At 48.5% G+C, this 112,956-nt stretch overlaps 77 non-coding genes across 77 annotated transcripts; all 77 read left to right on the top strand.

The window, feature by feature from the left end:
• The first annotated feature begins 149 nt into the window (after positions 1 to 149).
• Positions 150 to 221, top strand: TRNAW-CCA (transfer RNA tryptophan (anticodon CCA)). The gene has a single exon. It is a non-coding gene; the product is annotated as a tRNA-Trp (tRNA).
• A 541-nt stretch (positions 222 to 762) lies between these two features.
• On the top strand, positions 763 to 834 carry TRNAW-CCA (transfer RNA tryptophan (anticodon CCA)). The gene has a single exon. It is a non-coding gene; the product is annotated as a tRNA-Trp (tRNA).
• A 550-nt stretch (positions 835 to 1,384) lies between these two features.
• TRNAW-CCA (transfer RNA tryptophan (anticodon CCA)) lies at positions 1,385 to 1,456 on the top strand. The gene has a single exon. It is a non-coding gene; the product is annotated as a tRNA-Trp (tRNA).
• A 541-nt stretch (positions 1,457 to 1,997) lies between these two features.
• On the top strand, positions 1,998 to 2,069 carry TRNAW-CCA (transfer RNA tryptophan (anticodon CCA)). The gene has a single exon. It is a non-coding gene; the product is annotated as a tRNA-Trp (tRNA).
• Positions 2,070 to 2,629: 560 nt separating this feature from the next.
• Positions 2,630 to 2,701, top strand: TRNAW-CCA (transfer RNA tryptophan (anticodon CCA)). Its single transcript has one exon. It is a non-coding gene; the product is annotated as a tRNA-Trp (tRNA).
• A 541-nt stretch (positions 2,702 to 3,242) lies between these two features.
• Positions 3,243 to 3,314, top strand: TRNAW-CCA (transfer RNA tryptophan (anticodon CCA)). Its single transcript has one exon. It is a non-coding gene; the product is annotated as a tRNA-Trp (tRNA).
• Positions 3,315 to 3,864: 550 nt separating this feature from the next.
• TRNAW-CCA (transfer RNA tryptophan (anticodon CCA)) lies at positions 3,865 to 3,937 on the top strand. The gene has a single exon. It is a non-coding gene; the product is annotated as a tRNA-Trp (tRNA).
• Positions 3,938 to 4,479: 542 nt separating this feature from the next.
• Positions 4,480 to 4,551, top strand: TRNAW-CCA (transfer RNA tryptophan (anticodon CCA)). The gene has a single exon. It is a non-coding gene; the product is annotated as a tRNA-Trp (tRNA).
• A 550-nt stretch (positions 4,552 to 5,101) lies between these two features.
• TRNAW-CCA (transfer RNA tryptophan (anticodon CCA)) lies at positions 5,102 to 5,173 on the top strand. The gene has a single exon. It is a non-coding gene; the product is annotated as a tRNA-Trp (tRNA).
• A 541-nt stretch (positions 5,174 to 5,714) lies between these two features.
• TRNAW-CCA (transfer RNA tryptophan (anticodon CCA)) lies at positions 5,715 to 5,786 on the top strand. The gene has a single exon. It is a non-coding gene; the product is annotated as a tRNA-Trp (tRNA).
• Positions 5,787 to 6,336: 550 nt separating this feature from the next.
• Positions 6,337 to 6,408, top strand: TRNAW-CCA (transfer RNA tryptophan (anticodon CCA)). Its single transcript has one exon. It is a non-coding gene; the product is annotated as a tRNA-Trp (tRNA).
• Positions 6,409 to 6,949: 541 nt separating this feature from the next.
• On the top strand, positions 6,950 to 7,021 carry TRNAW-CCA (transfer RNA tryptophan (anticodon CCA)). The gene has a single exon. It is a non-coding gene; the product is annotated as a tRNA-Trp (tRNA).
• A 550-nt stretch (positions 7,022 to 7,571) lies between these two features.
• On the top strand, positions 7,572 to 7,643 carry TRNAW-CCA (transfer RNA tryptophan (anticodon CCA)). Its single transcript has one exon. It is a non-coding gene; the product is annotated as a tRNA-Trp (tRNA).
• Positions 7,644 to 8,184: 541 nt separating this feature from the next.
• TRNAW-CCA (transfer RNA tryptophan (anticodon CCA)) lies at positions 8,185 to 8,256 on the top strand. The gene has a single exon. It is a non-coding gene; the product is annotated as a tRNA-Trp (tRNA).
• Positions 8,257 to 8,806: 550 nt separating this feature from the next.
• On the top strand, positions 8,807 to 8,878 carry TRNAW-CCA (transfer RNA tryptophan (anticodon CCA)). The gene has a single exon. It is a non-coding gene; the product is annotated as a tRNA-Trp (tRNA).
• A 541-nt stretch (positions 8,879 to 9,419) lies between these two features.
• On the top strand, positions 9,420 to 9,491 carry TRNAW-CCA (transfer RNA tryptophan (anticodon CCA)). The gene has a single exon. It is a non-coding gene; the product is annotated as a tRNA-Trp (tRNA).
• A 550-nt stretch (positions 9,492 to 10,041) lies between these two features.
• Positions 10,042 to 10,113, top strand: TRNAW-CCA (transfer RNA tryptophan (anticodon CCA)). The gene has a single exon. It is a non-coding gene; the product is annotated as a tRNA-Trp (tRNA).
• A 541-nt stretch (positions 10,114 to 10,654) lies between these two features.
• TRNAW-CCA (transfer RNA tryptophan (anticodon CCA)) lies at positions 10,655 to 10,726 on the top strand. The gene has a single exon. It is a non-coding gene; the product is annotated as a tRNA-Trp (tRNA).
• A 551-nt stretch (positions 10,727 to 11,277) lies between these two features.
• Positions 11,278 to 11,349, top strand: TRNAW-CCA (transfer RNA tryptophan (anticodon CCA)). Its single transcript has one exon. It is a non-coding gene; the product is annotated as a tRNA-Trp (tRNA).
• Positions 11,350 to 12,496: 1,147 nt separating this feature from the next.
• Positions 12,497 to 12,568, top strand: TRNAW-CCA (transfer RNA tryptophan (anticodon CCA)). The gene has a single exon. It is a non-coding gene; the product is annotated as a tRNA-Trp (tRNA).
• A 541-nt stretch (positions 12,569 to 13,109) lies between these two features.
• TRNAW-CCA (transfer RNA tryptophan (anticodon CCA)) lies at positions 13,110 to 13,181 on the top strand. The gene has a single exon. It is a non-coding gene; the product is annotated as a tRNA-Trp (tRNA).
• A 5,839-nt stretch (positions 13,182 to 19,020) lies between these two features.
• Positions 19,021 to 19,092, top strand: TRNAW-CCA (transfer RNA tryptophan (anticodon CCA)). The gene has a single exon. It is a non-coding gene; the product is annotated as a tRNA-Trp (tRNA).
• Positions 19,093 to 19,642: 550 nt separating this feature from the next.
• Positions 19,643 to 19,714, top strand: TRNAW-CCA (transfer RNA tryptophan (anticodon CCA)). Its single transcript has one exon. It is a non-coding gene; the product is annotated as a tRNA-Trp (tRNA).
• A 541-nt stretch (positions 19,715 to 20,255) lies between these two features.
• Positions 20,256 to 20,327, top strand: TRNAW-CCA (transfer RNA tryptophan (anticodon CCA)). The gene has a single exon. It is a non-coding gene; the product is annotated as a tRNA-Trp (tRNA).
• A 550-nt stretch (positions 20,328 to 20,877) lies between these two features.
• TRNAW-CCA (transfer RNA tryptophan (anticodon CCA)) lies at positions 20,878 to 20,949 on the top strand. Its single transcript has one exon. It is a non-coding gene; the product is annotated as a tRNA-Trp (tRNA).
• Positions 20,950 to 27,804: 6,855 nt separating this feature from the next.
• On the top strand, positions 27,805 to 27,876 carry TRNAW-CCA (transfer RNA tryptophan (anticodon CCA)). The gene has a single exon. It is a non-coding gene; the product is annotated as a tRNA-Trp (tRNA).
• A 550-nt stretch (positions 27,877 to 28,426) lies between these two features.
• TRNAW-CCA (transfer RNA tryptophan (anticodon CCA)) lies at positions 28,427 to 28,498 on the top strand. The gene has a single exon. It is a non-coding gene; the product is annotated as a tRNA-Trp (tRNA).
• A 541-nt stretch (positions 28,499 to 29,039) lies between these two features.
• On the top strand, positions 29,040 to 29,111 carry TRNAW-CCA (transfer RNA tryptophan (anticodon CCA)). Its single transcript has one exon. It is a non-coding gene; the product is annotated as a tRNA-Trp (tRNA).
• Positions 29,112 to 29,661: 550 nt separating this feature from the next.
• TRNAW-CCA (transfer RNA tryptophan (anticodon CCA)) lies at positions 29,662 to 29,733 on the top strand. The gene has a single exon. It is a non-coding gene; the product is annotated as a tRNA-Trp (tRNA).
• Positions 29,734 to 42,328: 12,595 nt separating this feature from the next.
• On the top strand, positions 42,329 to 42,400 carry TRNAW-CCA (transfer RNA tryptophan (anticodon CCA)). Its single transcript has one exon. It is a non-coding gene; the product is annotated as a tRNA-Trp (tRNA).
• Positions 42,401 to 42,950: 550 nt separating this feature from the next.
• Positions 42,951 to 43,022, top strand: TRNAW-CCA (transfer RNA tryptophan (anticodon CCA)). Its single transcript has one exon. It is a non-coding gene; the product is annotated as a tRNA-Trp (tRNA).
• A 541-nt stretch (positions 43,023 to 43,563) lies between these two features.
• Positions 43,564 to 43,635, top strand: TRNAW-CCA (transfer RNA tryptophan (anticodon CCA)). Its single transcript has one exon. It is a non-coding gene; the product is annotated as a tRNA-Trp (tRNA).
• Positions 43,636 to 44,185: 550 nt separating this feature from the next.
• On the top strand, positions 44,186 to 44,257 carry TRNAW-CCA (transfer RNA tryptophan (anticodon CCA)). The gene has a single exon. It is a non-coding gene; the product is annotated as a tRNA-Trp (tRNA).
• An 11,638-nt stretch (positions 44,258 to 55,895) lies between these two features.
• On the top strand, positions 55,896 to 55,967 carry TRNAW-CCA (transfer RNA tryptophan (anticodon CCA)). Its single transcript has one exon. It is a non-coding gene; the product is annotated as a tRNA-Trp (tRNA).
• A 550-nt stretch (positions 55,968 to 56,517) lies between these two features.
• Positions 56,518 to 56,589, top strand: TRNAW-CCA (transfer RNA tryptophan (anticodon CCA)). The gene has a single exon. It is a non-coding gene; the product is annotated as a tRNA-Trp (tRNA).
• Positions 56,590 to 57,130: 541 nt separating this feature from the next.
• TRNAW-CCA (transfer RNA tryptophan (anticodon CCA)) lies at positions 57,131 to 57,202 on the top strand. Its single transcript has one exon. It is a non-coding gene; the product is annotated as a tRNA-Trp (tRNA).
• A 550-nt stretch (positions 57,203 to 57,752) lies between these two features.
• On the top strand, positions 57,753 to 57,824 carry TRNAW-CCA (transfer RNA tryptophan (anticodon CCA)). Its single transcript has one exon. It is a non-coding gene; the product is annotated as a tRNA-Trp (tRNA).
• A 541-nt stretch (positions 57,825 to 58,365) lies between these two features.
• Positions 58,366 to 58,437, top strand: TRNAW-CCA (transfer RNA tryptophan (anticodon CCA)). The gene has a single exon. It is a non-coding gene; the product is annotated as a tRNA-Trp (tRNA).
• A 550-nt stretch (positions 58,438 to 58,987) lies between these two features.
• On the top strand, positions 58,988 to 59,059 carry TRNAW-CCA (transfer RNA tryptophan (anticodon CCA)). The gene has a single exon. It is a non-coding gene; the product is annotated as a tRNA-Trp (tRNA).
• Positions 59,060 to 59,600: 541 nt separating this feature from the next.
• On the top strand, positions 59,601 to 59,672 carry TRNAW-CCA (transfer RNA tryptophan (anticodon CCA)). Its single transcript has one exon. It is a non-coding gene; the product is annotated as a tRNA-Trp (tRNA).
• A 550-nt stretch (positions 59,673 to 60,222) lies between these two features.
• TRNAW-CCA (transfer RNA tryptophan (anticodon CCA)) lies at positions 60,223 to 60,294 on the top strand. The gene has a single exon. It is a non-coding gene; the product is annotated as a tRNA-Trp (tRNA).
• A 541-nt stretch (positions 60,295 to 60,835) lies between these two features.
• Positions 60,836 to 60,907, top strand: TRNAW-CCA (transfer RNA tryptophan (anticodon CCA)). The gene has a single exon. It is a non-coding gene; the product is annotated as a tRNA-Trp (tRNA).
• A 550-nt stretch (positions 60,908 to 61,457) lies between these two features.
• TRNAW-CCA (transfer RNA tryptophan (anticodon CCA)) lies at positions 61,458 to 61,529 on the top strand. Its single transcript has one exon. It is a non-coding gene; the product is annotated as a tRNA-Trp (tRNA).
• A 524-nt stretch (positions 61,530 to 62,053) lies between these two features.
• On the top strand, positions 62,054 to 62,125 carry TRNAW-CCA (transfer RNA tryptophan (anticodon CCA)). Its single transcript has one exon. It is a non-coding gene; the product is annotated as a tRNA-Trp (tRNA).
• A 549-nt stretch (positions 62,126 to 62,674) lies between these two features.
• TRNAW-CCA (transfer RNA tryptophan (anticodon CCA)) lies at positions 62,675 to 62,746 on the top strand. The gene has a single exon. It is a non-coding gene; the product is annotated as a tRNA-Trp (tRNA).
• Positions 62,747 to 63,910: 1,164 nt separating this feature from the next.
• Positions 63,911 to 63,982, top strand: TRNAW-CCA (transfer RNA tryptophan (anticodon CCA)). Its single transcript has one exon. It is a non-coding gene; the product is annotated as a tRNA-Trp (tRNA).
• Positions 63,983 to 64,532: 550 nt separating this feature from the next.
• On the top strand, positions 64,533 to 64,604 carry TRNAW-CCA (transfer RNA tryptophan (anticodon CCA)). Its single transcript has one exon. It is a non-coding gene; the product is annotated as a tRNA-Trp (tRNA).
• Positions 64,605 to 65,129: 525 nt separating this feature from the next.
• On the top strand, positions 65,130 to 65,201 carry TRNAW-CCA (transfer RNA tryptophan (anticodon CCA)). Its single transcript has one exon. It is a non-coding gene; the product is annotated as a tRNA-Trp (tRNA).
• A 550-nt stretch (positions 65,202 to 65,751) lies between these two features.
• Positions 65,752 to 65,823, top strand: TRNAW-CCA (transfer RNA tryptophan (anticodon CCA)). Its single transcript has one exon. It is a non-coding gene; the product is annotated as a tRNA-Trp (tRNA).
• A 541-nt stretch (positions 65,824 to 66,364) lies between these two features.
• TRNAW-CCA (transfer RNA tryptophan (anticodon CCA)) lies at positions 66,365 to 66,436 on the top strand. Its single transcript has one exon. It is a non-coding gene; the product is annotated as a tRNA-Trp (tRNA).
• A 5,227-nt stretch (positions 66,437 to 71,663) lies between these two features.
• TRNAW-CCA (transfer RNA tryptophan (anticodon CCA)) lies at positions 71,664 to 71,735 on the top strand. The gene has a single exon. It is a non-coding gene; the product is annotated as a tRNA-Trp (tRNA).
• Positions 71,736 to 72,285: 550 nt separating this feature from the next.
• Positions 72,286 to 72,357, top strand: TRNAW-CCA (transfer RNA tryptophan (anticodon CCA)). The gene has a single exon. It is a non-coding gene; the product is annotated as a tRNA-Trp (tRNA).
• A 541-nt stretch (positions 72,358 to 72,898) lies between these two features.
• On the top strand, positions 72,899 to 72,970 carry TRNAR-CCU (transfer RNA arginine (anticodon CCU)). Its single transcript has one exon. It is a non-coding gene; the product is annotated as a tRNA-Arg (tRNA).
• Positions 72,971 to 73,520: 550 nt separating this feature from the next.
• On the top strand, positions 73,521 to 73,592 carry TRNAW-CCA (transfer RNA tryptophan (anticodon CCA)). Its single transcript has one exon. It is a non-coding gene; the product is annotated as a tRNA-Trp (tRNA).
• Positions 73,593 to 74,133: 541 nt separating this feature from the next.
• On the top strand, positions 74,134 to 74,205 carry TRNAW-CCA (transfer RNA tryptophan (anticodon CCA)). The gene has a single exon. It is a non-coding gene; the product is annotated as a tRNA-Trp (tRNA).
• A 550-nt stretch (positions 74,206 to 74,755) lies between these two features.
• Positions 74,756 to 74,827, top strand: TRNAW-CCA (transfer RNA tryptophan (anticodon CCA)). The gene has a single exon. It is a non-coding gene; the product is annotated as a tRNA-Trp (tRNA).
• A 1,164-nt stretch (positions 74,828 to 75,991) lies between these two features.
• Positions 75,992 to 76,063, top strand: TRNAW-CCA (transfer RNA tryptophan (anticodon CCA)). The gene has a single exon. It is a non-coding gene; the product is annotated as a tRNA-Trp (tRNA).
• A 541-nt stretch (positions 76,064 to 76,604) lies between these two features.
• TRNAW-CCA (transfer RNA tryptophan (anticodon CCA)) lies at positions 76,605 to 76,676 on the top strand. Its single transcript has one exon. It is a non-coding gene; the product is annotated as a tRNA-Trp (tRNA).
• Positions 76,677 to 77,236: 560 nt separating this feature from the next.
• Positions 77,237 to 77,308, top strand: TRNAW-CCA (transfer RNA tryptophan (anticodon CCA)). Its single transcript has one exon. It is a non-coding gene; the product is annotated as a tRNA-Trp (tRNA).
• Positions 77,309 to 77,849: 541 nt separating this feature from the next.
• Positions 77,850 to 77,921, top strand: TRNAW-CCA (transfer RNA tryptophan (anticodon CCA)). The gene has a single exon. It is a non-coding gene; the product is annotated as a tRNA-Trp (tRNA).
• Positions 77,922 to 78,471: 550 nt separating this feature from the next.
• On the top strand, positions 78,472 to 78,544 carry TRNAW-CCA (transfer RNA tryptophan (anticodon CCA)). The gene has a single exon. It is a non-coding gene; the product is annotated as a tRNA-Trp (tRNA).
• Positions 78,545 to 79,086: 542 nt separating this feature from the next.
• Positions 79,087 to 79,158, top strand: TRNAW-CCA (transfer RNA tryptophan (anticodon CCA)). Its single transcript has one exon. It is a non-coding gene; the product is annotated as a tRNA-Trp (tRNA).
• Positions 79,159 to 79,708: 550 nt separating this feature from the next.
• On the top strand, positions 79,709 to 79,780 carry TRNAW-CCA (transfer RNA tryptophan (anticodon CCA)). Its single transcript has one exon. It is a non-coding gene; the product is annotated as a tRNA-Trp (tRNA).
• Positions 79,781 to 80,321: 541 nt separating this feature from the next.
• TRNAW-CCA (transfer RNA tryptophan (anticodon CCA)) lies at positions 80,322 to 80,393 on the top strand. The gene has a single exon. It is a non-coding gene; the product is annotated as a tRNA-Trp (tRNA).
• Positions 80,394 to 80,943: 550 nt separating this feature from the next.
• TRNAW-CCA (transfer RNA tryptophan (anticodon CCA)) lies at positions 80,944 to 81,015 on the top strand. The gene has a single exon. It is a non-coding gene; the product is annotated as a tRNA-Trp (tRNA).
• Positions 81,016 to 81,556: 541 nt separating this feature from the next.
• On the top strand, positions 81,557 to 81,628 carry TRNAW-CCA (transfer RNA tryptophan (anticodon CCA)). Its single transcript has one exon. It is a non-coding gene; the product is annotated as a tRNA-Trp (tRNA).
• A 551-nt stretch (positions 81,629 to 82,179) lies between these two features.
• On the top strand, positions 82,180 to 82,251 carry TRNAW-CCA (transfer RNA tryptophan (anticodon CCA)). The gene has a single exon. It is a non-coding gene; the product is annotated as a tRNA-Trp (tRNA).
• A 1,146-nt stretch (positions 82,252 to 83,397) lies between these two features.
• TRNAW-CCA (transfer RNA tryptophan (anticodon CCA)) lies at positions 83,398 to 83,469 on the top strand. The gene has a single exon. It is a non-coding gene; the product is annotated as a tRNA-Trp (tRNA).
• Positions 83,470 to 84,010: 541 nt separating this feature from the next.
• Positions 84,011 to 84,082, top strand: TRNAW-CCA (transfer RNA tryptophan (anticodon CCA)). The gene has a single exon. It is a non-coding gene; the product is annotated as a tRNA-Trp (tRNA).
• A 5,842-nt stretch (positions 84,083 to 89,924) lies between these two features.
• Positions 89,925 to 89,996, top strand: TRNAW-CCA (transfer RNA tryptophan (anticodon CCA)). The gene has a single exon. It is a non-coding gene; the product is annotated as a tRNA-Trp (tRNA).
• Positions 89,997 to 90,546: 550 nt separating this feature from the next.
• TRNAW-CCA (transfer RNA tryptophan (anticodon CCA)) lies at positions 90,547 to 90,618 on the top strand. The gene has a single exon. It is a non-coding gene; the product is annotated as a tRNA-Trp (tRNA).
• A 541-nt stretch (positions 90,619 to 91,159) lies between these two features.
• TRNAW-CCA (transfer RNA tryptophan (anticodon CCA)) lies at positions 91,160 to 91,231 on the top strand. The gene has a single exon. It is a non-coding gene; the product is annotated as a tRNA-Trp (tRNA).
• A 550-nt stretch (positions 91,232 to 91,781) lies between these two features.
• TRNAW-CCA (transfer RNA tryptophan (anticodon CCA)) lies at positions 91,782 to 91,853 on the top strand. Its single transcript has one exon. It is a non-coding gene; the product is annotated as a tRNA-Trp (tRNA).
• Positions 91,854 to 98,708: 6,855 nt separating this feature from the next.
• On the top strand, positions 98,709 to 98,780 carry TRNAW-CCA (transfer RNA tryptophan (anticodon CCA)). Its single transcript has one exon. It is a non-coding gene; the product is annotated as a tRNA-Trp (tRNA).
• Positions 98,781 to 99,330: 550 nt separating this feature from the next.
• Positions 99,331 to 99,402, top strand: TRNAW-CCA (transfer RNA tryptophan (anticodon CCA)). Its single transcript has one exon. It is a non-coding gene; the product is annotated as a tRNA-Trp (tRNA).
• A 541-nt stretch (positions 99,403 to 99,943) lies between these two features.
• Positions 99,944 to 100,015, top strand: TRNAW-CCA (transfer RNA tryptophan (anticodon CCA)). Its single transcript has one exon. It is a non-coding gene; the product is annotated as a tRNA-Trp (tRNA).
• Positions 100,016 to 100,565: 550 nt separating this feature from the next.
• TRNAW-CCA (transfer RNA tryptophan (anticodon CCA)) lies at positions 100,566 to 100,637 on the top strand. Its single transcript has one exon. It is a non-coding gene; the product is annotated as a tRNA-Trp (tRNA).
• The last annotated feature ends 12,319 nt before the right edge of the window (positions 100,638 to 112,956 follow it).

The raw sequence follows: 112,956 nt of genomic DNA on the forward strand, positions 1-112,956 counted from the left end.
GATATCAACGCATGCCTATTTTGATCCTTTCTGAATTGGGGTAATATTTCTTTTATTCAAAATCATGATATCAATCAGAACGAGCAGATGATCAGCTTTTTATCGTTGATATTGGGTGCCAAAAAGGATCTGTAAACAGTCGAGCCTGAGACCTCGTGGCGCAACGGTAGCGCGTCTGACTCCAGTTCAGAAGGTTGCTTGTTCAAATCACGTCGGGGTCATCTGTGCATTTTACCAGGAGGGTTCCAGCATGAGACTGATGTTCCTTTCTCTACAGCTAATATGTCCAAACGGTCTTTCTACCGCTCGTGTAAAAAAGTCTTTCTTCAATAGTCGTCATTCAGTCGCTCAAGATCAGCGTTTAGTGATGGAAAAACGCTGTTAAAGGGAGTCTGTCACAGAACCCAGCGCCGAATAGAGCTAGGTGAGGGTCAAGTGATTGAAAGAGTATCTTCCCCTTGCAAATTGCTGACTCCGTTGCCTAGCCCTCAAGGTTATAGTCAATATGTGCATGAGCCCTTTGGAGCAAGGAAGGATGTGAGGTTCACCTTTTCGAGCAACAGTAATGCCCTGGTGGCTCCAATGTGCTGATTTGCATATTGAAAAAAACAGCGTTAACCGGCTGCGGGAGGTAGCCATTCAAAAGGGGGAAGGAGTATTTGATTCGGGTGACCCTAACCTATCCGTTTGCTAGGGTTGTTGATTTGCTGGGTTCTGGTGACAGACTCACATTAAATGGAATAAAAAAACAGCTCTTCTATCGACCTCGTGGCGCAACGGTAGCGCATCTGACTCCAGATCAGAAGGTTGCGTGTTCAAATCACGTCGGGGTCAGTTCTCTTCTTTTTCATCATCTAGGAACCCTAGAAGAATCAAAATGCTCTGTAATAAGACTTCCAGGAAAAAATCAATGTGCGTATTCCTAAACTACTATGTCCTGTTCCTTCTTTATTCTACCACTTGGGAGTCTTGGAAAATTGTCTTTCTTCAAAATTCCTTTATCGCCCACTCACAATCGGGATGTCGCCAATGAAACTTGCTGTTAAATGGGGTAAATGGAACGCCCATTCATCCACCTTATGGGGCATTGGCCGCGTGTCTCGCTCCAGAAGAAAAGGCTCCATTTTCAAATTATGCCGAGGTAGGCTGGGATTGGCATGATCGCGCCAAGCCAGAAATATGGTGAGTAGAAAGAGCTGGCTTGTTTTCTGGGGATCGCTTTACACTGGCGGCAAGATATCAACGCATGCCTATTTTGATCCTTTCTGAATTGGGGTAATATTTCTTTTATTCAAAATCATGATATCAATCAGAACGAGCAGATGATTAGCTTTTTATCCTTGATATTGGGTGCCAAAAAGGCTCTGCAAACAGTTGAGCCGGAGACATCGTGGCGCAACGGTAGCGCGTTTGACTCCAGATCAGAAGGTTGCGTGTTCAAATCACGTCGGGGTCATCTGTGCATTTTACCAGGAGAGTTCCTGCATGAGACTGATGTTCCTTTCTCTACAGCTAATATGTCCAAACGGTCTTTCTACCGCTCGTGTAAAAAAGTCTTTCTTCAATAGTCGTCATTCAGTCGCTCAAGATCAGCGTTTAGTGATGGAAAAACGCTGTTAAAGGGAGTCTGTCACAGAACCCAGCGCCGAAGAGAACTAGGTGAGGGTCAAGTGATTGAAAGAGTATCTTCCCCTTGCAAATTGCTGACTCCGTTGCCTAGCCCTCAAGGTTATAGTCAATATGTACATGAGCCCTTTGGAGCAAGGAAGGATGTGAGGTTCACCTTTTCAAGCAACAGTAACGCCCTGGTGGCTCCAATGTGCTGATTTGCATATTGAAAAAATCAGCGTTAACCGGCTGCGGGAGGCAGCCATTCAAAAGGGGGAAGGAGTATCTTATTCGGGTGACCCTAACCTATCCGTTTGCTAGAGTTGTTGTTTTGCTGGGATCGGGTGACAGACTCCCACTAAATGGAATAAAAAAGTAGCGCTTCTATCGACCTTGTGGCGCAACGGTAGCGCGTCTGACTCCAGATCAGAAGGTTGCGTGTTCAAACCACGTCGGGGTCAGTTTCCGTCTTTTTCCGTCTTTTTCATCATCTAGGAACCCAAAAAGTATCAAAATGCTCCGTAGTACGACTTCCAGGAAAAAATCAATGTGCGTGTTCCTAAACTACTATGTCCTGTTCCTTCTTTATTCTACCACTTGGGAGTCTTGGAAAATTGTCTTTCTTCAAAATTCCTTTATCGCCCACTCACAATCGGGATGTCGCCAATGAAACTTGCTGTTAAATGGGGTAAATGGAACGCCCATTCATCCACCTTATGGGGCATTGGCCGCGTGTCTCGCTCCAGAAGAAAAGGCTCAATTTTCAAATTATGCCGAGGTAGGCTGGGATTGGCATGATCGCGCCAAGCCAGAAATATGGTGAGTAGAAAGAGCTGGCTTGTTTTCTGGGGATCGCTTTACACTGGCGGCAAGATATCAACGCATGCCTATTTTGATCCTTTCTGAATTGGGGTAATATTTCTTTTATTCAAAATCATGATCTCAATCAGAACGAGCAGATGATCAGCTTTTTATCGTTGATATTGAGTGCCAAAAAGGCTCTGTAAACTGTTGAGCCTGAGACCTCGTGGCGCAACGGTAGCGCGTCTGACTCCAGATCAGAAGGTTGCGTGTTCAAATCACGTAGGGGTCATCTGTGCTTTTTACCAGGAGAGTTCCAGCATGAAACTGATGTTTCTTTCTCTACAGCTAATATGTCCAAACGGTCTTTCTACCGCTCGTGTAAAAAAGTCTTTATTCAATAGTCGTCATTCAGTCGCTCAAGATCAGCGTTTAGTGATGGAAAAACGCTGTTAAAGGGAGTCTGTCACAGAACCCAGCGCCAAAGAGAGCTAGGTGAGGGTCAAGTGATTGAAAGAGTATCTTCCCCTTGCAAATTGCTGACTCCGTTGCCTAGCCCTCAAGGTTATAGTCAATATGTGCATGAGCCCTTTGGAGCAAGGAAGGATGTGAGGTTCACCTTTTCGAGCAACAGTAACGCCCTGGTGGCTCCAATGTGCTGATTTGCATATTGAAAAAAACAGCGTTAACCGGCTGCGGGAGGCAGCCATTCAAAAGGGGGAAGGAGTATCTGATTCGGGTGACCCTAACCTATCCGTTTGCTAGGGTTGTTGATTTGCTGGGATCGGGTGACAGACTCCCAATAAATGTAATAAAAAAGTAGCTCTTCTATCGACCTCGTGGCGCAACGGTAGCGCGTCTGACTCCAGATCAGAAGGTTGCGTGTTCAAATCACGTCGAGGTCAGTTCTAGACTTTTTCATCATCTAGGAACCCAAAAAGGATCAAAATGCTCCGTAATAAGACTTCCAGGAAAAAATCAATGTGCGTGTGCCTAAACTACTATGTCCTGTTCCTTCTTTATTCTACCACTTGGGAGTCTTGGAAAATTGTCTTTCTTCAAAATTCCTTTATCGCCCACTCACAATCGGGATGTCGCCAATGAAACTTGCTGTTAAATGGGGTAAATGGAACGCCCATTCATCCACCTTATGGGGCATTGGCCGCGTGTCTCGCTCCAGAAGAAAAGGCTCCATTTTCAAATTATGCCGAGGTAGGCTGGGATTGGCATGATCGCGCCAAGCCAGAAATATGGTGAGTAGAAAGAGCTGGCTTGTTTTCTGGGGATCGCTTTACACTGGCGGCAAGATATCAACGCATGCCTATTTTGATCCTTTCTGAATTGGGGTAATATTTCTTTTATTCAAAATCATGATATCAATCAGAACGAGCAGATGATCAGCTTTTTATCGTTGATATTGAGTGCCAAAAAGGCTCTGTAAATAGTTGAGCCTGAGACCTCGTGGCGCAACGGTAGCGCGTCTGACTCCAGATCAGAAGGTTGCGTGTTCAAATCACGTTAGGGGTCATCTGTGCATTTTACCAGGAGAGTTCCAGCATGAGACTGATGTTCCTTTCTCTACAGCTAATATGTCCAAACGGTCTTTCTACCGCTCGTGTAAAAAAGTCTTTCTTCAATAGTCGTCATTCAGTCGCTCAAGATCAGTGTTTAGTGATGGAAAAACGCTGTTAAAGGGAGTCTGTCACAGAACCCAGCGCCGAAGAGAGCTAGGTGAGGGTCAAGTGATTGAAAGAGTATCTTCCCCTTGCAAATTGCTGACTCCGTTGCCTAGCCCTCAAGGTTATAGTCAATATGTGCATGAGCCCTTAGGAGCAAGGAAGGATGTGAGGTTCACCTTTTCGAGCAACAGTAACGCCCTGGTGGCTCCAATGTGCTGATTTGCATATTGAAAAAAACAGCGTTAACCGGCTGCGGGAGGCAGCCATTCAAAAGGGGGAAGGAGTATCTGATTCGGGTGACCCTAACCTATCCGTTTGCTAGGGTTGTTGATTTGCTGGGTTCGGGTGACAGATTCCCACTAAATGGAATAAAAAAAATAACTCTTCTATCGACCTCGTGGCGCAACGGTAGCGCGTCAGACTCCAGATCAGAAGGTTGCGTGTTAAAATCACGTCGGGGTCAGTTCCCGTCTTTTTCATCATCTAGGAACCCAAAAAGGATCAAAATGCTCTGTAATAAGACTTCCAGGAAAAAATCAATGTGCGTGTTCCTAAACTACTATGTCCTGTTCCTTCTTTATTCTAACACTTGGGAGTCTTGGAAAATTGTCTTTCTTCAAAATTCCTTTATCGCCCACTCACAATCGGGATGTTGCCAATGAAACTTGCTGTTAAATGGGGTAAATGGAACGCCCATTCATCCACCTTATGGGGTATTGGCCGCGTGTCTCGCTCCAGAAGAAAAGGCTCCATTTTCAAATTATGCCGAGGTAGGCTGGGATTGGCATGATCGCGCCAAGCCAGAAATATGGTGAGTAGAAAGAGCTGGCTTGTTTTCTGGGGATCGCTTTACACTGGCGGCAAGATATCAACGCATGCCTATTTTGATCCTTTCTGAATTGGGGTAATATTTATTTTATTCAAAATCATGATATCAATCAGAACGAGCAGATGATCAGCTTTTTATCAATGATATTGAGTGCCAAAAAGGCTCTGCAAAAAGTTGAGCCTGAGACCTCGTGGCGCAACGGTAGCGCGTCTGACTCCAGATCAGAAGGTTGCGTGTTCAAATCACGTCGGGGTCATCTGTGCATTTTACCAGGAGAGTTCCTGCATGAGACTGATGTTCCTTTCTCTACAGCTAATATGTCCAAACGGTCTTTCTACCGCTCGTGTAAAAAAGTCTTTCTTCAATAGTCGTCGTTCAGTCGCTCAAGATCAGCGTTTAGTGATGGAAAAACGCTGTTAAAGGGAGTCTGTCACAGAACCCAGCGCCGAAGAGAACTAGGTGAGGGTCAAGTGATTGAAAGAGTATCTTCCCCTTGCAAATTGCTGACTCCGTTGCCTAGCCCTCAAGGTTATAGTCAATATGTGCATGAGCCCTTTGGAGCAAGGAAGGATGTGAGGTTCACCTTTTCGAGCAACAGTAACGCCCTGGTGGCTCCAATGTGCTGATTTGCATATTGAAAAAAACAGCGTTAACCGGCTGCGGGAGGCAGCCATTCAAAAGGGGGAAGGAGTATCTGATTCGGGTGACCCTAACCTATCCGTTTGCTAGGGTTGTTGATTTGCTGGGTTCTGGTGACAGACTCACATTAAATGGATTAAAAAAATAGCTCTTCTATCGACCTTGTGGCGCAACGGTAGCGCGTCTGACTCCAGATCAGAAGGTTGCGTGTTCAAATCACGTCGGGGTCAGTTCCCGTCTTTTTCATCATCTAGGAACCCAAAAAGGATCAAAATGCTCCGTAATAAGACTTCCAGGAAAAAATCAATGTGCGTGTTCCTAAACTACTATGTCCTGTTCCTTCTTCATTCTACCACTTGGGAGTCTTGGAAAATTGTCTTTCTTCAAAATTCCTTTATCGCCCACTCACAATCGGGATGTCGCCAATGAAACTTGCTGTTAAATGGGGTAAATGGAACGCCCATTCATCCACCTTATGGGGCATTGGCCGCGTGTCTCGCTCCAGAAGAAAAGGCTCCATTTTCAAATTATGCTGAGGTAGGCTGGGATTGGCATGATCGCGCCAAGCCAGAAATATGGTGAGTAGAAAGAGCTGGCTTGTTTTCTGGGGATCGCTTTACACTGGCGGCAAGATATCAACGCATGCCTATTTTGATCCTTTCTGAATTGGTGTAATATTTCTTTTATTCAAAATCATGATATCAATCAGAACGAGCAGATGATCAGCTTTTTATTGTTGATATTGGGTGCCAAAAAGGCTCTGTAAACAGTTGAGCCCGAGACCTTGTGGCGCAACGGTAGCGCGTCTGACTCCAGATCAGAAGGTTGCGTGTTCAAATCACGTCGGGGTCATCTGTGCATTTTACCAGGAGAGTTCCAGCATGAGACTGATGTTCCTTTCTCTACAGCTAATATGTCCAAACGGTCTTTCTACCGCTCGTGTAAAAAAGTCTTTCTTCAATAGTCGTCATTCAGTCGCTCAAGATCAGCGTTTAGTGATGGAAAAACGCTGTTAAAGGGAGTCTGTCACAGAACCCAGCGCCGAAGAGAGCTAGGTGAGGGTCAAGTGATTGAAAGAGTATCTTCCCCTTGCAAATTGCTGACTCCGTTGCCTAGCCCTCAAGGTTATAGTCAATATGTGCATGAGCCCTTTGGAGCAAGGAAGGATGTGAGGTTCACCTTTTCGAGCAACAGTAACGCCCTGGTGGCTCCAATGTGCTGATTTGCATATTGAAAAAATCAGCGTTAACCGGCTGCGGGAGGCAGCCATTCAAAAGGGGGAAGGAGTATCTGATTCGGGTGACCCTAACCTATCCGTTTGCTAGGGTTGTTGATTTGCTGGGATCGGGTGACAGACTCCCAATAAATGTAATAAAAAAGTAGCTCTTCTATCGACCTCGTGGCGCAACGGTAGCGCGTCTGACTCCAGATCAGAAGGTTGCGTGTTCAAATCACGTCGAGGTCAGTTCCAGACTTTTTCATCATCTAGGAACCCAAAACGGATCAAAATGCTCCATAATAAGACTTCCAGGAAAAAATCACTGTGCGTGTTCCTAAACTACTATGTCCTGTTCCTTCTTTATTCTACCACTTGGGAGTCTTGGAAAATTGTCTTTCTTCAAAATTCCTTTATCGCCCACTCACAATCGGGATGTCGCCAATGAAACTTGCTGTTAAATGGGGTAAATGGAACGCCCATTCATCCACCTTATGGGGCATTGGCCGCGTGTCTCGCTCCAGAAGAAAAGGCTCCATTTTCAAATTATGCCGAGGTAGGCTGGGATTGGCATGATCGCGCCAAGCCAGAAATATGGTGAGTAGAAAGAGCTGGCTTGTTTTCTGGGGATCGCTTTACACTGGCGGCAAGATATCAACGCATGCCTATTTTGATCCTTTCTGAATTGGGGTAATATTTCTTTTATTCAAAATCATGATATCAATCAGAACGAGCAGATGATCAGCTTTTTATCCTTGATATTGGGTGCCAAAAAGGCTCTGCAAACAGTTGAGCCTGAGACATCGTGGCGCAACGGTAGCGCGTCTGACTCCAGATCAGAAGGTTGTGTGTTCAAGTCACGTCGGGGTCATCTGTGCATTTTACCAGGAGAGTTCCAGCATGAGACTGATGTTCCTTTCTCTACAGCTAATATGTCCAAACGGTCTTTCTACCGCTCGTGTATAAAAGTCTTTCTTCAATAGTCGTCATTCAGTAGCTCAAGATCAGCGTTTAGTGATGGAAAAACGCTGTTAAAGGGAGTCTGTCAAGGAACTCAGCGCCGAAGAGAGCTAGGTGAGGGTCAAGTGATTGAAAGAGTATCTTCCCCTTGCAAATTGCTGACTCCGTTGCCTAGCCCTCAAGGTTATAGTCAATATGTGCATGAGCCCTTTGGAGCAAGGAAGGATGTGAGGTTCACCTTTTCGAGCAACAGTAACGCCCTGCTGGCTCCAATGTGCTGATTTGCATATTGAAAAAATCAGCGTTAACCGGCTGCGGGAGGCAGCCATTCAAAAGGGGGAAGGAGTATCTGATTCGGGTGACCCTAACCTATCCGTTTGCTAGGGTTGTTGATTTGCTGGGTTCTGGTGACAGACTCCCACTAAATGGAATAAAAAAATAGTTCTTCTATCGACCTCGTGGCGCAACGGTAGCGCGTCTGATTCCAGATTAGAAGGTTGCGTGTTCAAATCACGTCGGGGTCAGTTCCTGTCTTTTTCATCATCTAGGAACCCAAGAAGGATCAAAATGCTCCGTAATAAGACTTCCAGGAAAAAATCAATGTGCGTGTTCCTAAACTACTATGTCCTGTTCCTTATTCATTCTACCACTTGGGAGTCTTGGAAAATTGTCTTTCTTCAAAATTTCTTTATCGCCCACTCACAATCGGGATGTCGCCAATGAAACTTGCTGTTAAATGGGGTAAATGGAACGCCCATTCATCCACCTTATGGGGCATTGGCCGCGTGTCTCGCTCCAGAAGAAAAGGCTCCATTTTCAAATTATGCCGAGGTAGGCTGGGATTGGCATGATCGCGCCAAGCCAGAAATATGGTGAGTAGAAAGAGCTGGCTTGTTTTCTGGGGATCGCTTTACACTGGCGGCAAGATATCAACGCATGCCTATTTTGATCCTTTCTGAATTGGGGTAATATTTCTTTTATTCAAAATCATGATATCAATCAGAACGAGCAGATGATCAGCTTTTTATCGTTGATATTGAGTGCCAAAAAGGCTCTGTAAACAGTTGAGCCTGAGACCTCGTGGCGCAACGGTAGCGCGTCTGACTCCAGATCAGAAGGTTGCGTGTTCAAATCACGTTGGGGTCATCTGTGCATTTTACCAGGAGAGTTCCAGCATGAGACTGATGTTCCTTTCTCTACAGCTAATATGTCCAAACGGTCTTTCTACCGCTCGTGTAAAAAAGTCTTTCTTCAATAGTCGTCATTCAGTCGCTCAAGATCAGCGTTTAGTGATGAAAAAACGCTGTTAAAGGGAGTCTGTCACAGAACCCAGCGCCGAAGAGAGCTAGGTGAGGGTCAAGTGATTGAAAGAGTATCTTCCCCTTGCAAATTGCTGACTCCGTTGCCTAGCCCTCAAGGTTATAGTCAATATGTGCATGAGCCCTTTGGAGCAAGGAAGGATGTGAGGTTCACCTTTTCAAGTAACAGTAACGCCCTGGTGGCTCCAATGTGCTGATTTGCATATTGAAAAAAACAGCGTTAACCGGCTGCGGGAGGCAGCCATTCAAAAGGGGGAAGGAGTATCTGATTCGGGTGACCCTAACCTATCCGTTTGCTAGGGTTGTTGATTTGCTGGGATCAGGTGACAGACTCCCAATAAATGTAATAAAAAAGTAGCTCTTCTATCGACCTCGTGGCGCAACGGTAGCGCGTCTGACTCCAGATCAGAAGGTTGCGTGTTCAAATCACGTCGAGGTCAGTTCCAGACTTTTTCATCATCTAGGAACCCAAAACGGATCAAAATGCTCCATAATAAGACTTCAAGGAAAAAATCACTGTGCGTGTTCCTAAACTACTATGTCCTGTTCCTTCTTTATTCTACCACTTGGGAGTCTTGGAAAATTGTCTTTCTTCAAAATTCCTTTATCGCCCACTCACAATCGGGATGTCGCCAATGAAACTTGCTGTTAAATGGGGTAAATGGAACGCCCATTCATCCACCTTATGGGGCATTGGCCGCGTGTCTCGCTCCAGAAGAAAAGGCTCCATTTTCAAATTATGCTGAGGTAGGCTGGGATTGGCATGATCGCGCCAAGCCAGAAATATGGTGAGTAGAAAGAGCTGGCTTGTTTTCTGGGGATCGCTTTACACTGGCGGCAAGATATCAACGCATGCCTATTTTGATCCTTTCTGAATTGGGGTAATATTTCTTTTATTCAAAATCATGATATCAATCAGAACGAGCAGATGATCAGCTTTTTATCCTTGATATTGGGTGCCAAAAAGGCTCTGCAAACAGTTGAGCCTGAGACATCGTGGCGCAACGGTAGCGCGTCTGACTCCAGATCAGAAGGTTGTGTGTTCAAATCACGTCGGGGTCATCTGTGCATTTTACCAGGAGAGTTCCAGCATGAGACTGATGTTCCTTTCTCTACAGCTAATATGTCCAAACGGTCTTTCTACCGCTCGTGTAAAAAAGTCTTTCTTCAATAGTCGTCATTCAGTCGCTCAAGATCAGCGTTTAGTGATGGAAAAACGCTGTTAAAGGGAGTCTGTCAAGGAACTCAGCGCCGAAGAGAGCTAGGTGAGGGTCAAGTGATTGAAAGAGTATCTTCCCCTTGCAAATTGCTGACTCCGTTGCCTAGCCCTCAAGGTTATAGTCAATATGTGCATGAGCCCTTTGGAGCAAGGAAGGATGTGAGGTTCACCTTTTCGAGCAACAGTAACGCCCTGGTGGCTCCAATGTGCTGATTTGCATATTGAAAAAATCAGCGTTAACCGGCTGCGGGAGGCAGCCATTCAAAAGGGGGAAGGAGTATCTGATTCGGGTGACCCTAACCTATCCGTTTGCTAGGGTAGTTGATTTGCTGGGTTCTGGTGACAGACTCCCACTAAATGGAATAAAAAAATAGCTCTTCTATCGACCTCGTGGCGCAACGGTAGCGCGTCTGACTCCAGATCAGAAGGTTGCGTGTTCAAATCACGTCGGGGTCAGTTCCTGTCTTTTTCATCAACTAGGAACCCAAAAAGGATCAAAATGCTCCGTAATAAGACTTCCAGGAAAAAACTCAATGTGCGTGTTCCTAAACTACTATGTCCTGTTCCTTCTTTATTCTACCATTTGGGAGTTTTGGAAAATTGTCTTTCTTCAAAATTCCTTTATCGCCCACTCACAATCGGGATGTCGCCAATGAAACTTGCTGTTAAATGGGGTAAATGGAACGCCCATTCATCCACCTTATGGGGCATTGGCTGCGTGTCTCGCTTCAGAAGAAAAGGCTCCATTTTCAAATTATGCCGAGGTAGGCTGGGATTGGCATGATCGCGCCAAGCCAGAAATATGGTGAGTAGAAAGAGCTGGCTTGTTTTCTGGGGATCGCTTTACACTGGCGGCAAGATATCAACGCATGCCTATTTTGATCCTTTCTGAATTGGGGTAATATTTCTTTTATTCAAAATCATTATATCAATCAGAACGAGCAGATGATCAGCTTTTTATCGTTGATATTGGGTGCCAAAAAGGCTCTGTAAACAGTCGAGCCCGAGACCTCGTGGCGCAACGGTAGCGCGTCTGACTCCAGATCAGAAGGTTGCGTGTTCAAATCACGTCGGGGTCATCTGTGCATTTTACCAGGAGAGTTCCAGCATGAGACTGATGTTCCTTTCTCTACAGCTAATATACCGCTCGTGTAAAAAAGTCTTTATTCAATAGTCGTCATTCAGTCGCTCAAGATCAGCGTTTAGTGGTGGAAAAACGCTGTTAAAGGGAGTCTGTCACAGAACCCAGCGCCGAAGAGAGCTAGGTGAGGGTCAAGTGATTGAAAGAGTATCTTCCCCTTGCAAATTGCTGACTCCGTTGCCTAGCCCTCAAGGTTATAGTCAATATGTGCATGAGCCCTTTGGAGCAAGGAAGGATGTGAGGTTCACCTTTTCGAGCAACAGTAACGCCCTGCTGGCTCCAATGTGCTGATTTGCATATTGAAAAAATCAGCGTTAACCGGCTGCGGGAGGCAGCCATTCAAAAGGGGGAAGGAGTATCTGATTCGGGTGACCCTAACCTATCCGTTTGCTAGGGTTGTTGATTTGCTGGGTTCTGGTGACAGACTCCCACTAAATGGAATAAAAAAAATAGCTCTTCTATCGACCTCGTGGCGCGACGGTAGCGCGTCGGACTCCAGATCAGAAGGTTGCTTGTTCAAATCTCGTCGGGGTCAGTTCCCGTCTTTTTCATCATCTAGGAACCCAAAAAGGATCAAAATGTTTCGTAATAAGACTTCCAGGAAAAAATCAATGTGCGTGTTCCTAAACTACTATGTCCTGTTCCGTCTTTATTCTACCACTTGGGAGTCTTGGAAAATTGTCTTTCTTCAAAATTCCTTTATCGCCCACTCACAATCGGGATGTCGCCAATGAAACTTGCTGTTAAATGGGGTAAATGGAACGCCCATTCATCCACCTTATGGGGCATTGGCCGCGTGTTTCGCTCCAGAAGAAAAGGCTCCATTTTCAAATTATGCCGAGGTAGGCTGGGATTGGCATGATCGCGCCAAGCCCGAAATATGGTGAGTAGAAAGAGCTGGCTTGTTTTCTGTGGATCGCTTTACACTGGCGGCAAGATATCAACGCATGCCTATTTTGATCCTTTCTGAATTGGGGTAATATTTCTTTTATTCAAAATCATGATATCAATCAGAACGAGCAGATGATCAGCTTTTTATCGTTGATATTGGGTGCCAAAAAGGCTCTGTAAACAGTCGAGCCCGAGACCTCTTGGCGCAACGGTAGCGCGTCTGACTCCAGATCAGAAGGTTGTGTGTTCAAATCACGTCGGGGTCATCTGTGCATTTTACCAGGAGAGTTCCAGCATGAGACTGATGTTCCTTTCTCTATAGCTAATATGTCCAAACGGTCTTTCTACCGCTCGTGTATTAAAGTCTTTCTTCAATAGTCGTCATTCAGTCGCTCAAGATCAGCGTTTAGTGATGGAAAAACGCTGTTAAAGGGAGTCTGTCACAGAACCCAGCGCCGAAGAGAGCTAGGTGAGGGTCAAGTGATTGAAAGAGTATCTTCCCCTTGCAAATTGCTGACTCCGTTGCCTAGCCCTCAAGGTTATAGTCAATATGTGCATGAGCCCTTTGGAGCAAGGAAGGATGTGAGGTTCAACTTTTCGAGCAACAGTAACGCCCTGCTGGCTCCAATGTGCTGATTTGCATATTGAAAAAATCAGCGTTAACCGGCTGCGGGAGGCAGCCATTCAAAAGGGGGAAGGAGTATCTGATTCGGGTGACCCTAACCTATCCGTTTGCTAGGGTTGTTGATTTGCTGGGTTCTGGTGACAGACTCCCACTAAATGGAATAAAAAAATAGCTCTTCTATCGACCTCGTGGCGCAAAGGTAGCGCGTCTGACTCCAGATCAGAAGGTTGCGTGTTCAAATCACGTCGGGGTCAATTCCCGTCTTTTTTATCATCTAGGAACCCAAAAGGATCAAAATACTCCGCTTTAAGACTTCCAGGAAAAAATCAATGTGCGTATTCCTAAACTACTATGTCCTGTTCCTTCTTCATTCTACCACTTGGGAGTCTTGGAAAATTGTCTTTCTTCAAAATTCCTTTATCGCCCACTCACAATCGGGATGTCGCCAATGAAACTTGCTGTTAGATGGGGTAAATGGAACGCCCATTCATCCACCTTATGGGGCATTGGCCGCATGTCTCGCTCCAGAAGAAAAGGCTCCATTTTCAAATTATGCCGAGGTAGGCTGGGATTGGCATGATCGCGCCAAGCCAGAAATATGGTGAGTAGAAAGAGCTGACTTGTTTTCTGGGGATCGCTTTACACTGGCGGCAAGATATCAACGCATGCCTATTTTGATCCTTTCTGAAGTGGGGTAATATTTCTTTTATTCAATCAAATCAAATCAAATCAAAAAATGCTTTATTGGCACGTCCGAATAGGTATTTGGCATTGCCAAAGCTAGTAAAGTGGGGGGGGGGGGAGTTGGGTTGGGTGGGTGGTGGGTATGGGGGGGGTTTGGGTTATAACAGTCCATGGAGTCTCATCTTCCTCTTCGTTGGTGACTGCTATTAGGGGGGGGGGTTGGAGGTGGGGTGGGGTAGGGCGGTTGGTTTGGGGTATAACAGTCCGTGGAGTCTCGTCTTCCTCTTCGTTGGTGACTGCTATATGGGGAGGTGGGGGCGGGGCGGGTGTTTTGGGATAAATATAACAGTCCATGGAGTCTCATCTTCCTCTGGTTTGGTGACAGCTGGACACGTATTGGGCAGCGATCTCCACAGTGGCTTCTTCTTCTCCCAGTAGGATGTAGAGTTTCCTCTTCTCGTCTGCAGATCTGAAGTCTGGGATGTGGGCAGAGAGTCTTTGGTAGTAGACGGCCCTCACAGCTGAGTATTTGGTGCAGTGTAGCAGGAAGTGGGTCTCGTCTTCTAGGACCCCCTGGTCACAGTGCTGGCACAGTCTCTTCTCCCGTGGCTTGTACGTCTGCCTGTATCGCCCCGTCTCTATCTCTAGGTTGTGAGCGCTCAGTCTGTACCGGCTCAGGGTCTGTCTGTGCTTGGGGTGGCGTATTCTCTCCAGGTAGGTGGCCATGGTGTAGTCCCTTTGTAGGGATTGGTATACGGTGAGTTTTTTGGAGTTATTTATTTCATTTCTCCATTCTTCAATGTACCGCTCTCTGTTTGCCTCTGTGGTCGCCTTTATTTCGGCCTTGGTTATCATCTGTTGGTGTTTTTGGTTTGGTGGTTGGCTGCTGTTTGGTTGGTGAATGTCTGGTTTGCTCAGGTGGCTTAGCCAGGCTTGGTGGTGGTAGGAGTCGGGCTTGCTCACCTGGATGTGTGCCTGGAAAGCTAGCGCCCTCTTCTGTATGGTGAGCCATAGGGGGAGTCTGCCTAGCTCTGCCCTGCAGGCCATGTTGGAGGTGTTGCGATGGACATGGAGCAGGTATTTGCAGAACTCCAGGTGGAAGTTCTCTGTTGGGCTGGAATCCCACTTTGACTGGTCTGGGTAGGTGGCTGGGCCCCAAACTTCACTGCCATAGAGAAGGATCGGGGTGATGACTGCGTCAAATATCTTCAGCCAGACCCTCACCGGTGGTTTGAGGTGGTACAGTTGTCTTCTGATGGCGTAGAAGGTTCTGCAGGCTTTTGCTTTCAGGGTTTCTATTGCTGCTTTGAAGCTTCCTGATTGGCTGAGCTCCAGCCCCAGGTAGGTGTAGCTGTTGGTTTTCTCCAGTGTGGAGCCGTTCAGTGTGAATTGTGGGGTGGTGGAGGCTTTATTGTGGCCCTTCTTCTGAAATACCATGATTTTGGTCTTCTTCTGGTTGATGGGTAGGGCCCATGTGGTGCTGAATTTTTCCAGCACTGACAGGCTTTCTTGGAGGTCTTTCTCGGTGGGGGCCAGGAATAGGAGGTCATCGGCATACAGCAGGAACTTCACCTCTCGATTGTTCAGGGTGAGGCCTGGGGTTGGTGAGGTCTCCAGGGCTGTAGCCAGTTCATTGATATAGATGTTGAAGAGCGTTGGGCTCAGGCTACAGCCTTGTCTGACCCCTCGGGCCTGTTGGAAGTATGCGGTCCTTTTCCCATTCACCTTCACACTGCACTGGTTTCCGGTGTAGGAGCTCTTGATGACGTCGTACGTTCTTCCTCCTATTCCGCTCTCTAGGAGTTTTAGGAGTAGGCCTGGGTGCCATACTGAATCAAACGCCTTCTTAAAGTCCACGAAGCAGGCGAATATCTTGCCTCTTCTGGTGTTGTGGACGTGCGTCTTGATGAGGCTGTGCAGGGTGTAGATATGGTCTGTGGTGCGGTGGATTGGCATGAACCCTGCTTGGCTCTTGCTGAGGACCCCGTGTTGTGTGAGGAAGGTGAGGATTCTGTTATTGATGATGCTGTTGAACAGTTTCCCCAGCGTGCTGCTGACGCAGATCCCTCTGTAGTTGTTGGGGTCATATTGGTCCCCATTCTTGTAGATGGGGGTTATGAGCCCTTTGTTCCAGTCTTCGGGGAAGTGTCCAGCATTGAGCACGAGGGTGAATAGCTTTGCCAGTGCCACGTGTATTGCTGGAGAGCTGTATTTGATCATCTCTGGTAGGATGCCGTCAGGGCCACTGGCCTTTTTGCCTTTCAGCAGGACAATTCTTTCCTGTATATCTTTTATGGTGATTGGTGAGTCCAGAGGGTTCTGGAAGTCTTTGATGACTTTCTCCATGTCCCTCAGTTTGGTGATTATCTGTTGCTGTTCTGGAGTTAGTTCTTCTTCTGGGATGTTTTTGTAGAGACCTCTGAAGTAGTTGAGCCAGATATTGCCATTTTGGATGTGGAGAGAGTTTTTCTTGGGCTTTGTGCCCATGTGGTGCCAGGTCTCCCAGAATGAGCTGTCCTGGAGGGAGTCCTCTAGTTGCTCGATTTTGTGGGAGAGGTATTTCTGTTTCTTCTCTCTGAGGGTGCCCTTGTATTGCTTGCATAGATTGTTGTAGGCTTCCCTCACCTCCTTGTTGTTGGGGTCCCTGTGTTTTTGGTTGGAGGCTGTTCTTAGGGTATGGCGTAGTGCTCTGCAGTCGCTGTCGAACCATTTGTGGGACTGTTTGTTGGTTTGTCTTATGGGTTTGGTTCGTTTCAGGCCTGCTAGTTCTGCTGTGGTCTGTAGGATGTACTTGAGATCCTTCACAGCTCTGGTGACTCCCTGTTGGTCTGGCTGATAGGTGTTTGTATGGAAGTTTGTGAGCAGTGTCTTGATTTCGGGTCGGTTGGTTGCGTTGGTATATTCTATGGCCTGGTGGTTGGCCCATGTGAAATGTCTTGGTAGGTTGTAGAGGCCGGACTGTTGGGGCTCATGTGTGGGTGTTTTGTTCCTGGTTCTCATGTATAGTAGGATCTGGTTGTGGTCTGATAGATGGGAGTCAGGTGCGATTGTGAAGTCTTCAATGTCTGACAGGTCTGCGTCTGTAATGGCATAGTCCACCACGCTGTTGCCCACTTGAGAGTTTAGTGTGAAGCGTCCTCTGGGATCGCCTGTGGTACGTCCGTTTATTATGTACAGTCCTAGGCTTCGGCACATGTTCAGCAGTTGTCTCCCACTCTTGTTGACAATTCTGTCTTGGCTGTTTCTTCTTGTCTGTGTGGGTTCTGGGTGGTGGATCTCACTACCGTGCGTATGTGGGTTGTCGTCCGGGGGCAGGTAGTCTATCTCTGTGCCTGTCCTTGCATTCAGGTCTCCGCATATTAGTACTCTGCCTTTGGGTTGGAAGTGGACGGCTTCCCTTTGTAGGACCTCGTAAGTGTCGGGGTCGTGGTAGGGGGACCCTGGTGGGGGCATATATACTGCACAGAGATAGATGTCCTGCTGGCCGCTGAGGATGGAGCTGCTTATTTTTATCCATATGTGATTAGTTCCACGTTTGGTAGCTTTTACGTGTTCTTTGAGCTCCTCCTTGTACCATATTAGTATGCCTCCTGAGTGGCGGCCATGTTTGGTGGTCTTATTTTTCTGGGCGGGCACTGAGAATTCCTTGTAGCCCATGGGTGTTAGGGACTCGTCATCTGCCCGGGTCCATGTCTCTAGGAGGATTTGAATGTCTATGTTTTTTAGTCTGTCTATGAAGTCTGGATCTTTTGATTTAGATCCAAAGGCTGAGGCGTTCAGCCCTTGTATGTTCCAACTACTGATAGTTAGTGATTTCATCTTCGGTGTGTAAACCTTGTAATGAGCTGTCCTGCAGAGGACGGGCTGGGTTCTTGGTTGGTTGCAGTGTGGCCAGGTATTGGTTTATGTGCATTGCTGTTGTGGCCATTGTAGTAACCGCATGCTCTATTCTCTTTATTGTCTCTATGTCGGTGCTCTGGGTTGCTCTGGTTGGCTTTTTCTTGATAGGTGGCATCTTTGGGGGGTTCTGTCTTGGATATTGGCGGTTGTCGGGTATTATTTCCATGACTCTTTGTTTTGTTTGTTGTCTAGGCCTGGGGGCTCTGTTGAGCACTAAGTCTTTGAATTCCTTCGCTAGGAGGCTGACGCCATGTTTATTGAGGTGTTTGTCATCATATAGGTGACGCTTATCTATGGAGGGGTGTTGTGCCAGGGTGATGCCTGGTGTTTGTCTGATTCTGGTCGCCAGCTCTTTGTTGATCCCCATGATGGTAGCTTCAGAGATGCCGTCTCGTGGGAGCAGAGATGACAGGATGATACTACTGTCTGGGAACTGTTGCTTTGCTTTCTCTGCTAGTTGGACCAGTTGGCCCGCTATCTGTTGGGGCTGGTCAGAGAGATCTTCTGTGCCTGTGTGTATGACAATGTGTTTCGGGGTAGTGAAGAAAGGCTTGCAAATGACAATGTTGGCTTTTTCAATGGTTGGGCTGTGGATTTTCTTGACTCTTTGCCGTGGGAAGAGCTTTCTTGTATTAATGTACTTGCCATTGGAGTCTATGATCAGGACTATATCTGGGTTTGAGGTTCTCGTTGTTTGGGTTCTCTCTGGCTCTATGTCTGGGGTGATGGGCAGTTCTGGGCTTTCTTGTGATGTTTGAGGCATTTCTGGCTTATTGATACCTTGATCAGAGTCTGTTGTGTATTCAAAATCATGATATCAATCAGAACGAGCAGATGATCAGCTTTTTATCGTTGATATTGGGTGTCAAAAAGGCTCTGTAAACAGTCGAACCTGAGACCATGTGACGCAACAGTAGCGCGGCTGACTCCAGATCAGAAGGTTGCGTATTCAAATCACGTCGGGGTCATCTGTGCATTTTACCAGGAGAGTTCCAGCATGAGACTGATGTTCCTTTCTCTACAGCTAATATGTCCAAACAGTCTTTCTACCGCTCGTGTAAAAAAGTCTTTCTTCAATAGTCGTCATTCAGTCGCTCAAGATCAGCGTTTAGTGATGGAAAAACGCTATTAAAGGGAGTCTGTCACAGAACCCAGCGCCGACGAGAGCTAGGTGAGGGTCAAGTGATTGAAAGAGTGCCATCCCCTTGCAAATTGCTGACTCCGTTGCCTAGCCCTCAAGGTTATAGTCAATATGTGCATGAGCCCTTTGGAGCAAGGAAGGATGTGAGGTTCACCTTTTCGAGCAACAGTAACGCCCTGGTGGCTCCAATGTGCTGATTTGCATATTGAAAAAAACAGCGTTAACCGGCTGTGGGAGGCAGCCATTCAAAAGGGGGAAGGAGTATCTGATTCGGGTGACCCTAACCTATCCGTTTGCTAGGGTTGTTGATTTGCTGGGTTCTGGTGACAGACTCCCACTAAATGGAATAAAAAAATAGCTCTTCTATCGACCTCGTGGCGCAACGGTAGCGCGTCTGACTCCAGATCAGAAGGTTGCGTGTTAAAATCACGTCGGGGTCAGTTCCCATCCTTTTCATCATCTAGGAACCCAAAAAGGATCAAAATACTCCGTAATAAGACTTCCAGGAAAAAATCAATGTGCGTGTTCCTAAACTACTATGTCCTGTTCCTTCTTTATTCTACCACTTGGGAGTCTTGGAAAATTGTCTTTCTTCAAAATTCCTTTATCGCCCACTCACAATCGGGATGTCGCCAATGAAACTTGCTGTTAAATAGGGTAAATGGAATGCCCATTCATCCACCTTATGGGGCATTGGCCGTGTGTCTCGCTCCAGAAGAAAAGGCTCCATTTTCAAATTATGCCGAGGTAGGCTGGGATTGGCATGATCGCGCCAAGCCAGAAATATGGTGAGTAGAAAGAACTGGCTTGTTTTCTGGGTATCGCTTTACACTGGCGGCAAGATATCAACGCATGCCTATTTTGATCCTTTCTGAATTGGGGTAATATTTCTTTTATTCAAAATCATGATATCAATCAGAACGAGCAGATGATCAGCTTTTTATCGTTGATATTGAGTGCCAAAAAGGCTCTGTAAACAGTTGAGTCTGAGACCTCGTGGCGCAACGGTAGCGCGTCTGACTCCAGATCAGAAGGTTGTGTGTTCAAATCACGTCGGGGTCATCTGTGCATTTTACCAGGAGAGTTCCTGCATGAGACTGATGTTCCTTTCTCTACAGCCAATATGTCCAAACGGTCTTTCTACCGCTCGTGTAAAAAAGTCTTTCTTCAATAGTCGTCATTCAGTCGCTCAAGATCAGCGTTTAGTGATGGAAAAACGCTGTTAAAGGGAGTCTGTCACAGAACCCAGCGCCGAAGAGAGCTAGGTGAGGGTCAAGTGATTGAAAGAGTATCATCCCCTTGCAAATTGCTGACTCCGTTGCCTAGCCCTCAAGGTTATAGTCAATATGTGCATGAGCCCTTTGGAGCAAGGAAGGATGTGAGGTTCACCTTTTCGAGCAACAGTAACGCCCTGGTGGCTCCAATGTGCTGATTTGCATATTGAAAAAAACAGCGTTAACCGGCTGCGGGAGGCAGCCATTCAAAAGGGGGAAGGACTATCTGATTCGGGTGACCCTAACCTATCCGTTTGCTAGGGTTGTTGATTTGCTGGGTTCGGGTGACAGATTCCCACTAAATGGAATAAAAAAATAGCTCTTCTATCGACCTCGTGGCGCAACGGTAGCGCGTCTGACTCCAGATCAGAAGGTTGCGTGTTAAAATCACGTCAGGGTCAGTTCCCATCTTTTTCATCATCTAGGAACCCAAAAAGGATCAAAATGCTCCGTAATAAGACTTCCAGGAAAAAATCAATGTGCGTGTTCCTAAACTACTATGTCCTGTTCCTTCTTTATTCTACCACTTGGGAGTCTTGGAAAATTGTCTTTCTTCAAAATTCCTTTATCGCCCACTCACAATCGGGATGTCGCCAATGAAACTTGCTGTTAAATGGGGTAAATGGAACGCCCATTCATCCACCTTATGGGGCATTGGCCGCGTGTCTCGCTCCAGAAGAAAAGGCTCCATTTTCAAATTATGCCGAGGTAGGCTGGGATTGGCATGATCGCACCAAGCCAGAAATATGGTGAGTAGAAAGAGCTGGCTTGTTTTCTGGGGATCGCTTTACACTGGCGGCAAGATATCAACGCATGCCTATTTTGATCCTTTCTGAATTGGGGTAATATTTCTTTTATTCAAAATCATGATATCAATCAGAACGAGCAGATGATCAGCTTTTTATCGTTGATATTGGGTGCCAAAAAGGCTCTGCAAACAGTCGAGCCCGAGACTTCGTGGCGCAACGGTCGCGCGTCTGACTCCAGATCAGAAGGTTGCGTGTTCAAATCACGTCGGGGTCATCTGTGCGTTTTACCAGGAGAGTTCCAGCATGAGACTGATGTTCCTTTCTCTACAGCTAATATGTCCAAACGGTCTTTCTACCGCTCGTGTAAAAAAGTCTTTCTTCAATAGTCGTCATTCAGTCGCTCAAGATCAGCGTTTAGTGATGGAAAAACGCTGTTAAAGGGAGTCTGTCACAGAACCCAGCGCCGAAGAGAGCTAGGTGAGGGTCAAGTGATTGAAAGAGTATCTTCCCCTTGCAAATTGCTGACTCCGTTGCCTAGCCCTCAAGGTTATAGTCAATATGTGCATGAGCCCTATGGAGCAAGGAAGGATGTGAGGTTCACCTTTTCGAGCAAAAGTAACGCCCTGGTGGCTCCAATGTGCTGATTTGCATATTGAAAAAAACAGCGTTAACCGGCTGCAGGAGGCAGCCATTCAAAAGGGGGAAGGAGTATCTGATTCGGGTGACCCTAACCTATCCGTTTGCTAGGGTTGTTGATTTGCTGGGTTCGGGTGACAGATTCCCACTAAATGGAATAAAAAAATAGCTCTTCTAACATTAAATTTTTATTAAGAATTTTCCAAGGGTTTTACAAAAGCGAAGGTGGGGGAGAGGAAAGGCAGGGGGAAATCAGGGAAACAATGCGAAAAAACTGGGGAAAAAGGGGTCAGGAAAAGGGAACAGGGGGAGGGGGAGGCGGACTCTGACGCAGCAGAGTAACAATGAACAATGCAGATCAGATAATCAGAGAAAAAACAAAAACAAAAAAAAGAAAGAGAAATGCAACAAGAACCATAATGCGTTGTAAAAGCATAACAAAAGGAACAGCAATCCGCAATACTGAAGTACTAACTGAGGTTATGCGAACATCAGAAAGGTAATTGACAAGAAAGAATTCAAGAAATAGGCAGGCATCACACAGGCGAGGAAGGGAAAAGAGCACGAAAGTCAGCAGAGTAATAGAACATGTTCCACAGTAGCCAGGTCTGATGGTGAAGTCGGTCATCAGGGCGAAGCATCGCCAGCATGTCCTCCATTGTGCGGATATGGAGGAACTCCTTAAGCCAGGAAAGGAGCGTGGGGGGGGACTGGGACTTCCACAGTCTCGGGATGACTGAACGCGCGGCTACCAACATAAACCCCAACAGCTTGCGAATAGGTTTCCGGAATTTGCGAGGGAAAAGAGAAAGAAGCAGAGGGGCCGGGTCATCTTCTAAAGCAACACCTGTCACCTGAAAAATAACCCCTCTCACACTATCCCAGAAAGGGCGAAGAAGGGGACATCCCCACCAGATGTGAGCCATCATACCTCGATCGGTGAGACATCTCCAACATCTATCAGAGGTGGTTGGAAAGATGGTGTGGAGCAGAGTCGGGACCCTGTACCACCTAGAGTGGATTTTATAGTTTGTCTCCTGAGCCTTGCAAGAGATGGAGAACTTATGGCACATCTCGAAGGCCGACGACCATACACCCGGCGGGAACACCACCCCCAACTCCCTCTCCCAGCCCCCCACGAATGGTGGTAAGCCACTCCCCGGACCCTCCAACAGGAAGTTGTATAGAAGAGAGACCGTATGTTCCGGTCGTGAAGCAGAGAGGCAGAGGCGTTCTAAAGGCAGTAGCAGTCTATGCACATTCTGCGACCGCTTCAAGGATAAATAAAAATGGGATAGTTGGGAACAGTGCCAATGAGCAGTTACGGAGTCCGGACTGGGGACTAAAGCCAGCAGCTCCGAGCGGGGAAGGAGAGTAGAGGCAGAGGAAACGTGTAAGCCGGAGGAGAGGATGGACAGGGGGGCGACCCAGAAAGGAGGAATTAAACGCCGCTGGAAAATCGGGGTTGCCCGAGACTGGAGTCAGAGGGCCGTCATTCTGGAAGAGCAAACGCATACCACTATAGATTCGACACACACCCATAGTCTGACTCGCTACGAACGGGAGCAAATAGGGCTTACAGTCCGTCCAAAATTTCCTGTGGAGCCAAGGGAGCGCCGTGAGTGGTATAGGGCTCAAAGACTCTTCTAAGGCAACCCAGAGCCTAGAGCGGGACGAATGGCGCCAGTCAAGAATACGCGTAGCGACTGCCGCAAAGTAATACTTAGAGCAGTCAGGCACCGCCAGGCCTCCTTTCTTTTTGGGTCAGGACAGAGTATTCCGAGCAATTCGAGGGGGTTTAGAAGACCAAATAAACTTACAAAAAGCCTGTTTGACCGCTGTGAAAAAAGAGGCTGGGAGAATACATGGGACCGTTTGGAAAAGGTACAATAGACGGGGGAGAACGTTCATTTTCAGGAGGTTGATCCCTAACCAGGAGAGACCCTTCGCATCCCAACGACCGAGATCAGATCGCAGCGTGCGCAGTAACGGAAGAAAGTTCAATGAATAGGTGTCTGACAGGAGAGTAGGAAGCTGAACTCCCAAGTATCGGATCGACTTGTGGGACCATTGGAAAGGGAAAGAGGCTCGCAGAGAGCTAAGGTCCGTCGCAGGTAGGGAAATATTAAGCGCGGAGCTTTTAGAGAGATTTATCTTATAATTACTAAAAGAGCTGTAAGTGTCAATTTCCTTAAGGATAGATGGGAGAGACGTAAGGGGCTGTGTGACAAAGAGAAGGACATCGTCAGCGAATGCAGAAACTTTTAGGTGTAGGTCACCTGTCCGCAAGCCATTAATATCAGGGTTCTTCCTAATCGCCACCAGGAGGTGTTCCATGACTAGGGCATATAATAGGGGGGATAGGGGGCATCCCTGGTGCGTACCATTGTAGATAACGAAGGGAGAGGAGAGGGATCCGTTGACCCGAACCCGAGCCTCAGGCGAGTTATAAAGAGCTCGGATACGAGTAAGCATAGACGGGCCAAGTCCCAATTGAAGAAGCGTGGCTTCCAAGAACCCCCAGTCCACCCTGTCGAAGGCCTTCTCCGCGTCCAAAGAAAGAAGTAACATAGGCGTATGCGAACGCTGAGCATGACGGATGGCGAAGAAGGCCTTCAGGGTATTGTCGCGAGCCTCCCTACAGGGGATAAAACCCACCTGATCCGGGTGAACAAGATCCCCCATATGTGGGCTAAGTCGGTTGGCTATCAGTTTGGCGTATAATTTAGCGTCAGTGTTAAGAAGGGAGATAGGCCTATAGCTGGAGCAGAGGGTATGATCCTTGCCCTCCTTAGGTAGGACGGTAATGTGCGCTTGGAGAAAGGAGGAAGGGAAGGGCGTATCAGAAGAGACTGAGTTGAAAGCGCGTAAAAGAGGCAGGAGCAGTTCAGCCTTAAGAGTTTTATAAAATCGAGCCGTGTAGCCGTCAGGGCCGGGGCTCTTACCTCCCGGAAGAGATGAAATACCCGCCTCTAATTCCTGTTCCGAGAACGGAGCCTCAAGCAAAGCCACGTCGTCACGCGACAAGGACGGCAAAGCGGTCTCCGGCACATATTGTGCTAATGTAAGTGCAGAAGGCGAAGGGGAGTGAGGGGGTCCAGGAGGGGAGAGATGATAGAGGGAGCTATAATAGTCCGAAAAGGCGGAAGCGATATCAGAAGTAATATGCGCGATGGAGCCCGACGGTTTCTTAATGGCCAAAACGTGGGAGGCGGCACGGCGATCACGTACAGCTCTCGCAAGAAGGCGTCCTGCCTTGTTTCCCCATTCATAGAAGGAGCGCTGCCCCAGCTGACGCAACCTCTGCTGCCCCCGCTCAAGGATAGACTTTATTTCCTGACGCGCGGCTGTCAAAGCGGCCAACGTTGATTGCTGAAGGGATTGTTTGTGCTGGGCCTCTAAGGACGCCAGATCCGACAAGAGTGAGCGGAGTCTCAAACCTGCCTCCCTCTTCAGACGCGCCCCGTGCCTCATCAAGACCCCACGAAGTACACACTTCAGGGCTTCCCACTGGATAGGGGGTGATGTAGCATCATTCGCGTGATCCTGAAGAAAGTGAGAGGTGGAGAGTTTCAGATCAGCTAAGCATTGAGCATCAAGAAGCAGAGATTCGTTCAGTCACCAAGTAGTAGAATGAGGACACGAGGACGGGGGACGGAAAGAGCAGGAAACAGGAGCATGGTCAGAGAGGAAAGTCAAGCCAATTGTAGAAGTGTCAACGAATGAAAGGAGACCGTGAGAGAGGAAAACGTAATCGATCCTACTATATAAATTATGTGGATGTGAGAAGAAGGAAAAGTCCCTGTCCAGAGGATGAAAGATGCGCCAGACGTCACACAAAAGCATAGAGCTTAGAAGCCTTCTAACCTTGTTAATGGCACCATAAGAAAGTTGGGACCTGCCCGAGGAGGTATCCAATAAGGGGTTAAGGGCCAGATTGAAATCCCCGCACACAATCAAATGGCCTTTAGCGAAATCTTGGAGGGTCGCAAGAGTAGACAAAAGAAAAGGGACCTGATCAGTATTAGGGGCATAAATATTAGCTATAGTATACAGTACCCCAGAAATTTCGCAGATCAAGAACAAAAACCTGGCATTTACATCAGACAGAGAATCTAGGACTTTGATCGGTAAATTCTTATGAAAGAAAACCGCTACACCTCTGACCTTACCTTGTTGGCTGCCACTGTGGAACCAAAGCGGAAAGTACCGATTCTTGATCGCTGGAGCACGATCGGACAGAAAGTGTGTCTCCTGGAGGCACAGAATCTGTACTTTGCGCTTGTGTGCATCATACAAAATTTGCGAGCGTTTCTCCGGGACATTAAGTCCTTTGACGTTGAAAGATGACACAGAGATATCCGCCATCTCAGGGGGAAGAGGAAGGGGGGAACAGGAAACGGGTCAACAAAATAGAGTAACCAGAAAAGGTCTAAAAGAGCAACAGACAAAACAGCAAGGGGGGACAAACAAGGAAAGGAAGAGGGTTCTGGAGTTACCCTCAAAGGGAACTAAGAGGGCCGGAGCACAGGTCTCCAACGGGCCCCGCACTGCAGGGACCAAACTATGTGGGGACGAGAAAGACAAGACGCAAGGCAGATGTAGGATGAAAAGAGCAAGCGAAAGGAAGAGAGAAATATAGACAAAGAAAAGTCAAGAGTCAGAAAAGGGGAGAGAAAGAGTAAAAGAACAACCCAGAGCAAGAATACTCCGGCTCCGACACACGAAATTTGCAACAGAGCTTATAGAGCAATAAGTACGGTGCAATAACAGTACTAAAGACATGAGAAAACGAAGATATGGGCAATAACAGTCAAATCGCAACATAACTGCAAAACAACCAGAGAACAGATATGGATAAAGAGTCTGTCAAAAAAGAGGAAGACAGCAACCACAGAGCAGCATGGTCAGTGCGGAAGCAACCGGGCCGAAGAGGACCACCGCCCGCGTTGGGATCTTTGGGAGCGGGGCGGGTCCCCGGGACGATGATCAGCTGCATCCCACTGCAAGCGAGGAGGACCGGTGTGATTAGGATCAGCCAAAAGTGAAGACCAGTCCGGCAACTGCAGAGGGGGGAGATTCAGGACTCGGAGGAAGGTCGGCAGGTCAGCCGGATGAGCCAGTGAAAGGATACGGTCCCGGTGGCGAACCTGGAGCGCGAAAGGGAAGCCCCAGCGGTATGGAATCTTACGATCCTGTAGGATGGACAGAAGAGGCTTCATGGCAGAGCGTTGACGCAGGGTGTATCTAGAGAGATCCGGGAAAATAGACAAATCATGGCCCTCAAAGGGCACAGTGCGGCTGTTGCGGACCTTCTGCATAATCTCCTCTTTGACAGCATAAAAATGAACTCTGCATATCACATCACGAGGTTTAGAGTCATCAGCGCTGCGAGGACGCAACGCCCGGTGAGCACGGTCCATTTCAATAGGAGAGCCAGGTGGGCGCCCCAGCAGAGAGTTAAACAGTCCGGTGAGTGTGGGGACCAGGTCGGCCGTTGGAACAGACTCAGGGAGGCCGCGTATACGGATATTGTTGCGGCGGTTACGATTCTCAATGTCATCCATGTGCGAGATCAAATTGCGCATCTGAGAAGAATGAACATCAGAATCCTGTTGCAGGGCAGCAATAGAGGAAGAAGCTGTAGATTGAAAGTCCTCCAAGGCCTGTACCCGTTGTTGTAGATCCGAAACGTCAGATTTCACAGCACGCAAATCATGTCGCCACGCGCGCTTTAGGTCAGAAGCAAGACTGTCCATATCTCTCCTACTCAGTGCTAGCAGGGCCTGCAGCTCCGGGTGTTTCTGTAGAGTAAGAGCAGCTTCATCAGGGGGGGGGAGGTGGGAAACAAAAGAAGGGGCATCTGCCCGCAGGGCCGTGTGAGCAGGAGTAGGCTGGGAGGGTCTCTTACAGGTCTCTGGAGGCCAGGAGTCCTCATCGGAAGAGGAGCCATCAGAGGGTGACTGGGGGCTCCGCTGGGCAGGATGTGGAGTATGGAGGAAGGATTTCTTATGCGGGGGGCTAGCACCCCAGTCAGCAGGGTCAGAGGGGCCAGCATACGGGGGGGGTGACCTGTCGGAGTTGAGGAGGAGTGTGTAGGAGAGACCCAGGGGTGCCAGCAGCAGCCTCACCCTGGGAGGGTGCAAAGGACTCCACTGCTACATCTGCTCCCTGCCTGGGAGCAGTTGGGGAAACGGCCACATCCAGGGCTTCACTCCCCTTAGAGTAGGACGCCTGAGGCTGTTGTACCTGAGAGAGTCCTGATGTCCCAGCAGAGGGAGCCATGCCTGCAGGCGTCCGTGCGCGAGTGTCCGGGATGGAGCTCTCCATATGCACGGAGGTGAGAGGAGTCTCCCTGTGTCTCTGGGAGCGCGTTTTGCCCATCGTGGAGGGTATTGCACCGGTGGATGTCGGAGCCTGGAACGGAGCTCGGTTCACAGGCATCCGCTCGCGTGCATGCCTAGCCACGCCCCTCCAAAATAGCTCTTCTATCGACCTCGTGGCGCAACGGTAGCGCGTCTGACTCCAAATCAGAAGGTTGCGTGTTCAAATCACGTCGGGGTCAGTTCCCGTCTTTTTCATCATCTAGTAACCCAAAAAGGATCAAAATGCTCTGTAATAAGACTTCCAGGAAAAAATCAATGTGCGTGTTCCTAAACTACTATGTCTTGTTCCTTCTTTATTCTACCACTTGGGAGTCTTGGAAAATTGACTTTCTTCAAAATTCCTTTATCGCCCACTCACAATCGGGATGTCGCCAATGAAACTTGCTGTTAAATGGGGTAAATGGAACGCCCATTCATCCACCTTATGGGGCATTGGCCGCGTGTCTCGCTCCAGAAGAAAAGGCTACATTTTCAAATTATGCCGAGGTAGGTTGGGATTGGCATGATCGCGCCAAGCCAGAAATATAGTGAGTAGAAAGAGCTGGCTTGTTTTCTGGGGATCGCTTTACACTGGCGGCAAGATATCAACGCATGCCTATTTTGATCCTTTCTGAATTGGGATAATATTTCTTTTATTCAAAATCATGATATCAATCAGAACGAGCAGATGATCAGCTTTTTATTGTTGATATTGAGTGCCAAAAAGGCTCTGTAAACAGTTGAGCCTGAGACCTCGTGGCGCAACGGTAGCGCGTCTGACTCCAGATCAGAAGGTTGCGTGTTCAAATCACGTCGGGGTCATCTGTGCATTTTACCAGGAGAGTTCCAGCATGAGACTGATGTTCCTTTCTCTACAGCTAATATGTCCAAACGGTCTTTCTACCGCTCGTGTAAAAAAGTCTTTCTTCAATAGTCGTCATTCAGTCGCTCAAGATCAGCGTTTAGTGATGGAAAAACGCTGTTAAAGGGAGTCTGTCACAGAACCCAGCGCCGAAGAGAGCTAGGTGAGGGTCAAGTGATTGAAAGAGTATCTTCCCCTTGCAAATTGCTGACTCCGTTGCCTAGCCCTCAAGGTTATAGTCAATATGTGCATGAGCCCTTTGGAGCAAGGAAGGATGTGAGGTTCACCTTTTCGAGCAACAGTAACGCCCTGGTGGCTCCAATGTGCTGATTTGCATATTGAAAAAAACAGCGTTAACCGGCTGCAGGAGGCAGCCATTCAAAAGGGGGAAGGAGTATCTGATTCGGGTGACCCTAACCTATCCGTTTGCTAGGGTTGTTGATTTGCTGGGTTCTGGTGACAGACTCCCACTAAATGGAATAAAAAAATAGCTTTTCTATCGACCTCGTGGCGCAACGGTAGCGCGTCTGACTCCAAATCAGAAGGTTGCATGTTCAAATCACGTCGGGGTCAGTTCCCGACTTTTTCATCATCTAGGAACCCAAAAAGGATCAAAATGCTCTGTAATAAGACTTCCAGGAAAAAATCAATGTGCGTATTCCTAAACTACTATGTCCTGTTCCTTCTTCATTCTACCACTTGGGAGTCTTGGAAAATTGTCTTTCTTCAAAATTCCTTTATCGCCCACTCACAATCGGGATGTTGCCAATCAAACTTGCTGTTAAATGGGGTAAATGGAACGCCCATTCATCCACCTTATGGGGCATTGGCCGCGTGTCTCGCTCCAGAAGAAAAAGCTCCATTTTTAACTTATGCCGAGGTAGGCTGGGATTGGCATGATCGCGCCAAGCCAGAAATATGGTGAGTAGAAAGAGCTGGCTTGTTTTCTGGGGATCGCTTTACACTGGCGGCAAGATATCAACGCATGCCTATTTTGATCCTTTCTGAATTGGGGTAATATTTCTTTTATTCAAAATCATGATATCAATCGGAACGAGCAGATGATCAGCTTTTTATCGTTGATATTGGGTGCCAAAAAGGCTCTGCAAAAAGTCAAGCCCGAGACCTCGTGGCGCAACGGTAGCGCGTCTGACTCCAGATCAGAAGGTTGCGCGTTCAAATCACGTCGGGGTCATCTGTGCATTTTACCAGGAGAGTTCCAGCATGAGACTGATGTTCCTTTCTCTACAGCTAATATGTCCAAACGGTCTTTCTACCGCTCGTGTAAAAAAGTCTTTCTTCAATAGTCGTCATTCAGTCGCTCGAGATCAGCGTTTAGTGATGGAAAACAAAGGATTATGTAGATAATCTTGTTTCCCTTAGTCCTAACAGCGGCACAATGTGGGGTATTTCGTGCCCCTGTGTGCTGGTAGGACAGGCGGAATTTTAATTAGCCATGTATTAATTTCACATGGCTTGTTCCCTTTAAGAGGGCACAGATACCTCCCCCCTGTGCGTAAATAACAAGTAATAATACATACATTCCAAAATAAACAACAATAGGGGGGGAATCCTTGTGCCGCTGTTAGGACTAAGGGAAACAAGATTATCTACATAATCCTTTGTTCCCTGTCGTCCCTACCAGCGGCACAATGTGGGGAAATAGCAAGTAATCCCCATAAGGGTGGGACATTAAACACAAGCAGAATGTAATACAGTGCGCCCGAAGGCAGTAGCTTCTGAGCCATACCGATCAAGTCGGTAGTGCTTCACAAAAGTCAATTCTGAAGACCAGGATGCTGCTGCACAAATCTGGTCCAAGGTGAGAGCCTTGACCTCTGCCCAAGAGGTCGATACTGCCCGCGTCGAATGGGCCCTTAGGACGGTCGGCGGAGGTAAGTTCTGACTCACAAACGCCAACTTGATTGCTTCCTTCACCCAGCGAGAGATGGTGGCCTTAGAAGCCTTGCGGCCTTTATGGCCCCCTACATAATTTATTAACAAGTTCTCAGATCTCCTGAAAGCGCGTGTGCGCTGAAGGTAAATCTGCAGGTTCCGGACTAAATCTAGGGTATGCCACTTCTCCTCCTCAGGGGAAGTGGGCACGGGAAAAAAGGTTGGCAAGCAAATGAGCTGACTCACATTCGCCCTAGAAGAAACTTTCGGCCTGAATCCTGGCAGAAATCTCAACTGAACACGGTCTTCAAAGAAGGCAATGTAAGGAGCTTCCGATGAGAGTGCTTGAAGCTCCCCTACCCTTTTTGCCGAGGTGATAGCGAGGAGAAAAGATACCTTATAGGTCAGCCACTTTAGATCCACCTCCTCCAGAGGTTCGAATGGAGCAACACAAAGTGCCGTTAGGACCTTGCTGAGGTCCCATTGGTGGACAGGAGCAGAAACTGCTGGTCTCAGCCTAGTTGCCCCTTTGATAAAGGTGCTCACTAAAGGATCCTGAGACAACCGCCTCCCCAGATAGGCGGACAAAGCGGCTACATGTACCTTCAGGGTAGAAGCTGCAAGCCCTCTGTCTAGGCCGTCCTGAAGGAAATCCAGGATCGCCCTCACAGGGGGATCGGAGGAGTCCACTTCGTGTTCCGTGCACCAAGCCTGGAAAATATTACCGATCCTACGGTAATTCTTATTGGTCGAGGTGGCTCTGGCGCTGGCTAAAGTCCTTAGGACGCCTTGAGACAGTCCTCTATTCCTTAATAGGGACTGGTCAACCTCCAGGCTGTCAGATTGAATCTCCTCAGATCGTGGTGTCTCAGCTCTCCTTGTGTCACCAGATCTGGGAGGGGGGGAAGCCTCCAATACCTGCCTTGACTCATCCACATGAGCTGGGCAAACCAAGTCCTTTTCGGCCAGAACGGGATTATGGCAATTCCCGAGACTTGGTCCTGTCTGATTTTCATCAATACCTTGGGTATGATGGAAACTGGAGGGAAGATGTATATCAGCCTGAACCTCCATGGGATGGACAGGGCATCCACTGCCAAGGCATTGTCCTCCTGGTACAGAGAGCAGAAGGTTTCCACCTTGGCGTTGAGTCGGGTTGCCATGAGGTCGACATCCGGAAGGCCCCATGTTTGGACAATCTGATGGAATATGTCTTGATTGAGAGACCATTCTCCTGATACAGGGATACCCCGACTCAACTGATCCGCTACTATGTTCAGGGAGCCCTTGATGTGAACAGCGGATAGGTGGGTCAGATTCTTCTCTGCCCACGTGAAGATCAAGTTCGCCTCTTTCAGTAGGGCTGGAACCCTGGTGCCGCCCTGTTTGTTCAAGTATATTACCGTCGTCATATTGTCTGACCGGACCTTGACTGCCTTCCCTTCGAGAAAGGGGGCGAAGTACTTCAGCGCCAGATAAACTGCTTTTAGCTCCTTCAGGTTGGAGGTTCCTACCTCTGGATTCCTCCACAGACCCTGGACAGTCCTGCCGTCCAGGTGGGCTCCCCATCCCGAATGGGACGCATCTGTTGTCAACAGGGTCCAACGAGGTTGAACCGAGGACCTTCCGTCTTTCAGGTGTCTCCACCATCTGAGGGAAAGACGGGTACCGGGAGAAAGGCAGATCTTCCTGTGCAGTCCCCGTGGAGATCCGTTCCAGGCTCTCAACACTTCCATCTGAAGGGGACGCAAATGCCATAAAGCCCAAGGGACCGCCTTGGCTGAAGAAGACATCAGGCCTAGGACCCGCATGGCGGTGCGAATGGTGATCCATCGGGACCTGAGAAGGCCCCGAATCGAAGCTTCTATTTTTGCTCGCCTTGGACGAGATAGGAAAATCTGCATGCTCTGGGAATCCAGAACAAACCCCAGGAATTTCTTCCGGGTGGATGGCACTATTTCTGACTTCTCCCAATTGATCAGCCAACCTAACTCCTGGAGGAAGGCGATGGCTATCTGGAGGTGGTGATGGAGAATTGAAGTAGACTGAGCTTTTATAAGCCAGTCGTCGAGGTAGGGAACCACGAAAAGGCCTTGAAGTCTGAGAGCGGCGGCAACTGGTGCGACCATCTTGGTGAATACATACGGAGCTGACGATATGCCGAATGGCAGAGCAGTGAACTGTAGGTGCTCTCTGTGACCAGCCATAAGAACGGCTATACGTAGATATTTCCTGTGTGGCGGGAAGATGGGGATATGTAAGTAGGCATCCTTTAGGTCCAGGGTGACCATGACCTCGTCGCGCAATAGGAAACTGGTTACTGAGTCTATGGACTCCATCCTGAAAGGTTTTTTCTTTATGAAGAGGTTGAGGAACCGAAGATCTATAATCATCCGCCACCCTCCTGTGGACTTTGGAACCAAGAACACGGGTGAATAAACTCCTTGACCCACTTCGGGAGGAGGGACTCTTTCCAGGGCCCCCTTTGAGAGATATTCTGCGACGGAAGCCTCCAGGCAATCTTGTTGCAGGGCTGGTAAGACCCGCGTAGTGATGAAACGATCCACCGGAGGATGGGAGAACTCTATTGCGTATCCTCGCTGAACAACTTGAAGGACCCATGGGTCCAGAATGTGAAGATGCCATGCCACAAGGAAATTCGAAAGGCGCCCTCCTACGGGAGAGCTGGTCACAGAGAGCGGCGTCTCCTCAAAACCCCTTCTTCTTAGGGTCCTCCTTGGGGATCCCGCGACCCGCCCCCTTCGGACGGTATCTGGGGTGTCTCTGGCTTCCCTGTTGAGGCCTGTATTGAGACGTGGAGCCTCGACCCCTAGAAGGGGGAGGCCTTCTTTCTCTGGTTGCTTGTGGTAGTGATCTCCCTCTACCATCAGCCAATCCCTCCATCAAATCGTCCAGCCCTTGGCCGAAAACCTTTCCAGGTTGAAAGGGGAGGGAACACAAGAAAACTTGGAGGCGACATCAGCCCGCCAAGGTTTGAGCCACAAGGGCCTCCTGGCGGCGGTATTGAGGGCCATGGCCTTGGAAGCCAGCTTCACCTGCTGTCTTGCCGATTCTCTCAGGAAATCCGTAGCGAGACGGATCTCCCCCATGGATGCCAGGATGTCGTCCCTGTTAACCCCGGAGTCGATATCCCGTTCCAGGCGGTCCAGCCGGGCTTGAAGCTTATCAGCTACTTCCGTTGAGGCGATGCCCACCGTCACCTGGGCTGAAGCAGACGAATACGCCTTCTTGAGCGTTGAATCCACTCTCCTATCAAGCAAATCCTGAAGATTTGACCCGTCATCGATAGGCACGACAGTGCGACGGGAAAGCTTAGAGATGGCTAAATCCACCTTGGGTGGCGGACCCCAGCGATCCAGTTGGGAGGGATCAATCGGATATACTGCTTTGAAAGCTCTGGTGGTGACGTAAGCCTTCTCCGGCTGCTTCCATTCTTGTTCCATTAGGCTGGCCATGGAGGCGTCCACTTGGAAAACCCTCCGCTTCCCAGAGGTGGACGCAGAGGCTTCCCCCTCGCCAACCTGGTCCCACGACCGGATGGCCTTCAGCAGTTTATTAGTCTTCTCCCGATGGAAAATTGGTCTGCTGGTACAGGAGGACTGATCGTCCGATGATATGGACACATCCTCCACCTGGAGGCGCTCCAGGGAGGGCAGTGAAGCAGAACGCCTTTCCACGCGCTGCTTCTTGGTGAGCTGAGCCAGTGAAGTACGGATATCCTTTAAAGAATCATCCTGCAAAAAACACAAGGATACTTAGAAGCCGGGGGGACCCTTCCCCTCTTTGCGGCAACCGTACTCACCATGTACTCCTTGACCCATGCTACCATATCACTGGTAACGGGTTCCTCCCGCAGAGGTCCCCTGCATTGCTGGCAGCGTGACCAGTCATAGCCTAAAGGCAAAACAATGACATTCAGGATACTCCCACCATTGGGAGAATTAGCAGACGAAAAAACCGCACCTACCATCAGGTAGTGGGACGTCACAATCAATGCAAGCCAGGTGTCTCCTTTTAGAAGACCTCTTCCGTCTCACTTGATCCCCGGGAGGGGTAGAAGAGGAAGACATGACAAATAGAAACTAGTTTTCAGCGATACCTAAGCATGGAATATGAAACATCAGAGGAGTACATTCAAGGAACCATATGAGGAGACTCACCCAGCTTCTGCAGACCACTTACCAACCTTCAGCAGAGTTTGCAGTGGAATAAATGCAGTTTTGAAGCGGAAACCACAAGCCACAGCGCAGAAACCAGCTAGGGATTAGACTAGCAGGCAATGAGGGATGCAACCTGCCTCCTTTTACAGCCCCATATCCGGAAGGGGCGTGGCCTTAGTCAAAAGAGCTCCGTTCCTTTTGCCCTTCATAAGACTCCTAGCCCTTCAAGTCACGCTCCCCCCTTGAGCCAACTACTTTGGCACGTACCTTAAGCTCCTGAGGCCCTCCAGTGTCCAACGCTGCTGTTCGCGTGGTCCCGGAGCGGCGAAAGCCAAAAACCGGAAGTTGCCGGTGTTACATTACCAAACGACCGGCCGGAACCCTCCTACGCAGAGGAAAGGTTCCGCGAAACCGGAAGTTCCCCTCATGGAGCCGCGCGAACACGCCGGCTGGCTGCGCGCGGCTCCCGAAGCCCAGAGGACTGGATGCCGGGGAAAGGTAGAAGGATCGCGTGAGGGAGGTGGGTAAAATAGGTAACCTTAATCTTACCTATTATCTTTGCAGGACCGACACAGAAGTCCAAAGGGGCAGAGTGCATCATTGAAGACACCTGAACAGGTCTGAACAGGTAAGTACCTGAAACTTCTTCTTTACTCTTTCTCTTTAGGAGGACACAGAGTCCTCCCCACCTGTCCGATCCTTTACACAGGACAGAAAAAACGCACAGGGGGGAGGTATCTGTGCCCTCTTAAAGGGAACAAGCCATGTGAAATTAATACATGGCTAATTAAAATTCCGCCTGTCCTACCAGCACACAGGGGCACGAAATACCCCACATTGTGCCGCTGGTAGGGACGACAGGGAAACGCTGTTAAAGGGAGTCTGTCACAGAACCCAGCGCCGAAGAGAACTAGGTGAGGGTCAAGTGATTGAAAGAGTATCTTCCCCTTGCAAATTGCTGACTCCGTTGCCTAGCCCTCAAGGTTATAGTCAATATGTGCATGAGCCCTTTGGAGCAAGGAAGGATGTGAGGTTCACCTTTTCGAGCAACAGTAACGCCCTGCTGGCTCCAATGTGCTGATTTGCATATTGAAAAAAACAGCGTTAACCAGCTGCGGGAGGCAGCCATTCAAAAGGGGGAAGGAGTATCTGATTCGGGTGACCCTAACCTATCCGTTTGCTAGGGTTGTTGATTTGCTGGGTTTGGGTGACAGACTCCCATTAAATGGAATAAAAAAATAGCTCTTCTAACATTAAATTTTTATTAAGAATTTTCCAAGGGTTTTACAAAAGGGAAGGTGGGGGAGAGGAAAGGCAGGGGGAAATCAGGGAAACAATGCGAAAAAACTGGGGAAAAAGGGGTCAGGAAAAGGGAACAGGGGGAGGGGGAGGCGGACTCTGACGCAGCAGAGTAACAATGAACAATGCAGATCAGATAATCAGAGAAAAAACAAAAACAAAAAAAAGAAAGAGAAATGCAACAAGAACCATAATGCGTTGTAAAAGCATAACAAAAGGAACAGCAATCCGCAATACTGAAGTACTAACTGAGGTTATGCGAACATCAGAAAGGTAATTGACAAGAAAGAATTCAAGAAATAGGCAGGCATCACACAGGCGAGGAAGGGAAAAGAGCACGAAAGTCAGCAGAGTAATAGAACATGTTCCACAGTAGCCAGGTCTGATGGTGAAGTCGGTCATCAGGGCGAAGCATCGCCAGCATGTCCTCCATTGTGCGGATATGGAGGAACTCCTTAAGCCAGGAAAGGAGCGTGGGGGGGGACTGGGACTTCCACAGTCTCGGGATGACTGAACGCGCGGCTACCAACATAAACCCCAAAAGCTTGCGAATAGGTTTCCGGAATTTGCGAGGGAAAAGAGAAAGAAGCAGAGGGGCCGGGTCATCTTCTAAAGCAACACCTGTCACCTGAAAAATAACCCCTCTCACACTATCCCAGAAAGGGCGAAGAAGGGGACATCCCCACCAGATGTGAGCCATCGTACCTCGATCGGTGAGACATCTCCAACACCTATCAGAGGTGGTTGGAAAGATGGTGTGGAGCAGAGTCGGGACCCTGTACCACCTAGAGAGGATTTTATAGTTTGTCTCCTGAGCCTTGCAAGAGATGGAGAACTTATGGCACATCTCGAAGGCCGACGACCACACACCCGGCGGGAACACCACCCCCAACTCCCTCTCCCAGCCCCCCACGAATGGTGGTAAGCCACTCCCCGGACCCTCCAACAGGAAGTTGTATAGAAGAGAGACCGTATGTTCCGGTCGTGAAGCAGAGAGGCAGAGGCGTTCTAAAGGCAGTAGCAGTCTATGCACATTCTGCGACCGCTTCAAGGATAAATAAAAATGGGATAGTTGGGAACAGTGCCAATGAGCAGTTACGGAGTCCGGACTGGGGACTAAAGCCAGCAGCTCCGAGCGGGGAAGGAGAGTAGAGGCAGAGGAAACATGTGTAAGCCGGAGGAGAGGATGGACAGGGGGGCGACCCAGAAAGGAGGAATTAAACGCCGCTGGAAAATCGGGGTTGCCCGAGACTGGAGTCAGAGGGCCGTCATTCTGGAAGAGCAAACGCATACCACTATAGATTCGACACACACCCATAGTCTGACTCGCTACGAACGGGAGCAAATAGGGCTTACAGTCCGTCCAAAATTTCCTGTGGAGCCAAGGGAGCGCCGTGAGTGGTATAGGGCTCAAAGACTCTTCTAAGGCAACCCAGAGCCTAGAGCGGGACGAATGGCGCCAGTCAAGAATACGCGTAGCGACTGCCGCAAAGTAATACTTAGAGCAGTCAGGCACTGCCAGGCCTCCTTTCTTTTTGGGTCGGGACAGAGTATTCCGAGCAATTCGAGGGGGTTTAGAAGACCAAATAAACTTACAAAAAGCCTGTTTGACCGCTGTGAAAAAAGAGGCTGGGAGAATACATGGGACCGTTTGGAAAAGGTACAATAGACGGGGGAGAACGTTCATTTTCAGGAGGTTGATGCGCCCTAACCAGGAGAGACCCTTCGCATCCCAACGACCGAGATCAGATCGCAGCGTGCGCAGTAACGGAAGAAAGTTCAATGAATAGGTGTCTGACAGGAGAGTAGGAAGCTGAACTCCCAAGTATCGGATCGACTTGTGGGACCATTGGAAAGGAAAAGAGGCTCGCAGAGAGCTAAGGTCCGTCGCAGGTAGGGAAATATTAAGCGCGGAGCTTTTAGAGAGATTTATCTTATAATTACTAAAAGAGCTGTAAGTGTCAATTTCCTTAAGGATAGATGGGAGAGACGTAAGGGGCTGTGTGACAAAGAGAAGGACATCGTCAGCGAATGCAGAAACTTTTAGGTGTAGGTCACCTGTCCGCAAGCCATTAATATCAGGGTTCTTCCTAATCGCCACCAGGAGGTGTTCCATGACTAGCGCATATAATAGGGGGGATAGGGGGCATCCCTGGCGCGTACCATTGTAGATAACGAAGGGAGAGGAGAGGGATCCGTTGACCCGAACCCGAGCCTCAGGCGAGTTATAAAGAGCTCGGATACGAGTAAGCATAGACGGGCCAAGTCCCAATTGAAGAAGCGTGGCTTCCAAGAACCCCCAGTCCACCCTGTCGAAGGCCTTCTCCGCGTCCAAAGAAAGAAGTAACATAGGCGTATGCGAACGCTGAGCATGACGGATGGCGAAGAAGGCCTTCAGGGTATTGTCGCGAGCCTCCCTACAGGGGATAAAACCCACCTGATCAGGGTGAACAAGATCCCCCATATGTGGGCTAAGTCGGTTGGCTATCAGTTTGGCGTATAATTTAGCGTCAGTGTTAAGAAGGGAGATAGGCCTATAGCTGGAGCAGAGGGAATGATCCTTGCCCTCCTTAGGTAGGACGGTAATGTGCGCTTGGAGAAAGGAGGAAGGGAAGGGCGTATCAGAAGAGACTGAGTTGAAAGCGCGTAAAAGAGGCAGGAGCAGTTCAGCCTTAAGAGTTTTATAAAATCGAGCCGTGTAGCCGTCAGGGCCGGGGCTCTTACCTCCCGGAAGAGATGAAATACCCGCCTCTAATTCCTGTTCCGAGAACGGAGCCTCAAGCAAAGCCACGTCGTCACGCGACAAGGACGGCAAAGCGGTCTCCGGCACATATTGTGCTAATGTAAGTGCAGAAGGCGAAGGGGAGTGAGGGGGTCCAGGAGGGGAGAGATGATAGAGGGAGCTATAATAGTCTGAAAAGGCGGAAGCGATATCAGAAGTAATATGCGCGATGGAGCCCGACGGTTTCTTAATGGCCAAAACGTGGGAGGCGGCACGGCGATCACGTACAGCTCTCGCAAGAAGGCGTCCTGCCTTGTTTCCCCATTCATAGAAGGAGCGCTGCCCCAGCTGACGCAACCTCTGCTGCCCCCGCTCAAGGATAGACTTTATTTCCTGACGCGCGGCTGTCAAAGCGGCCAACGTTGATTGCTGAAGGGATTGTTTGTGCTGGGCCTCTAAGGACGCCAGATCCGACAAGAGTGAGCGGAGTCTCAAACCTGCCTCCCTCTTCAGACGCGCCCCGTGCCTCATCAAGACCCCACGAAGTACACAACTCAAGGGCTTCCGACTGGATAGGGGGTGATGTAGCATCATTCGCGTGATCCTGAAGAAAGTGAGAGGTGGAGAGTTTCAGATCAGCTAAGCATTGAGCATCAAGAAGCAGAGATTCGTTCAGTCTCCAAGTAGTAGAACGAGGACACGAGGACGGGGGACGGAAAGAGCAGGAAACAGGAGCATGGTCAGAGAGGAAAGTCAAGCCAATTGTAGAAGTGTCAACGAATGAAAGGAGACCGTGAGAGAGGAAAACGTAATCGATCCTACTATATGAATTATGTGGATGTGAGAAGAAGGAATAGTCCCTGTCCAGAGGATGAAAGATGCGCCAGACGTCACACAAAAGCATAGAGCTTAGAAGCCTTCTAACCTTGTTAATGGCACCATAAGAAAGTTGGGACCTGCCCGAGGAGGTATCCAATAAGGGGTTAAGGGCCAGATTGAAATCCCCGCACACAATCAAATGGCCTTTAGCGAAATCTTGGAGGGTCGCAAGAGTAGACAAAAGAAAAGGGACCTGATCAGTATTAGGGGCATAAATATTAGCTATAGTATACAGTACCCCAGAAATTTCGCAGATCAAGAACAAAAACCTGGCATTTACATCAGACAGAGAATCTAGGACTTTGATCGGTAAATTCTTATGAAAGAAAACCGCTACACCTCTGACCTTACCTTGTTGGCTGCCACTGTGGAACCAAAGCGGAAAGTACCGATTCTTGATCGCTGGAGCACGATCGGACAGAAAGTGTGTCTCCTGGAGGCACAGAATCTGTACTTTGCGCTTGTGTGCATCATACAAAATTTGCGAGCGTTTCTCCGGGACATTAAGTCCTTTGACGTTGAAAGATGACACAGAGATATCCGCCATCTCAGGGGGAAGAGGAAGGGGGGAACAGGAAACGGGTCAACAAAATAGAGTAACCAGAAAAGGTCTAAAAGAGCAACAGACAAAACAGCAAGGGGGGACAAACAAGGAAAGGAAGAGGGTTCTGGAGTTACCCTCAAAGGGAACTAAGAGGGCCGGAGCACAGGTCTCCAACGGGCCCCGCACTGCAGGGACCAAACTATGTGGGGACGAGAAAGACAAGACGCAAGGCAGATGTAGGATGAAAAGAGCAAGCGAAAGGAAGAGAGAAATATAGACAAAGAAAAGTCAAGAGTCAGAAAAGGGGAGAGAAAGAGTAAAAGAACAACCCAGAGCAAGAATACTCCGGCTCCGACACACGAAATTTGCAACAGAGCTTATAGAGCAATAAGTACGGTGCAATAACAGTACTAAAGACATGAGAAAACGAAGATATGGGCAATAACAGTCAAATCGCAACATAACTGCAAAACAACCAGAGAACAGATATGGATAAAGAGTCTGTCAAAAAAGAGGAAGACAGCAACCACAGAGCAGCATGGTCAGTGCGGAAGCAACCGGGCCGAAGAGGACCACCGCCCGCGTTGGGATCTTTGGGAGCGGGGCGGGTCCCCGGGACGATGATCAGCTGCATCCCACTGCAAGCGAGGAGGACCGGTGTGATTAGGATCAGCCAAAAGTGAAGACCAGTCCGGCAACTGCAGAGGGGGGAGATTCAGGACTCGGAGGAAGGTCGGCAGGTCAGCCGGATGAGCCAGTGAAAGGACACGGTCCCGGTGGCGAACCTGGAGCGCGAAAGGGAAGCCCCAGCAGTATGGAATCTTACGATCCTGTAGGATGGACAGAAGAGGCTTCATGGCAGAGCGTTGACGCAGGGTGTATCTAGAGAGATCCGGGAAAATAGACAAATCATGGCCCTCAAAGGGCACAGTGCGGCTGTTGCGGACCTTCTGCATAATCTCCTCTTTGACAGCATAAAAATGAACTCTGCATATCACATCACGAGGTTTAGAGTCATCAGCGCTGCGAGGACGCAACGCCCGGTGAGCACGGTCCATTTCAATAGGAGAGCCAGGTGGGCGCCCCAGCAGAGAGTTAAACAGTCCCGTGAGTGTGGGGACCAGGTCGGCCGTTGGAACAGACTCAGGGAGGCCGCGTATACGGATATTGTTGCGGCGGTTACGATTCTCAATGTCATCCATGTGCGAGATCAAATTGCGCATCTGAGAAGAATGAACATCAGAATCCTGTTGCAGGGCAGCAATAGAGGAAGAAGCTGTAGATTGAAAGTCCTCCAAGGCCTGTACCCGTTGTTGTAGATCCGAAACGTCAGATTTCACAGCACGCAAATCATGTCGCCACGCGCGCTTTAGGTCAGAAGCAAGACTGTCCATATCTCTCCTACTCAGTGCTAGCAGGGCCTGCAGCTCCGGGTGTTTCTGTAGAGTAAGAGCAGCTTCATCAGGGGGGGGGAGGTGGGAAACAAAAGAAGGGGCATCTGCCCGCAGGGCCGTGTGAGCAGGAGTAGGCTGGGAGGGTCTCTTACAGGTCTCTGGAGGCCAGGAGTCCTCATCGGAAGAGGCGCCATCAGAGGGTGACTGGGGGCTCCGCTGGGCAGGATGTGGAGTATGGAGGAAGGATTTCTTATGCGGGGGGCTAGCACCCCAGTCAGCAGGGTCAGAGGGGCCAGCATACGGGGGGGGTGACCTGTCGGAGTTGAGGAGGAGTGTGTAGGAGAGACCCAGGGGTGCCAGCAGCAGCCTCACCCTGGGAGGGTGCAAAGGACTCCACTGCTACATCTGCTCCCTGCCTGGGAGCAGTTGGGGAAACGGCCACATCCAGGGCTTCACTCCCCTTAGAGTAGGACGCCTGAGGCTGTTGTACCTGAGAGAGTCCTGATGTCCCAGCAGAGGGAGCCATGCCTGCAGGCGTCCGTGCGCGAGTGTCCTGTGTGAGAGGAGCGCCGCCGCCGCCATGTTCCGGAGCCTGGCGTGCAGGGAGGGAGGACGAAGAAGATGGCGGCTCCCCAGCGATGTAGGCCGCAGCATCCAGAGTCCCGCGCCGCTCGCCGCGAGGGGCAAAGTAGTCCGGGATGGAGCTCTCCATATGCACGGAGGTGAGAGGAGTCTCCCTGTGTCTCTGGGAGCGCGTTTTGCCCATCGTGGAGGGTATTGCACCGGTGGATGTCGGAGCCTGGAGCGGAGCTCGGTTCACAGGCGTCCGCTCGCGTGCATGCCTAGCCACGCCCCTCCAAAATAGCTCTTCTATTGACCTCGTGGCGCAACGGTAGCGCGTCTGACTCCAAATCAGAAGGTTGCGTGTTCAAATCACGTCGGGGTCAGTTCCCGTCTTTTTCATCATCTAGTAACCCAAAAAGGATCAAAATGCTCTGTAATAAGACTTCCAGGAAAAAATCAATGTGCGTGTTCCTAAACTACTATGTCCTGTTCCTTCTTTATTCTACCACTTGGGAGTCTTGGAAAATTGTCTTTCTTCAAAATTCCTTTATCGCCCACTCACAATCGGGATGTCGCCAATCAAACTTGCTGTTAAATGGGGTAAATGGAACGCCCATTCATCCACCTTATGGGGCATTGGCCGCGTATCTCGCTCCAGAAGAAAAAGCTCCATTTTTAACTTATGCAGAGGTAGGCTGGGATTGGCATGATCGCGCCAAGCCAGAAATATGGTGAGTAGAAAGAGCTGGCTTGTTTTCTGGGGATCGCTTTCCACTGGCGGCAAGATATCAACGCACGCCTATTTTGATCCTTTCTGAATTGGGGTAATATTTCTTTTATTCAAAATCATGATATCAATCAGAACGAGCAGATGATCAGCTTTTTATCGTTGATATTGGGTGCCAAAAAGGCTCTGCAAACAGTCGAGCCCGAGACCTCGTGGCGCAACGGTAGCGCGTCTGACTCCAGATCAGAAGGTTGCGTGTTCAAATCACGTCGGGGTCATCTGTGCGTTTTACCAGGAGAGTTCCAGCATGAGACTGATGTTCCTTTCTCTACAGCTAATATGTCCAAACGGTCTTTCTACCGCTCGTGTAAAAAAGTCTTTCTTCAATAGTCGTCATTCAGTTGCTCAAGATCAGCGTTTAGTGATGGAAAAACGCTCTTAAAGGGAGTCTGTCACAGAACCCAGCGCCGAAGAGAGCTAGGTGAGGGTCAAGTGATTGAAAGAGTATTTTCCTCTTGCAAATTGCTGACTCCGTTGTCTAGCCCTCAAGGTTATAGTCAATATGTGCATGAGCCCTTTGGAGCAAGGAAGGATGTGAGGTTCACCTTTTCGAGCAACAGTAACGCCCTGCTGGCTCCAATGTGCTGATTTGCATATTGAAAAAAACAGCGTTAACCGGCTGCGGGAGGCAGCCATTCAAAAGGGGGAAGGAGTATCTGATTCGGGTGACCCTAACCTATCCGTTTGCTAGGGTTGTTGATTTGCTGGGTTCTGGTGACAGACTCCCACTAAATGGAATAAAAAAATAGCTCTTCTATCGACCTCGTGGCGCAACGGTAGCGCGTCTGACTCCAGATCAGAAGGTTGTGTGTTCAAATCACGTCAGGGTCAGTTCCCGTCTTTTTCATCATCTAGGAACCCAAAAAGGATCAAAATGCTCTGTAATAAGACTTCCAGGAAAAAATCAATGTGCGTGTTCCTAAACTACTATGTCCTGTTCCTTCTTTATTCTACCACTTGGGAGTCTTGGAAAATTGTCTTTCTTCAAAATTCCTTTATCGCCCACTCACAATCGGGATGTCGCCAATGAAACTTGCTGTTAAATGGGGTAAATGGAACGCCCATTCATCCACCTTATGGGGCATTGGCCGCGTGTCTCGCTCCAGAAGAAAAGGCTCCATTTTCAAATTATGCCGAGGTAGGCTGGGATTGGCATGATCGCGCCAAGCCAGAAATATGGTGAGTAGAAAGAGCTGGCTTGTTTTCTGGGGATCGCTTTACACTGGCGGCAAGATATCAACGCATGCCTATTTTGATCCTTTCTGAATTGGGGTAATATTTCTTTTATTCAAAATCATGATATCAATCAGAACGAGCAGATGATCAGCTTTTTATCGTTGATATTGAGTGCCAAAAAGGCTCCGTAAACAGTTGAGCCTGAGACCTCGTGGCGCAACGGTAGCGCGTCTGACTCCAGATCAGAAGGTTGTGTGTTCAAATCACGTCGGGGTCATCTGTGCATTTTACCAGTAGAGTTCCAGCATGAGACTGATGTTCCTTTCTCTATAGCTAATATGTCCAAACGGTCTTTCTACCGCTCGTGTAAAAAAGTCTTTCTTCAATAGTCGTCATTCAGTTGCTCAAGATCAGCGTTTAGTGATGGAAAAACGCTGTTAAAGGGAGTCTGTCACAGAACCCAGCGCCGAAGAGAGCTAGGTGAGGGTCAAGTGATTGAAAGAGTATTTTCCTCTTGCAAATTGCTGACTCCGTTGTCTAGCCCTCAAGGTTATAGTCAATATGTGCATGAGCCCTTTGGAGCAAGGAAGGATGTGAGGTTCACCTTTTCGAGCAACAGTAACGCCCTGCTGGCTCCAATGTGCTGATTTGCATATTGAAAAAAACAGCGTTAACCGGCTGCAGGAGGCAGCCATTCAAAAGGGGGAAGGAGTATCTGATTCGGGTGACCCTAACCTATCCGTTTGCTAGGGTTGTTGATTTGCTGGGATCGGGTGACAGACTCCCATTAAATGGAATAAAAAAATAGCGCTTCTAACATTAAATTTTTATTAAGAATTTTCCAAGGGTTTTACAAAAGGGAAGGTGGGGGAGAGGAAAGGCAGGGGGAAATCAGGGAAACAATGCGAAAAAACAGTGGAAAAAGGGGTCAGGAAAAGGGAACAGGGGGAGGGGGAGGCGGACTCTGACGCAGCAGAGTAACAATGAACAATGCAGATCAGATAATCAGAGAAAAAAAAAAAAAAAAAAAAAGAAAGAGAAATGCAACAAGAACCATAATGCGTTGTAAAAGCATAACAAAAGGAACAGCAATCCGCAATACTGAAGTACTAACTGAGGTTATGCGAACATCAGAAAGGTAATTGACAAGAAAGAATTCAAGAAATAGGCAGGCATCACACAGGCGAGGAAGGGAAAAGAGCACGAAAGTCAGCAGAGTAATAGAACATGTTCCACAGTAGCCAGGTCTGATGGTGAAGTCGGTCATCAGGGCGAAGCATCGCCAGCATGTCCTCCATTGTGCGGATATGGAGGAACTCCTTAAGCCAGGAAAGGAGCGTGGGGGGGGACTGGGACTTCCACAGTCTCGGGATGACTGAACGCGCGGCTACCAACATAAACCCCAAAAGCTTGCGAATAGGTTTCCGGAATTTGCGAGGGAAAAGAGAAAGAAACAGAGGGGCCGGGTCATCTTCTAAAGCAACACCTGTCACCTGAAAAATAACCCCTCTCACACTATCCCAGAAAGGGCGAAGAAGGGGACATCCCCACCAGATGTGAGCCATCATACCTCGATCGGTGAGTGTGATGTTGTTATAAGTAAGTTCTGTATGTTCTGTTCTGCTTACTTATTCTGCTTTGTCTGCCTAGCAACAGTGAGGTAGTAATGGAGGAGGAGCTGAGCTTAGGGGGAGGAGTTGTTAGACAGGGAGCCATGATGGAGCATGGAATAAAGTGTTCTGATCTACAAGAGTAACCATCTCATAGTGGACTTATTCCAGAAGACCTGCATCCTCACTACAACACTACAATTGGCGACGAGGATTAAGAATCATCAGCTAAAGGTATTTCACTGCTACAGAAAACTGTTTACAAGACTGCAATCCTAGCACCAGCCATGGCCTGCTTACCCTCCTTTGCTGTATTTGATGTGCACCAGCCCCAAGCAAACTTAGCAGCATGCTGGAATAAATGGCTGAAACGCTTTGAGATATTCCTGCAAGCAATGAACATTACTGACAATGCAAGAAAGAAAGCCATGTTATTGCACTATGCAGGGGAGCAAGTCTATGATATCTTCACAACTCTGCCCAATACAGGGGAGGACAGTGACTATGATCTAAGCAAAGCAGCACTAACTAAGCATTTCTCTCCAGACATAAATGCAGCTTTTGAAATTTTCAAGTTTAGACAGTCAAAACAGTCAGCAACAGAAACCATTGATGAATATCATGTCCACTTAAGACAACTTGCAGCTTACTGTGAATTTGCAGATATAGACAAGGAAATTCTGATGCAAATCATACAAGGTTGTGTGTCCTCTAAGTTAAGGAGACAAGCACTCAGAGATCCCACCATGACTTTAACAAAGCTACTGGACATTGCACGTATTCATGATGCAGCAGAGAATCAAGCTAAACTTATAGAGAACACAGACTGTATACCAGAGCAGCCATCTTCTGTAGCAAAGCTCACTCAGAAGCCACATGTGCCTCACACACAGGCTGCAGCCTGCTACAACTGTGGAGGTCCTTATCCTCATCAGAAACCATGCCCAGCAAAGGGAGTAACTTGTCATAACTGTGGGAAACAAAATCACTTTGCAAAAGTCTGCAGATCAAAATCACAATCTTCTCTCTCTGCTAAACAAGCCTTGCCACAGAAAGTTCAGGCAGTGCAGTCAGTGTCCCCTGCTGATGAGCCCAGCAGCACCTGCTTATTCTCAGTGACTGAGGGGTCTCACAATGTGCATGCAATGTCTAATCCCAAACAAGTCATCTTAATACATGGCAATCCGGTGGAGACACTGGTAGATACAGGGGCGTCTGTCAATGTTATTAGTCATGCCACTTATAGCCAGCTAAAGAACAAACCTGCTTTGCAATGTACTAACCTGAAGATATATCCTTATGGTTCAGCTACTGCATTACCCCTATGTGGCAAATTTCAGGCATTACTAAAGGCTGATGGGAAATCCATCACGGACACTTTCTATGTAGTGGAGTGTTCTGCAGACACTCTTCTTAGCTGCAATAGTGCGGTATCTCTGGGCCTAGTGAAACTGGCAAACAGCGTAACACACTCTTCTGTCCAAAATGTTATGCAGAAATATCCTCAACTCTTTCAAGGCATAGGAAAGCTGAAAGACTTTCAAGTGAAATTACACATTGACCAGTCAGTCCAGCCGTCAGTTCAACCTCACAGGCGCATCCCATTCCATGTCCGCAAGCTAGTGGAGAAAGAGCTACAAGACCTGGAGACAGATGATGTTATTGAACGTGTGGAGGGCCCAACTCCCTGGGTCTCACCAATTGTTGTTGCGCCTAAACCTAAGCAGCCTGGTAAAATCAGGTTATGTGTGGATATGCGACATGCCAATCGAGCCATTCAAAGAGAAAGGCACATTACACCTACCATTGATGATATTCTCACAGATCTAAATGGTGCAAAAGTATTCTCAAAAATTGATCTAAAATCTGGTTATCATCAGCTTGAATTGCATCCAGACTCCAGATATATCACAACTTTTAGCACTCATGTCGGTCTAAGAAGGTTCAAGAGGCTGAATTTTGGCATTTCATCGGCTGCAGAAATCTTTCAGAATGTTATCAGGCAGGTTCTTTCAGGAATACTTGGAGTCCTCAATGTTAGTGATGACATCCTTATCTTTGGCACAACCCAAGAGGAACATGACAATCACCTAGAACAAGTCTTTCAGAGACTGCAAACCTGCAATTTAACTGTTAATCCATCAAAATGCGAGTTCAACAAGACGTCATTGAATTTTTTTGGCTACATTTTTTCTGAAAATGGTGTTTCTGCAGACCCTGAGAAAGTAGCAGCCATAACCTCTGCTAGCCAGCCACAAAATGTCTCAGATGTTCGAAGTTTTCTTGGTCTGGTCACATACTGTGGACGATTCATACCTGATCTGGCTACTGTTTCTGAACCCCTACGACAACTCACTAAAAAGGATACTCCTTGGTCATGGACAGTTGAACATCAATCAGCTTTTGATACACTTAAGTCCAGTCTTTCTAGTGACACGGTCATGGCCTATTTTGACCCACTAAAGTCTACTGAGCTCATTGTGGATGCCAGTCCTGTAGGCCTTGGTGCAATTTTAACTCAGGTGTCCAAAACTGGCAGTATCTCCACAGTCTCCTATGCGAGCAAGGCTTTAACAGAAACGGAACAGCGCTATTCTCAAACTGAGAGGGAAGCTCTCGCAGTTGTATGGGGATGCCTTCATTTTCATCTTTACCTCTTTGGTTGTCCATTCACAGTGGTCAGTGATCATAAACCACTCATTCCAATCTTCAATAAACATTCATCAAAGCCACCCCCACGACTTGAACGCTGGCTACTCCGCCTGCAGAACTATCGCTTTCACTTGAGATATGAGGCAGGAGCTGGGAACCCTGCAGACTATTTTTCAAGACACCCTTCACCACAGTCTACCAAAGATGACTTGCCTGCCACTGTCTTAGCTGAGGAGCATGTAAATTTCATTGTTACACACTCTGTGCCAAGAGCAATGACCCTCGAAGAAATTAAACATGCGGTGGATTCTGATCCCCAACTTCAGTTGGTAATTGACACTGTTCGGTCTAAGAACTGGAACTCTTTTCTAGCTGACACTCGTCTTCAACCGCAGGGCCAAACAGCATATTTACAGGCCTTCTTTAATGCAAGACACTCTCTTTCTGTATCTGACTCAAACATACTACTACGTGACAACCGCCTGGTCATTCCTCAGAAACTTCAGAGTAGAGTGATCGATCTGGCCCATGAGGCCCATCAAGGTATAGTTAAAACAAAGCAATTACTTAGGGAGAAAGTATGGTTTCCTGGACTAGATAAACAAGTGGAAGCACTTATTGCCACATGCATACCTTGCCAAGCAACTACGGTGGACCATAGCCGAGCACCAGTACAAATGACACCTCTGCCAGACAATCCATGGACTGCTGTGAGTGTTGATTTCTGCACTTTGCCAGATCATTCCTATTTACTGGTTGTCATAGATGATTTTTCTAGGTTTCCAGTCATTGAACCCGTTTCCACCACCTCTGCAAGAGCTGTCATACCAAAACTGGACAAAATCTTCTCTGCATATGGCATACCTGAAACAGTGAAGACTGACAATGGGCCACCTTTCAATAGTGCAGATTTTCAGTCTTTTGCAACTTATCTTGGTTTTAACCACAGGAAAATAACTCCTTACTGGCCTCAAGCCAATGGTGAAGTGGAGCGCTTCATGCAATCAATCAACAAAACTCTTCGGATTGCTACCATGGAACACAAGGATTTGCAGCAAGAATTGTACAGATTCCTTAGACAGTATGGAGCCACCCCACACTCTACTACAGGAACTCCGCCAGCGACTGCGCTTTTCGGCAGGCCTTTGCGCATTAAGCTTCCAAACATCCCAGTAGTTCACGTCCAGACTCCATTGGTCCTCAATGATTCCCTTGCCAAAGGCAGGATGAAAAGATATGCAGATAAGAGAAGTTGTCGCTTCAAACAGCTGGATATGGGAGACTGGGTCCTCGTTAAAAGGCTGAGACCCAGTGACAAGTTATCATCCCCTTATCATCCAGAACCCTTTCAAGTCACACACATCAAAGGTACCATGGTTACTGCTCAACGCCAGGGTCATCAAGTGACACGAAATGTCTCCCATTTTAAAAAGCTTCGTGACTACAACCCAGGAGCAAGTGCAGAGGAGACAGATGATGAGGAAGTTTCACCAGGTACAACTGGTTCAGCAACACCAACAAGAGATACCGAAAATTCACAGACTGTTTCTGATAACGAGATGTCTCAATGCTACCCGACAAGGATGAGTCGAAGGCCACCAACGCACCTCAGGGACTATGTTCTGCAGTAAAATTTTCTTTTCAGTTCGGACCTTTTATTTATTGTTCATTTATAATGTTTGCATTTTATTTTATTTTTTTATATAAGAAGGGGAGAGATGTGATGTTGTTATAAGTATGTTCTGTATGTTCTGTTCTGCTTACTTATTCTGCTTTGTCTGCCTAGCAACAGTGAGGTAGTAATGGAGGAGGAGCTGAGCTTAGGGGGAGGAGTTGTTAGACAGGGAGCCATGATGGAGCATGGAATAAAGTGTTCTGATCTACAAGAGTAACCATCTCATAGTGGACTTATTCCAGAAGACCTGCATCCTCACTACAACACTACAGTGAGACATCTCCAACACCTATCAGAGGTGGTTGGAAAGATGGTGTGGAGCAGAGTCGGGACCCTGTACCACCTAGAGAGGATTTTATAGTTTGTCTCCTGAGCCTTGCAAGAGATGGAGAACTTATGGCACATCTCGAAGGCCGACGACCACACACCCGGCGGGAACACCACCCCCAACTCCCTCTCCCAGCCCCCCACGAATGGTGGTAAGCCACTCCCCGGACCCTCCAACAGGAAGTTGTATAGAAGAGAGACCGTATGTTCCGGTCGTGAAGCAGAGAGGCAGAGGCGTTCTAAAGGCAGTAGCAGTCTATGCACATTCTGCGACCGCTTCAAGGATAAATAAAAATGGGATAGTTGGGAACAGTGCCAATGAGCAGTTACGGAGTCCGGACTGGGGGCTAAAGCCAGCAGCTCCGAGCGGGGAAGGAGAGTAGAGGCAGAGGAAACATGTGTAAGCCGGAGGAGAGGATGGACAGGGGGGCGACCCAGAAAGGAGGAATTAAACGCCGCTGGAAAATCGGGGTTGCCCGAGACTGGAGTCAGAGGGCCGTCATTCTGGAAGAGCAAACGCATACCACTATAGATTCGACACACACCCATAGTCTGACTCGCTACGAACGGGAGCAAATAGGGCTTACAGTCCGTCCAAAATTTCCTGTGGAGCCAAGGGAGCGCCGTGAGTGGTATAGGGCTCAAAGACTCTTCTAAGGCAACCCAGAGCCTAGAGCGGGACGAATGGCGCCAGTCAAGAATACGCGTAGCGACTGCCGCAAGGTAATACTTAGAGCAGTCAGGCACCGCCAGGCCTCCTTTCTTTTTGGGTCAGGACAGAGTATTCCGAGCAATTCGAGGGGGTTTAGAAGACCAAATAAACTTACAAAAAGCCTGTTTGACCGCTGTGAAAAAAGAGGCTGGGAGAATACATGGGACCGTTTGGAAAAGGTACAATAGACGGGGGAGAGGAGAACGTTCATTTTCAGGAGGTTGATGCGCCCTAACCAGGAGAGACCCTTCGCATCCCAACGACCGAGATCAGATCGCAGCGTGCGCAGTAACGGAAGAAAGTTCAATGAATAGGTGTCTGACAGGAGAGTAGGAAGCTGAACTCCCAAGTATCGGATCGACTTGTGGGACCATTGGAAAGGAAAAGAGGCTCGCAGAGAGCTAAGGTCCGTCGCAGGTAGGGAAATATTAAGCGCGGAGCTTTTAGAGAGATTTATCTTATAATTACTAAAAGAGCTGTAAGTGTCAATTTCCTTAAGGATAGATGGGAGAGACGTAAGGGGCTGTGTGACAAAGAGAAGGACATCGTCAGCGAATGCAGAAACTTTTAGGTGTAGGTCACCTGTCCGCAAGCCATTAATATCAGGGTTCTTCCTAATCGCCACCAGGAGGTGTTCCATGACTAGCGCATATAATAGGGGGGATAGGGGGCATCCCTGGCGCGTACCATTGTAGATAACGAAGGGAGAGGAGAGGGATCCGTTGACCCGAACCCGAGCCTCAGGCGAGTTATAAAGAGCTCGGATACGAGTAAGCATAGACGGGCCAAGTCCCAATTGAAGAAGCGTGGCTTCCAAGAACCCCCAGTCCACCCTGTCGAAGGCCTTCTCCGCGTCCAAAGAAAGAAGTAACATAGGCGTATGCGAACGCTGAGCATGACGGATGGCGAAGAAGGCCTTCAGGGTATTGTCGCGAGCCTCCCTACAGGGGATAAAACCCACCTGATCCGGGTGAACAAGATCCCCCATATGTGGGCTAAGTCGGTTGGCTATCAGTTTGGCGTATAATTTAGCGTCAGTGTTAAGAAGGGAGATAGGCCTATAGCTGGAGCAGAGGGAATGATCCTTGCCCTCCTTAGGTAGGACGGTAATGTGCGCTTGGAGAAAGGAGGAAGGGAAGGGCGTATCAGAAGAGACTGAGTTGAAAGCGCGTAAAAGAGGCAGGAGCAGTTCAGCCTTAAGAGTTTTATAAAATCGAGCCGTGTAGCCGTCAGGGCCGGGGCTCTTACCTCCCGGAAGAGATGAAATACCCGCCTCTAATTCCTGTTCCGAGAACGGAGCCTCAAGCAAAGCCACGTCGTCACGCGACAAGGACGGCAAAGCGGTCTCCGCCACATATTGTGCTAATGTAAGTGCAGAAGGCGAAGGGGAGTGAGGGGGTCCAGGAGGGGAGAGATGATAGAGGGAGCTATAATAGTCCGAAAAGGCGGAAGCGATATCAGAAGTAATATGCGCGATGGAGCCCGACGGTTTCTTAATGGCCAAAACGTGGGAGGCGGCACGGCGATCACGTACAGCTCTCGCAAGAAGGCGTCCTGCCTTGTTTCCCCATTCATAGAAGGAGCGCTGCCCCAGCTGACGCAACCTCTGCTGCCCCCGCTCAAGGATAGACTTTATTTCCTGACGCGCGGCTGTCAAAGCGGCCAACGTTGATTGCTGAAGGGATTGTTTGTGCTGGGCCTCTAAGGACGCCAGATCCGACAAGAGTGAGCGGAGTCTCAAACCTGCCTCCCTCTTCAGACGCGCCCCGTGCCTCATCAAGACCCCACGAAGTACACAACTCAAGGGCTTCCGACTGGATAGGGGGTGATGTAGCATCATTCGCGTGATCCTGAAGAAAGTGAGAGGTGGAGAGTTTCAGATCAGCTAAGCATTGAGCATCAAGAAGCAGAGATTCGTTCAGTCACCAAGTAGTAGAATGAGGACACGAGGACGGGGGACGGAAAGAGCAGGAAACAGGAGCATGGTCAGAGAGGAAAGTCAAGCCAATTGTAGAAGTGTCAACGAATGAAAGGAGACCGTGAGAGAGGAAAACGTAATCGATCCTACTATATAAATTATGTGGATGTGAGAAGAAGGAAAAGTCCCTGTCCAGAGGATGAAAGATGCGCCAGACGTCACACAAAAGCATAGAGCTTAGAAGCCTTCTAACCTTGTTAATGGCACCATAAGAAAGTTGGGACCTGCCCGAGGAGGTATCCAATAAGGGGTTAAGGGCCAGATTGAAATCCCCGCACACAATCAAATGGCCTTTAGCGAAATCTTGGAGGGTCGCAAGAGTAGACAAAAGAAAAGGGACCTGATCAGTATTAGGGGCATAAATATTAGCTATAGTATACAGTACCCCAGAAATTTCGCAGATCAAGAACAAAAACCTGGCATTTACATCAGACAGAGAATCTAGGACTTTGATCGGTAAATTCTTATGAAAGAAAACCGCTACACCTCTGACCTTACCTTGTTGGCTGCCACTGTGGAACCAAAGCGGAAAGTACCGATTCTTGATCGCTGGAGCACGATCGGACAGAAAGTGTGTCTCCTGGAGGCACAGAATCTGTACTTTGCGCTTGTGTGCATCATACAAAATTTGCGAGCGTTTCTCCGGGACATTAAGTCCTTTGACGTTGAAAGATGACACAGAGATATCCGCCATCTCAGGGGGAAGAGGAAGGGGGGAACAGGAAACGGGTCAACAAAATAGAGTAACCAGAAAAGGTCTAAAAGAGCAACAGACAAAACAGCAAGGGGGGACAAACAAGGAAAGGAAGAGGGTTCTGGAGTTACCCTCAAAGGGAACTAAGAGGGCCGGAGCACAGGTCTCCAACGGGCCCCGCACTGCAGGGACCAAACTATGTGGGGACGAGAAAGACAAGACGCAAGGCAGATGTAGGATGAAAAGAGCAAGCGAAAGGAAGAGAGAAATATAGACAAAGAAAAGTCAAGAGTCAGAAAAGGGGAGAGAAAGAGTAAAAGAACAACCCAGAGCAAGAATACTCCGGCTCCGACACACGAAATTTGCAACAGAGCTTATAGAGCAATAAGTACGGTGCAATAACAGTACTAAAGACATGAGAAAACGAAGATATGGGCAATAACAGTCAAATCGCAACATAACTGCAAAACAACCAGAGAACAGATATGGATAAAGAGTCTGTCAAAAAAGAGGAAGACAGCAACCACAGAGCAGCATGGTCAGTGCGGAAGCAACCGGGCCGAAGAGGACCACCGCCCGCGTTGGGATCTTTGGGAGCGGGGCGGGTCCCCGGGACGATGATCAGCTGCATCCCACTGCAAGCGAGGAGGACCGGTGTGATTAGGATCAGCCAAAAGTGAAGACCAGTCCGGCAACTGCAGAGGGGGGAGATTCAGGACTCGGAGGAAGGTCGGCAGGTCAGCTGGATGAACCAGTGAAAGGATACGGTCCCGGTGGCGAACCTGGAGCGCGAAAGGGAAGCCCCAGCGGTATGGAATCTTACGATCCTGTAGGATGGACAGAAGAGGCTTCATGGCAGAGCGTTGACGCAGGGTGTATCTAGAGAGATCCGGGAAAATAGACAAATCATGGCCCTCAAAGGGCACAGTGCGGCTGTTGCGGACCTTCTGCATAATCTCCTCTTTGACAGCATAAAAATGAACTCTGCATATCACATCACGAGGTTTAGAGTCATCAGCGCTGCGAGGACGCAACGCCCGGTGAGCACGGTCCATTTCAATAGGAGAGCCAGGTGGGCGCCCCAGCAGAGAGTTAAACAGTCCCGTGAGTGTGGGGACCAGGTCGGCCGTTGGAAAAGACTCAGGGAGGCCGCGTATACGGATATTGTTGCGGCGGTTACGATTCTCAATGTCATCCATGTGCGAGATCAAATTGCGCATCTGAGAAGAATGAACATCAGAATCCTGTTGCAGGGCAGCAATAGAGGAAGAAGCTGTAGATTGAAAGTCCTCCAAGGCCTGTACCCGTTGTTGTAGATCCGAAACGTCAGATTTCACAGCACGCAAATCATGTCGCCATGCGCGCTTTAGGTCAGAAGCAAGACTGTCCATATCTCTCCTACTCAGTGCTAGCAGGGCCTGCAGCTCCGGGTGTTTCTGTAGAGTAAGAGCAGCTTCATCGGGGGGGGGGAGGTGGGAAACAAAAGAAGGGGCATCTGCCCGCAGGGCCGTGTGAGCAGGAGTAGGCTGGGAGGGTCTCTTACAGGTCTCTGGAGGCCAGGAGTCCTCATCGGAAGAGGCGCCATCAGAGGGTGACTGGGGGCTCCGCTGGGCAGGATGTGGAGTATGGAGGAAGGATTTCTTATGCGGGGGGCTAGCACCCCAGTCAGCAGGGTCAGAGGGGCCAGCATACGGGGGGGGGTGACCTGTCGGAGTTGAGGAGGAGTGTGTAGGAGAGACCCAGGGGTGCCAGCAGCAGCCTCACCCTGGGAGGGTGCAAAGGACTCCACTGCTACATCTGCTCCCTGCCTGGGAGCAGTTGGGGAAACGGCCACATCCAGGGCTTCACTCCCCTTAGAGTAGGACGCCTGAGGCTGTTGTACCTGAGAGAGTCCTGATGTCCCAGCAGAGGGAGCCGTGCCTGCAGGTGTCCATGCGCGAGTGTCCTGTGTGAGAGGAGCGCCGCCGCCGCCATGTTCCGGAGCCTGGCGTGCAGGGAGGGAGGAGGAAGAAGATGGCGGCTCCCCAGCGATGTAGGCCGCAGCATCCAGAGTCCCGCGCCGCTCGCCGCGAGGTGCGAAGTAGTCCGGGATAGAGCTCTCCATATGCACGGAGGTGAGAGGAGTCTCCCTGTGTCTCTGGGAGCGCGTTTTGCCCATCGTGGAGGGTATTGCACCGGTGGATGTCGGAGCCTGGAGCGGAGCTCGGTTCACAGGCGTCCACTCGCGTGCATGCCTAGCCACGCCCCCCCAAAATAGCTCTTCTATCGACCTCGTGGCGCAACGGTAGCGCGTCTGACTCCAGATCAGAAGGTTGCGTGTTCAAACCACATCGGGGCCACTTCCCGTCTTTTTCATCATCTAGGAACCCAAAAAGGATCAAAATGCTCTGTAATAAGACTTCCAGGAAAAAATCAATGTGCGTGTTCCTAAACTACTATGTCCTGTTCCTTCTTTATTCTACCACTTGGGAGTCTTGGAAAATTGTCTTTCTTCAAAATTCCTTTATCGCCCACTCACAATCGGGATGTCGCCAATGAAACTTGCTGTTAAATGGGGTAAATGGAATGCCCATTCATCCACCTTATGGGGCATTGGCCGCGTGTCTCGCTCCAGAAGAAAAGGCTCCATTTTTAACTTATGCAGAGGTAGGCTGGGATTGGCATGATCGCGCCAAGCCAGAAATATGGTGAGTAGAAAGAGCTGGCTTGTTTTCTGGGGATTGCTTTACACTAGCGGCAAGATATCAACGCATGCCTATTTTGATCCTTTCTGAATTGGGGTAATATTTCTTTTATTCAAAATCATGATATCAATCAGAACGAGCAGATGATCAGCTTTTTATCGTTGATATTGAGTGCCAAAAAGGCTCCGTAAACAGTTGAGCCTGAGACCTCGTGGCGCAACGGTAGCGCGTCTGACTCCAGATCAGAAGGTTGCGTGTTCAAATCACGTCGGGGTCATCTGTGCATTTTACCAGGAGAGTTCCAGCATGAGACTGATGTTCCTTTCTCTATAGCTAATATGTCCAAACGGTCTTTCTACCGCTCGTGTAAAAAAGTCTTTCTTCAATAGTCGTCATTCAGTCGCTCAAGATCAGCGTTTAGTGATGGAAAAACGCTGTTAAAGGGAGTCTGTCACAGAACCCAGCGCCGAAGAGAACTAGGTGAGGGTCAAGTGATTGAAAGAGTATCTTCCCCTTGCAAATTGCTGACTCCGTTGCCTAGCCCTCAAGGTTATAGTCAATATGTGCATGAGCCCTTTGGAGCAAGGAAGGATGTGAGGTTCACCTTTTCAAGTAACAGTAACGCCCTGGTGGCTCCAATGTGCTGATTTGCATATTGAAAAAATCAGCGTTAACCGGCTGCGGGAGGCAGCCATTCAAAAGGGGGAAGGAGTATCTGATTCGGGTGACCCTAACCTATCCGTTTGCTAGGGTTGTTGATTTGCTGGGTTCGGGTGACAGATTCCCACTAAATGGAATAAAAAAATAACTCTTCTATCGACCTCGTGGTGCAACGGTAGCGCGTCTGACTCCAGATCAGAAGGTTGCGTGTTAAAATCACGTCGGGGTCAGTTCCCATCTTTTTCATCATCTAGGAACCCAAAAAGGATCAAAATGCTCCGTAATAAGACTTCCAGGAAAAAATCAATGTGCGTGTTCCTAAACTACTATGTCCTGTTCCTTCTTTATTCTACCACTTGGGAGTCTTGGAAAATTGTCTTTCTTCAAAATTCCTTTATCGCCCACTCACAATCGGGATGTCGCCAATGAAACTTGCTGTTAGATGGGGTAAATGGAACGCCCATTCATCCACCTTATGGGGCATTGGCCGCGTGTCTCGCTCCAGAAGAAAAGGCTACATTTTCAAATTATGCTGAGGTAGGCTGGGATTGGCATGATCGCGCCAAGCCAGAAATATGGTGAGTAGAAAGAGCTGGCTTGTTTTCTGGGGATTGCTTTACACTGGCGGCAAGATATCAACGCATGCCTATTTTGATCCTTTCTGAATTGGGGTAATATTTCTTTTATTCAAAATCATGATATCAATCAGAACGAGCAGATGATCAGCTTTTTATCGTTGATATTGAGTGCCAAAAAGGCTCTGTAAACAGTTCAGCCCGAGACCTCGTGGCGCAACGGTAGCGCGTCTGACTCCAGATCAGAAGGTTGCGTGTTCAAATCACGTCGGGGTCATCTGTGCATTTTACCAGGAGAGTTCCAGCATGAGACTGATGTTCCTTTCTCTACAGCTAATATGTCCAAACGGTCTTTCTACCGCTCGTGTAAAAAAGTCTTTCTTCAATAGTCGTCATTCAGTCGCTCAAGATCAGCGTTTAGTGATGGAAAAACGCTGTTAAAGGGAGTCTGTCACAGAACCCAGCGCCGAAGAGAGCTAGGTGAGGGTCAAGTGATTGAAAGAGTATCATCCCCTTGCAAATTGCTGACTCCGTTGCCTAGCCCTCAAGGTTATAGTCAATATGTGCATGAGCCCTTTGGAGCAAGGAAGGATGTGAGGTTCACCTTTTCGAGCAACAGTAACGCCCTGCTGGCTCCAATGTGCTGATTTGCATATTGAAAAAAACAGCGTTAACCGGCTGCGAGAGGCAGCCATTCAAAAGGGGGAAGGAGTATCTGATTCGGGTGACCCTAACCTATCCGTTTGCTAGGGTTGTTGATTTGCTGGGTTCGGGTGACAGATTCCCACTAAATGGAATAAAAAAGTAGCTCTTCTATCGACCTCGTGGCGCAACGGTAGCGCGTCTGACTCCAGATCAGAAGGTTGCGTGTTCAAATCACGTCGGGGTCAGTTCCAGACTTTTTCATCATCTAGGAACCCAAAAAGGATCAAAATGCTCCGTAATAAGACTTCCAGGAAAAAATCAATGTGCGTGTGCCTAAACTACTATGTCCTGTTCCTTCTTTATTCTACCACTTGGGAGTCTTGGAAAATTGTCTTTCTTCAAAATTCCTTTATCGCCCACTCACAATCGGGATGTCGCCAATGAAACTTGCTGTTAAATGGGGTAAATGGAACGCCCATTCATCCACCTTATGGGGCATTGGCCGCGTGTCTCGCTCCAGAAGAAAAGGCTCCATTTTTAACTTATGCAGAGGTAGGCTGGGATTGGCATGATCGCGCCAAGCCAGAAATATGGTGAGTAGAAAGAGCTGGCTTGTTTTCTGGGGATCGCTTTACACTGGCGGCAAGATATCAACGCACGCCTATTTTGATCCTTTCTGAATTGGGGTAATATTTCTTTTATTCAAAATCATGATATCAATCAGAACGAGCAGATGATCAGCTTTTTATCGTTGATATTGGGTGCCAAAAAGGCGCTGCAAAAAGTCAAGCCTGAGACCTCGTGGCGCAACGTTAGCGCGTCTGACTCCAGATCAGAAGGTTGCGTGTTCAAATCACGTCGGGGTCATCTGTGCATTTTACCAGGAGAGTTCCAGCATGAGACTGATGTTCCTTTCTCTACAGCTAATATGTCCAAACGGTCTTTCTACCGCTCGTGTATAAAAGTCTTTCTTCAATAGTCGTCATTCAGTCGTTCAAGATCAGCGTTTAGTGATGGAAAAACGCTGTTAAAGGGAGTCTGTCACAGAACCCAGCACCGAAGAGAGCTAGGTGAGGGTCAAGTGATTGAAAGAGTATCTTCCCCTTGCAAATTGCTGACTCCGTTGCCTAGCCCTCAAGGTTATAGTCAATATGTGCATGAGCCCTTTGGAGCAAGGAAGGATGTGAGGTTCAACTTTTCGAGCAACAATAACGCCCTGGTGGCTCCAATGTGCTGATTTGCATATTGAAAAAAACAGCGTTAACCGGCTGCGGGAGGCAGCCATTCAAAAGGGGGAAGGAGTATCTGATTCGGGTGACCCTAACCTATCCGTTTGCTAGGGTTGTTGATTTGCTTGGTTCTGGTGACAGACTCCCAATAAATGTAATAAAAAAGTAGCTCTTCTATCGACCTCGTGGCGCAACGGTAGCGCGTCTGACTCCAGATCAGAAGGTTGCGTGTTCAAATCACGTCGGGGTTAGTTCCCGTCTTTTTCATCATCTAGGAACCCAAAAAGGATCAAAATGCTCCGTAATAAGACTTCCAGGAAAAAATCAATGTGCGTGTTCCTAAACTACTATGTCCTGTTCCTTCTTTATTCTACCACTTGGGAGTCTTGGAAAATTGTCTTTCTTCAAAATTCCTTTATCGCCCACTCACAATCAGGATGTCGCCAATGAAACTTGCTGTTAAATGGGGTAAATGGAACGCCCATTCATCCACCTTATGGGGCATTGGCCGCGTGTCTCGCTCCAGAAGAAAAGGCTACATTTTCAAATTATGCCGAGGTAGGCTGGGATTGGCATGATCGCGCCAAGCCAGAAATATGGTGAGTAGAAAGAGCTGGCTTGTTTTCTGGGGATCGCTTTACACTGGCGGCAAGATATCAACGCATGCTTATTTTGATCCTTTCTGAATTGGGGTAATATTTCTTTTATTCAAAATCATGATATCAATCAGAACGAGCAGATGATCAGCTTTTTATCGTTGATATTGAGTACCAAAAAGGCTCTGTAAACAGTTGAGCCCGAGACCTCGTGGCGCAACGGTAGCGCGTCTGACTCCAGATCAGAAGGTTGCGTGTTCAAATCACGTTGGTGTCATCTGTGCATTTTACCAGGAGAGTTCCAGCATGAGACTGATGTTCCTTTCTCTACAGCTAATATGTCCAAACGGTCTTTCTACCGCTCGTGTAAAAAAGTCTTTCTTCAATAGTCGTCATTCAGTCGCTCAAGATCAGCGTTTAGTGATGGAAAAACGCTGTTAAAGGGAGTCTGTCACAGAACCCAGCGCCGAAGAGAGCTAGGTGAGGGTCAAGTGATTGAAAGAGTATCTTCCCCTTGCAAATTGCTGACTCCATTGCCTAGCCCTCAAGGTTATAGTCAATATGTGCATGAGCCCTTTGGAGCAAGGAAGGATGTGAGGTTCACCTTTTTGAGCAACAGTAACGCCCTGCTGGCTCCAATGTGCTGATTTGCATATTGAAAAAAACAGCTTTAACCGGCTGCGGGAGGCAGCCATTCAAAAGGGGGAAGGAGTATCTGCTTCGGGTGACCCTAACCTATCCGTTTGTTAGGGTTGTTGATTTGCTGGGTTCTGGTGACAGACTCCCACTAAATGGAATAAAAAAATAGCTCTTCTATCGACCTCGTGGCGCAACGGTAGCGCGTCTGACTCCAGATCAGAAGGTTGCTTGTTCAAATCACGTCGGGGTCAGTTCCCGTCTTTTTCATCATCTAGGAACCCAAAAAGGATCAAAATGTTCCGTAATAAGACTTCCAGGAAAAAATCAATGTGCGTGTTCCTAAACCACTATGTCCTATTCCTTCTTCATTCTACCACTTGGGAGTCTTGGAAAATTGTCTTTCTTCAAAATTCCTTTATCGCCCACTCACAATCGGGATGTCGCCAATGAAACTTGCTGTTAAATGGGGTAAATGGAACGCCCATTCATCCACCTTATGGGGCATTGGCTGCGTGTCTCGCTTCAGAAGAAAAGGCTCCATTTTCAAATTATGCCGAGGTAGGCTGGGATTGGCATGATCGCGCCAAGCCATAAATATGGTGAGTAGAGAGAACTGGCTTGTTTTCTGGGGATCGCTTTACACTGGCGGCAAGATATCAACGCATGCCTATTTTGATCCTTTCTGAATTGGGGTAATATTTCTTTTATTCAAAATCATTATATCAATCAGAACGAGCAGATGATCAGCTTTTTATCGTTGATATTGGGTGCCAAAAAGGCTCTGTAAACAGTCAAGCCCGAGACCTCGTGGCGCAACGGTAGCGCGTCTGACTCCAGATCAGAAGGTTGCGTTTTCAAATCACGTCGGGGTCATCTGTACATTTTACCAGGAGAGTTCCAGCATGAGACTGATGTTCCTTTCTCTACAGCTAATATACCGCTCGTGTAAAAAAGTCTTTCTTCAATAGTCGTCATTCAGTCGCTCAAGATCAGCGTTTAGTGGTGGAAAAACGCTGTTAAAGGGAGTCTGTCACAGAACCCAGCGCCGAAGAGAGCTAGGTGAGGGTCAAGTGATTGAAAGAGTATCTTCCCCTTGCAAATTGCTGACTCCGTTGCCTAGCCCTCAAGGTTATAGTCAATATGTGCATGAGCCCTTTGGAGCAAGGAAGGATGTGAGGTTCAACTTTTCGAGCAACAGTAACGCCCTGCTGGCTCCAATGTGCTGATTTGCATATTGAAAAAATCAGCGTTAACCGGCTGCGGGAGGCAGCCATTCAAAAGGGGGAAGGAGTATCTGATTCGGGTGACCCTAACCTATCCGTTTGCTAGGGTTGTTGATTTGCTGGGTTCTGGTGACAGACTCCCACTAAATGGAATAAAAAAATAGCTCTTCTATCGACCTCGTGGCGCAATGGTAGCGCGTCTGACTCCAGATCAGAAGGTTGCGTGTTCAAATCACGTCGGGGTCAATTCCCGTCTTTTTTATCATCTAGGAACCCAAAAGGATCAAAATACTCCGCAATAAGACTTCCAGGAAAAAATCAATGTGCGTATTCCTAAACTACTATGTCCTGTTCCTTCTTCATTCTACCACTTGGGAGTCTTGGAAAATTGTCTTTCTTCAAAATTCCTTTATCGCCCACTCACAATCGGGATGTCGCCAATGAAACTTGCTGTTAAATGGGGTAAATGGAACGCCCATTCATCCACCTTATGGGGCATTGGCCGCGTGTCTCGCTCCAGCAGAAAAGGCTCCATTTTCAAATTATGCCGAGGTAGGCTGGGATTGGCATGATCGCGCCAAGCCAGAAATATGGTGAGTAGAAAGAGCTGGCTTGTTTTCTGGGGATCGCTTTACACTGGCGGCAAGATATCAACGCATGCCTATTTTGATCCTTTCTGAATTGGGGTAATATTTCTTTTATTCAAAATCATGATATCAATCAGAACGAGCAGATGATCAGCTTTTTATCGTTGATATTGGGTGCCAAAAAGGCTCTGTAAACAGTCAAGCCCGAGACCTCGTGGCGCAACGGTAGCGCGTCTGACTCCAGATCAGAAGGTTGTGTGTTCAAATCACGTCGGGGTCAGTTCCTTTCTTTTTCATCAACTAGGACCCCAAAAAGGATCAAAATGCTCCGTAATAAGACTTCCAGGAAAAAACTCAATGTGCGTGTTCCTAAACTACGATGTCCTGTTCCTTCTTTATTCTACCACTTGGGAGTCTTGGAAAATTGTCTTTCTTCAAAATTCCTTTATCGCCCACTCACAATCGGGATGTCGCCAATAAAAGTTGCTGTTAAATGGGGTAAATGGAACGCCCATTCATCCACCTTATGGGGCATTGGCCGCGTGTCTCGCTCCAGAAGAAAAGGCTCCATTTTCAAATTATGCCGAGGTAGGCTGGGATTGGCATGATCGCGCCAAGCCAGAAATATGGTGAGTAGAAAGAGCTGGCTTGTTTTCTGTGGATCGCTTTACACTGGCGGCAAGATATCAACGCATGCCTATTTTGATCCTTTCTGAATTGGGGTAATATTTCTTTTATTCAAAATCATGATGTCAATCAGAACGAGCAGATGATCAGCTTTTTATCGTTGATATTGGGTGCCAAAAAGGCTCTGTAAACAGTCAAGCCCAAGACCTCGTGACGCAACGGTAGCTCGTCTGACACCAGATCAGAAGGTTGCGTGTTCAAATTTCGTCGGGGTCATCTGTACATTTTACCAGGAGAGTTCCAGCATGAGACTGATGTTCCTTTCTCTATAGCTAATATGTCCAAACGGTCTTTCTACCGCTCGTGTAAAAAAGTCTTTCTTCAATAGTCGTCATTCAGTCGCTCAAGATCAGCGTTTAGTGGTGGAAAAACGCTGTTGAAGGGAGTCTGTCACAGAACCCAGCGCCGAAGAGAGCTAGGTGAGGGTCAAGTGATTGAAAGAGTATCTTCCCCTTGCAAATTGCTGACTCCGTTGCCTAGCCCTCAAGGTTATAGTCAATATGTGCATGAGCCCTTTGGAGCAAGGAAGGATGTGAGGTTCACCTTTTCGAGCAACAGTAACGCCCTGCTGGCTCCAATGTGCTGATTTGCATATTGAAAAAATCAGCGTTAACCGGCTGCGGGAGGCAGCCATTCAAAAGGGGGAAGGAGTATCTGATTCGGGTGACCCTAACCTATCCGTTTGCTAGGGTTGTTGATTTGCTGGGTTCGGGTTACAGATTCCCACTAAATGGAATAAAAAAATAGCTCTTCTATCGACCTCGTGGCGCAACGGTAGCGCGTCTGACTCCAGATCAGAAGGTTGCTTGTTCAAATCATGTCGGGGTCATTTCCTGTCTTTTTCATCATCTAGGAACCCAAAAAGGATCAAAATGTTCCGTAATAAGACTTCCAGGAAAAAATCAATGTGCGTGTTCCTAAACTACTATGTCCTATTCCTTCTTTATTCTACCACTTGGGAGTCTTGGAAAATTGTCTTTCTTCAAAATTCCTTTATCGCCCACTCACAATCGGGATGTCGCCAATGAAACTTGCTGTTAAATGGGGTAAATGGAACGCCCATTCATCCACCTTATGGGGCATTGGCTGCGTGTCTCGCTTCAGAAGAAAAGGCTCCATTTTCAAATTATGCCGAGGTAGGCTGGGATTGGCATGATCGCGCCAAGCCAGAAATATGGTGAGTAGAAAGAACTGGCTTATTTTCTGGGGATCGCTTTACACTGGCGGCAAGATATCAACGCATGCCTATTTTGATCCTTTCTGAATTGGGGTAATATTTCTTTTATTCAAAATCATTATATCAATCAGAACGAGCAGATGATCAGCTTTTTATCGTTGATATTGGGTGCCAAAAAGGCTCTGTAAACAGTCGAGCCCGAGACCTCGTGGCGCAACGGTAGCGCGTCTGACTCCAGATCAGAAGGTTGCGTGTTCAAATCACGTCGGGGTCATCTGTGCATTTTACCAGGAGAGTTCCAGCATGAGACTGATGTTCCTTTCTCTACAGCTAATATACCGCTCGTGTAAAAAAGTCTTTCTTCAATAGTCGTCATTCAGTCGCTCAAGATCAGCGTTTAGTGGTGGAAAAACGCTGTTAAAGGGAGTCTGTCACAGAACCCAGCGCCGAAGAGAGCTAGGTGAGGGTCAAGTGATTGAAAGAGTATCTTCCCCTTGCAAATTGCTGACTCCGTTGCCTAGCCCTCAAGGTTATAGTCAATATGTGCATGAGCCCTTTGGAGCAAGGAAGGATGTGATGTTCACCTTTTCGAGCAACAGTAACGCCCTGCTGGCTCCAATGTGCTGATTTGCATATTGAAAAAATCAGCGTTAACCGGCTGCGGGAGGCAGCCATTCAAAAGGGGGAAGGAGTATCTGATTCGGGTGACCCTAACCTATCCGTTTGCTAGGGTTGTTGATTTGCTGGGTTCTGGTGACAGACTCCCACTAAATGGAATAAAAAAAGTAGCTCTTCTATCGACCTCGTGGCGCAACGGTAGCGCGTCTGACTCCAGATCAGAAGGTTGCTTGTTCAAATCACGTCGGGATCAGTTCCCGTCTTTTTCATCATCTAGGAACCCAAAAAGGATCAAAATATTTCGTAATAAGACTTCCAGGAAAAAATCAATGTGCGTGTTCCTAAACTACTATGTCCTATTCCTTCTTCATTCTACCACTTGGGAGTCTTGGAAAATTGTCTTTCTTCAAAATTCCTTTATCGCCCACTCACAATCGGGATGTCGCCAATGAAACTTGCTGTTAAATGGGGTAAATGGAACGCCCATTCATCCACCTTATGGGGCATTGGCCGCGTGTTTCGCTCCAGAAGAAAAGGCTCCATTTTCAAATTATGCCGAGGTAGGCTGGGATTGGCATGATCGCGCCAAGCCAGAAATATGGTGAGTAGAAAGAACTGGCTTGTTTTCTGTGGACCGCTTTACACTGGCGGCAAGATATCAACGCATGCCTATTTTGATCCTTTCTGAATTGGGGTAATATTTCTTTTATTCAAAATCATGATATCAATCAGAACGAGCAGATGATCAGCTTTTTATCGTTGATATTGGGTGCCAAAAAGGCTCTGTAAACAGTCGAGCCCGAGACCTCGTGGCGCAACGGTAGCGCGTCTGACTCCAGATCAGAAGGTTGTGTGTTCAAATCACGTCGGGGTCATCTGTGCTTTTTACCAGGAGAGTTCCACCATGAGACTGATGTTCCTTTCTCTACAGCTAATATGTCCAAACGGTCTTTCTACCGCTCGTGTATTAAAGTCTTTCTTCAATAGTCGTCATTCAGTCGCTCAAGATCAGCGTTTAGTGATGGAAAAACGCTGTTAAAGGGAGTCTGTCACAGAACCCAGCGCCGAAGAGAGCTAGGTGAGGGTCAAGTGATTGAAAGAGTATCATCCCCTTGCAAATTGCTGACTCCGTTGCCTAGCCCTCAAGGTTATAGTCAATATGTGCATGAGCCCTTTGGAGCAAGGAAGGATGTGAGGTTCAACTTTTCGAGCAACAGTAACGCCCTGCTGGCTCCAATGTGCTGATTTGCATATTGAAAAAATCAGCGTTAACCGGCTGCGGGAGGCAGCCATTCAAAAGGGGGAAGGAGTATCTGATTCGGGTGACCCTAACCTATCCGTTTGCTAGGGTTGTTGATTTGCTGGGTTCTGGTGACAGACTCCCACTAAATGGAATAAAAAAATAGCTCTTCTGTCGACCTCGTGGCGCAACGGTAGCGCGTCTGACTCCAGAACAGAAGGTTGCGTGTTCAAATCACGTCGGGGTCAATTCCCGTCTTTTTTATCATCTAGGAACCCAAAAGGATCAAAATACTCCGCTTTAAGACTTCCAGGAAAAAATCAATGTGCGTATTCCTAAACTACTATGTCCTGTTCCTTCTTCATTCTACCACTTGGGAGTCTTGGAAAATTGTCTTTCTTCAAAATTCCTTTATCGCCCACTCACAATCGGGATGTCGCCAATGAAACTTGCTGTTAGATGGGGTAAATGGAACGCCCATTCATCCACCTTATGGGGCATTGGCCGCGTGTCTCGCTCCAGAAGAAAAGGCTCCATTTTCAAATTATGCCGAGGTAGGCTGGGATTGGCATGATCGCGCCAAGCCAGAAATATGGTGAGTAGAAAGAGCTGACTTGTTTTCTGGGGATCGCTTTACACTGGCGGCAAGATATCAACGCATGCCTATTTTGATCCTTTCTGAATTGGGGTAATATTTCTTTTATTCAATCAAATCAAATCAAATCAAAAAATGCTTTATTGGCACGTCCGAATAGGTATTTGGCATTGCCAAAGCTAGTAAAGTGTGGGGGGGGGAGAGTTGGGTTGGGTGGGTGGTGGGTATGGGGGGGGTTTGGGTTATAACAGTCCATGGAGTCTCATCTTCCTCTTCGTTGGTGACTGCTATTAGGGGGGGGGGTTGGAGGTGGGGTGGGGTAGGACGGTTGGTTTGGGGTATAACAGTCCGTGGAGTCTCGTCTTCCTCTTCGTTGGTGACTGCTATATGGGGAGGTGGGGGCGGGGCGGGTGTTTTGGGATAAATATAACAGTCCATGGAGTCTCATCTTCCTCTGGTTTGGTGACAGCTGGACACGTATTGGGCAGCGATCTCCACAGTGGCTTCTTCTTCTCCCAGTAGGATGTAGAGTTTCCTCTTCTCGTCTGCAGATCTGAAGTCTGGGATGTGGGCAGAGAGTCTTTGGTAGTAGACGGCCCTCACAGCTGAGTATTTGGTGCAGTGTAGCAGGAAGTGGGTCTCGTCTTCTAGGACCCCCTGGTCACAGTGCTGGCACAGTCACTTCTCCCGTGGCTTGTACGTCTGCCTGTATCGCCCCGTCTCTATCTCTAGGTTGTGAGCGCTCAGTCTGTACCGGCTCAGGGTCTGTCTGTGCTTGGGGTGGCGTATTCTCTCCAGGTAGGTGGCCATGTTGTAGTCCCTTTGTAGGGATTGGTATACGGTGAGTTTCTTGGAGTTATTTATTTCATTTCTCCATTCTTCAATGTACCGCTCTCTGTTTGCCTCTGTGGTCGCCTTTATTTCGGCCTTGGTTATCATCTGTTGGTGTTTTTGGTTTGGTGGTTGGCTGCTGTTTGGTTGGTGAATGTCTGGTTTGCTCAGGTGGCTTAGCCAGGCTTGGTGGTGGTAGGAGTCGGGCTTGCTCACCTGGATGTGTGCCTGGAAAGCTAGCGCCCTCTTCTGTATGGTGAGCCATAGGGGGAGTCTGCCTAGCTCTGCCCTGCAGGCCATGTTGGAGGTGTTGTGATGGACATGGAGCAGGTATTTGCAGAACTCCAGGTGGAAGTTCTCTGTTGGGCTGGAATCCCACTTTGACTGGTCTGGGTAGGTGGCTGGGCCCCAAACTTCACTGCCATAGAGAAGGATCGGGGTGATGACTGCGTCAAATATCTTCAGCCAGACCCTCACCGGTGGTTTGAGGTGGTACAGTTGTCTTCTGATGGCGTAGAAGGTTCTGCAGGCTTTTGCTTTCAGGGTTTCTATTGCTGCTTTGAAGCTTCCTGATTGGCTGAGCTCCAGCCCCAGGTAGGTGTAGCTGTTGGTTTTCTCCAGTGTGGAGCCGTTCAGTGTGAATTGTGGGGTGGTGGAGGCTTTATTGTGGCCCTTCTTCTGAAATACCATGATTTTGGTCTTCTTCTGGTTGATGGGTAGGGCCCATGTGGTGCTGAATTTTTCCAGCACTGACAGGCTTTCTTGGAGGTCTTTCTCGGTGGGGGCCAGGAATAGGAGGTCATCGGCATACAGCAGGAACTTCACCTCTCGATTGTTCAGGGTGAGGCCTGGGGTTGGTGAGGTCTCCAGGGCTGTAGCCAGTTCATTGATATAGATGTTGAAGAGCGTTGGGCTCAGGCTACAGCCTTGTCTGACCCCTCGGGCCTGTTGGAAGTATGCGGTCCTTTTCCCATTCACCTTCACACTGCACTGGTTTCCGGTGTAGGAGCTCTTGATGACGTCGTACGTTCTTCCTCCTATTCCGCTCTCTAGGAGTTTTAGGAGTAGGCCTGGGTGCCATACTGAATCAAACGCCTTCTTAAAGTCCACGAAGCAGGCGAATATCTTGCCTCTTCTGGTGTTGTGGACGTGCGTCTTGATGAGGCTGTGCAGGGTGTAGATATGGTCTGTGGTGCGGTGGTTTGGCATGAACCCTGCTTGGCTCTTGCTGAGGACCCCGTGTTGTGTGAGGAAGGTGAGGATTCTGTTATTGATGATGCTGTTGAACAGTTTCCCCAGCGTGCTGCTGACGCAGATCCCTCTGTAGTTGTTGGGGTCATATTGGTCCCCATTCTTGTAGATGGGGGTTATGAGCCCTTTGTTCCAGTCTTCGGGGAAGTGTCCAGCATTGAGCACGAGGGTGAATAGCTTTGCCAGTGCCGCGTGTATTGCTGGAGGGCTGTATTTGATCATCTCTGGTAGGATGCCGTCAGGGCCACTGGCCTTTTTGCCTTTCAGCAGGACAATTCTTTCCTGTATATCTTTTATGGTGATTGGTGAGTCCAGAGGGTTCTGGAAGTCTTTGATGACTTTCTCCATGTCCCTCAGTTTGGTGATTATCTGTTGCTGTTCTGGAGTTAGTTCTTCTTCTGGGATTTTTTTGTAGAGACCTCTGAAGTAGTTGAGCCAGATATTGCCATTTTGGATGTGGAGAGAGTTTTTCTTGGGCTTTGTGCCCATGTGGTGCCAGGTCTCCCAGAATGAGCTGTCCTGGAGGGAGTCCTCTAGTTGCTCGATTTTGTGGGAGAGGTATTTCTGTTTCTTCTCTCTGAGGGTGCCCTTGTATTGCTTGCATAGATTGTTGTAGGCTTCCCTCACCTCCTTGTTGTTGGGGTCCCTGTGTTTTTGGTTGGAGGCTGTTCTTAGGGTATGGCGTAGTGCTCTGCAGTCGCTGTCGAACCATTTGTGGGACTGTTTGTTGGTTTGTCTTATGGGTTTGGTTCGTTTCAGGCCTGCTAGTTCTGCTGTGGTCTGTAGGATGTACTTGAGATCCTTCACAGCTCTGGTGACTCCCTGTTGGTCTGGCTGATAGGTGTTTGTATGGAAGTTTGTGAGCAGTGTCTTGATTTCGGGTCGGTTGGTTGCGTTGGTATATTCTATGGCCTGGTGGTTGGCCCATGTGAAATGTCTTGGTAGGTTGTAGAGGCCGGACTGTTGGGGCTCATGTGTGGGTGTTTTGTTCCTGGTTCTCATGTATAGTAGGATCTGGTTGTGGTCTGATAGATGGGAGTCAGGTGCGATTGTGAAGTCTTCAATGTCTGACAGGTCTGCGTCTGTAATGGCATAGTCCACCACGCTGTTGCCCACTTGAGAGTTTAGTGTGAAGCGTCCTCTGGGATCGCCTGTGGTACGTCCGTTTATTATGTACAGTCCTAGGCTTCGGCACATGTTCAGCAGTTGTCTCCCACTCTTGTTGACAATTCTGTCTTGGCTGTTTCTTCTTGTCTGTGTGGGTTCTGGGTGGTGGATCTCACTACCGTGCGTATGTGGGTTGTCGTCCGGGGGCAGGTAGTCTATCTCTGTGCCTGTCCTTGCATTCAGGTCTCCGCATATTAGTACTCTGCCTTTGGGTTGGAAGTGGACGGCTTCCCTTTGTAGGACCTCGTAAGTGTCGGGGTCGTGGTAGGGGGACCCTGGTGGGGGCATATATACTGCACAGAGATAGATGTCCTGCTGGCCGCTGAGGATGGAGCTGCTTATTTTTATCCATATGTGATTAGTTCCACGTTTGGTAGCTTTTACGTGTTCTTTGAGCTCCTCCTTGTACCATATTAGTATGCCTCCTGAGTGGCGGCCATGTTTGGTGGTCTTATTTTTCTGGGCGGGCACTGAGAATTCCTTGTAGCCCATGGGTGTTAGGGACTCGTCATCTGCCCGGGTCCATGTCTCTAGGAGGATTTGAATGTCTATGTTTTTTAGTCTGTCTATGAAGTCTGGATCTTTTGATTTAGATCCAAAGGCTGAGGCGTTCAGCCCTTGTATGTTCCAACTACTGATAGTTAGTGATTTCATCTTCGGTGTGTAAACCTTGTAATGAGCTGTCCTGCAGAGGACGGGCTGGGTTCTTGGTTGGTTGCAGTGTGGCCAGGTATTGGTTTATGTGCATTGCTGTTGTGGCCATTGTAGTAACCGCATGCTCTATTCTCTTTATTGTCTCTATGTCGGTGCTCTGGGTTGCTCTGGTTGGCTTTTTCTTGATAGGTGGCATCTTTGGGGGGTTCTGTCTTGGATATTGGCGGTTGTCGGGTATTATTTCCATGACTCTTTGTTTTGTTTGTTGTCTAGGCCTGGGGGCTCTGTTGAGCACTAAGTCTTTGAATTCCTTCGCTAGGAGGCTGACGCCATGTTTATTGAGGTGTTTGTCATCATATAGGTGACGCTTATCTATGGAGGGGTGTTGTGCCAGGGTGATGCCTGGTGTTTGTCTGATTCTGGTCGCCAGCTCTTTGTTGATCCCCATGATGGTAGCTTCAGAGATGCCGTCTCGTGGGAGCAGAGATGACAGGATGATACTACTGTCTGGGAACTGTTGCTTTACTTTCTCTGCTAGTTGGACCAGTTGGCCCGCTATCTGTTGGGGCTGGTCAGAGAGATCTTCTGTGCCTGTGTGTATGACAATGTGTTTCGGGGTAGTGAAGAAAGGCTTGCAAATGACAATGTTGGCTTTTTCAATGGTTGGGCTGTGGATTTTCTTGACTCTTTGCCGTGGGAAGAGCTTTCTTGTATTAATGTACTTGCCATTGGAGTCTATGATCAGGACTATATCTGGGTTTGAGGTTCTCGTTGTTTGGGTTCTCTCTGGCTCTATGTCTGGGGTGATGGGCAGTTCTGGGCTTTCTTGTGATGTGTGAGGCATTTCTGGCTTATTGATACCTTGATCAGAGTCTGTTGTGTATTCAAAATCATGATATCAATCAGAACGAGCAGATGATCAGCTTTTTATCGTTGATATTGGGTGTCAAAAAGGCTCTGTAAACAGTCGAGCCCGAGACCTCGTGGCGCAACGGTAGCGCGTCTGACTCCAGATCAGAAGGTTGTGTGTTCAAATCACGTCGGGGTCAGTTCCCACCTTTTTCATCATCTAGGAACCCAAAAAGGATCAAAATGCTCTGTAATAAGACTTCCAGGAAAAAATCAATGTGCGTGTTCCTAAACTACTATGTCCTGTTCCTTCTTTATTCTACCACTTGGGAGTCTTGGAAAATTGTCTTTCTTCAAAATTCCTTTATCGCCCACTCACAATCGGGATGTCGCCAATGAAACTTGCTGTTAAATGGGGTAAATGGGACGCCCATTCATCCACCTTATGGGGCATTGGCCGCGTGTCTCGCTCCAGAAGAAAAGGCTCCATATTCAAATTATGCCGAGGTAGGCTGGGATTGGCATGATCGCGCCAAGCCAGAAATATGGTGAGTAAAAAGAGCTGGCTTGTTTTCTGGGGATCGCTTTACACTGGCGGCAAGATATCAACGCATGCCTATTTTGATCCTTTCTGAATTGGGGTAATATTTCTTTTATTCAAAATCATGATATCAATCACAACGAGCAGATGATCAGCTTTTTATCGTTGATATTGGGTGCCAAAAAGGCTCTGCAAAAAGTCAAGCCCGAGACCTCGTGGCGCAACGGTAGCGCGTCTGACTCCAGATTAGAAGGTTGCGTGTTCAAATCACGTCGGGGTCATCTGTGCATTTTACCAGTAGAGTTCCAGCATGAGACTGATGTTCCTTTCTCTACAGCTAATATGTCCAAACGGTCTTTCTACCGCTCGTGTAAAAAAGTCTTTCTTCAATAGTCGTCATTCAGTCGCTCAAAATCAGCGTTTAGTGATGGAAAAACGCTGTTAAAGGGAGTCTGTCACAGAACCCAGCGCCGAAGAGAGCTAGGTGAGGGTCAAGTGATTGAAAGAGTATCTTCCCCTTGCAAATTGCTGACTCCGTTGCCTAGCCCTCAAGGTTATAGTCAATATGTGCATGAGCCCTTTGGAGCAAGGAAGGATGTGAGGTTCACCTTTTCGAGCAACAGTAACGCCCTGCTGGCTCCAATGTGCTGATTTGCATATTGAAAAAATCAGCGTTAACCGGATGCGGGAGGCAGCCATTCAAAAGGGGGAAGGAGTATCTGATTCGGGTGACCCTAACCTATCCGTTTGCTAGGGTTGTTGATTTGCTGGGTTCGGGTGACAGATTCCCACTAAATGGAATAAAAAAATAGCTCTTCTGACAACCTCGTGGCGCAACGGTAGCGCGTCTGACTCCTGATCAGAAGGTTGCGTGTTAAAATCACGTCGGGGTCAGTTCCCACCTTTTTCATCATCTAGGAACCCAAAAAGGATCAAAATGCTCTGTAATAAGACTTCCAGGAAAAAATCAATGTGCGTGTTCCTAAACTACTATGTCCTGTTCCTTCTTTATTCTACCACTTGGGAGTCTTGGAAAATTGTCTTTCTTCAAAATTCCTTTATCGCCCACTTACAATCGGGATGTCGCCAATGAAACTTGCTGTTAAATGGGGTAAATGGAACGCCCATTCATCCACCTTATGGGGCATTGGCCGCGTGTCTCGCTCCAGAAGAAAAGGCTCCATATTCAAATTATGCCGAGGTAGGCTGGGATTGGCATGATCGCGCCAAGCCAGAAATATGGTGAGTAGAAAGAGCTGGCTTGTTTTCTGGGGATCGCTTTACACTGGCGGCAAGATATCAACGCATGCCTATTTTGATCCTTTCTGAATTGGGGTAATATTTCTTTTATTCAAAATCATGATATCAATCACAACGAGCAGATGATCAGCTTTTTATCGTTGATATTGGGTGCCAAAAAGGCTCTGCAAACAGTCAAGCCCGAGACCTCGTGGCGCAACGGTAGCGCGTCTGACTCCAGATTAGAAGGTTGCGTGTTCAAATCACGTCGGGGTCATCTGTGCATTTTACCAGTAGAGTTCCAGCATGAGACTGATGTTCCTTTCTCTACAGCTAATATGTCCAAACGGTCTTTCTACCGCTCGTGTAAAAAAGTCTTTCTTCAATAGTCGTCATTCAGTCGCTCAAGATCAGCGTTTAGTGATGGAAAAACGCTGTTAAAGGGAGTCTGTCACAGAACCCAGCGCCGAATAGAGCTAGGTGAGGGTCAAGTGATTGAAAGAGTATCTTCCCCTTGCAAATTGCTGACTCCGTTGCCTAGCCCTCAAGGTTATAGTCAATATGTGCATGAGCCCTTTGGAGCAAGGAAGGATGTGAGGTTCAACTTTTCGAGCAACAGTAACGCCCTGCTGGCTCCAATGTGCTGATTTGCATATTGAAAAAAACAGCGTTAACCGGCTGCGGGAGGCAGCCATTCAAAAGGGGGAAGGAGTATTTGATTCGGGTGTCCCTAACCTATCCGTTTGCTAGGGTTGTTGATTTGCTGGGTTCTGGTGACAGACTCACATTAAATGGAATAAAAAAATAGCTCTTCTATCGACCTCGTGGCGCAACGGTAGCGCGTCTGACTCCAGATCAGAAGGTTGCGTGTTCAAATCACGTCGGGGTCAGTTCCCTTCTTTTTCATCATCTAGGAACCCTAGAAGAATCAAAATGCTCTGTAATAAGACTTCCAGGAAAAAATCAATGTGCGTGTTCCTAAACTACTATGTCCTGTTCCTTCTTTATTCTACCACTTGGGAGTCTTGGAAAATTGTCTTTCTTCAAAATTCCTTTATCGCCCACTCACAATCGGGATGTCGCCAATGAAACTTGCTGTTAAATGGGGTAAATGGAACGCCCATTCATCCACCTTATGGGGCATTGGCCGCGTGTCTCGCTCCAGAAGAAAAGGCTCCATTTTTAACTTATGCTGAGGTAGGCTGGGATTGGCATGATCGCGCCAAGCCAGAAATATGGTGAGTAGAAAGAGCCTGCTTGTTTTCTGGGGATCGCTTTACACTGGCGGCAAGATATCAACGCATGCCTATTTTGATCCTTTCTGAATTGGGGTAATATTTCTTTTATTCAAAATCATGATATCAATCAGAACGAGCAGATGATTAGCTTTTTATCCTTGATATTGGGTGCCAAAAAGGCTCTGCAAACAGTTGAGCCTGAGACATCGTGGCGCAACGGTAGCGCGTCTGACTCCAGATCAGAAGGTTGCGTGTTCAAATCACGTCGGGGTCATCTGTGCATTTTACCAGGAGAGTTCCTGCATGAGACTGATGTTCCTTTCTCTACAGCTAATATGTCCAAATGGTCTTTCTACCGCTCGTGTAAAAAAGTCTTTCTTCAATAGTCGTCATTCAGTCGCTCAAGATCAGCGTTTAGTGATGGAAAAACGCTGTTAAAGGGAGTCTGTCACAGAACCCAGCGCCGAAGAGAGCTAGGTGAGGGTCAAGTGATTGAAAGAGTATCTTCCCCTTGCAAATTGCTGACTCCGTTGCCTAGCCCTCAAGGTTATAGTCAATATGTGCATGAGCCCTTTGGAGCAAGGAAGTATGTGAGGTTCACCTTTTCGAGCAACAGTAACGCCCTGGTGGCTCCAATGTGCTGATTTGCATATTGAAAAAAACAGCGTTAACCGGCTGCGGGAGGCAGCCATTCAAAAGGGCGAAGGAGTATCTGATTCGGGTGACCCTAACCTATCCGTTTGCTAGGGTTGTTGATTTGCTGGGTTCGGGTGACAGATTCCCACTAAATGGAATAAAAAAATAGCTCTTCTATCGACCTCGTGGCGCAACGGTAGCGCGTCTGAATTCAGATCAGAAGGTTGCGTGTTCAAATCACATCGGGGTCAGTTCCCGACTTTTTCATCATCTAGGAACCCAAAAAACTATCAAAATGCTCTGTAATAAGACTTCCAGGAAAAAATCAATGTGCGTGTTCCTAAACTACTATGTCCTGTTCCTTCTTTATTCTACCACTTGGGAGTCTTGGAAAATTGTCTTTCTTCAAAATTCCTTTATCGCCCACTCACAATCGGGATGTCGCCAATGAAACTTGCTGTTAAATGGGGTAAATGGAACGCCCATTCATCCACCTTATGGGGCATTGGCCGCGTGTCTCGCTCCAGAAGAAAAGGCTCCATTTTCAAATTATGCCGAGGTAGGCTGGGATTGGCATGATCGCGCCAAGCCAGAAATATGGTGAGTAGAAAGAGCTGGCTTGTTTTCTGGGGATCGCTTTACACTGGCGGCAAGATATCAACGCATGCCTATTTTGATCCTTTCTGAATTGGGGTAATATTTCTTTTATTCAAAATCATGATATCAATCAGAACGAGCAGATGATTAGCTTTTTATCCTTGATATTGGGTGCCAAAAAGGCTCTGCAAACAGTTGAGCCGGAGACATCGTGGCGCAACGGTAGCGCGTTTGACTCCAGATCAGAAGGTTGCGTGTTCAAATCACGTCGGGGTCATCTGTGCATTTTACCAGGAGAGTTCCTGCATGAGACTGATGTTCCTTTCTCTACAGCTAATATGTCCAAACGGTCTTTCTACCGCTCGTGTAAAAAAGTCTTTCTTCAATAGTCGTCATTCAGTCGCTCAAGATCAGCGTTTAGTGATGGAAAAACGCTGTTAAAGGGAGTCTGTCACAGAACCCAGCGCCGAAGAGAACTAGGTGAGGGTCAAGTGATTGAAAGAGTATCATCCCCTTGCAAATTGCTGACTCCGTTGCCTAGCCCTCAAGGTTATAGTCAATATGTGCATGAGCCCTTTGGAGCAAGGAAGGATGTGAGGTTCACTTTTTCGAGCAACAGTAACGCCCTGGTGGCTCCAATGTGCTGATTTGCATATTGAAAAAATCAGCGTTAACCGGCTGCGGGAGGCAGCCATTCAAAAGGGGGAAGGAGTATCTTATTCGGGTGACCCTAACCTATCCGTTTGCTAGGGTTGTTGTTTTGCTGGGATCGGGTGACAGACTCCCACTAAATGGAATAAAAAAGTAGCGCTTCTATCGACCTTGTGGCGCAACGGTAGCGCGTCTGACTCCAGATCAGAAGGTTGCGTGTTCAAACCACGTCGGGGTCAGTTTCCGTCTTTTTCCGTCTTTTTCATCATCTAGGAACCCAAAAAGTATCAAAATGCTCCGTAGTACGACTTCCAGGAAAAAATCAATGTGCGTGTTCCTAAACTACTATGTCCTGTTCCTTCTTTATTCTACCACTTGGGAGTCTTGGAAAATTGTCTTTCTTCAAAATTCCTTTATCGCCCACTCACAATCGGGATGTCGCCAATGAAACTTGCTGTTAAATGGGGTAAATGGAACGCCCATTCATCCACCTTATGGGGCATTGGCCGCGTGTCTCGCTCCAGAAGAAAAGGCTCAATTTTCAAATTATGCCGAGGTAGGCTGGGATTGGCATGATCGCGCCAAGCCAGAAATATGGTGAGTAGAAAGAGCTGGCTTGTTTTCTGGGGATCGCTTTACACTGGCGGCAAGATATCAACGCATGCCTATTTTGATCCTTTCTGAATTGGGGTAATATTTCTTTTATTCAAAATCATGATCTCAATCAGAACGAGCAGATGATCAGCTTTTTATCGTTGATATTGAGTGCCAAAAAGGCTCTGTAAACTGTTGAGCCTGAGACCTCGTGGCGCAACGGTAGCGCGTCTGACTCCAGATCAGAAGGTTGCGTGTTCAAATCACGTAGGGGTCATCTGTGCTTTTTACCAGGAGAGTTCCAGCATGAAACTGATGTTTCTTTCTCTACAGCTAATATGTCCAAACGGTCTTTCTACCGCTCGTGTAAAAAAGTCTTTATTCAATAGTCGTCATTCAGTCGCTCAAGATCAGCGTTTAGTGATGGAAAAACGCTGTTAAAGGGAGTCTGTCACAGAACCCAGCGCCAAAGAGAGCTAGGTGAGGGTCAAGTGATTGAAAGAGTATCTTCCCCTTGCAAATTGCTGACTCCGTTGCCTAGCCCTCAAGGTTATAGTCAATATGTGCATGAGCCCTTTGGAGCAAGGAAGGATGTGAGGTTCACCTTTTCGAGCAACAGTAACGCCCTGGTGGCTCCAATGTGCTGATTTGCATATTGAAAAAAACAGCGTTAACCGGCTGCGGGAGGCAGCCATTCAAAAGGGGGAAGGAGTATCTGATTCGGGTGACCCTAACCTATCCGTTTGCTAGGGTTGTTGATTTGCTGGGATCGGGTGACAGACTCCCAATAAATGTAATAAAAAAGTAGCTCTTCTATCGACCTCGTGGCGCAACGGTAGCGCGTCTGACTCCAGATCAGAAGGTTGCGTGTTCAAATCACGTCGAGGTCAGTTCTAGACTTTTTCATCATCTAGGAACCCAAAAAGGATCAAAATGCTCCGTAATAAGACTTCCAGGAAAAAATCAATGTGCGTGTGCCTAAACTACTATGTCCTGTTCCTTCTTTATTCTACCACTTGGGAGTCTTGGAAAATTGTCTTTCTTCAAAATTCCTTTATCGCCCACTCACAATCGGGATGTCGCCAATGAAACTTGCTGTTAAATGGGGTAAATGGAACGCCCATTCATCCACCTTATGGGGCATTGGCCGCGTGTCTCGCTCCAGAAGAAAAGGCTCCATTTTCAAATTATGCCGAGGTAGGCTGGGATTGGCATGATCGCGCCAAGCCAGAAATATGGTGAGTAGAAAGAGCTGGCTTGTTTTCTGGGGATCGCTTTACACTGGCGGCAAGATATCAACGCATGCCTATTTTGATCCTTTCTGAATTGGGGTAATATTTCTTTTATTCAAAATCATGATATCAATCAGAACGAGCAGATGATTAGCTTTTTATCGTTGATATTGAGTGCCAAAAAGGCTCTGTAAATAGTTGAGCCTGAGACCTCGTGGCGCAACGGTAGCGCGTCTGACTCCAGATCAGAAGGTTGCGTGTTCAAATCACGTTAGGGGTCATCTGTGCATTTTACCAGGAGAGTTCCAGCATGAGACTGATGTTCCTTTCTCTACAGCTAATATGTCCAAACGGTCTTTCTACCGCTCGTGTAAAAAAGTCTTTCTTCAATAGTCGTCATTCAGTCGCTCAAGATCAGTGTTTAGTGATGGAAAAACGCTGTTAAAGGGAGTCTGTCACAGAACCCAGCGCCGAAGAGAGCTAGGTGAGGGTCAAGTGATTGAAAGAGTATCTTCCCCTTGCAAATTGCTGACTCCGTTGCCTAGCCCTCAAGGTTATAGTCAATATGTGCATGAGCCCTTAGGAGCAAGGAAGGATGTGAGGTTCACCTTTTCGAGCAACAGTAACGCCCTGGTGGCTCCAATGTGCTGATTTGCATATTGAAAAAAACAGCGTTAACCGGCTGCGGGAGGCAGCCATTCAAAAGGGGGAAGGAGTATCTGATTCGGGTGACCCTAACCTATCCGTTTGCTAGGGTTGTTGATTTGCTGGGTTCGGGTGACAGATTCCCACTAAATGGAATAAAAAAAATAACTCTTCTATCGACCTCGTGGCGCAACGGTAGCGCGTCAGACTCCAGATCAGAAGGTTGCGTGTTAAAATCACGTCGGGGTCAGTTCCCGTCTTTTTCATCATCTAGGAACCCAAAAAGGATCAAAATGCTCTGTAATAAGACTTCCAGGAAAAAATCAATGTGCGTGTTCCTAAACTACTATGTCCTGTTCCTTCTTTATTCTAACACTTGGGAGTCTTGGAAAATTGTCTTTCTTCAAAATTCCTTTATCGCCCACTCACAATCGGGATGTTGCCAATGAAACTTGCTGTTAAATGGGGTAAATGGAACGCCCATTCATCCACCTTATGGGGTATTGGCCGCGTGTCTCGCTCCAGAAGAAAAGGCTCCATTTTCAAATTATGCCGAGGTAGGCTGGGATTGGCATGATCGCGCCAAGCCAGAAATATGGTGAGTAGAAAGAGCTGGCTTGTTTTCTGGGGATCGCTTTACACTGGCGGCAAGATATCAACGCATGCCTATTTTGATCCTTTCTGAATTGGGGTAATATTTATTTTATTCAAAATCATGATATCAATCAGAACGAGCAGATGATCAGCTTTTTATCAATGATATTGAGTGCCAAAAAGGCTCTGCAAAAAGTTGAGCCTGAGACCTCGTGGCGCAACGGTAGCGCGTCTGACTCCAGTTCAGAAGGTTGCGTGTTCAAATCACGTCGGGGTCATCTGTGCATTTTACCAGGAGAGTTCCTGCATGAGACTGTTGTTCCTTTCTCTACAGCTAATATGTCCAAACGGTCTTTCTACCGCTCGTGTAAAAAAGTCTTTCTTCAATAGTCGTCGTTCAGTCGCTCAAGATCAGCGTTTAGTGATGGAAAAACGCTGTTAAAGGGAGTCTGTCACAGAACCCAGCGCCGAAGAGAACTAGGTGAGGGTCAAGTGATTGAAAGAGTATCTTCCCCTTGCAAATTGCTGACTCCGTTGCCTAGCCCTCAAGGTTATAGTCAATATGTGCATGAGCCCTTTGGAGCAAGGAAGGATGTGAGGTTCACCTTTTCGAGCAACAGTAACGCCCTGGTGGCTCCAATGTGCTGATTTGCATATTGAAAAAAACAGCGTTAACCGGCTGCGGGAGGCAGCCATTCAAAAGGGGGAAGGAGTATCTGATTCGGGTGACCCTAACCTATCCGTTTGCTAGGGTTGTTGATTTGCTGGGTTCTGGTGACAGACTCACATTAAATGGATTAAAAAAATAGCTCTTCTATCGACCTTGTGGCGCAACGGTAGCGCGTCTGACTCCAGATCAGAAGGTTGCGTGTTCAAATCACGTCGGGGTCAGTTCCAGACTTTTTCATCATCTAGGAACCCAAAACGGATCAAAATGCTCCATAATAAGACTTCAAGGAAAAAATCACTGTGCGTGTTCCTAAACTACTATGTCCTGTTCCTTCTTTATTCTACCACTTGGGAGTCTTGGAAAATTGTCTTTCTTCAAAATTCCTTTATCGCCCACTCACAATCGGGATGTCGCCAATGAAACTTGCTGTTAAATGGGGTAAATGGAACGCCCATTCATCCACCTTATGGGGCATTGGCCGCGTGTCTCGCTCCAGAAGAAAAGGCTCCATTTTCAAATTATGCTGAGGTAGGCTGGGATTGGCATGATCGCGCCAAGCCAGAAATATGGTGAGTAGAAAGAGCTGGCTTGTTTTCTGGGGATCGCTTTACACTGGCGGCAAGATATCAACGCATGCCTATTTTGATCCTTTCTGAATTGGGGTAATATTTCTTTTATTCAAAATCATGATATCAATCAGAACGAGCAGATGATCAACTTTTTATCGTTGATATTGGGTGCCAAAAAGGCTCTGCAAACAGTTGAGCCTGAGACATCGTGGCGCAACGGTAGCGCGTCTGACTCCAGATCAGAAGGTTGTGTGTTCAAATCACGTCGGGGTCATCTGTGCATTTTACCAGGAGAGTTCCAGCATGAGACTGATGTTCCTTTCTCTACAGCTAATATGTCCAAACGGTCTTTCTACCGCTCGTGTAAAAAAGTCTTTCTTCAATAGTCGTCATTCAGTCACTCAAGATCAGCGTTTAGTGATGGAAAAACGCTGTTAAAGGGAGTCTGTCACAGAACCCAGCACCGAAGAGAGCTAGGTGAGGGTCAAGTGATTGAAAGAGTATCTTCCCCTTGCAAATTGCTGACTCCGTTGCCTAGCCCTCAAGGTTATAGTCAATATGTGCATGAGCCCTTTGGAGCAAGGAAGGATGTGAGGTTCAACTTTTCGAGCAACAGTAACGCCCTGCTGGCTCCAATGTGCTGATTTGCATATTGAAAAAATCAGCGTTAACCGGCTGCGGGAGGCAGCCATTCAAAAGGGGGAAGGAGTATCTGATTCGGGTGACCCTAACCTATCCGTTTGCTAGGGTAGTTGATTTGCTGGGTTCTGGTGACAGACTCCCACTAAATGGAATAAAAAAATAGCTCTTCTATCGACCTCGTGGCGCAACGGTAGCGCGTCTGACTCCAGATCAGAAGGTTGCGTGTTCAAATCACGTCGGGGTCAGTTCCTGTCTTTTTCATCAACTAGGAACCCAAAAAGGATCAAAATGCTCCGTAATAAGACTTCCAGGAAAAAACTCAATGTGCGTGTTCCTAAACTACTATGTCCTGTTCCTTCTTTATTCTACCATTTGGGAGTTTTGGAAAATTGTCTTTCTTCAAAATTCCTTTATCGCCCACTCACAATCGGGATGTCGCCAATGAAACTTGCTGTTAAATGGGGTAAATGGAACGCCCATTCATCCACCTTATGGGGCATTGGCTGCGTGTCTCGCTTCAGAAGAAAAGGCTCCATTTTCAAATTATGCCGAGGTAGGCTGGGATTGGCATGATCGCGCCAAGCCAGAAATATGGTGAGTAGAAAGAGCTGGCTTGTTTTCTGGGGATCGCTTTACACTGGCGGCAAGATATCAACGCATGCCTATTTTGATCCTTTCTGAATTGGGGTAATATTTCTTTTATTCAAAATCATTATATCAATCAGAACGAGCAGATGATCAGCTTTTTATCGTTGATATTGGGTGCCAAAAAGGCTCTGTAAACAGTCGAGCCCGAGACCTCGTGGCGCAACGGTAGCGCGTCTGACTCCAGATCAGAAGGTTGCGTGTTCAAATCACGTCGGGGTCATCTGTGCATTTTACCAGGAGAGTTCCAGCATGAGACTGATGTTCCTTTCTCTACAGCTAATATACCGCTCGTGTAAAAAAGTCTTTATTCAATAGTCGTCATTCAGTCGCTCAAGATCAGCGTTTAGTGGTGGAAAAACGCTGTTAAAGGGAGTCTGTCACAGAACCCAGCGCCGAAGAGAGCTAGGTGAGGGTCAAGTGATTGAAAGAGTATCTTCCCCTTGCAAATTGCTGACTCCGTTGCCTAGCCCTCAAGGTTATAGTCAATATGTGCATGAGCCCTTTGGATCAAGGAAGGATGTGATGTTCACCTTTTCGAGCAACAGTAACGCCCTGCTGGCTCCAATGTGCTGATTTGCATATTGAAAAAATCAGCGTTAACCGGCTGCGGGAGGCAGCCATTCAAAAGGGGGAAGGAGTATCTGATTCGGGTGACCCTAACCTATCCGTTTGCTAGGGTTGTTGATTTGCTGGGTTCTGGTGACAGACTCCCACTAAATGGAATAAAAAAAATAGCTCTTCTATCGACCTCGTGGCGCGACGGTAGCGCGTCGGACTCCAGATCAGAAGGTTGCTTGTTCAAATCTCGTCGGGGTCAGTTCCCGTCTTTTCATCATCTAGGAACCCAAAAAGGATCAAAATGTTTCGTAATAAGACTTCCAGGAAAAAATCAATGTGCGTGTTCCTAAACTACTATGTCCTGTTCCGTCTTTATTCTACCACTTGGGAGTCTTGGAAAATTGTCTTTCTTCAAAATTCCTTTATCGCCCACTCACAATCGGGATGTCGCCAATGAAACTTGCTGTTAAATGGGGTAAATGGAACGCCCATTCATCCACCTTATGGGGCATTGGCCGCGTGTTTCGCTCCAGAAGAAAAGGCTCCATTTTCAAATTATGCCGAGGTAGGCTGGGATTGGCATGATCGCGCCAAGCCCGAAATATGGTGAGTAGAAAGAGCTGGCTTGTTTTCTGTGGATCGCTTTACACTGGCGGCAAGATATCAACGCATGCCTATTTTGATCCTTTCTGAATTGGGGTAATATTTCTTTTATTCAAAATCATGATATCAATCAGAACGAGCAGATGATCAGCTTTTTATCGTTGATATTGGGTGCCAAAAAGGCTCTGTAAACAGTCGAGCCCGAGACCTCTTGGCGCAACGGTAGCGCGTCTGACTCCAGATCAGAAGGTTGTGTGTTCAAATCACGTCGGGGTCATCTGTGCATTTTACCAGGAGAGTTCCAGCATGAGACTGATGTTCCTTTCTCTATAGCTAATATGTCCAAACGGTCTTTCTACCGCTCGTGTATTAAAGTCTTTCTTCAATAGTCGTCATTCAGTCGCTCAAGATCAGCGTTTAGTGATGGAAAAACGCTGTTAAAGGGAGTCTGTCACAGAACCCAGCGCCGAAGAGAGCTAGGTGAGGGTCAAGTGATTGAAAGAGTATCTTCCCCTTGCAAATTGCTGACTCCGTTGCCTAGCCCTCAAGGTTATAGTCAATATGTGCATGAGCCCTTTGGAGCAAGGAAGGATGTGAGGTTCAACTTTTCGAGCAACAGTAACGCCCTGCTGGCTCCAATGTGCTGATTTGCATATTGAAAAAATCAGCGTTAACCGGCTGCGGGAGGCAGCCATTCAAAAGGGGGAAGGAGTATCTGATTCGGGTGACCCTAACCTATCCGTTTGCTAGGGTTGTTGATTTGCTGGGTTCTGGTGACAGACTCCCACTAAATGGAATAAAAAAATAGCTCTTCTATCGACCTCGTGGCGCAAAGGTAGCGCGTCTGACTCCAGATCGGAAGGTTGCGTGTTCAAATCACGTCGGGGTCAATTCCCGTCTTTTTTATCATCTAGGAACCCAAAAGGATCAAAATACTCCGCTTTAAGACTTCCAGGAAAAAATCAATGTGCGTATTCCTAAACTACTATGTCCTGTTCCTTCTTCATTCTACCACTTGGGAGTCTTGGAAAATTGTCTTTCTTCAAAATTCCTTTATCGCCCACTCACAATCGGGATGTCGCCAATGAAACTTGCTGTTAGATGGGGTAAATGGAACGCCCATTCATCCACCTTATGGGGCATTGGCCGCATGTCTCGCTCCAGAAGAAAAGGCTCCATTTTCAAATTATGCCGAGGTAGGCTGGGATTGGCATGATCGCGCCAAGCCAGAAATATGGTGAGTAGAAAGAGCTGACTTGTTTTCTGGGGATCGCTTTACACTGGCGGCAAGATATCAACGCATGCCTATTTTGATCCTTTCTGAAGTGGGGTAATATTTCTTTTATTCAATCAAATCAAATCAAATCAAAAAATGCTTTATTGGCACGTCCGAATAGGTATTTGGCATTGCCAAAGCTAGTAAAGTGGGGGGGGGGGGGGGAGTTGGGTTGGGTGGGTGGTGGGTATGGGGGGGGTTTGGGTTATAACAGTCCATGGAGTCTCATCTTCCTCTTCGTTGGTGACTGCTATTAGGGGGGGGGGTTGGAGGTGGGGTGGGGTAGGGCGGTTGGTTTGGGGTATAACAGTCCGTGGAGTCTCGTCTTCCTCTTCGTTGGTGACTGCTATATGGGGAGGTGGGGGCGGGGCGGGTGTTTTGGGATAAATATAACAGTCCATGGAGTCTCATCTTCCTCTGGTTTGGTGACAGCTGGACACGTATTGGGCAGCGATCTCCACAGTGGCTTCTTCTTCTCCCAGTAGGATGTAGAGTTTCCTCTTCTCGTCTGCAGATCTGAAGTCTGGGATGTGGGCAGAGAGTCTTTGGTAGTAGACGGCCCTCACAGCTGAGTATTTGGTGCAGTGTAGCAGGAAGTGGGTCTCGTCTTCTAGGACCCCCTGGTCACAGTGCTGGCACAGTCTCTTCTCCCGTGGCTTGTACGTCTGCCTGTATCGCCCCGTCTCTATCTCTAGGTTGTGAGCGCTCAGTCTGTACCGGCTCAGGGTCTGTCTGTGCTTGGGGTGGCGTATTCTCTCCAGGTAGGTGGCCATGGTGTAGTCCCTTTGTAGGGATTGGTATACGGTGAGTTTTTTGGAGTTATTTATTTCATTTCTCCATTCTTCAATGTACCGCTCTCTGTTTGCCTCTGTGGTCGCCTTTATTTCGGCCTTGGTTATCATCTGTTGGTGTTTTTGGTTTGGTGGTTGGCTGCTGTTTGGTTGGTGAATGTCTGGTTTGCTCAGGTGGCTTAGCCAGGCTTGGTGGTGGTAGGAGTCGGGCTTGCTCACCTGGATGTGTGCCTGGAAAGCTAGCGCCCTCTTCTGTATGGTGAGCCATAGGGGGAGTCTGCCTAGCTCTGCCCTGCAGGCCATGTTGGAGGTGTTGCGATGGACATGGAGCAGGTATTTGCAGAACTCCAGGTGGAAGTTCTCTGTTGGGCTGGAATCCCACTTTGACTGGTCTGGGTAGGTGGCTGGGCCCCAAACTTCACTGCCATAGAGAAGGATCGGGGTGATGACTGCGTCAAATATCTTCAGCCAGACCCTCACCGGTGGTTTGAGGTGGTACAGTTGTCTTCTGATGGCGTAGAAGGTTCTGCAGGCTTTTGCTTTCAGGGTTTCTATTGCTGCTTTGAAGCTTCCTGATTGGCTGAGCTCCAGCCCCAGGTAGGTGTAGCTGTTGGTTTTCTCCAGTGTGGAGCCGTTCAGTGTGAATTGTGGGGTGGTGGAGGCTTTATTGTGGCCCTTCTTCTGAAATACCATGATTTTGGTCTTCTTCTGGTTGATGGGTAGGGCCCATGTGGTGCTGAATTTTTCCAGCACTGACAGGCTTTCTTGGAGGTCTTTCTCGGTGGGGGCCAGGAATAGGAGGTCATCGGCATACAGCAGGAACTTCACCTCTCGATTGTTCAGGGTGAGGCCTGGGGTTGGTGAGGTCTCCAGGGCTGTAGCCAGTTCATTGATATAGATGTTGAAGAGCGTTGGGCTCAGGCTACAGCCTTGTCTGACCCCTCGGGCCTGTTGGAAGTATGCGGTCCTTTTCCCATTCACCTTCACACTGCACTGGTTTCCGGTGTAGGAGCTCTTGATGACGTCGTACGTTCTTCCTCCTATTCCGCTCTCTAGGAGTTTTAGGAGTAGGCCTGGGTGCCATACTGAATCAAACGCCTTCTTAAAGTCCACGAAGCAGGCGAATATCTTGCCTCTTCTGGTGTTGTGGACGTGCGTCTTGATGAGGCTGTGCAGGGTGTAGATATGGTCTGTGGTGCGGTGGATTGGCATGAACCCTGCTTGGCTCTTGCTGAGGACCCCGTGTTGTGTGAGGAAGGTGAGGATTCTGTTATTGATGATGCTGTTGAACAGTTTCCCCAGCGTGCTGCTGACGCAGATCCCTCTGTAGTTGTTGGGGTCATATTGGTCCCCATTCTTGTAGATGGGGGTTATGAGCCCTTTGTTCCAGTCTTCGGGGAAGTGTCCAGCATTGAGCACGAGGGTGAATAGCTTTGCCAGTGCCGCGTGTATTGCTGGAGAGCTGTATTTGATCATCTCTGGTAGGATGCCGTCAGGGCCACTGGCCTTTTTGCCTTTCAGCAGGACAATTCTTTCCTGTATATCTTTTATGGTGATTGGTGAGTCCAGAGGGTTCTGGAAGTCTTTGATGACTTTCTCCATGTCCCTCAGTTTGGTGATTATCTGTTGCTGTTCTGGAGTTAGTTCTTCTTCTGGGATGTTTTTGTAGAGACCTCTGAAGTAGTTGAGCCAGATATTGCCATTTTGGATGTGGAGAGAGTTTTTCTTGGGCTTTGTGCCCATGTGGTGCCAGGTCTCCCAGAATGAGCTGTCCTGGAGGGAGTCCTCTAGTTGCTCGATTTTGTGGGAGAGGTATTTCTGTTTCTTCTCTCTGAGGGTGCCCTTGTATTGCTTGCATAGATTGTTGTAGGCTTCCCTCACCTCCTTGTTGTTGGGGTCCCTGTGTTTTTGGTTGGAGGCTGTTCTTAGGGTATGGCGTAGTGCTCTGCAGTCGCTGTCGAACCATTTGTGGGACTGTTTGTTGGTTTGTCTTATGGGTTTGGTTCGTTTCAGGCCTGCTAGTTCTGCTGTGGTCTGTAGGATGTACTTGAGATCCTTCACAGCTCTGGTGACTCCCTGTTGGTCTGGCTGATAGGTGTTTGTATGGAAGTTTGTGAGCAGTGTCTTGATTTCGGGTCGGTTGGTTGCGTTGGTATATTCTATGGCCTGGTGGTTGGCCCATGTGAAATGTCTTGGTAGGTTGTAGAGGCCGGACTGTTGGGGCTCATGTGTGGGTGTTTTGTTCCTGGTTCTCATGTATAGTAGGATCTGGTTGTGGTCTGATAGATGGGAGTCAGGTGCGATTGTGAAGTCTTCAATGTCTGACAGGTCTGCGTCTGTAATGGCATAGTCCACCACGCTGTTGCCCACTTGAGAGTTTAGTGTGAAGCGTCCTCTGGGATCGCCTGTGGTACGTCCGTTTATTATGTACAGTCCTAGGCTTCGGCACATGTTCAGCAGTTGTCTCCCACTCTTGTTGACAATTCTGTCTTGGCTGTTTCTTCTTGTCTGTGTGGGTTCTGGGTGGTGGATCTCACTACCGTGCGTATGTGGGTTGTCGTCCGGGGGCAGGTAGTCTATCTCTGTGCCTGTCCTTGCATTCAGGTCTCCGCATATTAGTACTCTGCCTTTGGGTTGGAAGTGGACGGCTTCCCTTTGTAGGACCTCGTAAGTGTCGGGGTCGTGGTAGGGGGACCCTGGTGGGGGCATATATACTGCACAGAGATAGATGTCCTGCTGGCCGCTGAGGATGGAGCTGCTTATTTTTATCCATATGTGATTAGTTCCACGTTTGGTAGCTTTTACGTGTTCTTTGAGCTCCTCCTTGTACCATATTAGTATGCCTCCTGAGTGGCGGCCATGTTTGGTGGTCTTATTTTTCTGGGCGGGCACTGAGAATTCCTTGTAGCCCATGGGTGTTAGGGACTCGTCATCTGCCCGGGTCCATGTCTCTAGGAGGATTTGAATGTCTATGTTTTTTAGTCTGTCTATGAAGTCTGGATCTTTTGATTTAGATCCAAAGGCTGAGGCGTTCAGCCCTTGTATGTTCCAACTACTGATAGTTAGTGATTTCATCTTCGGTGTGTAAACCTTGTAATGAGCTGTCCTGCAGAGGACGGGCTGGGTTCTTGGTTGGTTGCAGTGTGGCCAGGTATTGGTTTATGTGCATTGCTGTTGTGGCCATTGTAGTAACCGCATGCTCTATTCTCTTTATTGTCTCTATGTCGGTGCTCTGGGTTGCTCTGGTTGGCTTTTTCTTGATAGGTGGCATCTTTGGGGGGTTCTGTCTTGGATATTGGCGGTTGTCGGGTATTATTTCCATGACTCTTTGTTTTGTTTGTTGTCTAGGCCTGGGGGCTCTGTTGAGCACTAAGTCTTTGAATTCCTTCGCTAGGAGGCTGACGCCATGTTTATTGAGGTGTTTGTCATCATATAGGTGACGCTTATCTATGGAGGGGTGTTGTGCCAGGGTGATGCCTGGTGTTTGTCTGATTCTGGTCGCCAGCTCTTTGTTGATCCCCATGATGGTAGCTTCAGAGATGCCGTCTCGTGGGAGCAGAGATGACAGGATGATACTACTGTCTGGGAACTGTTGCTTTGCTTTCTCTGCTAGTTGGACCAGTTGGCCCGCTATCTGTTGGGGCTGGTCAGAGAGATCTTCTGTGCCTGTGTGTATGACAATGTGTTTCGGGGTAGTGAAGAAAGGCTTGCAAATGACAATGTTGGCTTTTTCAATGGTTGGGCTGTGGATTTTCTTGACTCTTTGCCGTGGGAAGAGCTTTCTTGTATTAATGTACTTGCCATTGGAGTCTATGATCAGGACTATATCTGGGTTTGAGGTTCTCGTTGTTTGGGTTCTCTCTGGCTCTATGTCTGGGGTGATGGGCAGTTCTGGGCTTTCTTGTGATGTTTGAGGCATTTCTGGCTTATTGATACCTTGATCAGAGTCTGTTGTGTATTCAAAATCATGATATCAATCAGAACGAGCAGATGATCAGCTTTTTATCGTTGATATTGGGTGTCAAAAAGGCTCTGTAAACAGTCGAACCTGAGACCATGTGACGCAACAGTAGCGCGGCTGACTCCAGATCAGAAGGTTGCGTATTCAAATCACGTCGGGGTCATCTGTGCATTTTACCAGGAGAGTTCCAGCATGAGACTGATGTTCCTTTCTCTACAGCTAATATGTCCAAACAGTCTTTCTACCGCTCGTGTAAAAAAGTCTTTCTTCAATAGTCGTCATTCAGTCGCTCAAGATCAGCGTTTAGTGATGGAAAAACGCTATTAAAGGGAGTCTGTCACAGAACCCAGCGCCGACGAGAGCTAGGTGAGGGTCAAGTGATTGAAAGAGTGCCATCCCCTTGCAAATTGCTGACTCCGTTGCCTAGCCCTCAAGGTTATAGTCAATATGTGCATGAGCCCTTTGGAGCAAGGAAGGATGTGAGGTTCACCTTTTCGAGCAACAGTAACGCCCTGGTGGCTCCAATGTGCTGATTTGCATATTGAAAAAAACAGCGTTAACCGGCTGTGGGAGGCAGCCATTCAAAAGGGGGAAGGAGTATCTGATTCGGGTGACCCTAACCTATCCGTTTGCTAGGGTTGTTGATTTGCTGGGTTCTGGTGACAGACTCCCACTAAATGGAATAAAAAAATAGCTCTTCTATCGACCTCGTGGCGCAACGGTAGCGCGTCTGACTCCAGATCAGAAGGTTGCGTGTTAAAATCACGTCGGGGTCAGTTCCCATCCTTTTCATCATCTAGGAACCCAAAAAGGATCAAAATACTCCGTAATAAGACTTCCAGGAAAAAATCAATGTGCGTGTTCCTAAACTACTATGTCCTGTTCCTTCTTTATTCTACCACTTGGGAGTCTTGGAAAATTGTCTTTCTTCAAAATTCCTTTATCGCCCACTCACAATCGGGATGTCGCCAATGAAACTTGCTGTTAAATAGGGTAAATGGAACGCCCATTCATCCACCTTATGGGGCATTGGCCGTGTGTCTCGCTCCAGAAGAAAAGGCTCCATTTTCAAATTATGCCGAGGTAGGCTGGGATTGGCATGATCGCGCCAAGCCAGAAATATGGTGAGTAGAAAGAACTGGCTTGTTTTCTGGGTATCGCTTTACACTGGCGGCAAGATATCAACGCATGCCTATTTTGATCCTTTCTGAATTGGGGTAATATTTCTTTTATTCAAAATCATGATATCAATCAGAACGAGCAGATGATCAGCTTTTTATCGTTGATATTGAGTGCCAAAAAGGCTCTGTAAACAGTTGAGTCTGAGACCTCGTGGCGCAACGGTAGCGCGTCTGACTCCAGATCAGAAGGTTGTGTGTTCAAATCACGTCGGGGTCATCTGTGCATTTTACCAGGAGAGTTCCTGCATGAGACTGATGTTCCTTTCTCTACAGCCAATATGTCCAAACGGTCTTTCTACCGCTCGTGTAAAAAAGTCTTTCTTCAATAGTCGTCATTCAGTCGCTCAAGATCAGCGTTTAGTGATGGAAAAACGCTGTTAAAGGGAGTCTGTCACAGAACCCAGCGCCGAAGAGAGCTAGGTGAGGGTCAAGTGATTGAAAGAGTATCATCCCCTTGCAAATTGCTGACTCCGTTGCCTAGCCCTCAAGGTTATAGTCAATATGTGCATGAGCCCTTTGGAGCAAGGAAGGATGTGAGGTTCACCTTTTCGAGCAACAGTAACGCCCTGGTGGCTCCAATGTGCTGATTTGCATATTGAAAAAAACAGCGTTAACCGGCTGCGGGAGGCAGCCATTCAAAAGGGGGAAGGACTATCTGATTCGGGTGACCCTAACCTATCCGTTTGCTAGGGTTGTTGATTTGCTGGGTTCGGGTGACAGATTCCCACTAAATGGAATAAAAAAATAGCTCTTCTATCGACCTCGTGGCGCAACGGTAGCGCGTCTGACTCCAGATCAGAAGGTTGCGTGTTAAAATCACGTCAGGGTCAGTTCCCATCTTTTTCATCATCTAGGAACCCAAAAAGGATCAAAATGCTCCGTAATAAGACTTCCAGGAAAAAATCAATGTGCGTGTTCCTAAACTACTATGTCCTGTTCCTTCTTTATTCTACCACTTGGGAGTCTTGGAAAATTGTCTTTCTTCAAAATTCCTTTATCGCCCACTCACAATCGGGATGTCGCCAATGAAACTTGCTGTTAAATGGGGTAAATGGAACGCCCATTCATCCACCTTATGGGGCATTGGCCGCGTGTCTCGCTCCAGAAGAAAAGGCTCCATTTTCAAATTATGCCGAGGTAGGCTGGGATTGGCATGATCGCGCCAAGCCAGAAATATGGTGAGTAGAAAGAGCTGGCTTGTTTTCTGGGGATCGCTTTACACTGGCGGCAAGATATCAACGCATGCCTATTTTGATCCTTTCTGAATTGGGGTAATATTTCTTTTATTCAAAATCATGATATCAATCAGAACGAGCAGATGATCAGCTTTTTATCGTTGATATTGGGTGCCAAAAAGGCTCTGCAAACAGTCGAGCCCGAGACTTCGTGGCGCAACGGTCGCGCGTCTGACTCCAGATCAGAAGGTTGCGTGTTCAAATCACGTCGGGGTCATCTGTGCATTTTACCAGGAGAGTTCCAGCATGAGACTGATGTTCCTTTCTCTACAGCTAATATGTCCAAACGGTCTTTCTACCGCTCGTGTAAAAAAGTCTTTCTTCAATAGTCGTCATTCAGTCGCTCAAGATCAGCGTTTAGTGATGGAAAAACGCTGTTAAAGGGAGTCTGTCACAGAACCCAGCGCCGAAGAGAGCTAGGTGAGGGTCAAGTGATTGAAAGAGTATCTTCCCCTTGCAAATTGCTGACTCCGTTGCCTAGCCCTCAAGGTTATAGTCAATATGTGCATGAGCCCTATGGAGCAAGGAAGGATGTGAGGTTCACCTTTTCGAGCAAAAGTAACGCCCTGGTGGCTCCAATGTGCTGATTTGCATATTGAAAAAAACAGCGTTAACCGGCTGCAGGAGGCAGCCATTCAAAAGGGGGAAGGAGTATCTGATTCGGGTGACCCTAACCTATCCGTTTGCTAGGGTTGTTGATTTGCTGGGTTCGGGTGACAGATTCCCACTAAATGGAATAAAAAAATAGCTCTTCTAACATTAAATTTTTATTAAGAATTTTCCAAGGGTTTTACAAAAGCGAAGGTGGGGGAGAGGAAAGGCAGGGGGAAATCAGGGAAACAATGCGAAAAAACTGGGGAAAAAGGGGTCAGGAAAAGGGAACAGGGGGAGGGGGAGGCGGACTCTGACGCAGCAGAGTAACAATGAACAATGCAGATCAGATAATCAGAGAAAAAACAAAAACAAAAAAAAGAAAGAGAAATGCAACAAGAACCATAATGCGTTGTAAAAGCATAACAAAAGGAACAGCAATCCGCAATACTGAAGTACTAACTGAGGTTATGCGAACATCAGAAAGGTAATTGACAAGAAAGAATTCAAGAAATAGGCAGGCATCACACAGGCGAGGAAGGGAAAAGAGCACGAAAGTCAGCAGAGTAATAGAACATGTTCCACAGTAGCCAGGTCTGATGGTGAAGTCGGTCATCAGGGCGAAGCATCGCCAGCATGTCCTCCATTGTGCGGATATGGAGGAACTCCTTAAGCCAGGAAAGGAGCGTGGGGGGGGACTGGGACTTCCACAGTCTCGGGATGACTGAACGCGCGGCTACCAACATAAACCCCAACAGCTTGCGAATAGGTTTCCGGAATTTGCGAGGGAAAAGAGAAAGAAGCAGAGGGGCCGGGTCATCTTCTAAAGCAACACCTGTCACCTGAAAAATAACCCCTCTCACACTATCCCAGAAAGGGCGAAGAAGGGGACATCCCCACCAGATGTGAGCCATCATACCTCGATCGGTGAGACATCTCCAACACCTATCAGAGGTGGTTGGAAAGATGGTGTGGAGCAGAGTCGGGACCCTGTACCACCTAGAGTGGATTTTATAGTTTGTCTCCTGAGCCTTGCAAGAGATGGAGAACTTATGGCACATCTCGAAGGCCGACGACCATACACCCGGCGGGAACACCACCCCCAACTCCCTCTCCCAGCCCCCCACGAATGGTGGTAAGCCACTCCCCGGACCCTCCAACAGGAAGTTGTATAGAAGAGAGACCGTATGTTCCGGTCGTGAAGCAGAGAGGCAGAGGCGTTCTAAAGGCAGTAGCAGTCTATGCACATTCTGCGACCGCTTCAAGGATAAATAAAAATGGGATAGTTGGGAACAGTGCCAATGAGCAGTTACGGAGTCCGGACTGGGGACTAAAGCCAGCAGCTCCGAGCGGGGAAGGAGAGTAGAGGCAGAGGAAACGTGTAAGCCGGAGGAGAGGATGGACAGGGGGGCGACCCAGAAAGGAGGAATTAAACGCCGCTGGAAAATCGGGGTTGCCCGAGACTGGAGTCAGAGGGCCGTCATTCTGGAAGAGCAAACGCATACCACTATAGATTCGACACACACCCATAGTCTGACTCGCTACGAACGGGAGCAAATAGGGCTTACAGTCCGTCCAAAATTTCCTGTGGAGCCAAGGGAGCGCCGTGAGTGGTATAGGGCTCAAAGACTCTTCTAAGGCAACCCAGAGCCTAGAGCGGGACGAATGGCGCCAGTCAAGAATACGCGTAGCGACTGCCGCAAAGTAATACTTAGAGCAGTCAGGCACCGCCAGGCCTCCTTTCTTTTTGGGTCAGGACAGAGTATTCCGAGCAATTCGAGGGGGTTTAGAAGACCAAATAAACTTACAAAAAGCCTGTTTGACCGCTGTGAAAAAAGAGGCTGGGAGAATACATGGGACCGTTTGGAAAAGGTACAATAGACGGGGGAGAACGTTCATTTTCAGGAGGTTGATCCCTAACCAGGAGAGACCCTTCGCATCCCAACGACCGAGATCAGATCGCAGCGTGCGCAGTAACGGAAGAAAGTTCAATGAATAGGTGTCTGACAGGAGAGTAGGAAGCTGAACTCCCAAGTATCGGATCGACTTGTGGGACCATTGGAAAGGGAAAGAGGCTCGCAGAGAGCTAAGGTCCGTCGCAGGTAGGGAAATATTAAGCGCGGAGCTTTTAGAGAGATTTATCTTATAATTACTAAAAGAGCTGTAAGTGTCAATTTCCTTAAGGATAGATGGGAGAGACGTAAGGGGCTGTGTGACAAAGAGAAGGACATCGTCAGCGAATGCAGAAACTTTTAGGTGTAGGTCACCTGTCCGCAAGCCATTAATATCAGGGTTCTTCCTAATCGCCACCAGGAGGTGTTCCATGACTAGGGCATATAATAGGGGGGATAGGGGGCATCCCTGGTGCGTACCATTGTAGATAACGAAGGGAGAGGAGAGGGATCCGTTGACCCGAACCCGAGCCTCAGGCGAGTTATAAAGAGCTCGGATACGAGTAAACATAGACGGGCCAAGTCCCAATTGAAGAAGCGTGGCTTCCAAGAACCCCCAGTCCACCCTGTCGAAGGCCTTCTCCGCGTCCAAAGAAAGAAGTAACATAGGCGTATGCGAACGCTGAGCATGACGGATGGCGAAGAAGGCCTTCAGGGTATTGTCGCGAGCCTCCCTACAGGGGATAAAACCCACCTGATCCGGGTGAACAAGATCCCCCATATGTGGGCTAAGTCGGTTGGCTATCAGTTTGGCGTATAATTTAGCGTCAGTGTTAAGAAGGGAGATAGGCCTATAGCTGGAGCAGAGGGTATGATCCTTGCCCTCCTTAGGTAGGACGGTAATGTGCGCTTGGAGAAAGGAGGAAGGGAAGGGCGTATCAGAAGAGACTGAGTTGAAAGCGCGTAAAAGAGGCAGGAGCAGTTCAGCCTTAAGAGTTTTATAAAATCGAGCCGTGTAGCCGTCAGGGCCGGGGCTCTTACCTCCCGGAAGAGATGAAATACCCGCCTCTAATTCCTGTTCCGAGAACGGAGCCTCAAGCAAAGCCACGTCGTCACGCGACAAGGACGGCAAAGCGGTCTCCGGCACATATTGTGCTAATGTAAGTGCAGAAGGCGAAGGGGAGTGAGGGGGTCCAGGAGGGGAGAGATGATAGAGGGAGCTATAATAGTCCGAAAAGGCGGAAGCGATATCAGAAGTAATATGCGCGATGGAGCCCGACGGTTTCTTAATGGCCAAAACGTGGGAGGCGGCACGGCGATCACGTACAGCTCTCGCAAGAAGGCGTCCTGCCTTGTTTCCCCATTCATAGAAGGAGCGCTGCCCCAGCTGACGCAACCTCTGCTGCCCCCGCTCAAGGATAGACTTTATTTCCTGACGCGCGGCTGTCAAAGCGGCCAACGTTGATTGCTGAAGGGATTGTTTGTGCTGGGCCTCTAAGGACGCCAGATCCGACAAGAGTGAGCGGAGTCTCAAACCTGCCTCCCTCTTCAGACGCGCCCCGTGCCTCATCAAGACCCCACGAAGTACACACTTCAGGGCTTCCCACTGGATAGGGGGTGATGTAGCATCATTCGCGTGATCCTGAAGAAAGTGAGAGGTGGAGAGTTTCAGATCAGCTAAGCATTGAGCATCAAGAAGCAGAGATTCGTTCAGTCACCAAGTAGTAGAATGAGGACACGAGGACGGGGGACGGAAAGAGCAGGAAACAGGAGCATGGTCAGAGAGGAAAGTCAAGCCAATTGTAGAAGTGTCAACGAATGAAAGGAGACCGTGAGAGAGGAAAACGTAATCGATCCTACTATATAAATTATGTGGATGTGAGAAGAAGGAAAAGTCCCTGTCCAGAGGATGAAAGATGCGCCAGACGTCACACAAAAGCATAGAGCTTAGAAGCCTTCTAACCTTGTTAATGGCACCATAAGAAAGTTGGGACCTGCCCGAGGAGGTATCCAATAAGGGGTTAAGGGCCAGATTGAAATCCCCGCACACAATCAAATGGCCTTTAGCGAAATCTTGGAGGGTCGCAAGAGTAGACAAAAGAAAAGGGACCTGATCAGTATTAGGGGCATAAATATTAGCTATAGTATACAGTACCCCAGAAATTTCGCAGATCAAGAACAAAAACCTGGCATTTACATCAGACAGAGAATCTAGGACTTTGATCGGTAAATTCTTATGAAAGAAAACCGCTACACCTCTGACCTTACCTTGTTGGCTGCCACTGTGGAACCAAAGCGGAAAGTACCGATTCTTGATCGCTGGAGCACGATCGGACAGAAAGTGTGTCTCCTGGAGGCACAGAATCTGTACTTTGCGCTTGTGTGCATCATACAAAATTTGCGAGCGTTTCTCCGGGACATTAAGTCCTTTGACGTTGAAAGATGACACAGAGATATCCGCCATCTCAGGGGGAAGAGGAAGGGGGGAACAGGAAACGGGTCAACAAAATAGAGTAACCAGAAAAGGTCTAAAAGAGCAACAGACAAAACAGCAAGGGGGGACAAACAAGGAAAGGAAGAGGGTTCTGGAGTTACCCTCAAAGGGAACTAAGAGGGCCGGAGCACAGGTCTCCAACGGGCCCCGCACTGCAGGGACCAAACTATGTGGGGACGAGAAAGACAAGACGCAAGGCAGATGTAGGATGAAAAGAGCAAGCGAAAGGAAGAGAGAAATATAGACAAAGAAAAGTCAAGAGTCAGAAAAGGGGAGAGAAAGAGTAAAAGAACAACCCAGAGCAAGAATACTCCGGCTCCGACACACGAAATTTGCAACAGAGCTTATAGAGCAATAAGTACGGTGCAATAACAGTACTAAAGACATGAGAAAACGAAGATATGGGCAATAACAGTCAAATCGCAACATAACTGCAAAACAACCAGAGAACAGATATGGATAAAGAGTCTGTCAAAAAAGAGGAAGACAGCAACCACAGAGCAGCATGGTCAGTGCGGAAGCAACCGGGCCGAAGAGGACCACCGCCCGCGTTGGGATCTTTGGGAGCGGGGCGGGTCCCCGGGACGATGATCAGCTGCATCCCACTGCAAGCGAGGAGGACCGGTGTGATTAGGATCAGCCAAAAGTGAAGACCAGTCCGGCAACTGCAGAGGGGGGAGATTCAGGACTCGGAGGAAGGTCGGCAGGTCAGCCGGATGAGCCAGTGAAAGGACACGGTCCCGGTGGCGAACCTGGAGCGCGAAAGGGAAGCCCCAGCAGTATGGAATCTTACGATCCTGTAGGATGGACAGAAGAGGCTTCATGGCAGAGCGTTGACGCAGGGTGTATCTAGAGAGATCCGGGAAAATAGACAAATCATGGCCCTCAAAGGGCACAGTGCGGCTGTTGCGGACCTTCTGCATAATCTCCTCTTTGACAGCATAAAAATGAACTCTGCATATCACATCACGAGGTTTAGAGTCATCAGCGCTGCGAGGACGCAACGCCCGGTGAGCACGGTCCATTTCAATAGGAGAGCCAGGTGGGCGCCCCAGCAGAGAGTTAAACAGTCCGGTGAGTGTGGGGACCAGGTCGGCCGTTGGAACAGACTCAGGGAGGCCGCGTATACGGATATTGTTGCGGCGGTTACGATTCTCAATGTCATCCATGTGCGAGATCAAATTGCGCATCTGAGAAGAATGAACATCAGAATCCTGTTGCAGGGCAGCAATAGAGGAAGAAGCTGTAGATTGAAAGTCCTCCAAGGCCTGTACCCGTTGTTGTAGATCCGAAACGTCAGATTTCACAGCACGCAAATCATGTCGCCACGCGCGCTTTAGGTCAGAAGCAAGACTGTCCATATCTCTCCTACTCAGTGCTAGCAGGGCCTGCAGCTCCGGGTGTTTCTGTAGAGTAAGAGCAGCTTCATCAGGGGGGGGGAGGTGGGAAACAAAAGAAGGGGCATCTGCCCGCAGGGCCGTGTGAGCAGGAGTAGGCTGGGAGGGTCTCTTACAGGTCTCTGGAGGCCAGGAGTCCTCATCGGAAGAGGAGCCATCAGAGGGTGACTGGGGGCTCCGCTGGGCAGGATGTGGAGTATGGAGGAAGGATTTCTTATGCGGGGGGCTAGCACCCCAGTCAGCAGGGTCAGAGGGGCCAGCATACGGGGGGGGTGACCTGTCGGAGTTGAGGAGGAGTGTGTAGGAGAGACCCAGGGGTGCCAGCAGCAGCCTCACCCTGGGAGGGTGCAAAGGACTCCACTGCTACATCTGCTCCCTGCCTGGGAGCAGTTGGGGAAACGGCCACATCCAGGGCTTCACTCCCCTTAGAGTAGGACGCCTGAGGCTGTTGTACCTGAGAGAGTCCTGATGTCCCAGCAGAGGGAGCCATGCCTGCAGGCGTCCGTGCGCGAGTGTCCGGGATGGAGCTCTCCATATGCACGGAGGTGAGAGGAGTCTCCCTGTGTCTCTGGGAGCGCGTTTTGCCCATCGTGGAGGGTATTGCACCGGTGGATGTCGGAGCCTGGAACGGAGCTCGGTTCACAGGCATCCGCTCGCGTGCATGCCTAGCCACGCCCCTCCAAAATAGCTCTTCTATCGACCTCGTGGCGCAACGGTAGCGCGTCTGACTCCAAATCAGAAGGTTGCGTGTTCAAATCACGTCGGGGTCAGTTCCCGTCTTTTTCATCATCTAGTAACCCAAAAAGGATCAAAATGCTCTGTAATAAGACTTCCAGGAAAAAATCAATGTGCGTGTTCCTAAACTACTATGTCCTGTTCCTTCTTTATTCTACCACTTGGGAGTCTTGGAAAATTGACTTTCTTCAAAATTCCTTTATCGCCCACTCACAATCGGGATGTCGCCAATGAAACTTGCTGTTAAATGGGGTAAATGGAACGCCCATTCATCCACCTTATGGGGCATTGGCCGCGTGTCTCGCTCCAGAAGAAAAGGCTACATTTTCAAATTATGCCGAGGTAGGTTGGGATTGGCATGATCGCGCCAAGCCAGAAATATAGTGAGTAGAAAGAGCTGGCTTGTTTTCTGGGGATCGCTTTACACTGGCGGCAAGATATCAACGCATGCCTATTTTGATCCTTTCTGAATTGGGATAATATTTCTTTTATTCAAAATCATGATATCAATCAGAACGAGCAGATGATCAGCTTTTTATTGTTGATATTGAGTGCCAAAAAGGCTCTGTAAACAGTTGAGCCTGAGACCTCGTGGCGCAACGGTAGCGCGTCTGACTCCAGATCAGAAGGTTGCGTGTTCAAATCACGTCGGGGTCATCTGTGCATTTTACCAGGAGAGTTCCAGCATGAGACTGATGTTCCTTTCTCTACAGCTAATATGTCCAAACGGTCTTTCTACCGCTCGTGTAAAAAAGTCTTTCTTCAATAGTCGTCATTCAGTCGCTCAAGATCAGCGTTTAGTGATGGAAAAACGCTGTTAAAGGGAGTCTGTCACAGAACCCAGCGCCGAAGAGAGCTAGGTGAGGGTCAAGTGATTGAAAGAGTATCTTCCCCTTGCAAATTGCTGACTCCGTTGCCTAGCCCTCAAGGTTATAGTCAATATGTGCATGAGCCCTTTGGAGCAAGGAAGGATGTGAGGTTCACCTTTTCGAGCAACAGTAACGCCCTGGTGGCTCCAATGTGCTGATTTGCATATTGAAAAAAACAGCGTTAACCGGCTGCAGGAGGCAGCCATTCAAAAGGGGGAAGGAGTATCTGATTCGGGTGACCCTAACCTATCCGTTTGCTAGGGTTGTTGATTTGCTGGGTTCTGGTGACAGACTCCCACTAAATGGAATAAAAAAATAGCTTTTCTATCGACCTCGTGGCGCAACGGTAGCGCGTCTGACTCCAAATCAGAAGGTTGCATGTTCAAATCACGTCGGGGTCAGTTCCCGACTTTTTCATCATCTAGGAACCCAAAAAGGATCAAAATGCTCTGTAATAAGACTTCCAGGAAAAAATCAATGTGCGTATTCCTAAACTACTATGTCCTGTTCCTTCTTCATTCTACCACTTGGGAGTCTTGGAAAATTGTCTTTCTTCAAAATTCCTTTATCGCCCACTCACAATCGGGATGTTGCCAATCAAACTTGCTGTTAAATGGGGTAAATGGAACGCCCATTCATCCACCTTATGGGGCATTGGCCGCGTGTCTCGCTCCAGAAGAAAAAGCTCCATTTTTAACTTATGCCGAGGTAGGCTGGGATTGGCATGATCGCGCCAAGCCAGAAATATGGTGAGTAGAAAGAGCTGGCTTGTTTTCTGGGGATCGCTTTACACTGGCGGCAAGATATCAACGCATGCCTATTTTGATCCTTTCTGAATTGGGGTAATATTTCTTTTATTCAAAATCATGATATCAATCGGAACGAGCAGATGATCAGCTTTTTATCGTTGATATTGGGTGCCAAAAAGGCTCTGCAAAAAGTCAAGCCCGAGACCTCGTGGCGCAACGGTAGCGCGTCTGACTCCAGATCAGAAGGTTGCGCGTTCAAATCACGTCGGGGTCATCTGTGCATTTTACCAGGAGAGTTCCAGCATGAGACTGATGTTCCTTTCTCTACAGCTAATATGTCCAAACGGTCTTTCTACCGCTCGTGTAAAAAAGTCTTTCTTCAATAGTCGTCATTCAGTCGCTCGAGATCAGCGTTTAGTGATGGAAAACAAAGGATTATGTAGATAATCTTGTTTCCCTTAGTCCTAACAGCGGCACAATGTGGGGTATTTCGTGCCCCTGTGTGCTGGTAGGACAGGCGGAATTTTAATTAGCCATGTATTAATTTCACATGGCTTGTTCCCTTTAAGAGGGCACAGATACCTCCCCCCTGTGCGTAAATAACAAGTAATAATACATACATTCCAAAATAAACAACAATAGGGGGGGAATCCTTGTGCCGCTGTTAGGACTAAGGGAAACAAGATTATCTACATAATCCTTTGTTCCCTGTCGTCCCTAGCAGCGGCACAATGTGGGGAAATAGCAAGTAATCCCCATAAGGGTGGGACATTAAACACAAGCAGAATGTAATACAGTGCGCCCGAAGGCAGTAGCTTCTGAGCCATACCGATCAAGTCGGTAGTGCTTCACAAAAGTCAATTCTGAAGACCAGGATGCTGCTGCACAAATCTGGTCCAAGGTGAGAGCCTTGACCTCTGCCCAAGAGGTCGATACTGCCCGCGTCGAATGGGCCCTTAGGACGGTCGGCGGAGGTAAGTTCTGACTCACAAACGCCAACTTGATTGCTTCCTTCACCCAGCGAGAGATGGTGGCCTTAGAAGCCTTGCGGCCTTTATGGCCCCCTACATAATTTATTAACAAGTTCTCAGATCTCCTGAAAGCGCGTGTGCGCTGAAGGTAAATCTGCAGGTTCCGGACTAAATCTAGGGTATGCCACTTCTCCTCCTCAGGGGAAGTGGGCACGGGAAAAAAGGTTGGCAAGCAAATGAGCTGACTCACATTCGCCCTAGAAGAAACTTTCGGCCTGAATCCTGGCAGAAATCTCAACTGAACACGGTCTTCAAAGAAGGCAATGTAAGGAGCTTCCGATGAGAGTGCTTGAAGCTCCCCTACCCTTTTTGCCGAGGTGATAGCGAGGAGAAAAGATACCTTATAGGTCAGCCACTTTAGATCCACCTCCTCCAGAGGTTCGAATGGAGCAACACAAAGTGCCGTTAGGACCTTGCTGAGGTCCCATTGGTGGACAGGAACAGAAACTGCTGGTCTCAGCCTAGTTGCCCCTTTGATAAAGGTGCTCACTAAAGGATCCTGAGACAACCGCCTCCCCAGATAGGCGGACAAAGCGGCTACATGTACCTTCAGGGTAGAAGCTGCAAGCCCTCTGTCTAGGCCGTCCTGAAGGAAATCCAGGATCGCCCTCACAGGGGGATCGGAGGAGTCCACTTCGTGTTCCGTGCACCAAGCCTGGAAAATATTACCGATCCTACGGTAATTCTTATTGGTCGAGGTGGCTCTGGCGCTGGCTAAAGTCCTTAGGACGCCTTGAGACAGTCCTCTATTCCTTAATAGGGACTGGTCAACCTCCAGGCTGTCAGATTGAATCTCCTCAGATCGTGGTGTCTCAGCTCTCCTTGTGTCACCAGATCTGGGAGGGGGGGAAGCCTCCAATACCTGCCTTGACTCATCCACATGAGCTGGGCAAACCAAGTCCTTTTCGGCCAGAACGGGATTATGGCAATTCCCGAGACTTGGTCCTGTCTGATTTTCATCAATACCTTGGGTATGATGGAAACTGGAGGGAAGATGTATATCAGCCTGAACCTCCATGGGATGGACAGGGCATCCACTGCCAAGGCATTGTCCTCCTGGTACAGAGAGCAGAAGGTTTCCACCTTGGCGTTGAGTCGGGTTGCCATGAGGTCGACATCCGGAAGGCCCCATGTTTGGACAATCTGATGGAATATGTCTTGATTGAGAGACCATTCTCCTGATACAGGGATACCCCGACTCAACTGATCCGCTACTATGTTCAGGGAGCCCTTGATGTGAACAGCGGATAGGTGGGTCAGATTCTTCTCTGCCCACGTGAAGATCAAGTTCGCCTCTTTCAGTAGGGCTGGAACCCTGGTGCCGCCCTGTTTGTTCAAGTATATTACCGTCGTCATATTGTCTGACCGGACCTTGACTGCCTTCCCTTCGAGAAAGGGGGCGAAGTACTTCAGCGCCAGATAAACTGCTTTTAGCTCCTTCAGGTTGGAGGTTCCTACCTCTGGATTCTTCCACAGACCCTGGACAGTCCTGCCGTCCAGGTGGGCTCCCCATCCCGAATGGGACGCATCTGTTGTCAACAGGGTCCAACGAGGTTGAACCGAGGACCTTCCGTCTTTCAGGTGTCTCCACCATCTGAGGGAAAGACGGGTACCGGGAGAAAGGCAGATCTTCCTGTGCAGTCCCCGTGGAGATCCGTTCCAGGCTCTCAACACTTCCATCTGAAGGGGACGCAAATGCCATAAAGCCCAAGGGACCGCCTTGGCTGAAGAAGACATCAGGCCTAGGACCCGCATGGCGGTGCGAATGGTGATCCATCGGGACCTGAGAAGGCCCCGAATCGAAGCTTCTATTTTTGCTCGCCTTGGACGAGATAGGAAAATCTGCATGCTCTGGGAATCCAGAACAAACCCCAGGAATTTCTTCCGGGTGGATGGCACTATTTCTGACTTCTCCCAATTGATCAGCCAACCTAACTCCTGGAGGAAGGCGATGGCTATCTGGAGGTGGTGATGGAGAATTGAAGTAGACTGAGCTTTTATAAGCCAGTCGTCGAGGTAGGGAACCACGAAAAGGCCTTGAAGTCTGAGAGCGGCGGCAACTGGTGCGACCATCTTGGTGAATACATACGGAGCTGACGATATGCCGAATGGCAGAGCAGTGAACTGTAGGTGCTCTCTGTGACCAGCCATAAGAACGGCTATACGTAGATATTTCCTGTGTGGCGGGAAGATGGGGATATGTAAGTAGGCATCCTTTAGGTCCAGGGTGACCATGACCTCGTCGCGCAATAGGAAACTGGTTACTGAGTCTATGGACTCCATCCTGAAAGGTTTTTTCTTTATGAAGAGGTTGAGGAACCGAAGATCTATAATCATCCGCCACCCTCCTGTGGACTTTGGAACCAAGAACACGGGTGAATAAACTCCTTGACCCACTTCGGGAGGAGGGACTCTTTCCAGGGCCCCCTTTGAGAGATATTCTGCGACGGAAGCCTCCAGGCAATCTTGTTGCAGGGCTGGTAAGACCCGCGTAGTGATGAAACGATCCACCGGAGGATGGGAGAACTCTATTGCGTATCCTCGCTGAACAACTTGAAGGACCCATGGGTCCAGAATGTGAAGATGCCATGCCACAAGGAAATTCGAAAGGCGCCCTCCTACGGGAGAGCTGGTCACAGAGAGCGGCGTCTCCTCAAAACCCCTTCTTCTTAGGGTCCTCCTTGGGGATCCCGCGACCCGCCCCCTTCGGACGGTATCTGGGGCGTCTCTGGCTTCCCTGTTGAGGCCTGTATTGAGACGTGGAGCCTCGACCCCTAGAAGGGGGAGGCCTTCTTTCTCTGGTTGCTTGTGGTAGTGATCTCCCTCTACCATCAGCCAATCCCTCCATCAAATCGTCCAGCCCTTGGCCGAAAACCTTTCCAGGTTGAAAGGGGAGGGAACACAAGAAAACTTGGAGGCGACATCAGCCCGCCAAGGTTTGAGCCACAAGGGCCTCCTGGCGGCGGTATTGAGGGCCATGGCCTTGGAAGCCAGCTTCACCTGCTGTCTTGCCGATTCTCTCAGGAAATCCGTAGCGAGACGGATCTCCCCCATGGATGCCAGGATGTCGTCCCTGTTAACCCCGGAGTCGATATCCCGTTCCAGGCGGTCCAGCCGGGCTTGAAGCTTATCAGCTACTTCCGTTGAGGCGATGCCCACCGTCACCTGGGCTGAAGCAGACGAATACGCCTTCTTGAGCGTTGAATCCACTCTCCTATCAAGCAAATCCTGAAGATTTGACCCGTCATCGATAGGCACGACAGTGCGACGGGAAAGCTTAGAGATGGCTAAATCCACCTTGGGTGGCGGACCCCAGCGATCCAGTTGGGAGGGATCAATCGGATATACTGCTTTGAAAGCTCTGGTGGTGACGTAAGCCTTCTCCGGCTGCTTCCATTCTTGTTCCATTAGGCTGGCCATGGAGGCGTCCACTTGGAAAACCCTCCGCTTCCCAGAGGTGGACGCAGAGGCTTCCCCCTCGCCAACCTGGTCCCACGACCGGATGGCCTTCAGCAGTTTATTAGTCTTCTCCCGATGGAAAATTGGTCTGCTGGTACAGGAGGACTGATCGTCCGATGATATGGACACATCCTCCACCTGGAGGCGCTCCAGGGAGGGCAGTGAAGCAGAACGCCTTTCCACGCGCTGCTTCTTGGTGAGCTGAGCCAGTGAAGTACGGATATCCTTTAAAGAATCATCCTGCAAAAAACACAAGGATACTTAGAAGCCGGGGGGACCCTTCCCCTCTTTGCGGCAACCGTACTCACCATGTACTCCTTGACCCATGCTACCATATCACTGGTAACGGGTTCCTCCCGCAGAGGTCCCCTGCATTGCTGGCAGCGTGACCAGTCATAGCCTAAAGGCAAAACAATGACATTCAGGATACTCCCACCATTGGGAGAATTAGCAGACGAAAAAACCGCACCTACCATCAGGTAGTGGGACGTCACAATCAATGCAAGCCAGGTGTCTCCTTTTAGAAGACCTCTTCCGTCTCACTTGATCCCCGGGAGGGGTAGAAGAGGAAGACATGACAAATAGAAACTAGTTTTCAGCGATACCTAAGCATGGAATATGAAACATCAGAGGAGTACATTCAAGGAACCATATGAGGAGACTCACCCAGCTTCTGCAGACCACTTACCAACCTTCAGCAGAGTTTGCAGTGGAATAAATGCAGTTTTGAAGCGGAAACCACAAGCCACAGCGCAGAAACCAGCTAGGGATTAGACTAGCAGGCAATGAGGGATGCAACCTGCCTCCTTTTACAGCCCCATATCCGGAAGGGGCGTGGCCTTAGTCAAAAGAGCTCCGTTCCTTTTGCCCTTCATAAGACTCCTAGCCCTTCAAGTCACGCTCCCCCCTTGAGCCAACTACTTTGGCACGTACCTTAAGCTCCTGAGGACCTCCAGTGTCCAACGCTGCTGTTCGCGTGGTCCCGGAGCGGCGAAAGCCAAAAACCGGAAGTTGCCGGTGTTACATTACCAAACGACCGGCCGGAACCCTCCTACGCAGAGGAAAGGTTCCGCGAAACCGGAAGTTCCCCTCATGGAGCCGCGCGAACACGCCGGCTGGCTGCGCGCGGCTCCCGAAGCCCAGAGGACTGGATGCCGGGGAAAGGTAGAAGGATCGCGTGAGGGAGGTGGGTAAAATAGGTAACCTTAATCTTACCTATTATCTTTGCAGGACCGACACAGAAGTCCAAAGGGGCAGAGTGCATCATTGAAGACACCTGAACAGGTCTGAACAGGTAAGTACCTGAAACTTCTTCTTTACTCTTTCTCTTTAGGAGGACACAGAGTCCTCCCCACCTGTCCGATCCTTTACACAGGACAGAAAAAACGCACAGGGGGGAGGTATCTGTGCCCTCTTAAAGGGAACAAGCCATGTGAAATTAATACATGGCTAATTAAAATTCCGCCTGTCCTACCAGCACACAGGGGCACGAAATACCCCACATTGTGCCGCTGGTAGGGACGACAGGGAAACGCTGTTAAAGGGAGTCTGTCACAGAACCCAGCGCCGAAGAGAACTAGGTGAGGGTCAAGTGATTGAAAGAGTATCTTCCCCTTGCAAATTGCTGACTCCGTTGCCTAGCCCTCAAGGTTATAGTCAATATGTGCATGAGCCCTTTGGAGCAAGGAAGGATGTGAGGTTCACCTTTTCGAGCAACAGTAACGCCCTGCTGGCTCCAATGTGCTGATTTGCATATTGAAAAAAACAGCGTTAACCAGCTGCGGGAGGCAGCCATTCAAAAGGGGGAAGGAGTATCTGATTCGGGTGACCCTAACCTATCCGTTTGCTAGGGTTGTTGATTTGCTGGGTTTGGGTGACAGACTCCCATTAAATGGAATAAAAAAATAGCTCTTCTAACATTAAATTTTTATTAAGAATTTTCCAAGGGTTTTACAAAAGGGAAGGTGGGGGAGAGGAAAGGCAGGGGGAAATCAGGGAAACAATGCGAAAAAACTGGGGAAAAAGGGGTCAGGAAAAGGGAACAGGGGGAGGGGGAGGCGGACTCTGACGCAGCAGAGTAACAATGAACAATGCAGATCAGATAATCAGAGAAAAAACAAAAACAAAAAAAAGAAAGAGAAATGCAACAAGAACCATAATGCGTTGTAAAAGCATAACAAAAGGAACAGCAATCCGCAATACTGAAGTACTAACTGAGGTTATGCGAACATCAGAAAGGTAATTGACAAGAAAGAATTCAAGAAATAGGCAGGCATCACACAGGCGAGGAAGGGAAAAGAGCACGAAAGTCAGCAGAGTAATAGAACATGTTCCACAGTAGCCAGGTCTGATGGTGAAGTCGGTCATCAGGGCGAAGCATCGCCAGCATGTCCTCCATTGTGCGGATATGGAGGAACTCCTTAAGCCAGGAAAGGAGCGTGGGGGGGGACTGGGACTTCCACAGTCTCGGGATGACTGAACGCGCGGCTACCAACATAAACCCCAAAAGCTTGCGAATAGGTTTCCGGAATTTGCGAGGGAAAAGAGAAAGAAGCAGAGGGGCCGGGTCATCTTCTAAAGCAACACCTGTCACCTGAAAAATAACCCCTCTCACACTATCCCAGAAAGGGCGAAGAAGGGGACATCCCCACCAGATGTGAGCCATCGTACCTCGATCGGTGAGACATCTCCAACACCTATCAGAGGTGGTTGGAAAGATGGTGTGGAGCAGAGTCGGGACCCTGTACCACCTAGAGAGGATTTTATAGTTTGTCTCCTGAGCCTTGCAAGAGATGGAGAACTTATGGCACATCTCGAAGGCCGACGACCACACACCCGGCGGGAACACCACCCCCAACTCCCTCTCCCAGCCCCCCACGAATGGTGGTAAGCCACTCCCCGGACCCTCCAACAGGAAGTTGTATAGAAGAGAGACCGTATGTTCCGGTCGTGAAGCAGAGAGGCAGAGGCGTTCTAAAGGCAGTAGCAGTCTATGCACATTCTGCGACCGCTTCAAGGATAAATAAAAATGGGATAGTTGGGAACAGTGCCAATGAGCAGTTACGGAGTCCGGACTGGGGACTAAAGCCAGCAGCTCCGAGCGGGGAAGGAGAGTAGAGGCAGAGGAAACATGTGTAAGCCGGAGGAGAGGATGGACAGGGGGGCGACCCAGAAAGGAGGAATTAAACGCCGCTGGAAAATCGGGGTTGCCCGAGACTGGAGTCAGAGGGCCGTCATTCTGGAAGAGCAAACGCATACCACTATAGATTCGACACACACCCATAGTCTGACTCGCTACGAACGGGAGCAAATAGGGCTTACAGTCCGTCCAAAATTTCCTGTGGAGCCAAGGGAGCGCCGTGAGTGGTATAGGGCTCAAAGACTCTTCTAAGGCAACCCAGAGCCTAGAGCGGGACGAATGGCGCCAGTCAAGAATACGCGTAGCGACTGCCGCAAAGTAATACTTAGAGCAGTCAGGCACTGCCAGGCCTCCTTTCTTTTTGGGTCGGGACAGAGTATTCCGAGCAATTCGAGGGGGTTTAGAAGACCAAATAAACTTACAAAAAGCCTGTTTGACCGCTGTGAAAAAAGAGGCTGGGAGAATACATGGGACCGTTTGGAAAAGGTACAATAGACGGGGGAGAACGTTCATTTTCAGGAGGTTGATGCGCCCTAACCAGGAGAGACCCTTCGCATCCCAACGACCGAGATCAGATCGCAGCGTGCGCAGTAACGGAAGAAAGTTCAATGAATAGGTGTCTGACAGGAGAGTAGGAAGCTGAACTCCCAAGTATCGGATCGACTTGTGGGACCATTGGAAAGGAAAAGAGGCTCGCAGAGAGCTAAGGTCCGTCGCAGGTAGGGAAATATTAAGCGCGGAGCTTTTAGAGAGATTTATCTTATAATTACTAAAAGAGCTGTAAGTGTCAATTTCCTTAAGGATAGATGGGAGAGACGTAAGGGGCTGTGTGACAAAGAGAAGGACATCGTCAGCGAATGCAGAAACTTTTAGGTGTAGGTCACCTGTCCGCAAGCCATTAATATCAGGGTTCTTCCTAATCGCCACCAGGAGGTGTTCCATGACTAGCGCATATAATAGGGGGGATAGGGGGCATCCCTGGCGCGTACCATTGTAGATAACGAAGGGAGAGGAGAGGGATCCGTTGACCCGAACCCGAGCCTCAGGCGAGTTATAAAGAGCTCGGATACGAGTAAGCATAGACGGGCCAAGTCCCAATTGAAGAAGCGTGGCTTCCAAGAACCCCCAGTCCACCCTGTCGAAGGCCTTCTCCGCGTCCAAAGAAAGAAGTAACATAGGCGTATGCGAACGCTGAGCATGACGGATGGCGAAGAAGGCCTTCAGGGTATTGTCGCGAGCCTCCCTACAGGGGATAAAACCCACCTGATCAGGGTGAACAAGATCCCCCATATGTGGGCTAAGTCGGTTGGCTATCAGTTTGGCGTATAATTTAGCGTCAGTGTTAAGAAGGGAGATAGGCCTATAGCTGGAGCAGAGGGAATGATCCTTGCCCTCCTTAGGTAGGACGGTAATGTGCGCTTGGAGAAAGGAGGAAGGGAAGGGCGTATCAGAAGAGACTGAGTTGAAAGCGCGTAAAAGAGGCAGGAGCAGTTCAGCCTTAAGAGTTTTATAAAATCGAGCCGTGTAGCCGTCAGGGCCGGGGCTCTTACCTCCCGGAAGAGATGAAATACCCGCCTCTAATTCCTGTTCCGAGAACGGAGCCTCAAGCAAAGCCACGTCGTCACGCGACAAGGACGGCAAAGCGGTCTCCGGCACATATTGTGCTAATGTAAGTGCAGAAGGCGAAGGGGAGTGAGGGGGTCCAGGAGGGGAGAGATGATAGAGGGAGCTATAATAGTCTGAAAAGGCGGAAGCGATATCAGAAGTAATATGCGCGATGGAGCCCGACGGTTTCTTAATGGCCAAAACGTGGGAGGCGGCACGGCGATCACGTACAGCTCTCGCAAGAAGGCGTCCTGCCTTGTTTCCCCATTCATAGAAGGAGCGCTGCCCCAGCTGACGCAACCTCTGCTGCCCCCGCTCAAGGATAGACTTTATTTCCTGACGCGCGGCTGTCAAAGCGGCCAACGTTGATTGCTGAAGGGATTGTTTGTGCTGGGCCTCTAAGGACGCCAGATCCGACAAGAGTGAGCGGAGTCTCAAACCTGCCTCCCTCTTCAGACGCGCCCCGTGCCTCATCAAGACCCCACGAAGTACACAACTCAAGGGCTTCCGACTGGATAGGGGGTGATGTAGCATCATTCGCGTGATCCTGAAGAAAGTGAGAGGTGGAGAGTTTCAGATCAGCTAAGCATTGAGCATCAAGAAGCAGAGATTCGTTCAGTCTCCAAGTAGTAGAACGAGGACACGAGGACGGGGGACGGAAAGAGCAGGAAACAGGAGCATGGTCAGAGAGGAAAGTCAAGCCAATTGTAGAAGTGTCAACGAATGAAAGGAGACCGTGAGAGAGGAAAACGTAATCGATCCTACTATATGAATTATGTGGATGTGAGAAGAAGGAAAAGTCCCTGTCCAGAGGATGAAAGATGCGCCAGACGTCACACAAAAGCATAGAGCTTAGAAGCCTTCTAACCTTGTTAATGGCACCATAAGAAAGTTGGGACCTGCCCGAGGAGGTATCCAATAAGGGGTTAAGGGCCAGATTGAAATCCCCGCACACAATCAAATGGCCTTTAGCGAAATCTTGGAGGGTCGCAAGAGTAGACAAAAGAAAAGGGACCTGATCAGTATTAGGGGCATAAATATTAGCTATAGTATACAGTACCCCAGAAATTTCGCAGATCAAGAACAAAAACCTGGCATTTACATCAGACAGAGAATCTAGGACTTTGATCGGTAAATTCTTATGAAAGAAAACCGCTACACCTCTGACCTTACCTTGTTGGCTGCCACTGTGGAACCAAAGCGGAAAGTACCGATTCTTGATCGCTGGAGCACGATCGGACAGAAAGTGTGTCTCCTGGAGGCACAGAATCTGTACTTTGCGCTTGTGTGCATCATACAAAATTTGCGAGCGTTTCTCCGGGACATTAAGTCCTTTGACGTTGAAAGATGACACAGAGATATCCGCCATCTCAGGGGGAAGAGGAAGGGGGGAACAGGAAACGGGTCAACAAAATAGAGTAACCAGAAAAGGTCTAAAAGAGCAACAGACAAAACAGCAAGGGGGGACAAACAAGGAAAGGAAGAGGGTTCTGGAGTTACCCTCAAAGGGAACTAAGAGGGCCGGAGCACAGGTCTCCAACGGGCCCCGCACTGCAGGGACCAAACTATGTGGGGACGAGAAAGACAAGACGCAAGGCAGATGTAGGATGAAAAGAGCAAGCGAAAGGAAGAGAGAAATATAGACAAAGAAAAGTCAAGAGTCAGAAAAGGGGAGAGAAAGAGTAAAAGAACAACCCAGAGCAAGAATACTCCGGCTCCGACACACGAAATTTGCAACAGAGCTTATAGAGCAATAAGTACGGTGCAATAACAGTACTAAAGACATGAGAAAACGAAGATATGGGCAATAACAGTCAAATCGCAACATAACTGCAAAACAACCAGAGAACAGATATGGATAAAGAGTCTGTCAAAAAAGTGGAAGACAGCAACCACAGAGCAGCATGGTCAGTGCGGAAGCAACCGGGCCGAAGAGGACCACCGCCCGCGTTGGGATCTTTGGGAGCGGGGCGGGTCCCCGGGACGATGATCAGCTGCATCCCACTGCAAGCGAGGAGGACCGGTGTGATTAGGATCAGCCAAAAGTGAAGACCAGTCCGGCAACTGCAGAGGGGGGAGATTCAGGACTCGGAGGAAGGTCGGCAGGTCAGCCGGATGAGCCAGTGAAAGGACACGGTCCCGGTGGCGAACCTGGAGCGCGAAAGGGAAGCCCCAGCAGTATGGAATCTTACGATCCTGTAGGATGGACAGAAGAGGCTTCATGGCAGAGCGTTGACGCAGGGTGTATCTAGAGAGATCCGGGAAAATAGACAAATCATGGCCCTCAAAGGGCACAGTGCGGCTGTTGCGGACCTTCTGCATAATCTCCTCTTTGACAGCATAAAAATGAACTCTGCATATCACATCACGAGGTTTAGAGTCATCAGCGCTGCGAGGACGCAACGCCCGGTGAGCACGGTCCATTTCAATAGGAGAGCCAGGTGGGCGCCCCAGCAGAGAGTTAAACAGTCCCGTGAGTGTGGGGACCAGGTCGGCCGTTGGAACAGACTCAGGGAGGCCGCGTATACGGATATTGTTGCGGCGGTTACGATTCTCAATGTCATCCATGTGCGAGATCAAATTGCGCATCTGAGAAGAATGAACATCAGAATCCTGTTGCAGGGCAGCAATAGAGGAAGAAGCTGTAGATTGAAAGTCCTCCAAGGCCTGTACCCGTTGTTGTAGATCCGAAACGTCAGATTTCACAGCACGCAAATCATGTCGCCACGCGCGCTTTAGGTCAGAAGCAAGACTGTCCATATCTCTCCTACTCAGTGCTAGCAGGGCCTGCAGCTCCGGGTGTTTCTGTAGAGTAAGAGCAGCTTCATCAGGGGGGGGAGGTGGGAAACAAAAGAAGGGGCATCTGCCCGCAGGGCCGTGTGAGCAGGAGTAGGCTGGGAGGGTCTCTTACAGGTCTCTGGAGGCCAGGAGTCCTCATCGGAAGAGGCGCCATCAGAGGGTGACTGGGGGCTCCGCTGGGCAGGATGTGGAGTATGGAGGAAGGATTTCTTATGCGGGGGGCTAGCACCCCAGTCAGCAGGGTCAGAGGGGCCAGCATACGGGGGGGGTGACCTGTCGGAGTTGAGGAGGAGTGTGTAGGAGAGACCCAGGGGTGCCAGCAGCAGCCTCACCCTGGGAGGGTGCAAAGGACTCCACTGCTACATCTGCTCCCTGCCTGGGAGCAGTTGGGGAAACGGCCACATCCAGGGCTTCACTCCCCTTAGAGTAGGACGCCTGAGGCTGTTGTACCTGAGAGAGTCCTGATGTCCCAGCAGAGGGAGCCATGCCTGCAGGCGTCCGTGCGCGAGTGTCCTGTGTGAGAGGAGCGCCGCCGCCGCCATGTTCCGGAGCCTGGCGTG

The sequence above is a fragment of the Leptodactylus fuscus genome, chromosome 5, assembly GCF_031893055.1.
Source record: "Leptodactylus fuscus isolate aLepFus1 chromosome 5, aLepFus1.hap2, whole genome shotgun sequence".
Classification (NCBI taxonomy): domain Eukaryota; kingdom Metazoa; phylum Chordata; class Amphibia; order Anura; family Leptodactylidae; genus Leptodactylus; species Leptodactylus fuscus.